The 144,179-nt window shown below is 45.3% G+C and overlaps 1 protein-coding gene across 4 annotated transcripts; it reads right to left on the bottom strand.

Annotated features, from left to right (window-relative positions):
- Positions 1 to 48,066: 48,066 nt before the first annotated feature.
- On the bottom strand, positions 48,067 to 142,130 carry RNF182 (ring finger protein 182). Of its 4 annotated transcripts, XM_083187887.1 has the most exons (3): positions 142,084 to 142,123; positions 141,920 to 141,993; positions 48,067 to 54,915 (listed from the first exon to the last, which is right to left on the bottom strand). In XM_083187887.1, the coding sequence occupies exon 3, from the start codon at positions 54,672 to 54,674 to the stop codon at positions 53,934 to 53,936; it is 741 nt and encodes a 246-aa protein (XP_083044013.1). In that variant the 5' UTR covers positions 54,675 to 54,915; positions 141,920 to 141,993; positions 142,084 to 142,123; the 3' UTR covers positions 48,067 to 53,933. The 4 variants fall into 4 exon arrangements, with proteins under 4 accessions (XP_083044013.1, XP_083044012.1, XP_083044014.1 ...); XM_083187886.1 differs by having other exon boundaries at positions 141,920 to 142,130; XM_083187888.1 differs by lacking the exons at positions 141,920 to 141,993; positions 142,084 to 142,123 and adding an exon at positions 141,745 to 141,879.
- Between the last annotated feature and the right edge of the window lie 2,049 nt (positions 142,131 to 144,179).

The raw sequence follows: 144,179 nt of genomic DNA, 5'->3' as shown, positions 1-144,179 counted from the left end.
AGAAAAGGGTGCTGCTCTGCCATAAGCCGCCATCTTAGCAATGGCACAAATCAAACAATCATGTGCTGTCATTGGTTGATCAGAGTGATATTTGGTATTAACTTTATTGTTCATTTTTACACTAACAGCGTGTATGCGCCCGAACAGACGGCTAACCCATTGCATCGCACACCCATCCTAAACAGTGTAAAATAAGATGGAAACACATTATATCTAATCTATAACATTCACCAAACATGGGTCTAAGCAACAGGTGAAATAGTGTGCATCTCTAGACACTTACACCTAACTCCACATGCTGCCATGTGTACACTTACCTTCTACTGGCCCCTACTACAGAGGTGGAATGAAAAGTAGCTAGCATCTAACCTGAATGTGGAGTGCTTTCACATGTGATTTGGATGCTAGCACTGATTACTTGTGGCTAAGTGGTGGACTGGATTGACATATGGAATGGGTAGTGTCAGTTGTACTACATAGCAAACAAGTGCACAGTACAGAAGTACATTCAAATATACATTGCATGTCTGACCTCAGTTGTATTTGGTCATTGGTGTTGGAATCTGCATTTAGCAAATAAATCAGACTTACTGAGTTTGCCATGTTTTTTGGAAATATTTTTCAACACCAAGGGGCGGGACGTATGCGCCGCATGGTTGACGCTGGCGTACGGGATGCGGCCGTACGGAACGCAGGTTGCAGCTGATTAACGCCAATTACAGAAATAGTATTTAAAGTTGTCCTAGAAAGGCAAACAGTTGTTGCAAACATGCCAGGCTCAGAGTCAGAGGAAGACCAGGTGGTGCAGAATCTCTTGGCACGCATGGAGGCCAACACCACCTATGTGCCCCTCAACCCAGAGCACCCAGATGGCCCATCCACATCAGGCCAATCAGCAGCAGGGCCATCCTCAGCATCAGCAGAATCATTGGGAACACAGCAGGTGGCTTCCCAACAGAGTAGCCAGGCCAGCACTTCAGGTACAGCAACCGGTGGCCGTGGCAGTGGCAGTGGCAGTGCCCGTGGCCGTGCCCGTGGCCGCAGTGGGGCAACAGAGGAACCAACCACAAGAAACATGGCATATGAACCGCGGGAGCTTGACATCCTGGTGACCCGGGCACGTGATTTAATTGAGTGCCCAGCGGTGAAGTTGACACACACAAGGAGATGGAAGATCTGGGAGGAGATAACGGCGGAGATTAATGCAGTGGCTCCACAAGTTCGTCAGACGGAGCACGTTAAGAAGAGGCAAGTACATGTGTGTTACATTTGAGTAGGACAAGTCCAGTAATGTTAACATTCAATATTAGATGGAGTTGGTCAATGGGTGTTCACGTTGCTTGGAGGCACAGACATGTTGGCCATGACATAGAATTGATAGTTATTGGAGGGTGACTGTTTTTGTATCTTCTAAGGGTTGGTTTAAAAAATGAATATAATGTAAGTTTGGTGTCAGTAGTCACATGTTGTATTATGTTTCAGATTGCAATGGGTGCTACAGCAAACATGAGTAGTTACATGTATTAATATGTACACTTTGATTGCAGGTGGCACGACTTCAAAGGCAACCTCAAGAAGAAATTGACCCAGCGGTGGGAACACAGCCACACCTCTGGGGCTGGCCCCATGCCATCCAAGCTGGAGCTCACCCCCCTGGAAGAGATGGCCCAGTGCTGTATAGCAGTGGAGGAGATCCGGGGGGTGAGCACTATAGACAGCGAGTCCCCAGCGGAAGTGATGGCTTCTACGCTTGAAGGTAATTATTTGCCAGGCCATAAGTAGATGTTTAACATTTGGCATGGAATGTGTGGTAATTGGTAATTTCTCGTTCAACAGCATCCCCACCGCTTGGTCCAGATTCTCTTGAGGAGGCCGTGGAGTCTGTGCCACCTGGCCCCAGTAGCAGGCCCGTGCAGCAGCCGCCGGGATTGTCCGCGGCTGAATTGTCCATGTGGGGCCGTGTGCTGGATAGTATTGTGCAGCAGGGAGAGTCTGCATTCGAGCGGGTGCGTAGGGCCGAGGAGGTGCTGCAGGGTTTGACCACCAGCCAGCAGAGTATTGCTGAGAGCCTGCAGGCTATGAGTGCCAGCCAGCAAGCTATGAGTACCAGCCATCAAGCTATTGCTGCTAGCCTGCAGGTGCTGGCTGATCAAGCCCTGCGGCAAAATGACCTCCTCCTCCGCCATAATGAACTTATGGTGGAGCTAGTTACCAGCAATAGGGCCCTAATGTCACCCGCTTCGGGTGCATTACCAACACCATCACTCCCTGCTGCCAGAGGGGGAAGAACATCCACCCCCTCACCAGCATGTGCTCCACATGAGGCACCATCTGACTCTGGCCGTGGACGAGGCCGAAGACCTGCTGCACGTGGCAAGGAGCCTGCCAGGGGCAAACGTGCTCGCAAATGAACTTGTGTCCCCATTAATCTCCACCGTTATGTCTTCCCAAATCTTCCATTGAGCTGTGTGTGTCAGCATCCTGTGTCAACATCCGTGCCCAGGGTCACCACATTTCCCCGCGGTTCAAATGTCATGTTTGGTTCCCCTGTTGCCCTGTTTCGGCTACCATTACTGTGTGCTGTACTTGAAGTGTTGGTGCTGTACTTTTGTTGTGAAGCCACCTGATGTGTTCCTAATGATTCTGCTGTGGCTATTTCTTCTATATTATTTCTATTTTGGCCTGTTATGGTCCCATTTGTTTTGTGTTGTTTTTTACATTTTTACCAAAGTGTCTTTAATAAATATTATTTTGGCCCCACAAATGTCTGTATTAATTGATACATGCAGAAGTGCCATGTGTATTAGTATTAATAATATTAAGCTGTGTTGATTATTTGCAGTGTAAAAGTGTGTGACAAGTGCAGCATGTAATGTTCCCTTTAAGCTGCATGCTTCCAATTGTAGCAGTGAGAAGCGTGTAATTAACAAGTAATGGGTAAAGTATGTGATTGTATTGGGTTCAGGTGACATTGGTTGAGGTGCGTCCGTCCTGATTAGGCGTTCCGATTGCCTAGCGCATGACCGAGTGGTGTCCGCAAAGCAAGAGTAGCCTTTTGGACACCGCACATTTCTTCCCTTTTTGTTCGCGTGCATTCGGCGTGCTGTCCGAATGCACGCCTACCAAAATATGTGTACTCCCCCGTGTCCGCCCATGTTTCCGCCCAGTTTAGCCCACTTTGAAACTACGCCCCTGTGTCATTCCGCATGACGCCCATAACACACCCATATTGGCCGAATGATTGCGGTGCACATTTCTGTACGGTATTAGTGAGAACAAGTACGGAGACCATGCGTGGCACATGCGCGTCGCGTTCTCCACGCATGCGCAGACGGCTAAAAAACGCCATCCGAAAGAATTCGGAAAAGTACGCACCGATCAGAATAAGGGCCTATGTGAATTTTGGCTCAATCCGTGTGGCTTGATGTGAATTTTGACACAATCCATGTGGCATTATATGAATTTTGGCTCAATCCGTGTGGCATTATGTGAATTTTGGCTCATTCCATTTGGCATCATGTGTAAGGGACAAGTATAATGGGGTCTAGTAATTTGTTGCATAATGTGTAGAAGTTGTATATGGTGTTGTACACTACACTCAAGGACACGCCCACTGTTGAGTGGCCACACCCCATTTTCCGGAGCGCGCCTTTGGCGCGCGCACAACTACATCCTTCACTTTTGTCACCATGGTGGGCCTGCGTACTTTAAATGCCATGGCCTATTTTTAATCCCATTCCCACCCTCTCTCTGCTGCTACTTAGCATGTACACTGGCACCACTAACACCGCCCCTCCCCCACCTAAACCCTCTTTTATCATGGTGCCCCCCCTGTCATTTTATCCTGGATCCGCCCCTGATCATACCCTCCAACATTTCCAATGAAAAAAATCGGTACAGGCCAGGGGGTGTGGCCATAGATAGAGGCGTGGCCATTTGTAAAGGGGCGTGGCCGTGACCCTTTTATTTAACATTACATATCACACTTAAAAATACATCCCGGGCTGGCTGTCCCTACCTAGAACAGTCCCGTCGGCTGTGTCTGGCCGGAAGAACACAGGTTCCATTACTCCCCTCTGTCAGTTTCTCCATGTTGCGGCAGATCAGGCCGCACGTTGGTGACGTCACGCCGGTCATTCTCTGATCCCGGCAGCAGCGGCTTGTGCTTTGATGGAGGGGGGGGTGGCATGGGGAGGGGAGAGGACTACACATTCAGTCACTGGCTCTCCACAGCCGTGACGTCCCACAACAGGAGTCTCTGAGCAGGGCAGTAGCGCACGTAGGGGGGTTTCTGAGTACCCAGAAACCCCCCAGGAGTCTAAGGGACATAGCCTGAAAGCTGAGGGTCCCCTCTTTCCATGGGTACAAGAATTTTAAAAATCGGCCTTTGGGAACTGGAGATATCTGACTTCAAAGCAGTGGTCCCCATCCAAGCCTGTTAATTGTTCTTTCCAGTCAGATATTTCAGATTCTGTCTCACTTAGAGTTTTTCTGAGGATATATTCCAAAAGCTGGGACTTCCCCCATTTGATGGACACTAGTAGCTTGTCTCTATTGTTCCCAGAACCAGAGATATCAGCCTTCCAGCAGCTGGTAGGAAAAAGAGAAAAAGTAGCGCTTGCCAATGAGGAATATCAATGTAAAAAATTTATTACACATATAAAACAATTGTATAAACAAGATGAACAATAAAATATATAATAAAAGCTCAAAAGGGCCCTCTATGTGTGCCACTTTGCAGGAAATGTTAATAGGATCCGTCCTATTTATGCAAGGTATTAAAGCTTTGTCAAAGCTGCCCCTAGAGGCAGTGAAACGCGTTGGAAGCTGCTTGCTCTCAAAGGCCCCTCACTGCCATCGCCACATCATGTCACTTCTGGATCCAACCAGCCGTTTTTTCATCCCCTCCTTCTTTGGAGAAAATTACCCTCCGAGACCTTCCATCTGGCTTTTCACAAATCATTGTGATTCCCAAGCGGAGAAGATTTCATCCACCCCCCTTCACGGAGATCACAGCTTGTTCAGCAGTCCTAAATGGACACAAGACTCCCAAGGGACAGTCAGTGGTAACTATATTCATCTTCTATCACACTCATTTGAATCCAGTGAAAAGCTTTAATACCTTCTCTGTTCAAAAGAACTACATCGGTCTAATTGGGACTTTTTCACCTAAATGGCATAAATAGGACAGATCCTATTAACATTTCCTGCAAAGTGGCACACATAGAGGGCCCTTTTGAGCTTTTATTATATATTTTATTGTTCATCTTGTTTATACAATTGTTTTATATGTGTAATAAATTTTTTACATTGATATTCCTCATTGGCAAGCGCTACTTTTTCTCTTTTTCCTATTACTTATATTTTTAGGGACCTACTCAGTCCCTTTAAGTAGCAGCTGTATTTGACCTACATCCCATTAACAGCGCCCTCTGACTGCCCCTAGGCAGTCTCTTTCCTACATTCCAGCAGCTGGTTACTGCTCCAGCTCCACACACTTGGTATGTAGTTTTATATCCTCGTTGTTAGATTGCTCTGCCTCCTGAACTCTGATCCCCTAGTCCCCAATACCATTTGGTAGGTGGGATCCTCTAGATTTTAATTCCATTAAAATCTAAGAAATCTATTTTTGGAAACTCGAGATATCTGCAGTCAAGCAAGCTGTCCTCCCACCAGAAAATTATGAATAATAAGCCCACCACTATACACCCCTCCTGCATATTAAACATCCAATACCACTCTGAAAGTTATGTATCAGGGCCCCTTCATTCAGCCCAATGCCCCCTTTTCCCACCCTATTTCCCACCATCTGTGCAGTAAAGGGGTAATTAGTGGAAATAACTGATCCAGGCCCTACATGCTGAGCAGTTGATATAATACCCCCTGCCACCCGGGGGACATCAAAGCTTCCCCCACATATATGTATATATGTATGTGTGTGTGTGTGTGTGTGTGTGTGTGTGTGTATATATATGTATATATATATATGTATATATATATATTTTTTTTTTTAATTATTATTATTTATATACATTTGGTCTATCTAAAATACTTTAACTGACCCGCATATACTGAGTCACCTAAGTGTCCATCTCCGTGCTTTGCTCCACCCCTCTGGAAACCCCCTTCTGAAAATCCTGCGTTTGCCACTGATTCAGCCACCCACCCTCCACGCAAACGGGACCTCTAGCACACCTCTTACGAACTTATTTAAGGTAAGACTTGTGAGTTTATGCTTTGTACACCTTGAAAAGGTGTTTGATGACCCCTAAACATTGGATTTCACCCTGTATATGTTACTAAACCACTTTGAAAACACAGTGTGCCAATGTTTGATTACACCGCCTATATATAGATATAGATATATATATATATAGATATATATCTATATATATATGTCTAGTGTCTGTTTGTATGTCTTCAAAACACTGCCATCTGTTGGAAGCGAGTGAAACTACATTTCTTTCTCTCACACACATGCACAAACACAGAGGCAATCACAAGGTAGCAGACTAGCTTTCGAAGCATTTGCTTTGAGCGTGCTTACTAGTACATATATACTGTATATATAATAACATGACATGTTAGTTTTCTTATGTATTTCTATAATAAGGTTTAATGTATTGCAAAACTACTACTGCAATAATTCTGCCATCCATTAGATGGCAGTAAATAGCTAGTGTGAAAGTACACTTTAGAGCTATACTGTAGTTTGCGTAAACATTTGGCAAAATGACCTTAAAAAGCTTAGTACTGTATATAGATATATGTAGCAAACATTTACAACATGTTACAAGAAAGTAAATTTATTTCCCAAACTTCAGTAATCAGTATCCGGTTATAAAACACAAATGAAACTTAGGCGACAGATTGTGATAGATCATGGTTTTACATAACCATTCCTTAATTTCAACAATGCAGATGCTCATATGGTATTTGACCAAATAAAATAAATTAAAACAGTTTTCACCAGAAATTGTTGCCAACAAATAGAATCCTATCTATAAAGAGCAGCATAATGAGATTAAAGGAATATTTTTTACTAACACAAACATAATTCACATAACACAATATAAAAATAATACATAAAAATAATGAGTACAAGAACATAGTTCTATAAAATATGCACACCATAAATGCGTTAAAAGCATAGAAAGACAGGTGACAATAATTAACTTCAGAACCATAACAACTACAGTACATTGGTAAGCAGTAATCATATACAGGTCGAGTATCCCGTATCCGAATATCCGTTATCCGAATTATTCCGAAAACCAGACATTCCAGAAAGTGAAATTTTTTTTTTTTTTTGCTAAAAACTCACTGGGGACATTTGTAACAGCATCACTGGGGACATGATATGTAACTGGCACTATATATGTGCAAGACAATGATTGCTTGGCATTCAAATTCAGTGCTGAGATAGTACACACATTTTGTTTCACGTTTTGAAACCTTGTTTTTTGAACAAATAAAATATATTTGTGTGTATTTTATGTGGTAATAAAATATATTTGTGTGTATATTATGTGTTTATACAGCATAAATGCAAGATACTTCAAAATACATCATTGAAATATTAAAATATTCCGAAATACGGAATAATCCGTTATCCAAAATTCTCCTGGTCCCGAGCATTTTGGATAAGGGATACTCAACCTGTAATATCAAATACAGTATAATTAATGTTGACCTAAAATGGAGGGGACCCTTTAGGAAAGTATTTCTGTAGTATACCATGTAGTAAGTTTAACAACAGTCATATGTATATTTTCTTGCATTGAAGATAGGAGTGTGGTTAAGTAGGGTAACCACGTAGCAAAATAACTTTATTGTGTGGGCCTTAACATCTAATAAACACTCAATGCAGTCCTTTTGGTATGAATAGGATAATGAGCGATAGAGGGATGAGGACCTTGTGGATCCATTGAGACAGTATAGTTTTCTTTGAGGAGGCTGCTATACGAGCTAGTAGCAGTTTCGTATCATTGGTTATCATTTAGTTTTAAAGAGTTTAGTGATTCCAGAATACCCAAGACATCGTTATAGTAAAAGGCAGTGGTGTAACTACTGAGGGTGCAACTGCTATGGGGCCTGAGATGTTTCTAGGGCCCACATCTTCCCCCTTGCCCAGAGGATAGTGCAGCCACTGCGATAGCCCCCTCACCCTGGCCTACCCCACCAATAAGCTGCATTGCACCCTGGCTCGTAGAATTAAGCTGCCCTCCCCCAACCCACTCACCATCCTGGCTGGCTTCCAGCAGTCCAGCAAGGCCTAATGCCTTAAAGTGCCTGCCCCCATAAGAGGCCGTTGTCTGTGCTCCCACTAACATATGCGGCTAGCATCGGGTTGCGGTGATGGAGACCCTCGCGATACCTGTGATGTGGTCTGCGGGGGTCTCCGTCACATCCCGGCGCCTGCCAGTCTCCTCCTCCCCCCTGCAGCCGGATGTCCTGCCAGCTGTGACACCTGCTGGGGGAGGAGGAGACAAAGGAGGACGGGAGGGGGGGGGGCGCGCGGACGGCGGGCGGCAAAAGAAGCCCATAGGCTTCTATAGGATATACCCTGCCTCGCGAAAACGGGGTGGACGGGTATTGGTACATAGGAAAATGCGGTAAAAGCCCAGTTTTACCGCGTTTTCCCTTTAGTACATCCCACCCTCTTTCTGAAGCTGTCTCCCTCCCCTGTCTATTCCTGGAATTGTCTCCTCTCTCTCTCCCCCTCTCTCTCTCTATAGCTGTCTCATCCCCCTGTCTTTGATGCTGTTTACTCCCCGTCTCCAGTGCTGTTTCCTCCCCCCTCTCTGATGCTATCTCCTCCCCATCTCTCTGAAACTGTCTCCTCCCCCTCTCCCCCTCTCCATGACACTGTATCCTCCCCCTCTCCCTCTGATGCTGTCTCCTCCCCCTCTCTATGGGCTAGATTTATTATAGCGGCACGTATAAAACTTCCTACTTCGCCTCATTAGCGAGGTGAAGCAGAAGGGGAGACCTACAAGATGTACTGACATCTTGCCTGCAGAAGCAAGGTAGCGCTAACTCCCCCCTCCGGCGATGCCTCCTCCAGCTGACAGTGTATCAGGTAACACTGATGCCCTGTCTCCTTCCCCCCCGGCCAGCTGGACTGGGCATGCATGGGATCTCGCTTCTCATGCGAGATCTCCAGCGCAGCTCAGAGCCAGCAGCATTCAGATGTTGAAGTTGATAGCTGCAGGGGGAGGAATGGTAAGCGATGCTGACCATTCATACATTGGGTAGGAGGCAGGCGTGCAGTATAAAATATAATTCCTGCGCTATGCCTCCTGCCCTGTACCGCCGCACATTAGACACCCGCACAGCGGGTATCATTGATCAGGGGAAGCAATATCCCCTACCATAACGCACGGGGACAGCGCATATTTCCCTGATCGACACTTAATAAATCTACCCCTATGTCTCACACTTCTCTCTTCTCATTCTGGCCCTTATTCTGATCGGTGCGGAAATTCCCGCATGCGGACGGACCGCCGATGTTGATCGTCTGCGCATGTGCAGAGGTCACTCTGCGCATGTGCAGGCGATTTCGCCGCACGGATTCTTTATACGCCGCACAGGGGGCGTAGAGGGGCGTGAGGGGCTACTTAGCCTCATTACCCTATGCATACGCCCCCCGTTTCATGGGCGTTCCCATGCAAACGCGGGGCGTATGCATGGTAATGAGGCCGTGACGCGTGTGTACGGGGCGGGCATCTGACATCGCCGGATGTCAGCTGCCCGCCTCTATACATGATTTCACACGGACAAGTGTCCGTGTGGTCTTGTGTTGCGGGACCTGGTGGAGCGTGCGGCCCTGCATTCGATGTTCGGCGACCATCGAATGCAGGGGCTGCTCCCACCATGGAGGAGGCGTATCCCCGTCCAATTTCATGCGGATCGCCACATATCCGCATACGGACGGCAGGTGGCGATCCGTATGGAAGGCGGGGATTCGCCTGCACGGTTGCGGCCGCATATTCTGATCGGGCCGCACCGATCAGAATAAGGGCCTCTCTCTTGTTCTGATGCTGTTTCCCTCCTTTTCTCTACCTCTCTCTTGCCTCTCACTCTCTCTCTATTTTTTGCTCTGTCTCCCCTAACATCCTCTTTCTTTCTCTCTTGCTACCCTAACGCTGGGTACACACTGAAGTGATTGCCTTGGGAAAATGATATAGTGCATACACACTGACTGATATCGTTCATAATATCGGTCAGTGGCGTATTCCACCCCCTTGCTCATACATGTCAGATAATACTGTCAGATTGAGATACATGTACAGACAACAGGGGGGTCGTTAATTCGTTAATGATCTGCAGCATCTCACTTTGTTAATGATATTGACCGCACACACTGGATGATATTCATGCAATATCGGTAACAGTATAAATATTGTCCATATCGTTACCGATAAATGGGTGCAGAGCTATCTATTATAGATACGCCACTAGACTGAACCCCTCACAGCACAACACTGTCTTAACCCCTTGCACCTCAGCTCCCCCTCACAGTGCTACATTGACTGATTGCCTCAGAATGCAACACTGACTGCTAGCTGGCAGTGGCTGCATGCTGTAAGCTGGGGCTGGGTATTCAGTGCAGCTGCCTGTATGTTTTTATAGAAGTAAGCACTAAATTAATTATATTATAATCTCTTTAAATATATATAGATATATTTATATATATATATATATATATATATATATATCTGTATATAGATATATCTCTCTCTCAGGGCCGGCGCTACCCAGGGAGGCGCCATGCTGAAAAGGCGCTGTCTCCCTCCCTGCTCTGCTAAAGCTGCCTCAGCCCTCACTGTCACTGCCTCCTGTCTGACAGCGGGCGGGCGGCAGTATAAAGAGCTGCTCCCTGCACTGCGAGTGCACACAGCCTGCAAACCGCCTGAAGCGCCTGTCTGACAGCGGGCGGCAGTATGGAGAGGCTGAGCAGCTCCCTGCACCACGCACTCACTGTCCTCCTCCTGCGACCTGCCCCCTCCTTCTCACGGACCCTTGCGTTGAGGCATGTAGCGTTGTCTGCGAATGCCTGGATGACATGTCATGTCCGGATCCGCCCCCTACCCATTGCTCCCTGCACCTGTCAGCTGTCAATCAAATGACGAACAGGCATCAGCGCCGCCTCCCCTTCCTTCCCTCTTCTCAGTGTGCTGTGCCAGTGCCACTGCCAGTCCTCAACACTCCACCCCTCTATCTCCTCCCCTCTTCTTCCATCTCCTCCTTCTCTCCCCTCAGTCACAAGTGCTGCACATACTTTTTGTACTGCTTTCGGATCGCATCGCACACACATTGCATGCATGCCGTGCGATGCGATCTAGCCCATAACGTATGCTATTCTCGCAGCGTGTATGGGCACCTTTAGTGCCTGCAACATTTTGCGGACACAGCACTGAGATGGTGTATGCATACATGTACATGCACCCGAGATCCTCCATAGGATGCTAGTTGCAATGGCAATGTGAAAGGGCGCAAAATGTATGGTTTGCAGGAGGGTGCCGGACACCCTAGCACCGGCCCTGCTCTCTCTCTCTCTCTCTCTCTATATATATATAAACAATTTATGGATTGATATAGTTACATATAGATTATAGTGTATGTTGTACACAGATGGAGCCGCCTTGGTCCAGCCAGGTCAAGACATGGCCAGTAGGTGTTACAAGCCACGCCCACATATGGATTAAGCCTTATGGCATACTGTCTCTCTTTCACATTTTCAAATGTTGGGAGGTATGACACTGACTGATCTCCAAGATGTTTTGAACAACATCCCTGCTGAGTTCCTTCAAAAACTGTGTGCAAGTGAACCTAGAAGAACTGATGCTATTGTGAAGACCAGTGGCGTCACTATAGCCCCGCAGCCCCAGCGGTGAGGTGTGGGCACCGGGGGGGTCTGCAGGGCTATGGTTACCCGCTGCCATCTGTGGGTCCCGGCTCCTGCTGCTAATAAAAAACAAACCCCCAACCCTCATGCAGCCGATACCTCCTGCCGCCGGCGCTTCTGTCTGCTCTCCCGGCTCCTGCTAATAAAACGTGACACTCAGAAAATGGCTGCCCCCATACAGCAGACCGTTTTAGGGTTGCTAGAAGAGGCCGCCGTCTCCTCTAGCATCCTCAAAAACTGTCTGCTTTATGGGGGCAGCCATTTGTTAAGTGTCACTTTTTATTAGCAGGAGCCGGGAGAGCCGGGACCCAACAGAAGCGAGGGTGGCAGGAGGTACCGGCCGCATGGGGGGTTTGTTAACCCTACGGGGGGGGGGGTGTTTGCTAACCCTACCGGGGGCGCGGCCCGAATTTGCGGCATCGTGGCGCAAATTTAATAGTTATACCACTGGTGAAGATAAAGGGTGTTCACACGAAATATTGATTTTATTGACTGTAGCATTCTCTTCTATTCATTTACTTTGCATTTTGTTAATGGATAATACACTATGAACACTTCTCTTTCTTAATGCATTCTTACTTTGCAGCATTTTTCCACACCTTCTAAAACTTCTGCACAGTACTGTATATCCAGTAAATGTAGCACAATGAAAATCTAATAAAAATAGCATGGAATGCTGGTCTATATTAGGAACAAATAATCTAGGTTAGTTCAATAAATAAAAGAGCTACTGCCAAAACTGACAAAAACTTTGTGTTCCCTAATATAATTGGAAGAATACAAAGACCAATAATTTGGGTGTACATATATTACACTCGCATGTTTGTGGGTTTAACATTTCCTGCCTCACCTCTCTACTGAAGTGAAGAAGGAAGCTGCAGTGCCGAGATGTAGTAACAACTCCGGAGCTAAAGAGCAGGGGCGGATTGGCCCACCGGGAAACCGGGCATTTTCCCGGTGGGCCGGCACATTTTTATAGGCAAGCGGCCGCCAACCGTCCCTAACACGGCTGGCCGCGGCATCTCCATGCTGGGCTGCGGCACTGTGCCCTGAATGAAGATGGCCGCGGCCAGCCTCGAATCCTCCCCCAGTTAAAATGGCTGCGGGAGGGCTGGTGCGCATACGCGAGCGCACACAGCTGCTCCCGCGGTCCGGAGATAGGCTGGCTGCCCTCCAGCCAACCATCCCAGCAGTAGCGCGCAGGGGCGTTGCGATGGAACTCTCCTGCGGCAGGCGCCGTACTCTGCCTGGCGCACCCTGTGAGGTCACCCGGCAGCATGTCAGAGCGGTCACCGCCGGCTGGGGTCTCCTGAGCGGCTGATACTTCTTCATATTACAGGTACAGAGTCCCACTACCCACTCAGCAAGGGCATGTATTGCAGGCTGAAGAGGAGTAATCCCTGCTCTCTCTGGTACCCTACTGTCACTGCCGGCAGCGTGTAGCACGGCTTCCTCTCTCCTCCCACTCCACACAGCTGCCTTTGCGACAGCAGCAGCTTGAAGCAGCAGCTCTTCCCAACTCCCCTCCTGTGGACATGTTATGTGTGAGGGGCAACATTACTGTAAGGATTTTGTGTGGAATTACAACTTTGGGAGTTTGTGTGGACTATTATTGTGGGCATTATATTTATTATTTACGGTTATTATTATATGGCACTACTACTACTGTGGTCTTGTGTGTAAGGGGAACTAATACTGTGGGCAATATATGTGGCCCTACTGCTGTAGGCATTATGTGTAAAGTGCACTAATACTGTGGCGTTCTGTGTAAGGGTGACTAATACTGTGGGCATAATGTTTGGCAGAACTGCTGTGGGTGTATGGGGCATTAACTAATACTGTGGGCATTATGTGTGACACTACTGCTGTAGGCATTATATGTAATGTACATTACTACTGTGGGCATTATGTATAAGGGGAACTAATACTGTGGGCATCATATGTGGCGCTACTGCTGTGGGCATTATGTGTAAGGGGAACGATTACTGGAACTTGGTGTGGAAGGGGCGGAGGCTCTGTGGTATATGTGACCTGGGGATTTTGTGTGACACTCTGTCAGTGGCAGTGGGCTGCGTTCTCAGATGCACGGCCGTTGTCACAAATGCCAGATAGAAACATTGCATCTGCCATAGGGCGATTGGTGATGGGGCGTAGATGGTGTCATGTTCATAACCACTGACAGTGTTACAGCGTGCACTGGCACAGAAATTTGGCATCTGACAGCTTGCATATTCTGGCGCACACAGGTACAGCTGGGAAGAGCTGATACTGGCATTATCTTATTATCGCAGCCGCTACTTTGGCAACAGGCCCAATAGCGCATTGGGTCTTCAAACTGTGGCCCTCCAGATGTTGTGAAACTACATGTTCCAACATAGATTTGCCACATTTTTTCCTATAATAGCATGCCAAAACTGTCAGGGCATGCTGAGACATGTAGTTCCACAACATCTGGAGGGCCACAGTTTGAAGACCCATGCAATAGCGGATGCAGCAGCCTCCACATCTGAATCAGGCCTTGTACACTTTAATAACATTGCCAGAAGTAGAGGCCCCCACAAATCTTTATCCGGCCCTGTCATATGGCAAAAACAATCATTATGGCTGAAGCTGACACTGCAATGAAATGCACCTACAAAGACAATCGGAGAGAAATTACTAAGATCGGCAGCTTCTTACGATTAGCAACTCGGATGGTTACAAACAGGAACTGAGTCCCTCTATATTTAAAGAACCAGCACCAGGCTCTTGGCCTTGTTACATGTTGGCCTTGTTGCATGTAACCCCTGGCAACAACCATGACACCCCTGGCTACGTACATGTAACCCCTGGCAACAAGCATGGAACCCCTGGCTACGTGCATGTAACAACTGGCAATGAGCAGGAAACCCCTAGCAATGAGCATGACACCCCTGGCTATGTGCATGTAACACCTGGCAACAAGTGTAGAGGGGCACTCTATGGTGCATGTAAATGATATATTTATTTCGGAGAACAAACACTCCTTCAAAAAGATAAAAGCAAATGCTCGTACCAAGATAAAAACAGTGTGGGCTGGTTACCACATGATAAATGTCACAATACCACGGCAAAGCTGCTCCAAGCGCATCTCCACTGGCATCGGATCCACAGGAACACACAGACGCTGGATTGCGCTGGCAGGACTTGGAAGCCGGGGGCCGGGGACACGCAGGCAGAAGACAGCGCCGGGACACAGTCAGCACGGGTATCACTGACCACGCCCTAACGCGTTTCGTCAGAGACTTCGCCCTCTGACGAATCTCTGACGAAACGCGTTAGGGCGTGGTCAGTGATACCCGTGCTGACTGTGTCCCGGCGCTGTCTTCTGCCTGCGTGTCCCCGGCCCCCGGCTTCCAAGTCCTGCCAGCGCAATCCAGCGTCTGTGTGTTCCTGTGGATCCGATGCCAGTGGAGATGCGCTTGGAGCAGCTTTGCCATGGTATTGTGACATTTATCATGTGGTAACCAGCCCACACTGTTTTTATGTTGGTACGAGCATTTGCTTTTATCTTTTTGAAGGAGTGTTTGTTCTCCGAAATAAATATATCATTTACATGCACTATAGAGCGCCCCTCTGTTCTTTGTGCAGGGAAGAAATGGGCACTCGGGGACTCTCAGTGTAGCGGTGAAAGAAGGACAAGGTTTATTCCAGGTGAATGTTTCGGGGTCTCCCCCGTCGTCAGGACAAACAATATTGAGCCACTAGCCATGCCCCCACAGCGGCAAAAATGGGACATGGCCTTGTTGAAATAGGCCACGCCCCCTTATCGCTAGGCCACGCCCAAAAAAACCTGCACCCCCCCCCCCGGGCTGCTTCAAGATATTTCCTGGGCTGGTTTTAGTTCCCAATCCGCCCCTGCCAAAGAGTGAAACCTCTCCCCTCCAGCGATCGCTGCCAGAACCCCCACAGTGTATTATTGCTAAAGCACTGTTTCTCCCTTCTTGTTGGCTCACGGGGCATGTGTGAAATCTTGCTATTATTGTGAGATCTCACATGTAGTGCTGTCCCAGCTGTGGTGTATTGGCCTCAACACCTGCAACTGTCAATATTTTTCAGGCGGAACACTCCAGAATGCCTGAAACACAATTGCTGTTCCGAAATGAGTTTCGGGCCAGACAGAGCGGGATGCCGACATTTTCTTCCTTCTTCACCTGGGGTGGGGCCTTAAAGTCGCTTTTGCATGGCCGCTGCTTCTTTCAGGACTTCCACAGCATCTTCTTTGCTGTTTGCATGGTGGGCAGTTGCCTTTAATTTCTTTTGCCTGGCTGTCACCCATCCAGAACTTCCGCTGAGTTGTATATAATCTTCACCCAGTGGGTGGCCGCCTTTAAACTCTTTTGCATAGCTGTCACCCATCCAAGACTTCCACTGCATCTTGTATCTTCAAGCGCTCTTCATCGCTCCTCCTCTGCCATTGAGCTGCCTACCCAGCCTTTTATATTCTCTTCACTTGGTGGGTGGTGGCCTTTAAGCTCTTTTGCATAGCTGTTCTCCATCCTATACTTCCACTGCATCTTGTATCTTCAGGAGCTCTTAATACCTCCTCCTCTGCCTTCAGACTGCCTTCCCGGCCTCGCACTACCTAATATCAGCCAATGAAAGGGAACGGGACGATGATGCACAAGTTGCAATTGGCTCACCTTGGCCCTCTTCGATTTTCAAAAATAGCACTGTGGCAAGCCATTCATGACTCTTCCCACTTATATCAGCTAACATTAACCACCGCAAGGTCAGGAAGACAGTCCAATGGTAGAGTAGGCATGATGAAGAGCTTGTGCAGTTACAAGACGCCAAGTCTTGAATGGGTTACGGCCATGCAAAAGAGCATAAAGGCATAAAGGCCACCACTCACAAGGTGAAGAGAATATAAGATACAGTGGAAGTCCAGGATTAGTCGCGGCCATGCAAAAGTGCTAAAAGGCTGCTGCCCACTGGGTGAAGAGAATAGAAGATGATATGAAAGTCCCGGGGGAGGCTGCAGCCATGCAAAAGCGATTACCGGTGGGAACCCCCTATTATAGGTGTGGAACCTAGAGGAGGTGACAAACCCCCTATTTATTAATCTCTCTCTGTATTTCTCTCTCTGTAACTTCCTCACCTCATCTTCTTTCTGTATCTTTCCCTTCTTTCAGAGGTTAATACCCCCATAGCGGTAAACTACGCAATGAGGCAATATTATTTATATCTAAGATTATACTGGATGGTGTTTCTTTTTGTGTGCTTTGCACTATTTGTATTAATATTGTTTTTACAAATTTTTGTTTGTAAACTTTTTTTTATTGTAGCATATCATAGAACGAAGCCAGGGACTATCGATTATTTGTGCAAACCATCAATACCTATCAGTACCTGATCCTCAGATCAGTCCCAAGTTACAGCTTGGTACAGAGTGACTCTGACAGAGTGCCATGCCAGGAGACAATGACACAAATTGTGTCTTTATTGTGCAACTCCCGGTCGCTATCTCCTGTCCTGTCTCGAAAGGCCGGGAAATGCCAAAGCCTAGATCATCTTGAGAATTTTTCTCCAGCCCTTGATATAATTTTCCCAATGACCCTTGCAACCCAGGCTGGTCCCACGTTTTCTCTGCCTTGATAGACTCTGCTGACAGAGGTGAATGTGGATGCATGAGTATCTAACATGCTCGCGTGTCCATTACTGAGAATGGGGCATGTGAGCGTCACTGATGTGCACACGTCCAGTTCACCAGTTGGCGCTGGCTGGCGGATGTTGCACTGGGAGATGCTCAGATGAGAGCAACTCCATCTGTACTACAAGCCCTCATATAACATCTCCTAAAGCTCCAATCTGTAAGTGTGCATTAATAACTGACTAATAAATTGGAGGTTGAGCATAGCGCTCAATTTTGGATGCTAAATTGAATCTAATTGGTGGTGAATGAGTATATGAGGTATGATAATGTTTTAATTATATTTTGATGAAGTTCATAAACTTTTAATAATGTTTTGATAAATTAATTGAATCCTTTATATTGAAAATTAGTGCTCCTTGAGATTGTATCTATTTCTTTCCTTTTGTATCAGCACAGTAATTGTCCAGATTACATGTGGGAGCTGCATATTTATATAGTAATTTATCTCAGAGTGGTTTTAGGAATTAATTAATATTGTGCCTGATAAAGTTTTTAAACTTTAAGCATTGCCGAAATCTTCAATCAGGTCAAAGGTGCCAAGGTATTCTCTGAACTGGACCTTAGGGGTGCCTATAATCTCATCAGAATCCGCAAAGGGGATGAGTGGAAGACAGCCTATGACTATCTGGTGATGTCCTTCGGCTTAAGTAATTCCCTTGCCGTCTTTCAAAATGATGTGTTATACAAGTTCTTTGTGGTCTACTTGGATGATACCTTATCTTCTCCCAGAGTCTTCAGTCTCATCATCTTCAAGTCAAGGAAGTCCTGTCCTGCCTCTGGCAAAATAAATTATATGCCAAGCTCTCCATGTGTACCTTCGAAGTCCTGTCTATACCCTTCATGAGGTATATAATTTCAAGTTCTAAGCTACGAATGGATCCAGAAAAAATTGGAAGCCATCTCAGGGTGGTCACATCCCTCCACACGTAGGGCCATTCAACACTTCATTGGCTTTGCCAATTATTACTGGAAATTTATTAGATGATTATCCACTTTAATAGCTTTTCTCACAGCACTGACCCGGAAAGGTGCCAGCCCAACTGTGGTCAGGAGCTTCTAGTCATTAACTTGGCCCCTGTGGAGTGGAGAATTCTATTAAAAGGTGCCAAGTTTCATTTGACAATTTATACTGATCACAATCTGCTGTATATCCTGTCGGCTCAGTGTTTAAACCTTCAACAATCCCGTTGGTCTCTGTTCTTCTAAAGATTCAAGTTCAAGATTCTGTTCCGTCCTGTTTTCCAGAATGCTAAAGCAGATGCTTTATCTCATTCAGTGGCACCTCATCACTGTGGTCTGGCGTGCAGTTCGCCATCCCATGGTGGTATGTGGCTGCATGGGCGCCACTGTGACACCTGGGGTCAGCTGACCCATGCACTGTAGGCCCTAAAACTCAATATATGTCATGTGACAGGTACAGTGTAACCTGCGTGAGCCTTGATGTCCAATCCCAGACAAAACCGCATTCACATAACAGCCCTGCAGCTGCCACTGATGAGGATATAAGGAGTGTGTTCAGAATAGCTCAGGTCCTTGAACAATTGTCTTCCTCCAGAGAGAGATCCCAGAGGCTAATTTCTAGGATTCATGCTACCTGACTCCATCATTACCTTATCCTGTTGCTGCTAGTTCCTGACTTACTGGACACCTGCCTGATACTCTGCTATTACAATCTCCAGCTTCCTGAGTTATCAGCGGATCCTAGGCTACAGCACAGGATCCCTGAATCATCGGTTCCCAGTCTGATCCCTAAACCATCAGTTCCCAGACCGATCTTATAACCATCGGTTCCCAGACCGACCCATGAACCATCAGTTCCTAGACCGAACCCTAAACCATTGGATTCCCAGACTGATCCCTGAACCATCGGTTCCCAGACCGACCCCATAACCATCGGTTCCCAGACCGACCCCATAACCATCAGTTCCAAAATCGAACCCATAATCATCGATTTCCTTGCTGTCATCTGTATCATCGGTTCATAGACTATACCAGCAGCATCAGTCCCCCATCAGTAAACCATTTATCCCTACCAGTACCAGATCCTCAGTGCATACCTACCAGTTGCAGATCCACAGTGCATACCTACCAGTACCTTATCCTCAGAGCATTGCCAAGTTACAGCTAGGTACAGAGTGACTGTGGCAGAGGGTCTCCACCTGTCCACCGGTCGCAGCGAAATCCATATCCTCTTGTGGGGTTCCCTGGAGAAGACCACTGGTGGGGTTATAAATGCTAAATGGTTTGATAAGTACACACTTACTTATCAAACCATTTAGCATTTATAACCAAAAGGGTCTGGGATACCCTTACAAGTACAGCAGCGCCTAGAAACACACTGACTAACAAGGTAAGCGCAGTGTACGAATTGTACCCTGTTGCACTGGTGGGGTTAGATTTCACGCCTCTGTTCCGAGTCTCAGCCAACACTCTCCCTAACTGTGCCCTTAGTGTTCTAGTGCTCCTGGTACATGCACCATCACAATATTAAACCACCCAGTTTCAAGTTCCCAGTATCCTCCACTGGCCCACTGCTGCCACAGCGGGGAACACCAGATACCCAAGTCCTGACACTATTATGTATTGTTTTACATATTGAAAGATTTATAAAAATGTTTTAAATTAGTTTATGCACCTATTGATGCCTCACTTGATGTATCTCTGCCCATATTACCCACAGCCCTGCCCACTTCAGTCCCCCCAAGGTTTCCTGAATCTATTTTTCTACAGAAATAGCACTGGTCGCAGGTGTCGGAACGGCCAGCACTGATTACTGTTCATACATTGCCACTGGCTATTGTATCCTATAGATAACAGCATCAATATAGACCCCAGGCACATAGCACCCCTGTCATCTCCGTCTTCATACATGTTGGACAAAGATTCCCCATGTAAGCATGCATACATTTACCCCTTTGTTTTAGGTGTGTAGAAATAATGGGGGACATTTACCAAAATGGATTCGTAGAAAAAAGGTGTATTCGTAGGGAGAAATACACCTTTTTTTTACGAATTTGTATTTTCGGGATTTACAATCCCAAAAATACAACAATTCGTAGTCCTAAAGATGGAACATTCGTATTTGTAGTTACAAATACGAATGCCCTACACCATCGATAGGATACGACAGAAATCACCATTCAAAAGAATGGTGGTTTCTGATTTACTAAGCAGCCGTACTGACAATACGGCTGCTTAGTGGTGTGAAACACCCACGCAAATACGACAGGAAAATAGAACACCATTTTCCTGTTCTATTTGCTTTAAGCCTGCACGGATCAGTCAGATCCGTGCAGGCTGCAGTGTAAAAAAATAGAAAAATAAATAAATTAAAAAAAAAAACGGCGTGGGGTCCCCCCCACAGCCGTAACCAGCACCAGGCTGAAGGAGCCGGGGCCGGTAATTAAAAATCAGGGATCCCGACAAATAGGGGTTCCCCGATTTTTAACAACCAGCCCCAGGCTCCAGGTCCGGGGCTGGTTCCCAAAATACGGGGGACAAAATGAGTAGGGGTCCCCCGTATTTTAAGAACCAGCCCCAGGCACAACCAGCCGGCAGGGTAATGTCACAGCCGGGGGACACTTATAATATAAGGTCCCGCGGCCAAAACATTCTCCCTACCGACCAGTCAGCCTGGCCAGGGGCCCTGGGGGAGTGGGGACCCCCCCAATAAAGGGGTCCCCCCCCTCCAGGACTTACCTGACCAGGCTGAAGCCTGGTGCTGTCCTCGATGCCCCTGGGCGGTGGGCATCGAGCTGATAAATGTTGTAAAAAATAGATAAACCATTGTTTTTTACTGTGGCACTACAAGTGCCAGCAAGCCTCCCCAGCAAGCTGGGACTTGGAGAACCACAAGTCCCAGCCTGCTGGGCATTAAAGGGCCCGCTGGCACTTGTAGTTCTACAGTTAAAAAAATAGTGCACAAAACACACTGATACACTTTTAAAATAAAACTTTATTACACACAAAGCCCACACATACTGATACTTACCTATCTTCTTCCCATAGGTCGCCCTGATGTCCTGTGTCGTCGTCTTCTGGTCCTGTGTCGTCTTCTTCCTCCATGTCGACGTCGCTGTCGGCGATGGTGTCCCCGTCCGGATCCGAAGAAATCCATTTGGGAAGCTGTGGAAGGAAACCATACTCACCTGTCCCAGCGCGACGTAGTCCAGGTAAGGGTCTTTGCAAAAAAATAAACCGAAAACCCCGAAACCAAACCGGACACGACGGAGACGCACGGTGTGTTTGTTTACATCGTGCGGCTCCGCCTCCCGAATGCCGCTATTGGCCGCTAGGCCGCAAGGCGGCCAATAGCGGCATTCGGGAGGCGGAGCCGCACGATGTAAACACACCGTGCGTCTCCGTCGTGTCCGGTTTGGTTTCGGGGTTTTCGGTTTATTTTTTTGCAAAGACCCTTACCTGGACTACGTCGCGCTGGGACAGGTGAGTATGGTTTCCTTCCACAGCTTCCCAAATGGATTTCTTCGGATCCGGACGGGGACACCATCGCCGACAGCGACGTCGACATGGAGGAAGAAGACGACACAGGACCAGAAGACGACGACACAGGACATCAGGGCGACCTATGGGAAGAAGATAGGTAAGTATCAGTATGTGTGGGCTTTGTGTGTAATAAAGTTTTATTTTAAAAGTGTATCAGTGTGTTTTGTGCACTATTTTTTTAACTGTAGAACTACAAGTGCCAGCGGGCCCTTTAATGCCCAGCAGGCTGGGACTTGTGGTTCTCCAAGTCCCAGCTTGCTGGGGAGGCTTGCTGGCACTTGTAGTGCCACAGTAAAAAACAATGGTTTATCTATTTTTTACAACATTTATCAGCTCGATGCCCACCGCCCAGGGGCATCGAGGACAGCACCAGGCTTCAGCCTGGTCAGGTAAGTCCTGGAGGGGGGGGACCCCTTTATTGGGGGGGTCCCCACTCCCCCAGGGCCCCTGGCCAGGCTGACTGGTCGGTAGGGAGAATGTTTTGGCCGCGGGACCTTATATTATAAGTGTCCCCCGGCTGTGACATTACCCTGCCGGCTGGTTGTGCCTGGGGCTGGTTCTTAAAATACGGGGGACCCCTACTCATTTTGTCCCCCGTATTTTGGGAACCAGCCCCGGACCTGGAGCCTGGGGCTGGTTGTTAAAAATCGGGGAACCCCTATTTGTCGGGCTCCCTGATTTTTAATTACCGGCCCCGGCTCCTTCAGCCTGGTGCTGGTTATGGCTGTGGGGGGGACCCCACGCCGTTTTTTTTTTAAATTTATTTATTTTTCTATTTTTTTTACACCTTGCAGCCTGCACGGATCTGACTTGATCCGTGCAGACTGCTAGAAATAATTCGTATTAGCGGCCGTATATACGGCCGCTAATACGAATCATTACACCATCGGAGGGTTACAAAGCAGTCGTATCTGACTGCTTTGTAAATCCCCCTCCGGAACACGACTTTGCATACGACTTAAACAGTCGTATGCAGTCGTAGGGAAACAACCAATACGAAAAACTAGGTTTTTCATATTGGTAAATTTCCCCCAATAATTCCATATTATTAGATGATTTATGATCCTCAGATGATCATTTAAAAACTATAAAGTTACTCTGATATAATGAAGAAAAAAAAGATTGGCATTGTCGGTTTAATCACAGAACAATGATTTTCATAGAACTGCTGAAAAGGTCCTGCTGACAAAGTCACCTTGAGACTTCTCTATTGCAAATGACACGTTGTGTATAATTTATATGGCAATATAGTAACCTTTATAGCCCACACACTGAGGAAATAATAGACACTTTCTCGCAGTTTCCAGATACTTTCCTTTTTATAATTGCTATGTTCACAGGCTAATTATACTAGTCATTTATGTAATGGTTAGTTGGGTAGCCTTGCATGTTTAGCCAATGAAACACTTGCAAGGGACATTTTAACTGTACATTCATTTGAATTAGTTTAATTGTGCTCATTTTACTCCTTTTAAATGGTTGATTATTTAAATATGAGCAGAGACAAAAACCAGTTGCAGAAAAATACTATGGAATTCATTTAGATCTGCATCATAAAATATTTTAAATACTGTATATTGTAATTGAGGGGGAACATTACAGGGGCAAATGTAAGATTTCCAGAGGGGTGATTCTAAAAGCAAGCACCACAATACTTGTCCTGCTATCACCATCTTTAGTCTTTGAATATCATTTAACGAATATCCTTGTTTAATGTTTTATTTTTTTTATAAATTCAATCTGCACCATCGCAGTGGCTATCAGGAGGCCATTATAACCGTGGTGGGAGGGACGATTGGAAGGCAGATACAAATAAGGAGGGGGAAAGGGACATAAATATATACACAGAACATGGAAGGGTGAGGGTGGGAAGTTTGCTTGTGATGAGATTAGTACAGGCTGGACTGACTTGGAGAATAAAAAATTGGAGGCTGGATATGTATTCTGCTCTTAGACCAACATGCACAAACAGGTAATAAGGGAATTAATCTGTCCTATGATGGATGAGAAGTGTTCTCATAGGGACCCAATCCAAGTGACACAATCCAAGTCCCACACCTCAGCACCCAACCACCAGAAACTGTGCGCATACACTACCGTTTAAAAGTTTGAGGTCACCCAGACAATTTTGTGTTTTACATGAAAACCGACTTTTATTTATCAAATGAGTTGCAAAATGAATAGAACATACTGTATAGTCAAGACATTGGCAAGGTTAGAAATAATGATTTTTATTTGAAATAATAATTTTGTCCTGCAAACTTTGCTTTCGTCAAAGAATGCTCCTTGTGCAGCAATTACAGTATTGCAGACCTTTGGCATTCTAGTGTTAATTTGTTGAGTTATTCTGAAAAATTTCACCATTCCCCCCCTCCCTCCACACACCACACACACACACACACACACACACACACACACACACACACACACACACACACACACACACACACACACACACACACACACACACACACACACACACACACACACACACACACCACCACACTTCCTGAAATACCTCCCACAAGTTGGATGAGCTTGATGCAGTATTGGAGATCTTCAGCAATACTATCAACTCGTAATAATTTCTGCCCATCAGTCTGCCTCTGCCTCTGCAGCTTCAAGCTACTCTTCTCATCACTGACCATGCTTAGAAATTATCTAAAGTCATCCAGTTTCCTTTATCAAGTTTCCACTCTTGGCCCATTACAGTCACAGCCATTAACATAAGAAACCCCGGATCTGACACAATTCACAACCACCAAAATTGGTAATGATTCTGATGTACTTGCTAAGAGAGTAAAACTGAGTACTGGTAGTGCAGACAGTGAGGCAATTTATAGGGACCTGTAATGAGCATGATAAAAAAACAAGGTATAGTCTCACTTGCGCTATAGAGTATTGTCCCAAAATGGTAGGTCAGCGTGGATCCCGCGGGGCGGAGGACAGTGCTGCAGTACCTAGAGCCAGGAGACCGGAGACCCAGGGATCAGCGTCACGATGGGCAGGAGCCTGCAATGTGATCCAGCTGACAGGTACACACCGTGCACTTGACACCCCCAGGCATATACCCCCCTGTACAGCCCCACCCGGGTGTATTACCTATCAAGGGTGGGCACACCTGGCCCCTGTAGAACCCAGGAGGAGCGTAGTCCCACGGCAGAGTGTGCCGGAGGTAGTTGGCAGCCGGCCAGGAGTGACTATCAGACCCAGTGCCTCCTCTAAAGGAATCTGGGGACATTTCCCAATATTAGAGGTTGTAATTCAGTTATTGGACTTACTATTTACTGGAAGACAGTACAGTGGCCAAACAAAGGGATAGCTTGTATTCTGCTAGAAAGCAGTAACTCTTTCATGGGCCCTGCCCAGCCGCCTACTATTAACAGCTAGGGCATTAAAAGTACGTCTTTCAGAACATGTGAGAAACATCAGGAAGGGGGTGGAGACTCATAATGTGTCACAACATTTTAAAAACCATCATGGGAGTGATCCTAGTCAGATAAAAGCATTTTGTGGCATAAGGGTTATAAATCTAAATTGGAGGAAGGATGACAGAGATGTCAGACTATCTCAGATGGAAATGCGTCTCATTTATAATTTGAAAACTCTAGCTCCCCGTGGCTTAAATGCCGATTTTGAATTGAAGTGTTTTCTCCTGTAAAAAAACTTTGTAATAGTATGTTTTATCTATATTGTATCTAACATCTCCCTTTTTGTATACTTTCATATATGTATATGATGGCCGCTTCACAATCGCAACTTGGCTGCTGTGGCAACCATTGAATTGACGACCTCCGCTCCATAGATACCAGAAGTCATCGGTGGTATCTGGGAGACAAGAGAGCTTGCGTTCCATTTACAGCAAGATTCCGGAATATAGTAACCGGAAGTGACAGAAGTTCTGTTTGACCCGCATATGCGTTACACAGCACGGAAGTGACGCCCGTCCCCGGAAGCAGAAGCCCGGGGAGCGGACGCCAGAAGAGATAATAATATCTGGATCTGTGGAACACATTGTTTACAATCAGAACGGTTCGTTTTATGGATATTGCACTATAGCGATTGTAACCCTTGCTATATGTATATGTAATAACGTATTTTAGAAATATTTTAGGATCATATATATGTTGGAAATAGGTTTTGATAGGTTTTGATGATTAGTGTGTCTATGTGGATGTTGCCGGGTTTTAGATATGACCTGGAGGCTTTAGGGTATAAACCCCCCCCCAGGATCACTTTTATAATTATACTACACCCTGACGAAGGACTGATACAGTTCGAAACGCGTTGGAGTTCCCAAAGGATTTTATTCAGGACTCTAACCACCTATCCTTGAAACATCTGTGGATCTACTGCTCCTGACTAGCCCCCATTCCGGGTGAGGGTTTAGGACGCGGCTGTAATGGTGTTTTGGAGTCTCCTGTTTTATCAATAAATTGTGAGCCTTTTACTTTGAATGAGTTGCCAGTGTCCCGGTGTATACTTCAATCAATTAAAGAAACCTTTTGATGTACATAGGGCATTGACCCTAGGTGAGTTGATTTCCATATGTGCCTAATTTGATGTCATATAAAAAGAAACCTTGATGTGTACCTCTCCTAGCCAGCCTAGGTGAGTTGTAGTGGTGGTTGACCAGTCATTTATACAAAGTATTACATGCTGGCGGTAACCAAGAGACTTCTCTCTCTTTTCCCTGTGGCCTGAATACCCTGGATGTTAGAGGCCGAATAAAGAAAAATATTGAGAAAAATCCTGTGAATAGCGCTGTGGGGATCCACTCCTTGTTGTGTATTACTATTAACAGCCCCTGACCCAAAAGGAACCTAAGCTATTGATCCGTAGGATGGCCTGACTCAAGTGGAACCTAGGCTATTGATCCATAGGAAGGCCTGATTCAAAAGGAACCTAGGCTATTGATCCGTAGGAAGGCCTGATTCAAAAGGAACCTAGGCTATTGATCCTTAGAAAGGCCAGGTGTTCATCGGAGAAATTGTACCTTCATTCCTGTGCACAGGCCGAGTCCTAGACTTGGTTCCGGGACAATACTTGGGTACCGGTACCTTTGCTACCACTGTGTTAATGGTGTACAAATATTGGGAGTGTTGTCTAAAATTGTATTGTTAGTATAGTTTAAAGGTAAACCGTATTGTCAGTACTGTTAGAGGATAAAGCGTACAGTCAAGTAACGTGATATAAGATTGTAAAAGTGATATCACAGTAACAGCCCAGTCATGGGCCTCCAGCGTTACCATTGTTCTGCAAGATTGTGTGAAATAAACAGAACCCGTTGATTTCATCCACTTTGCTGTATCTGTGTCTAAAGGCCCCCATACACTATACGATTTGGGCACGATTTCACCCGATTCGGATGAATCGGGCCATGAAATCGGCCCAAATCGCATGGTTTGACAGCCCCCCCGATCCGATGCGCGGTCCCGTGCGCATCGGATCGGAGTCGGGCAGTCGGACCGGCTGCACATAAGATTTCCTAAATCTTATGTGCAGCCTCCGGGCGGGGTACGCCAGAGCCAGGCAGGGGGAGAGCGGGCAGCGTCAGCGGTGACAGACGCTGGGGAGGGCGATGCTGGAGAGCCGGGCTGGGGACACAGGCAGCAGCGGGCGGGGGTGGACGCCGGTGAACGGAGCTGGCCGGGCGCAGCATGACCGGGGACGGGGAGAACGCTGCAAGAAAAAAAAAAAAAACCCATTACAAATGAATTGGAAGCCAGTGATTGGCTGAGAGAGCTCTCTCAGCCAATCAGCAATTGGCTGAGAGAGCTCTCAGCCAATCACTGGCTTCCAATTCATTAGTAATGTTTTTTTTTTTTTCTTGCAGCGTTCTCCCCGTCCCCGGTCATGCTGCGCCCGGCCAGCTCCGTTCACCGGCGTCCACCCCCGCCCGCTGCTGCCTGTGTCCCCAGCCCGGCTCTCCAGCGCCCCCCCCCCCCCCCCCACCGCCCGCTGCCTATTTGACAGCTACAATGCCCGGCTCCCCCCCTGTTGCTCCCCAGTGTCCCTCACCCCGCTCTCCCCCTGCAGCTCCCCGGGAGTTTTATATGATAAATCGCATGGCGATTTATCATATGCACAACTTGGCACATCAAGTGCCTTATCATGATGGAAACCTCCCGGGGAGCTGCCGGGGAAATCGGGTCCGACTTGTCCCTAGGACAAGTCGGGCTAATGTATGGGGGGCCTAACTGTTGTCTCCAAATACCCCGGATAAAGATCTGAACCTGACCGTGTACATCACATAATGATTAGCATTACTGCCTCACAGCGCTGTAGTCATGAGTTCGATACCCACCATGGCCCTAACTGTGCGGCGTTTGTATATTCTCCCTGTGTTTACGTGGGTTTCCACTGGGTACTCCAGTTTTCTACCACAATCCATGCATGTACATGTGGTAGAGAATAATGATTGTAAGCTCCGCTGGGGCAGGGACCGGTGTGAATGTTTAACTATACTCTGTAAAGCGCTGCAGAATATGTGTGCGCTATATAAGAAACTGATAATAAATAAATAATAATAAATAAATAAGAGCTAAGTACTGGTAATGGGTATGGGTCATAAGGTCAACCAAACTAAGGTCAACCACTGAAGGTCGACAAGCCTTAAGTCAACACATGAAAAAGGTCAATATGGTTTTAGGTCGACAGGGTTATTAGGTTGACATTGGGAAGGTTGACTGTCAAAATGTCAACATGGCTGTTTCACATTTTTGCCCCAATTGTCGACACAGCTGATATGAACACCAAAAATGTGCACCGTGTCCCCTCGCTATGCTCACCATGCTTCGGGCTTGGTGCCTCAATACGCTCAGCACACTATTATGTTCTCTCTCCTCGCCCTGGTGGATGGTTGGGCATGAAATACCGCCTGTCGGCACATGGCAGTTAAAAGAAAATGTGATAAACCCATGTTGACCTTTTGAATGTTGACCTTTTGAATGTTGACCTAATGCTTGTGTCGCTCTAATGACCAGGTCGATATAAAGCAACGTTGGCTTTTTCCATATGTGGACCTAATGCTTGTCAACCTTATGAATGTCGACCTAGTGACCATATCCCCTGGCAATAACAGGAGAGCTGAGTACTGTAACTGACAGGAGCACTGAATACTGGCAGAGACAGAAGCACTAAGTATTAATAGTAACAGTAGCACAGAAATATTGGGGGCTATTCAGACCGGATCGCTGGACTGCCAATTTGCAGAGCCCTGCGATCAGGTTATCGCCACCCAGCCAGACTGAAAACCCCGTCTTTTCAAGCATGCAAATTGATGCACAGGCCGGCGACTAGCTGCGAAGCCATTCTCAAGTCACTCACCATCAAAGGATTTCTCCACTGTGTGCAGTCCACTGTGTGCAGTCCACTGTGTGCAGTCCACTGTGTGCGATAGGAGCCGGAGCTAACATCACATGACTTCCGTGAAAACGCCTGTACATGCCTACATTTTCCCTGACACTCCCAGAAAATGTCCGGTTACCGCCACCAAATGCCGGCTTTTCTGTCAATCATCTTGCAAACGGTCAGCGATAAAAAAGTAGCAATATTTTATCACAGGATCCCCTCGCGCATGCATATTATGAGCCGTAGATATGTGCAGTCCTTCGATTATTGCCCGGCCTGTGAAGTCACAGCTGTGTGATCAGGTCTGAAAAACAACCATCGTCATTTGGAAAAATATTGGTTACAGGCTGTAACAGTAGTACTCAATGGCGGTTTTTACCTATGGGCTGTAGGGCTGCAGCCCCCCTAGGTAAAATACACCACTGTGTGAAGAGATGCCATCTGTGAGACAGCACTGACTTCACTGTGACTGGCAGTGACTTCCTATTGGAAGTCTGATCCTCCAGTCACTCAAAGCAGTCCCATTGGGAGGTGTTCCCTTCCTCTGGGATGCCTCTCTATGCTCAGCTGCGTGGCAGCCCCTAAAAACAGGTTCCGCAGACGATACTATGCATGCTCTGGACCTGGGACCATAAATAAAATTCTACGGGTCTGCTTCCGAAGCAGCCCCATACAGGCTGGAGTCAGCGCATGTGCAGTACCGAAAAGGGATTCAGTATTAAATCCCGGCGGTCAGGATCCCGGCGTTCAGAATCCCGATGCCGGAATCCCGACAGCCGAAATGCCGACAAGGGGGGGACGTGGATCGCCCTCCCTTGCGGGCTCGGTGCCTCGCTACGCTCGGCACACTCATTTATTCTCCCTCCAGGGGTGTCGTGGACACCCACGGAGGGAGAATGTGTCGGCATTTCGGCGGTCGGGATTCCGGCGTCGGGATTCTGAACGCCGGGATCCCGACCGCCGGGATTGTAACTGCATCCCCCGAAAAGGCTACTGCGCAAATGCACTGGTCCCGTGACAAGAAGATGGAGGCGACGGGGACCTGCAGGGACCAGCAGTGGTGACACTGGAGGGGGAAGCCCAGCATCTCGGCAGCCCCTCTCCTCCTCTGAGGTAAGAGCCGCCACTGGTAGTACTGGCACAGATTGGCAACCAAACACTGGATACAGGTGAATGGTTAGAGAAACTAGGCTTTGCTAACAAGCAGGAGTCCTGGAACTGGCTAACAGTGGAGGTGCTGATTGCAAACAAATGGCAACAATACTGGTAGGAGCATAAGCACTGACACAGGCTGCAGCCAGAAGCGCTAAGTGCAGGTAATCACACAAAGTGACTGCAATCAGAGAGTACCTACATTTAGGAAGTGAGCACTGTTATTCAGGCCAATGATTGTAGTGCTGCAAGAAGTTCCGACCGATAACCGTAGCTCTGGACACAGGCAGGAAGCATCACTGCTGGTTCCAGGCAGATGCCCGAGGCAATAAAGTGAAGTACTGTAGATATCAGAACATTTCAACATAGGTGTGCACATGTTTTCCAGGAAATTAAAACATACAGGAGATCAGGAATTCTGCAGGAAGCAAGGAAAGATACAGTACAGCCCAAGTGAGTAATACCCCTTTCACACTGCAGTTAAAACCCGGGTTGACCAGCATCAACTCGACATTAAACCTAATAACAGGGTCGACCAACCCGACATTTCGACACCCCCCCCCCCCCCCCGATCATCTCAAAACAGCTTGAAAAAGAAGGAAAGAAGGATATTGATGGCGCTTGACTCTTGGGGTGCAGGGCGTGTTGCAGTGATGGGCACGGTGACATATGGGAAAAAGGATTTTAAACAATGGATCAGTGACTTGCAATGAGAATGTTGCAACCAGGGGAAGGGTTGGAAAAAAGTGAGTGTCTGAGGCAGCGGCTGAGTGCGAGCGGAGTGACTGTGGACTGTCGGACGAAACCGCACAAGATCAAGGAGCTCAACTGACGAGCCAAATTGAATGGAAAAATACCTGTTAGACCCATCCGATCAAAGATACCATTATAGGATTACTAGTGCTTGATGCTTTGTAAGTACGGTACGCATCCAATACAGATCCAAGATCCCTGCACTCCGGGTGATTCCCCTAAAGAAACCTTTCTACACTTGGCATTTCACATTTCTTTGTGAGTCTCGGTACGATTTACGGATCCCCTCTGTATAATCGGTTCATGTTCCAATAGAATTGTTTACAAACATTATCTTTCTGTATTTTTCCAAATCCACAACGAGGGATTCCCCTATTGAATTGCCTTAAGGAGACGCACCAAAGAAACCCAGATAGGAGTCTAAAATCCATTTCTCCTGTGAGTATAAAGAAAAAAGTTTGGTACCGTGTTAGCCAGTTGATAAGAAAAGTTTTATTGTTCCTCAGTGAGAAAAACAAAATAGCAATCTAGTAAATATGATACCTTTTAATGGCTAACAAAAATAAATGTTGTTAAAATGCAAGCTTTCGAGACTTCTTAGGTCTCTTCCTCAGGCATGGTATAACAAGGTGTGTGAAGAACCACATATATATACACAGCAGAGTAGGAACAAGATGTGATAGATGGACATTCTTAAGATCAAAACAAAACAAAATAACAGAATGAGCTTGTAAGTTGAGTCCTTAATTAGTTTGTAGATAAGTAGTGTGAAAGTTTTATTGTCTCTAAGTTGATGACAGACCAGAGTTAGAGCTCCGATGCCCTCACTCTTTCTGGGCCAGATTCCTCAGATGTTGTAGTGGGCCATAAATCCCTCGGATAGATTCAGTCCTGTGTTAAGGGTGTCAAACGTTGTCATTAATTTGTATTCCCAGACCCTCCTGTCTCTTTGTGATTTGAAATTTCCTTTTAGTATAATCACTTTCATATGATCCTGATTGTGTCCTGGGCTGCAGAAATGTTTGGCCACAGGAAAGTGTGTCTTTTTTTCCTTTATTGTGTGGCGATGGGACCTCATCCTTGCCTTAAGTTTTCTGTATGTTGGAGAAACAGGACAAAAACTTAAGGCAAGGATGAGGTCCCATCGCCACACAATAAAGGAAAAAAAGACACACTTTCCTGTGGCCAAACATTTCTGCAGCCCAGGACACAATCAGGATCATATGAAAGTGATTATACTAAAAGGAAATTTCAAATCACAAAGAGACAGGAGGGTCTGGGAATACAAATTAATGACAACGTTTGACACCCTTAACACAGGACTGAATCTATCCGAGGGATTTATGGCCCACTACAACATCTGAGGAATCTGGCCCAGAAAGAGTGAGGGCATCGGAGCTCTAACTCTGGTCTGTCATCAACTTAGAGACAATAAAACTTTCACACTACTTATCTACAAACTAATTAAGGACTCAATTTACAAGCTCATTCTGTTATTTTGTTTTGTTTTGATCTTAAGAATGTCCATCTATCACATCTTGTTCCTACTCTGCTGTGTATATATATGTGGTTCTTCACACACCTTGTTATACCATGCCTGAGGAAGAGACCTAAGAAGTCTCGAAAGCTTGCATTTTAACAACATTTATTTTTGTTAGCCATTAAAAGGTATCATATTTACTAGATTGCTATTTTGTTTATCTCACTGAGGAACAATAAAACTTTCCTGTGAGTATGGTACGCATCCTGATCACCATATAAACATCTTCACTGAAGGGGTGACCATCTAAAAGATACCTTTACACGTGTATCCATTCTCATCACTAAGGGCCTTATTTTGGTTCACTCTCTTTGACAAAATCCTTCTTAGATGGACAAAACCATGTGCACTGCAGGGGGGCAGATGTAACATGTGCAGAGAGAATTAGATTTGGGTGAGTAATTTTGTTTCTGTGCAGGGAAAATACTGGCTGCTTTATTTTTACACTTCAATATAGATCTCACTTTGAAGTAAAACCCCACCCAAATCTAACTCTCTCTGCACATTTTGCATATGCTCCCCTGCAGTGCACATGGTTTTGTCCATCTAAGAAGGATTTTGTCAGAAAGAGTGAACCAAAATAGGGCCCTAAGTGAGTTCGGTACGCCACTCACTTTTTTCCAACCCTTCCCCTGGTTGCAACATTCTCATTGCAAGTCACTGATCCATTGTTTAAAATCCTTTTTCCCATTTGTCACCGTGACCATCACTGCAACACGCCCTGCACCCCAAGAGTCAAGCGCCATCAATATCCTTCTTTCCTTCTTTTTCGAAATTCTACAAGGGAGGTACCCCAGTGATCCTCCATCGATATTGAGGCAGCAAGGACTCTAAGTTTGCGCCTTGGGACTTTCTTCCTTTTTGTTTTGTATAATCTCAAAACAGCTGCTTATGAGTAAGCCTTGTTATGGCAGCTGCAGCTAATTATTCTTCTCAATTGGGGTTACCCCTGTTATTAAAACTCCCCCCACCGCAGCGAGTGAGAGCACCTACCCCCTTCATCTTTACATCCTTCTGAGTGAATGAGAGTACCCCCTTCAACCCCACCCCATTACGTAGAGTGAGAGTACCATCTCCCTTACTACAAATTTGACAAAACCCCCATCCACCTTGACGCACATACTAAAAATACACCACAGGTGCTCTGCAAAAATTTACACCGTAATGCCTAAAACACATTATTCCACAAGGTAATGCCTACTACACATTATGCCACACACCTTAATGCCTACTACACATTATTCCACACACTGTAATACCCATCATATATTATACCACACACCATAATGTCTATTACATATTATGCCACATAAGTGCCGCTTACATGCTTGTTGCCATGGGTTGCATGCTCAATGCCAGTTGTTACATGCTCATTGCCAGGGGGTTACATGCCACTTGCTTGAGGGTTACATGCTCATTGCCATGGGGTATTACATGCTCATTGCCATGGGGATTACATGCTCATTGCCCAGTGGGGGTCACATGCTCATTGTTCAGGGGATTACATGCTCATTGCTCAGGGAGGATTACATGCTTTTTGTCTTGGCATTGCCGGGGGGTTAAATGTTCATTGCCTAGGGGATTACCTGCTCATTGCCACAGGGGATTGCATGCTGGCATTGACCTCTCTGTGTGCGTGAGTATGCTAGCACTGACCCCTGTCCGCATACGGTATGTGTATGATTATGTGTGCAGGGCCAGATTAAGTGTTCCACCCAAGGCTAATATAGAATTGTCTCTCCCCCCCCCCCCTCTTCCCCACCACCATTTTGTTTTGCTCATATTCAGCTAAAAATCTGTATCAGACTCAGGCCTCAGCAACATTCATATTGGCACTTTTTGCCCTAGCAGTTCTGGTACCGGCAGCATTGACATCAATCACAACCTTGGTGGCAAAGAGAGTCACAGTTCTCACAGGATCTCCTCTTCCCAGCATCCCTGCCTGGGTGACCCCAGCAATCTCAGCAGACTGCGCTGCTCCCACTGTTTCACGCACTGCCTGCAGAGTTTCTGGGAGAGATCTCACAAGACCTTGCTCTGCTCCAACTCCAACAGCACCAGGAACTGGCACTGCACCCCCTAGGACCCAGCACCCCAGGCTACAGCCTAATCTGTTGGTTAATCAGGCCATGGATGTGTGGGTGTGTGTAGGCTAGCACCGACCCCTGTGTATGTGTCTCCACATGTGTACACCATATAAATAAGTGCTAATATATAATCAGCAGATTGGATTGGATAATTGGCTGATGATGCTGATGGTATCATGACCTTTTAAAATATTTTATCCAAATAAGGGAAACTTTCTGTAGTTAGACAAATATAAAAAGAAGATGTCTGGGTACACATATGTACAATTTCATTTTTCTTGCGACCGTTCGATCGACCGAATACACGTTCGGCCGTCCAAAACATACGACCGTTCTGCGCGTACACATATGTACAATTTTACTTGCGACGTCCGATGTACTCCCGTCCAAACAATCGCAAGAAGAAGTATATGAGAGACCCTGTAACCCTTTGCCTGCTGTTTTAACTAATGTGTTTTTAATGCCTCACTGCCCAACACTTTAGAGGCATCACTTTAAGACATTAATCAATGTTGAAGTTTTAATAGTGTGTTATGGTGCTCTGCAAAGAGCTTGCAGCACACTCTAATAAAACTTCAACATTGATTAATGTCTTAAAGTGATGCCTCTAAAGTGTTGGGCAGTGAGGCATTAAAAACACATTAGTTAAAACAGCAGGCAAAGGGTTACAGGGTCTCTCATAATGCAGCATACCACCGTGCTTTGTCAAACTGTCAAGCATATCGATCGAACGTGCGTACACACTTCACTTTTGTTCCGATATGGAGCCGTCCTGTCGGATGAAATATTAAGCAGCAAAGAACCTTCGACCGACCGACCGTGGATGGCCAAGAGCGTTTTTGGCCGTTTATCGATCGCACAGCAGCAATTGGGACAGCGTACACACCTATACAATCGAACGACCGTTTGCCCCCAGATTGGAAGAACGGCCCGACGATTGTACATATGTGTACCCAGCTTTAGAATAGCATGTGTGCTTGATAAATGTCTCTTTTCTTGTAAATTATACTTGTGGTTGATAAGTCTCCATTTTGAAAAGTTTGTCTCCTCACTGAAGAACTCTGTCTGCCATTCTGTCATTTCCAGACATGTTTCAGAATTAAAATTCTGTCTCCTTGCAAGGTCTGATATGATGTGGATGATAGAATTGAAAAGGTCATTAACACAAACACATTTCCAGTCTATACTTTAGCTAAAAACAGAAAAATAATCATAAAAGCAAAACACGTAGTAAAACATGATATCATTTCCAAAATAGTATTAACTTCATCCTCTATCTTTTGATATAAAATGACTTTAACAGGGGGCCCCTGAGTATAATATGGCAATCTCAAGTTTTGTTTTGGGACCCCAAAAAAGATGACATTGTGGAATCAGTTCTTCGGGGTTGGGGGGGGGGGGGGGGGATTTTCGCCCAATCAAACGTCAATAATTAAACTAATGGTTCTATGTATTTTATAGCCTGTGTATAGTGTTTACCAGGCAAGAGTGCATTACTTTCTTCTTTATTTTACATGCTGTGATCCAACAGAACTCTCTGAAGACTAATTAAGCTATTTAACACAAGTATTTGCTAAATATATTTACTACGTAGTGTCAACATGGGTCTGTCTAATATCTCCAGCTTATGCAACACCAGTGGTTGTAGAACACATCTAATATTTAACACCTTCAATAGAAAAATAGATTCTAAATCATCCACTTTATTTAACTACACGGTGTAAGTCACATGTGATGTAACAGACATTTGTGGGGGTTTTAGTCTGTTCAATGTATACTGTATAATCAAGAAGCTCATCAAGGCTTTGTTGCTGTTCTAAAAAGGGTACTGGGGTATGTGTTTAAATATTGTTAATTAATCTAACATGCACCTATTTAATTTTACTGACACTTTTTATTATTTTTATGATTTAATCTTAAAACAACAAGTCGCAGGCAGCCCTGCCACCATGTTTAAACAAAGACCTGCTCTGCTCTCATCATGTATAGCATCACTGAATTCCCTAAGCTTGATCTTCCATCTATACTGATGAATCCCCTGACATCAATTAAAGCACAGGCTGTTGCTCTACATTTCACAAGTTCCTTTAAGTTTGTTTGCAGGCAGGTGCTGCTGAATAGTTGAGTGTGACTTACTTGACTGAATCTGATCCCTCTATGTTTGAACATAATTAATATGTATACTGTATACTGCTTACACAGTGTTGTATGCATTTTTGTGAGTGGCCAAACCTATGTGTACACCATCATCATCATTATCATCGTCATCACTGTGTATTGCACTAGCCCTATCCTTAGCACAAAATATAGGTGAAGATGTGACTAAAATAATACAATTCTGCATCACTTCTAGTTGTGTAAACTATGTTTTGGGACATTTATACTGCTTTCACATTGCAGAAATGGGTAATGACACGGTATTCTTAAATGGGACTTTAAAACGGGTCTGAGCCTTGAGACCTTTCACATTGCAGGTGAAAACCATTTTAAAAATCATTAATACCATTCAAACATTCAACCCGTTTAACCCCCAAGGGACACGTTTCAAGCCATTGAAATTGAGCTGTTCAAACTGCCAAAAAAAAGGCTTTAAAACGTGTAGGACTCTGCTTTTTAACTGTGTTGAAATACCGGTAACTTTAACCGGTAAATCAACTCTGGCACTTTCACATTGCAGCCTTAAACGTTTTAAAATGGAAAAAAAACGGCAATATACCGTTTTAAAAGTGCAATGTGAAAGGGGTATTACAGTGTGAAAATACTGTATGGTCCACCAGTGGGCATCATTTCTGCACTGCGTCAGACCCAAATGTTTTACCTTTGTTAAAATACTAAATATTAATACCTCAATTCTTAAGGCCCATACACACTGGCCAACTTTGAGCTGTAAGCCACTCAAAACAGCAAGTTTGAGCGACTTTCAGCTGAAAACCGCCCAGTGTATATGGCCCGGCGAAGAGCGGTGAGCGCTGCTGCGCGCTCCTGCATCATTGTCGGGGAAAGCCGCTCATCTGCTGGTTATACCAGCAGATGAGCGGCTTTTAGGACTGCTTTGCAAAGCGCTGCACTATGCAAAGCTGTCCTCTTCCCGCTGAAAGCGGCTCAGTGTGTATGCAATGACAACTTTCCACCCAGCAATGACAACGGTCATCGCTGTCCATACATGCTGGGCATAATCGCCCAGTGTGTATGGATCTTTACATTTGTCAAAAGCCAGATATTAAACTTTAATTTATTGTGTTGTCTGTGTTTTTTTTTTTTTTATATAGAGGATTTGCTAGAATCTAAATAAAGAGGGTTACATGTTAACAAAGGGTTTAACTATTGCATGGATGATCTTTGTACGATATTGTGGCTATATTTTCCACAAGAAAGCAATGTCTGTTGTACCGCTTATCACCTACTTATGGGTGCATATTCTGTTTAGGGCAGTACGGATGGTGTAATGGTTAGCATTGCTGCCTCACAGCACTAAGGTTATGGGTTCGCTTCCCACCCTGGCCCTAACTGTGCGGAGTTTGTACATTCTCCCGTGTTCTTGTGTGGGTTTCCTCCGGGTAATCTAGTTTCCTCCCACAACCCAAAAATATACTGGAAGGTTAATTGGCTCCCAACAAAATTAACCCTAGAATGTATGTGTGTGCGTGTACATGTGTTAGGGAATATAGATTGTAAGCTCCACTGGGGCAGGGACTGATGTGAATGTTCAAATATTCTCTGTAAAGTGCTGCGGAATATGTGTGCGCTATATAAGAAACTGATAACAAATAAATAAAATAAATAAATTGTAACTAGCAATTCTCAGAAGTGTTCTTTGTAAAACAAGTACAGATGTGTCCTCTTACTGTACCATCCAGCCAGGGCTGCCGAGAGGGGGGGGGGAGCAGGTACTAATTTCCTGGGTCCGGGCTTGCTGGAGGGCAACGTGGGGAGCCTGGCCTGACCCCCCCCCCCCCCTTCCCCCTCTGTTCCTCCTGGGCAGCAGCAGCACACACTGACAGCATGTGATGTGCTGACAGCAGGCTCAGCATGAGCGTCTCACTGACAGCGTGTCAGCACAGCACATGTCGGTGTCTGCTGCTGCTCCTGCTGAGGGTGTTAGGTGGGCAATGTCGACCTTCATGCATGCCAACCTAGTGGTGACGACTTGGTTACTGGAGACCTAGTGACCATATCCCCTTGGTCCCCTTGGACCAAAGGGACCAGCACAGGTCGGTGTGTGCTGCTGCTCCTGCTGAGGGGGGTTGGGTGAGCAATGTCGGCCTTCAGTCATGTCGACTTTCATGCATGTCGACTTTCATGCATGCCGACCTAGTGGTGTCGACTTAGTTACTGGAGACCTAGTGACCGTATCCCCTTTCTCAGTCTGTACTATTCATTTTAGATTTCCATATTGAATGGCAGACACAATATAATAAATTGCCATTCTGCCATAATTAAACACAATACAAGATGACTATACTAGCATTATCACTAATCTATAACGACTTGATGTTCTGCTATGCTATTTTTTCTAAATAAATACATCATTTTCTAGCACAGCATATGAACACTAGCAATTAAAATAACTGTAAATGAATGTAGGTGGATAATGCTTCAGTAATTAGAGGGTTTCAATCTGAACGTATTGTTTCCTGGAACGGATGTAAAATGTAGGTGCTTTGTGCAAGATTCGCCTTTGACCTCACATCATGAAAAGCACAGTAGGCACACTAGGAAGTGTTACAAATGAAATGACCATTAAACCATGAACAAAAGAAATCCAAGCGAATAGATACTGATTTTTTCATTCTTAATTAATGTGTGAGTCCACCCCTATGTATATTCCTTGACTGAAATATGTAGAAAACATTAGACACAAATAGGTACATTTACTAAGATGAAAGTTATATTGAAGATGGGATGTTGACCATAGAAACCAATCAAATAATTCTTATTTATTTAGCATCTTCTAGAAGATAAGAGCTAGTATCTGATTGGTTGCTATGGCCAACATCCCATCTTCTATAGAACTCACATCTTAGTAAATTTACCCCAGAGGGCCTATTTCACCTGCCTTCTGGGGGCGGCTGACATCACCGGATGTGAGCTGCCCGCCCTGTTCTCGGAGCAGGGCACTGCTAATCTAGGTCACTAGGGAGTGATCGAAATTAGCAAGCGCTTAAAAAATCATTTGATCATTTATTCAAAACATCCATTCGCAGGCCTGCGGGGAAAATTGGTGACTAGCGGGGGGCGGGCATTCGCATGCCCGGCAGGTGGCATTAGTTGGTGTTAGTTAGTCAACCAGAATCAGAGCCCACGTCTTTTCCAAAATGGTACAGCTGAGTAGATCTCACCATATCAAAGCTTTTATTGTTCATGTAGAAACTTAAGGTACCTGTACTCAGGAAAAAGTTGGCGGTGATCACTTCAAGTTTGATACAAGAAACATATGAAATAGCAAATAAAGAGGACACATTCTGACAAAACTTACAAAATGGTAGTGGAATAACAATTTTATTTTGTGGTGGGGAAAGTGTGTAAAGAAACATGGACACACTTCTGTATTCCCGTCAAATTTGTAGTAGCTGTGTGCATGGTATGTTTATTTAACATAATCCTCGCTGCTGGTCTGGACACGGAGCCCAGTTACTTCTTTGTGATTCCAGAATTTGTGTTGGCCACCATTAAGGAGGCTGCAGAAGACACCAATCAGAAAACAGACATGGAACTAGCAGAAAATTATAACAAATAGATCTGGGTTCAGCATCTGAATTGGGATTGTATGACAGTGGTAGAAAATACATGTCTTTACATTTGTCCACATGTTATTTTTAACCATTATATTATATTGCATATTTATAATCATTTTATGTCTCTATGTATTTATCTTTGCCATACAATTATCAATTATATAACCCCTATATGACCATCCTTCCTATCTATAGTCACTTTTTTTCTATTTATCTTTTAACCTTAACCTTTTTGTTCATACACTTCATTTATATTGGCACCCAAGAAAGCTTGGGGGTTCCAGTGGATAGAGATTGTCAGTGCACAATTCTCCATTTATAATATAGTTTTATTTATTACTAAACAACAAGGTTTTTTTGCAACCTAGCATGTTCAGTTCTCTTTGTAAAGTTTTGTGGAACAGAAATAATGGGCGCGGGGGGGGGGGGGGGGGGGAGGGGGTTGTTATTAAACAGGTGGGGCTTTTTGTATCTCCATGGTTATGTTGAAGCTTTGTGCCCTCTCTTTGGTGTGACAGGGTACCCATATTAATGGAGGATAGTTGCATTACTCAATCTTCCAGACAGATAGGATGTGCATCTCTTAGCGAGACATACTAGTGACACATTTAACAGTGACATTGCCACAATACACTATCATGCTACAACCTCTGGCTGCACTACAAGTTCCACTACCACCACTGAATGATACCTGGATCAACCAGTCATGGCTGAATTTGTCCAGTGTTATCTCACATCCTGCACTCTACCTGATTTTTTAACCAATCCCTAGATAAGATATTTATCATGTGAAGTGACCTTCATCACATGACTGACACCTACCTATCAGCATACAAATGGAGCTGCTCTCATTTATCTTCCTTAGGCCATGGCTCAGCATGGCTCCCCATGGCTATCCTATTGTTCTTAGCTGCAATACAATACATAGAACAATACAGTAGGGGATTAGCATAGTAATCCTATTACTCACTTAGTCCTATTTAAGGAATAGATGAGAGTGGCTCCATCTGTAGGTTCTGCCAATAGGTCAGGGTGTCTGATATGCACATATAGCTTAGTAGTGTTTAAATATTATATTTCCATACACTTACATCACCTTTCTTACTTACTGTATGCTTGGTAAGTAATTTCCATTTTATTTTAATTAGTTCCTTTTCCAGTTACTTTAACCTTTGTGCTTCACCTACTTATCCTGCAATCTTAAACTATCCTAAAATATTGCCCTTATTTCCTCACACTCCGGATCTACACAGTGATATATCATTTTCTAAGCATTTTATAATGAAAAAAAAAAGAAAAGAAAATCTGCATAATCCATCTATTAAATGTCCCCAGTGTGCCTACAGCCCAACCACAAATATCAATCACAGCAACTAAACATTGAAATTCCTTGTTCTCCATAGTGCTGGCTGCTAGCAACAGAATCTAATTATTTTATCCAAACTGGAAAATGTATCATTCTCCTGAACAGAAACAATGATTCTAAGTTGAAAATGATACCACCCCCTGTCTCTGAATTGATTACCTGCAGTGTGCAGCTAAGACAGACACTTCCAATAGCCACTGTAGGTAATAATTCATAAATCACACTGACATCCTAAAGATTGAGTTCTTTATGCCCTTGCGCACATTTGTCTTTGTCACCTTCAGAAAGTGTTACAGCCGTCTTTACACTAGCACTCGTTTGATATAATTTGCACACAAAAAAAATGGATCCCTTTTGAAAACTACGTTATCACACTGACTCAAATCTGTGTCATGGTCAGAAATGATCATGTAACTCAATGGTCAGTGTGTTTGTAGCCTCCAATTATACTGAAACAAGACATTTTTGGTAGAAATGACCACTTGGGAAGCTGCTTGTGGAGCTGCAGCTAATGGTCCTACTTCATCTGACGAGAGTGTACAAACAGATGCAGTGATGCAGATTCATTACTGCGCAGAGAGGGAGAGCTGGTTGATCCCATCCTGTTAAGTACAGCTTGGCTTTGGGTGACAGCATGTACTGTCGTTAGAAGACGGAGAGCAATTTAAGGGCCTGATTCAGGTTTGCTCGCTAGGCTACCTAGCAAGCAGGTAACCATCACCCGCTGCCACCCGAATCACCACTCACTAGTACAGTATGTAAGTGGATGTGTTTGAATACACATCTGCTTGCATGCGGACGCACAGAAGAAAAAAAATTGATGGTCGCTCACCACTGGAACATTTTATCCTCCTTAATGACAATTGGTCCAAAATACTTAAAATACCTGATTGAATAAACTAGTGTGTGCAGATGGAGCAGCTCACATTGGAGCCAGAAGGAGGCACGTGCCAGAAGGAGGAACGTGTGCACGAGACGCTTGCATGCCCCATTCTGATGGAGCCTGCTGCTGCCCTTTGCTGGCTCACCCTTCCACCCCCATAGTTGCCCGCAACCCCCACTTGCCCTGCCCATCTCCCTGAAGAAGAGACGGGCAGGGAATCCACTCCCCGCCTCCGTGCTGACGAGTGGGACGCTCGCGCATCCCTGTCAGATGGCGCTCCTGTCGCCAGTTGGAATAATTGTTGGTACTCTTTACCTAGGACGGCGCCCATCGCGGGCATCGCGTCCATCGTATGCACTAAAGTAACGGGTGCGACGCGACCGACGCGATGCCCGCGATTTCCTATAGGGATCAATGTTAAATTTTTCAATGGACCCGATTTTTCAGTTCAATGCCTCAATGCCCGCGATTTAGCCATAGGAAACAATGTTAAATGGGCCACAGAGCCCAAATAGGCACCCTTAGCAGTGAAATGTCCCCCACAATTGTTAAAGACACCACACGATCCACGCGAACCCGAAGCGTGGCGAGCGCAGCGAGCCCGCGATGGGCGGCGGTACGCGTCCTCCGACCTTTTCATACCCCCACTATCCACGTCGGCGTGGAGTTGAGAATAGAATAGTGTGGAGAGCGCAGCGAGCCACCGAGCCCGAAGCGTGGCGAGGGGACGCGGATACCTTCACAGGTAAACGCGGCCCTACGCGGGCTTCACAGGTATCCGCGGCCCCTCGCCACGCTTCGGGCTCGGTGGCTCGCTGCGCTCGCCACACTATTCTATTCTCAACTCCACGCCGACGTGGATAGTGGGGGTATGAAAAGGTCGGAGGACGCGTACCGCTGCGCTCGCCACGCTTCGGGTTCGCGTGGATCGTGGGCTGTCGTTAACAATTGTGGGGGGACATTTCACTGCTAAGGGTGCCTATTTGGGCTCTGTGGCCCATTTAACATTGTTTCCTATGGCAAAATCGCGGGCATTGAGGCATTGAACTGAAAAATCGGGTCCATTTAAAAATTTAACATTGATCCCTATGGGAAATCGCGGGCATCGCGTCGGTCGCGTCGCACCCATTACTGTAGTGCATGCGATGCCCGCGATTTTTTACACCCGATGACCGCGATGGACATCGTGGGCGCCGTGCTAGGTAAAGAGTACCTAATTGTTTGAAGTGGATTGGTTAATAAGAGAACTAGCAAGTAATATATTAAAGGTACAGTAAGTGACTTTAGGCTGGAGCCGGGGAGATGTTGGGGCCTGAGATACTGTACTGATGGGGCTTTATCCAAGTATGTGAAACCTGGACCATTTCCTGCTTCAATATGGAATTTTTCTGTGATATTACCTGCCATTAGCTGGTGACAAAGCAGTGCTTTATAGTCCATAGCATAAGTCCATCCAGCCAAAAGATGTCTGCCACACTCCATGGGCTCCCACATTTGCACACAGAGGAACTTTGTCGTCCTACAGAAGTGAGATGAACAGTAGTGGCACATGTACAAGAATCAGGACGTCCTACTGCAGGAATTCCATGCCTTGGTTTAGTATGGTTTTTCTCTTCTGTTGATGTGCTGGGCAGGTAAGATATATGTTAAGATACGCTACCTGAAATTCATTTTTCAGTTGTGGAATTAGCTTTTTTTGCATGTACTCCTCTGTGACATTATGTTTTTAAGGTCATTGACACTGATCCATAGCTGTATTTTGAGGGAAAACCGGATCAATTTCCTCCTGTCTCACTTATTTCTTCTCCTTCCTCTCCTTCTCTTACTCCATGCAGGGCAGTAGAAAGCCTGGCCTGGCCCAAGTACTGTACTTTTTAGCGGGTGGGGGCCTAACTACAGGAGGCTTGGCCAGGCACCCTTAGAAAAAAATACAGAAAATATTGTTAGTACTTTAAATACCTGCCTGTCCCTACTGCAGCCCAGCACACAGCTGTATGTGTTCTGTTGAGCTGCTGCTGCCACCGGGCCCTTTTAACAGATCTGGACATGGGTAATAAGTACCCTTCCCCCTTTCTCTCTTGGCACTACACACTCCATGACTCTGTTATGAGCTATTTCTATTTCATCTTTCTCTCCTCTGTGAGTATCTCTTTTTTCCTCTGACACTTTTTTGTCTCTTAAGTAACTCACACTAGGTGAGTATAGCAGCGCTCAATTCAATGAAAGAAACCAATGTTTGAAATGTAACAATTTTACTGTTGATAAAATACAATATAAAAAACATATATAAAAACAATAATAACAATAATGGTATAATGGTAGGGGGGGAAGAAAACGTAAATTGGAATAAATGTCAAAAATTGAAATCAATATATGCCCCGCCTCAATGGACACGTCGGAATTAGCTGTGTCGACACTTGTGTAGAAGAAACAGGTAAGTGCACTTTACCAATTTTTTGTCATGGATCCTTTGGATAAAGATGTTACTGGGAGTCCTCACGATGATGGCGGCTTGTAGGACAGCCGCTGGAGGAATAGATGACCGCTTGAAATAGAGCAGACCTTGTGTCGGTGCAGAGCCGATCTAGGGGGTTCAGACCACCGGATTGTCTGCAGCGATAGCCCAGATGGAAATGGAGGCAATGCAATGAAGAAGTGGCTTCCGTGCTCAGTGACAGTCCACACTGGTATAGATGTTATAAACCAGTGGATCAGAAGCACGGTGTCCGCCAAATAAACGTCCAGTCAGATGAAATGAATGAAAGTGGATCCAAATGGAACTGGGGTGTCACAGCTAGGTCCAGAGGTGGGGGGCAATCACCTAACGCATTTCACTGCGTCCTGCAGCTTTATCAAAACTTTTTTGTCTCTTACCTCTACCCCTTTTCTATTCCCATAGTTCTTACTCTCTAAATACTATGTGTAGCTCTCCTCTCTTCTCTCCTCTCCTCTCTCTTGCCATTTTTCTCCTACCCCTGTGTTTGCTGCTCTCATCTCTCTATGGGCGGGATGAATTAAAATACATCGCCGCCCTTCGCGGCGCCCCTGCCGCGATGCTGCCGCATATGTACTAACATATGCGGCTGGCATTGCGGTGCGGTGACGGAGGCCCCCCGCGATACCTGTACTCTGGTGAGCAGGGGGTCTCCGTCATCTCCCTGCCGCCACGCTCTCCCCTCACGCCGGGGACAGCTAAGCATGCTGTCCCCGGCGCCTCCTCCTCCCCCCAGCAGGATGTCTGGCTGCTTCACTAGGGGGAGGAGGGGTTTACCTTCCAGGGTCCGGGAGGACCCTTCAGGAAGGTAAGCCAGAGGGGGGGTCGGCGAGGCGGCGGGTTTGCGTCGGCGGGAGGCGAAAAGAAGCCCATAGGCTTCTATAGGGTATCGCCACCCAAAGGTGGCGATACCCTTCAGTGCGGTATCATTTTTGATACATTGGAAAATGCGGTAAAACCGGGGTTTTACCGCATTTTCCATTTGATACATCTCGCCCTATGACTGGAGCTGGAGAGGCACTGGGGAGGCAAAAGAGCATTTCAGTTACACTGGGGGGCTTGGGAGACAGAAGGGTTGGAGACACTGAAGGGGGCTGGAGCTGTAGAGACACAACAAAGGTGTAGTTGTGGAGACACCGGGGAGCTGGAGAGACACAAGGAGGTTGGAACTTTAGAAGAAAACAGGAGGTAAGGGGTGACTAACACTGCATTTTTGACCATCGCACAGTTAACAGTGACACAGGGCCAGATTCTCTAAGCTTCAAAAGTGATAAATGGAGAGTGATAAACAGCCAGCCAATCAGCTTCTACCTGCCATGTCACAGACTGTGTTTGAAAAATGTCAGACAGGAGCTGATTGGCTGGCTATTTATCACTCTCTATTTTGAAAAATGTTAGACAGGAGCTGATTGGCTGGCTGTTTATCACTCTCTATTTTATCACTTTTGAAGCTTAGAGAATCTGGCCCACAGCCAGTTATCAGTTATCTAGTACAGTGGTTCCCAACCTTTTTTCTCTCCCGTACCCCTTGATTAGGCTTTTCATTGAAGAGTACCCCCTCCTCTCAATTTGAAATATAGACAGTACTTACGAGTGGAGAGGAAGCGAGCAGTATGCCTATCCTTATGCATATCCTTATATTAAGGAGTAAGGGATAGGAATCGTGCCCTTCCATGTCTGGTTGCTGGTTGTGTATTGTCTCCAGGGTTCCCACTAACACCTGTAGGATTAATGCCGCTGCTTCCTCCACCTGTGTTAGCACAGGGCAGATGATTGCTGATGTCTGAGGGCAGCATGGGAAACTCCCCTTGGATTGCTAGTCAGGCAAAAGCACAAGGAGACACTGATGATGCTGATGACGCTGAAGACAGAACCGTAAGTGACAAAACATGGTTCTTCTCCATGGCAATGGGTCTTCTTCTGCCATCGAAATACTTTTTTTCGTCTTCCGCCATTACCAATATTATTTTCAAGTACCCCCAACTGGTATGCAGAGTACCCCCAGGGGTACTAGTACCCCAGGTTGGGAACCACTGCTCTAGTATAATTCTATAACATCTAAAATCAAAGACAAATATAAATAAGGGTGTTAGTGTAGAATGTAAAAAGCATAGTGGTCAGAAATGATAAAACGCATTGGACCACTGCACTTTCTACTAAAAGACGGCTTGTTTGTCCTTGATATGCCAGTTAAAGGAGTCCATTAATGAAGCAGTGAAAAGAGTGGAGAAATAAGCCAGTGGAGAAGTTGCTCATGGAAACCAATCAGCTGCTATGTATAATTTTATAGAATGTGCTTGATAAATGTTACATAAAAGCTGATTGGTTAGCATGTGCAATTTCTCCACTGGCTCACTTATCCAATCTCTTCTCTATTTCATAAATAGGCCCCTATGTCACTGACACAACTTCAGCAAATTATACAAGGAAGGACGTGATTGGCCAGAATCAGGCCCCATAAGGAGTGAGTATCCTGTCCCCCTCCACAGGCCACCCCCTTTCAACAGACCCGCCCCCATTAGGGCTACTTCCACAAATTTCTCGGGTTGGTTTTCCATCCCAATCTGCCCCTGCTCAAGCATACACCTGCAATGACATCACAAGAACTTCATGAATCAATAAATAGATATTTTATGCACATGATCATAGTCAACACATCAATCTGAGTAATAGGTCATATACATTGTTTTCTTTACAATTGACAAAATAGACAATAAGGCAAATAGACCAAAACTACAAATCTGACAACAGAGTTTAGTAAGACATCACATACAAAATCTATTACCACTGGACCTGCCACATAAGGTATATAACAGATTTTATTTAAGCTCTAACACATCAGCCTCAAGCACAGGGACAGGTGTCTACCGTCACACTAAACTCTAACAGTAAATACTAACTGATGAATGATATGAGTTGTACCGGATATACCTAAATTGCTAATATGGCCTAAAACACAAGTTCTCAAACTTGGTCCTCAGGATCCCACACAGTGCCTGTTTTGCAGGTCTCCTCAAAGAATCACAAGTGATTCACAAGTGAAATAATTAGCTCCACCTGTGGATCATTAAAAATGTGTCCGTCAGTAATGAATGCACCTGTGCACCTGCCAGGTGACCTGGAAAACGTGAACTGTGTGGGGTCCTGAGGGCCGAGTTTGAGAACCCCCTGGCTTAAAAGAAAGCTTTGGAGGTTGTATGGGGCTCTACCTGTCTGGCACATAATGGAACACCTATTTGTTAAATGCTATTTAGCATAGATTTGCACCATGTAATGTTTATTTACTATTTAAGTGACCCTCCAGTTGTTGTTGTTGTTGTAGTTATAAATATTAAGATTATGATATATTATTGATATGGGGCAAACTACATAGAATATCATTAGAGATATGTTAACCCTTTGAGTGCCAAGTGAATTTGTGTGAAAATTGCCAAGCAAACATTTTTATTTATCATAATGACCTGTAATGTTTACATTATATAGAAATATTATATATGACCTTTTTGTACAAACATTTTTTTTATTTGAATAAATATATAACAAATGTAAACGACACTGGCATTTTTAGCGGAGATTTTGAACATCTCTCACAAAGATGTTGGCACTCAAAGGAATAAACCTCAGATACTTATTTTCAGTGTTTTCTTACCACTCAGTATGATGTAAACCTAAGCAGTTTTTCTGACAAATGCAAATGCTGGGGACATGGCAAACAAAATGCAAACAGCACCTGTTGGTGGGACAAAATCAGTCCTATGTGGCTTTTGTGCCCCCATTTGTACTAAAGGAGTTGACTTATGGACAACTGGGTGTACTCATAAAGGACGATTTTTATCATTTAAATCAAGTTTGTGTTTCAGGGACATTTTTTAACATTTAAAAAGGAATAAAAAAAATAGATTGTTAGTGTGTTTTAGTCCAGTGCCATCTTAAAAGTGGTATAGCCCCCCAGGAACAGCAATGCACTGGGGCGTCTACATATGCCCAAGCTGCAGGGGTTGGGGTGTTACTATTGCTGGCTGTGATTTCCCAATTAATATTATGACATAAACGCAATGTACATTCACTCGCCATCCACGTTAACCAAAGACTCTATGCAAACTTCAGTGAGCAGCCCCTCCTTTTATTTATCTGACTCTTTTTATTTATCAGACCCAATTACTGCCCTGCAACTGAATACTGCCTGGTCAAAGGTCCAATAGAAAGGCAAGCCGAGGAAGTAGGCAGGAGCATGATGCAGCAGCACACTGTTAATATAAGTATCCACAGCTGTTGGGACCTTGGACTGCTGGTGCTAGGGAGACTGGAGTCTGGACTGCGGGTACTAAGGGGGAGGGGTTGGAGTGATAGCTTGCTATAGCCAAAGAAGTCCGGAGATGAGGATAGGGTTTACCAGCCATGGGCCCTTACAATCCTGGGAAAATGCCCATTAAGCTCAATGGAAGAGACAGCCCTGTTTTAGCCCCTGAAACACACAATCGATTTAAATTAATTTTAATCAATGTAAATCAACCCAGTGCGCAACAATAGCGCCACAGGTGGCGGGAAGACGCTGAGTAAGTGTGGGTCTGCTTCGGCTATTGTTACGCTGCAACACTGCTGCCTGCCGGGACCTGCCTTACCTCCGTGTCTGTGGCCAGAAGTCAGGATCCGCAGATCTACTTGTCTGCGGTCCCGGCGCCCCTCCTGGCTCATAATGAATTTTTTTTCCAAAATGGCCGCCCCCTTACAGGAAGTTGCCTCCTCTAGCATCCTTAAAAATGGTCTGCTGTTAGGGGCAGCCATTCTGTGAGGGTCATTTTTCATTAGCAGCAGGAGCCAGGAGGAGCACCGGACTCGCAGACAAGTAGATCTGCGGGTCTCAGCCACAGACGCTGCAGCAAGCAGAGGTGTAAGGCAGGACTGGTGGGGGATCTTAACTTTACTGGAAAGGGGCCGGGGGCGCTGCCAACATTCCCAGCGGGAAATATAAACGAAACAGTTTCTATACAATTATTTGTGGAAGGTATTATATTGCTTCATTTCGATTAGATGGGAATCTCAAATCTTACGCCATTGCATCCATACACTTATCCACAGTCATTATTTAAGCACCATAAAGAAGATAATAAAGTGCACCACCTATTACTGTTTTTATCATATTCAAATAATATAGTTAGTACTTAAAGGGGTAGTAGGCTCACAGGGGGTATCTAAGGTGTGGGGCAGAGGTGGGTTGTGCCGGTGTATGTAAGATTGTCCATCCAAATCTCCACAATTTTCCACCAAAACTCTGTGGCAAAGTATCTTCACTTGCTCTTCCTCACAAATGAGCACAGAGGAGTCATTTGTCTGCAGCTGGACAGTCAAGTAGCGCAGGGCATAGAATTAAGTTTCCCTTATAGTGTCCTGTTACAACTCCCCTGATGCCTCACAGCTGGTCACACCTCGACTTCATACATCAGAACATGATTAACTAATTGCTATGTAATTGATTTGTTGATCAGTGGAACATTTTATGTAAGAACATATGAAATCTGATTAACACTGCAACAATGGGCAGTATTCAATGCTCTTGATTCACCGTTTTTTTCAGCGAATCAGGCTGTTTTCACTCCCTGTGCTGAATCTTTTGCACTGAAAATCTCATTCACCCTATGCAATGTTCACTGTTCGCCTAAAGTGAACAGTGAATGCCGGCCAGTTCTCCGTTTCATGCTCGCTGCAAGTCGCTGGTGTGTTTCAATGCTAGGACGGCAAACTGCTTTCACCATGATTTTCGCCATTATTCACCTTTTTGCATTCGCCATCTTTTTAAGGTGAACTGGAATGTGTTCTTTTAAAATATAGGGGGGGGTTTTTGGTGCCAAAAAATCAGAAATTTTATTTTGTGAAGGGGCATGCTATTTTTATTTATGTGCTTTCAGCATTAATACAGTATATATTTATTTATTATTATTTTTTTACACATTCGCCAGCAGGGGGCGGGGGGCCACTCATTAGATATTCACTTGACACTGGTCCCGCTCATTACATATGCACGAGTGGAACCAGTGCAGCTGTTCCCTCCAACGCGCCCCTGCCAAATCTCCCTGGGGAAAGCTTGTGCTGCCTATGTCCCCGGGAGCCCTCCTCCCCCCCCCACATTCCAGCGCAGGCAGGGAGACTTCCATTTCCCTGCCTGCAGCCGTCCCCCGGCTCCCTGCGGCATTGTCGCTGTCAGGTGTGCGAGCCCCTGCGGCGCTGAATAGGATGACAGGAAGGGCTGGCAGCGAATGCTCCAGCCCTCTGGAATGCAGAAAATGTGCAGGGAATCGTAAACAGGATTCACTGCACATGCCGAAAAAAGACATTGAATACTGCCCAATATGTTGTTTGTTTGACTCTTTTATTTTGTTTGCTCCCATAGTGTACATATCGGCTAACGTATGTAAAATATGGTCAATTTATATTCAGTAATAGTGTGTCGGAGTTTGGCCAGGTGTGTTTGTAAGCCTAAGGCAGTGGTTCCTAAACTGTGTGCCGTGGCACCCTGGGGTGCCTTGGGGGACTTGCAGGGGTGCCCTGGATTGGTGATCCATGACTCATTAAAATCATTTTAGGACTAATGTAATAGGCAAAACAGAAGTGAATCCTGTCCCCCATCACATAACTGACACTAAGGAATAGATATAAACACAATTTACTTACTTTAAAATGTATTTATTATTTTCTCCATTAGAAACGTTTGGGCTAGGGGTGCTGTGAAAAATGTTCTGATACTTAGGGGTGCCGTGACTGAAAAAAGTTTGGGAACCACTGGCCTAAGGGCTCTATTTGTCTGCTTTACTTACTAACAGCAAATCATTCCAGGTTCCCTATGCTCTGCTAGACAGCTGCACCTCTGGATCCTGGGACTCTGCCTCTGTGCACAATATCGCTAGTGATTTCACACCTCGGTACTCTGTACTTCTCAGTATATTACATCTTACTCTAAATAGCCATGAAAATATTGGTCACAAACCTTTTAGTATTTCCAAGGATCCATTCACACTGAATACATTTCAGCGGCAAATTAAACCATATATAGTTTTAAAATGAAAGGAAACAAACAAATGTATACAATATACTAGCATAGAAAAGAGGTCTGCAACCTGCTTGTATATATATATATATATATATATATATATATATATATATATATATATATATATATATATATATATGGTAGTGGCAATATTAAAAGATTACTCACGTTAAAGCAGTAAATTGTGTCATAAACAGTAGGATTAGCATGAACCCATTGCCTGCACACAGTGTAGGAATTTATTTTGTGGTTCAACCAATATTTCTGTTAATGGGCCATATGTACTTAGCTTGAAAATTGATACAATCTAGTGTGATAGACAACCAGCCAATCAGCTTGTAACTGCCATGTCGCAGGTTGTGTTTGAAAAATAACAGGTAGGAGCTGGTTGGTGGTTTATCAATCTCTATTTTATCATTTTTCAAACCTTAGTACACCTCGCCCAATGTATGAAACCCATTCATTAAGTAAGTGACATCACTAATTAAGCACATAATTTTATATAAAGTCTTGTTGCTTTTGCACATACAATCTAAGTAAAGAAACTAACACACAACCTCTTGTCATTTTTACCTATGAAGTGTGAAAGAGAAGTGTACAAGTTACTCCTCATCCAGACAGCAGAATGACTAAGACCACTTTTGGTCGCAGGTTGCAGATCCCTGGCATAAACAGTGTACTACACATTCTTGACATCACTGCTTTCTATGATAATGCATACAATCATCATGTTTATAGCAAGGAATTTTCACACAGTATCTAAGGCCAAGATTTACTCAGCTCTATTAAACTAGAGCAAATAATATCACATTTCCTAGATCAGGAATAGACATTATTTTCCCTGAGTTATCACTTTACTAATGTTAACAAGAAATGTAGTCAGGGCAGTGCCGAGTTCTCAGCAGATACCCTGATATGATTGCAATCTCAGCTTTTTTGTGACAATGTAGAATTACAAAACAGAATTTGTTTGCCTATGTCTCCCTTTTGCAGCATGGATTGAAAGCAGTTACTGAGGAAACATCAGCAAATTCAGCCCATGTACTGTACAATAGAAAATAAAACTTGAATTATTGTCCTTTATTTCTTAAATGTAGTAACTAAAGACAATAATTAAGTAGTAAATATATGCTAACAGTTTTTGTTTTTCTGTTTTTCAAACCACTATATGTGTGTGTGTGTGTGTGTTGCAGTCAATGGCAGTTTTGCCCATCCACGCCTCATACATGAGAGTCTTAGTGGACCAGTGGGAAGCTAGGTCCCACTATTCTGCTGTCGCTTGGTAGTTATTGTACTTGAATGTTGAGTGAAGACAACTAGCTGAACTTTTGGGGTATTATGTATCGGTCCCACAGTACGTACATTACAATGCAGATTTTAGGTAACTCTGTAATAAATTGGAATAATATTGTGGATATTCTTTTTCCCCTTTAAGATCTATGAGGTGGACATACAGTCCAGAAATTCATGGCAGACACACTGACAAAAGCCATATACCATTAGTATAACAAGACTGGAAGGAACAAGGCTCACAAAGACAACCCCAAGGGTTACCTTTTTTGAAACCAACAAATATATCCCTAGAGGCAGGGAACTGAAGTAGAGTAATCCAAGCAACCAAACAAAGACACGCACTGAGGTTTGGCAGATCAGAGATGTACAGTTCCACACTGTCCAGTTTTGAGGCATTGAGACTGGGTCATATGTGGAAGGCCTGTAGAACTCAACCACAGGGGTTGCATTGAGAGCTGGAGAACTGTCTCTCTGGACTTCCATAATAGTGATCACAAGGCAGTTGGTAGAACTGTGGGATGGGGTGACCAGTGTTGACAGACGTTTTGGAGTAAGCAGCAACTCGGTAGGATTGTCTCCAGAGCATTTCCCTCTCCCACCGCATGCCAGGTTAAGTAAGATATTGTTGTCATCAGGAAGACTACTGACTTCATCCTCTGGCAGACGGGTCTCAAACCTACAAAATGGGCAAACAATGACGCACTGTGGGGACTCCACGCAGTCCACAAGTTTGTAAAGGCATTTGGCACATACTCTGTGACAACAGCCCAAGACTTTTGGTTTCCTTTGTCTTAAATTGTATCGATTATAACATATCTTGCATTCCAGCTCATCAGAGTTTAGGTTTGGAGACTCGGATGTATCTTCACTTAGTTGCCCAGTCATTATGTCTGCAGGGGAGATCTTCGGAAAGTTGCAAATGATAAGCCACACTCATAGAATGAATGTCAGTGTGTACAGTCTTTGGGCCCTGTGAACTTCATTCATAGTAGATAGAAAAACAATGGGACACAAGAAAACTGAAGGAATCTTCATTACTTAGCAATGTCTTTCTCTTTCAGTCTTTTACATTTTTCACTCTGCGCCCGTTTCTTTACTGTGCACCATCTTCAGCTGTGGCCGGATTCTGCAACACAGGTTTTCACATTGTTATTGTCATGACTAAAGCCAGGAAATGTAACTGGATGGAATTTCTGGACTTTTCTAGGCAGCACAATGACAGTATCACAATTGTGTTTACTATACAGAAAGGATTGAATGACATTTCTGCCAGACTAACAGCCCTGTACTTAATGTACAACAAATAGAATGAAACAATGATGCAGTTCTTAAACAGTTAATAACTTTTATCTATAAAATTATATTACATATGATCTAGTCTGATAGATAGAAAAATATCAGCAATTATTGATCTATTTAAAGCAATTTATCACCCAGTCTAATGAATGTTTATATCCCTAATGTGGGTACAAATATATTACAAGACCATTGTGCCTTCTGCACTGACGTATTAAATGCTACTCAAGCTTTTGCCTTCCTTTCCATGTTATTGAATTCCACTTTAAACGCAAATGTCCTTCAGGATACTGGGTAAGGGTGTTCTTTATGCAGTGTGGAATCCACAATTATGTGTTGGATTTTGAACAGATCTACAAAACAAGATTTCATTTACTAGGATGAGAAAGACGCTTGTGCTGCAAGGAGTGTACTGTACATTGCAAACTTTTAAAGGCACGTGATTTGTAACAGGACACAGCTAAGCTTTACAGAAGGAACAGAGATTTCCACATCACTTTGGACTTGGCAGGGATCAATACAAATGCATAGTCTACTTCCCCCATACATTTAGTAATGCTCAGTACCAGACACTCTAGCTAGCAGGTATATTTGAGTACTGACTGAGAGATATTAAGCAAGCCAATGCGAGTCCAATTTAAAAATAGTTTAGCATGATGACCAAGGTACATCTGCAGCAGACAGAACCATAACAGTGCTCCGCTACGCCCCTGCCAGACATGCTCCTGATCTCTTCCCAACCAAATACAAAAAAAAAGGGATGTGACAGTGGCGCAGCCAGAAATTTTTCTCCCCCCTGAGCAAAACATTCAGGCACCCCCCATCACCTCCCCAAGAAAGAACGAGGCGATGGACTACCGGCACCGCTGGCTGAGCTGACAGGCGACTCAGGCAGCAGTGAGCGCTGACCTAGTCCTGCACCGTGCATATCTAATGAGTGGGGACCCAGCGTGGTGCATATTTAGTGAGCGGGTCTCTGGCCCATGCATATGTAATGAGCGGGACCTACTAATTTCATATGCACAAGGCGGGGACCCGCTCAGTCAATATGCACTGCAATGGGTCCCCGCTCATTAAATCTGTACATTGCAGGACCAGCTCAGCGCTCACTGCTGCCTGGGTTGCCTCTCAGTCAGCCAGCGGCACCCACCACAGACCCTGCTGGTGCCACTCCTCCAAGCCGCCGCAGGGTCTGCCACATATGTAGCTATGCCACTGCCTGAGCATCTAAAGCAGGGCTGGGCAACACCGGCCCTCCAGATGTTGATGAATTACACATCCCAGCATGCCTTCCATCAGTTTCAGCATGGCCACATAGCAAAACTAATGCAAAGCATCCTGGGATGTGTAGTTCATTAACATCTGGAGGGCCCGTGTTGCCCAGCCCTGATCTAAAGTATGCAGCAGGTTGTGCTGCGGAAAAAAATTCTGGGTGCAGGGTGCCATTCAAGGCATGGGTATAAATCATTACGTCTACACCACAATGACAAGCATTGGGTCGACACAATTAGGTCGACATGCAGAAGGTCGACTTGGTTCTTGGTCAACATGGGTCTAGGTCGACATGGGTCTAGGTCGACAGGTCATTAGGTTGACACAATCATGTACTTGGGCACTACAATGTGGTGTAATATGAATTGAGAGCATGGTGTGGCATAACGTGTACTGTAAAACTAACAGGCGGATTGGCTCACCGGGAAACCGGGCCATTTCCTGGTGGGCAAGGCCAGATTTCCATCTGGCTGGGCCACCGGCCGTGCTTCCAGGGCTGACGTCATCCTATATATGCAAGCGGCTGCAGCCTGGTAACAAACAGCAGCATAGCCCAAAACAAATATGGCCGCTGCATATATGCATATATTATATGCACATATGCAGCGGCCATATTTGTTTTGGGCTATGCTGCACTTTGTGACCAGGCTGTGGCCGCTGGTCGCTGTTGGATGATGTCACCAGCGAGTGGACGGAAGCGTGGCGGTGCAGCGGACGAACCTGAAGCTTGGTGAGTAGTGTCCGCCCCCCTCCTCCTGTCAGTAGCTATTCCACCTCTGCCACCCCCACCCCAGGCAACCCCCCCCCCCCCACCCCTGTTCCCAGGCCGGATTTCATTCCCAATCTTCCCCTGAACACTAATATGATGCATAAAATTAACCAGGGCAGTGGCATAACTAGATACATGTGGGCCCCATAGCAAAAGTTTGTAAGGGCAATTTTTTTTATATAGCACATGATACCTTGACAGGCAAAGTGGGCCCCTCTCAGCTCTGGGCCCCATAGCAGCTGCACCCCTTGCACCTATGGTAGTTACGCCCTTGAACCAGGGCATTACAATAGGGCATACAATTATCTATGCAACTATAATGCGGCGTAAAATGAACTATGGCCCTACTATAGGGCATAATTGAACTTGGACATTACTATATGGCATACAATGAACAACCACTATAAAGAGGGTGCCTCTCTAGAAGCTTTGAGGAGCCCTTCAGAGTGATGCTAAGGGACCTAGCAAGTTTGAGTTCTGCTTCTACACTGCAGACTATCCAGCTTTAGATGAGAGTAAAACACAATCTATAATGGACATAAAATAAAATGTTCATTATGACATACTGGACAAAGGAAATGAAAAGGGAGAGTTTTGCAGTGTGACTCTCCATCTCAAATCACTGTGATAGAGCAGTGCTATAAACTATTGTATCTGTAAGATATTCTTAGGGCTGCATGGAATAGTTAAAATGTCTAAAATGTCAATTTCATAACATAAAATAAAAATGATTGTCACCACTGTCAGAAGCTGAGAGAGACACAAGAAAATATTAAATATCTCATCAGCAAACTGAAATATCTCATCATCAAACTAATTAGACAGAATATGAAAACTGTTCAATCATCAAACTTTATACACTCATGCATCAAATTTGATCACGATAAACCAATTACCTTAATACACATTTCTTAAATTTTTCTTAAGTAGTAAATTAAATATTAATTGAATAACACTTTAAAAGAGTCAAATCAATGGGATCACTGTGCAAGTTAGATTTTCTGTATTCATATCTTAAAACTCATGATAGAATAGTTTGCATTTACTTGTTATAATTGTATCAATCATATCTTGTCAAAAATCATTTAAAAAATAGCAGTTCTATATAACAGCGATTGTTCGGCAATATGCCGCCCTATTTTTTATAGTATGGTGGTAATATGGTCTTATGGGGCATACACATGTTGAGATTTGTGCTTAGCAATGTGTGCTAAGCAATTTCCTGGAGTCTAGATCGTCCATACATGCAGGGTGATGTGTGCTAAGAGATCTATGTTTTCTATGCACTTGCTAGGCTATCTAACTAGATATTTAGCGCATACCCTTATTATCTGAACTGGCAATGTTGACGTGCGGAACCACACATTGCTATGGGTTGTACACACAGAGCAATGTTTGTTTAATTTCTAAGCGATCTGGACAGATCGCTTAGAAAATAGGCAAAATCGCCCCTTGTGTATGCCCCCTTACTGCATGCTCTGTTATACTGAATGATTCCAGGCTTGCATATTACAAATCTGCTCTATGCATGCACATCATGTCAATCATGCTGCGGCTTGGGGGCACTGTGTGCGAGCTTACAGGGCTCCCACATAGACCAGATATGCATTGTTAAAGTCGAGTTGCACACACGCCATTTTAGGATAGTATGGCCGCCATTTTGGTTCGCAGAGTTGCGCAAATAAAGTATCCATACCCGAGTCTGTGTGACAAAGTGGACCAGAAGCGCAGCCATACTATTACACATAAATTCATAATACCATACTTACACCAAATAAAATATAGTTAAAGGTTTAGAGCACTACACATAGTTTAGTCAGCATTACATACTTCCGTCTGTATAATGTTTGGTACCGTTAAGTTCCGTTTCCCATGCGCAGTATTCCGGTCATTGCGAATAAATCGCAATTCATACGGTCCGATAATTACGGACAAAATCCATATTCCCAAGACTGTTTCTGTTTAAATGTGTGTAACTAAAGAATCCAGTTATAACCGGTTCTTGCTGCTATTTACGACCCCTGACGACGATGCCAACAGACAAAGGACTCCAAAGTTCACTCCCCCTGCACCTATCCAAACCAGGTGCATTATTTTGCCCCAATCACAGAGGACTTGACATACGAACCCTGACCAATAGGAATGGCCTTTGACCTCCCCCTTCTGACCCTATAAGATAGGTGACCCAGGGCGGCCTTGGTCACTTCGGCACTACTTCTTTTCCCTGACCATTGACCGGGCTATAGTTCAAACCTGAACATAGCGAGCTCCGACCGGACTGCGCTGCGCATATTTGATGAGACGGTAAACGGTTGCATTCACTGTACTTACTTTTATTGTATTGTTGGCTGATTGTATCCTGTGTATGTTTTTCTTTCCCCTAGTAGAGCTTGATTATTATATTCATTGTTAGACGATTGCATTACGTGTTATACTTGTTTTCCTATTTCTGTAATCCCCTTTTGTCCATAAGGGACTAAATACATTATTTACGGAGTTTCTATCTCCTCACCTTTATACTGTGGTCTCGTCTGTTATTCGCATATAGCGATAAGGTATATTACGGACATTGTCCTTATAGGTGTATTCGCAGATTAGAGACAAAGTACTGCGAAGGGATCTCTTATTAATGCATTGGTTCTTCCATGTATAATACACGATAAAAGGTATGCTACGCTGCGCTACGTTTTGTTCGCACGTAGCTAGGAATAAAAGGTACGCAGGTTACGGACATAATACGTATCCTACGCTTTTCACTTATTGTTCTTTGATCATATAAATATCGACATTGATAATTGGGGGCTGCGTCCGGCCGTTTCACACTCTAGAACTCGGTACCAAACGCGCGGCTTGACCTATACCAGCAAAAGGGTGGAAGTATTTATTATCCATTGCTGGATAGGCCAGGTCCGCGGCGGTGCAGGGTTCGGGAGGTGCTAGCGTTTGAACTCGGAGTACAATAAGTGAAATCCAGGGAAACATTAAGTCACGTGTTTTAAAGTATATTTAAGTGTTAAGTAAACTGTACTTCTGCCTGCCACAAGTAGTTTAACGGGGTATAGTGTCTTGAGTTGCTTGTTCATTACAGTATATGTGCCGCGTGCGATAAGGTTCGCACACGTGGAGACAAAGGCCTGTGTTTATTATAGTACATAGAGGATCCCTTCTGTGCAAAACTATAACTTTTATTGTTAGTTACTGCAGGGCCAGGGACTCCGCCACGTGGCGATAAGTTCTGGGCCTTTTACAGTAACGTGAAGCGTCTATTGTGTATTACGCAAGGTGTGCTTACATTGGGAAATTTTCGCATCTTTGTACGTAATTTACGGATTAAGTGCGGGATTTATTTCGCATCTTTATACGTAACTTTCGGATGAAGTTAAGGGATTTATTCCCTATTTATGCGCAATACTGCGTATAGCGAAACCCGAGCGCGACCTTGCAAATACACTATAGAACACGTGGGTGGCCAATTCATCGGCGGCCTGTGAACAGGTTTAACAAACACACGTACACACGTAGCTGTTCACTGGCACTGCACATGCAGCACACATAGGAACCCAAAGGTGAACAGTATTAAATCACTAGCTTTATTTAAAACAGTATAGCAACATACTGTGGATAAAGCGGTGATTACTAAGAGAAAATAAGTTTTTCTTTTATTGTTCATTTTCCCAAAAACAAGCAACTCAAACATTATTTTAATAGATTCCTATAGCCATTTAAAAGGGATTTATAACTGCATAAGTATCTAGTGAGAAACTACCAACCTGGGAAGATTTTTCTGTACAGAAATATTTCAAGTTTAAGCATAAGACCAAGGTGTAACTAGCACCCAGAGTGAAACAAAACTGAGGTGAACGGGTGTGTGACGACATGACTCAAGCGTAGTAGCGCAGTCCAGTGTAGGACAGTCCAGTGTAGGACAAGGTGCACGTGACGACGTGCCCATAGGAACTGCCCCTTCCTTGGACCTACCTATTTTGATCCACCGGGAGGGTACAAGAAGCTAAATCGGAACCCAGTGAACCGATCAGCTGCTTTAGAAATGCCGGTTTTCAGGATACAAGAAAAACAAGTTTTCTTGTGTTCTGCAGAACTCGGCCGCACCCCGGAAGACGTGTAGTTGAGCGTATCTACCGTAGGCGAGTGGTGATTGAGTACATTACCTCGCATAGTGGGCTTCACGCTTAATTGCGGAATAGTGCCATTTTGTGGAGAAGGAGTGCTTTGGGAGTGACTCACTGAATAAACGGCCCACCGGTTTCTGCTAGCTGTGAACTTTTATTCCTGTAACAATGGGAAATAATAGGTCACGCAGGGATACCGTGCTAGTTAGGGAGGAATCTAGTCGACCCAAAGGGTCGGCAGCTTTCATAATGTGCAGTAAGCACGGTGAACGGGCAGTTGTTTACCAAAAGAAATGGAAAAAGATGACACAGGGCAGCAAGTTAGAATTTCCCAGTGTTGGTAGCTTTGATCCAGAAATCTTATCGGCAGTAAAAAATGAGATATGTCTACTCTCCTGTCGTAAGAAGAGAGTGAAGCACATAAAAATTCTTAAGTTGTGGCAGAAGGAAGGGCAGGAACAATGGGGAGCTGGATGTCTAGTAATATCAGATACAATCAGCCGTAACAGGAATGCAACCGCAACCGCTCCCCCACCCCCATATGTGCCGGAGGGGTTAGTAACTGCTAAGCAAAACATAAGTAAAGATTTGACCATTCCTAACTTGTACCCTGTCTTATCCCCTTACAAGGAAACCAGAGAAGAAAACGAGCAGCTGTTGGCATTGGCCGTCTCCCATGCAATTAACATGCTTGAAGGAAAGGCTGAACCAGCAAAACCTGCTGCTGGGGCTCCAGCACAGGAAGAGGAGACGGCTGATGCCAACAGTGTAGTTGTGGACTCAGGTAAGAAAGCACTACACAGCACAGACACAGACAACCCCACACCAGGACCCAGTAATGCAGATGTGGCGCAAACATACCCTGTACGCACGCTGGAGGTTCCTTATGGTAAGGCAGACAGAGAAGGTGTGATACCTACCAGAAAGATGACCATGCTAAATCCATGGACACGGTTAGAACTGCGGTCCATCATTTCAGATTTCCCTGATCCCAGGAAAGATCTGACATTATGTCAGAAATTTGTAAGGGACCTGGTAAATTCTGATGAACCCACCAACAAGGATTGGAGAATCATGTTGAGGGCATGTCTCCCTACTCACATCGATATCTTGAAATTTATTCAGGATAGCGGGTTGAGAGCCGACAAGGAAATAAATGATGAGGTCAACCAGGAAAATATACGCCTAATAAACCTGCAGTTGGGAGTATATTTTCCTGCAGCAGTGGAATATAGCAAGATATTCACTATCAAACAAAAAGATGGTGAACCAGCTAGCGAATATTTCAACCGAGGTTTGATGACGGTATCAAAACACACTGGTGTCGCCGATCCTAAGGATAACCCACACCTGAGGGAGATGGTTGTCTCTGTGTTAGTGGAGGGGCTGAGAGAGAAATTGAGGACCAGGGTCCAGACATCGTTCCCAAATTGGCGAGGAATGACAGTAGATGCCCTAAGGGAATCTGCTGTAGACCATGACAAAAACATATTAAGAAACAGAGAGATGCAAACCGAAAAACTAATGGCGGTTAGCATACAAGCTTTTGCAAATGTCCCAAATAAAGCTGCATACCAACGAAACACCAGAGACACAGGTAGAAAGCCAATAATTTGCTACAACTGCAACAAGGAGGGACACTTTGCAACTCAATGCAAATCAGGAAACCCTAGGAGTTACAAAACACATAGGCGAGACTGGGAATCTCACCAGGGTGAGACACGGAGATACCCAGCCCCTAGACAATGGGAGGAGACAGACAGGTCACGCAACATGCCTCCTCCCCATCTGATGGCTGACACGGTACTAAGGGCAACCCAGGTAAGACAATAGGAAACAGGTCATACCTGTATCCTACAGCCAGTTAGATTAACACAACACCTTAGAGAGGAACCTCAGGTAAAGGTTGATATAGCTGGAGTAAGGCAAACCTTTTTGGTTGATACAGGGGCGGCCAGATCTGTTCTCAACACTCCCCTTCACTTAGGTTTCACTGACCAATCAGTAGCAGCAATTGGGGTAACAGGAAAAATACAACATTACCCACTGACGAAACCAGCGGACGTTACAATCGGGCCTCTGCATACCAAACATTCTTTCCTGTTGGCTGCAGTGGCTCCGACTAAACTCCTGGGTAGAGATTTACTATGTAAAATGGGATGTGTCATCTATTGCACCCCCGATGGGGTATTTCTGGACACTCCTAGAGATCTTGCACAAGAAGTGCAAGATATGCTGGACAGTCCTCAGAGGCTAATGTTGTATTCAACTGTTGTAGAGTGAAATCCATCTAGGGTAGCTGAAATTACAGCACAAATACCGAGTTCCCTTTGGACTAAAGATGGACAGGATGCTGGGTTGATGGCAAATGTAGCTCCAGTATAGATCCGTTTAAAAGAAGGCAGGATAGCCCCAAAAATACCGCAATACCCTTTAAAACCTGAAGTCGAACTAGGCGTATACCCAGTGATCCAACGATTGCTCCAACAAGAAATCCTAGTTAGAACTTCCAGCACGGCCAATAGTCCCATCTTTCCTGTGAAAAAGAGCGGGGGGAGGGCTACAGACTAGTGCAGGATCTAAGAGGGGTAAACAAAGTAGTTGAGAGCCAATTTCCCGTAGTGCCAAACCCAGCTGTCATCCTGATGCAAATCCCACCTCACTGTACCCATTTCACAGTCATTGATTTATGTTCTGCGTTTTTCTCTGTCCCTTTACACCCTGACAGCCAGTACCTGTTCGCCTTTACCTACAGAGGAGTACAGTATACCTGGACTCGACTCCCTCAGGGATTCATAGACAGCCCCAGCATCTTCTCCCAGGCCTTGCATGATTGTTTACAATCCTTTCAACCTATGAGTGGTTCGATACTAATACAATATGTTGATGACTTATTGTTGTGTTCTGAGTCACTGGAGTCATCAGTAGATGACACTCGACAGCTGCTGATGCATCTCTCAGAGACGGGACATAAAGTATCAAAGGATAAGCTACAATTATGTCAGACCAGGGTTAAGTATCTGGGCCACTGCCTTACCCAAGGGCTGAGACACCTCACTGATGACCGAATCCAAGCGATTCAAAACATGGTGCTGCCACAGACCCAGCACCATATCCGTACGTTCCTAGGCATGTGTGGATACTGTCGCAATTGGATCCCAGGATTCTCTATTCTGGCATTACCACTACAAGAGATGGTTTCCTCAACAAAGCCAGACCGGGTCTCTCATACTGAGGAATCTGAGCTGGCTTTCTTGGAACTAAAGGTGAGCCTAACAAAGGCCCCAGCACTGGGAATGCCAGATTACGGGAAACCCTTTGAACTGTACGGAACAGAATCAGCTGGGTGTGCGGCAGGAGTACTTGTCCAAAAGCATGGTGATGCCAACCGACCAGTAGCATAGTACAGTGGCCAGCTGGACACTGTAGCATGCTCACTCCCAACTTGCTTACGAAGCGTAGCTGCGATAGCACAATTAGTAAGCAAGAGTGAGGATGTGGTGTTGGGACACGATTTAACTGTTCATGCTCCCCATGCTGTCTCTGCCCTCCTAAATTCTGCCCAAACACGACATGTGTCCTCAGCACGGTTCACCAAGTGGGAACTAGCGCTGATGGCCCCAGTAAATATTACCATCAAAAGATGCAACACACTAAACCCAGCCACATTCCTACCTCATGTGCCCTCCAAGGCACAAAGGGTGGAGGGTGATGGAAATGTTGCTGAATATGGTAGGGCAGAGTTTAGTGAAGGTGAGGACAAACATGATTGCATGACCTACCTGAATCAGACCTTTACAGAACGTCCTGACATAAGCGACAGCCCATTAAGTGAGGTAGACATAACCTTATTCACTGATGGTAGCTGTCATAGACAAACGGAGACGGGAGAGCTGTGCACAGGCTACGCGGTAGTAGATGGAGAAGGTATTGTGGAAGCTGAACCCTTAGGTCCACCTCACTCGGCACAAGTAGCGGAACTGGTAGCACTGACCAGAGCATGTGAACTGGCCAAAGGAAAATCAGTTAACATATATACCGACGGCGGCTGGCACACCAGTGGCGCATGCGACATATATTAGAAAACTTCTGGGAGCTATCCAGCTTCCAGACAGAGTGGCTGTTATTAAGTGCAAAGCTCACACATCAGAGAAGGACCCGGTGTCCCTTGGTAACAGCCGCGCTGATGAGGCAGCGAAAAGGGCCGCATGCCCTGTAAATATTTCCCATCACCCATCCTACAAACCTCTGTACACTGAACATGGTATCCACATCCAAACTGATAGACATGCAGAATTTGTGTTCCCCACAGGAGAGAGCAGTATGGAAGTCGAAGGGATGTGGCCAAGAGTCCACCGGACTTTGGAGAGATGGACACGGGAAACCAGTGGCCCCCAGGGCATACCTTCCTAGTCTAGCCGAGGCGGCCCATGGGCTGACACATCTTGGGAAGGAAGGTATGTGCAAGCTGGTAAAGGCCTACTGGTGTGCACCAGGGTTCGCTTCCCAAGCAGGTAGAATGGCAATGTCATGCCTCACCTGTTTGAGGAAGAACATTGGAAAAGCCATCCCAACAGAGCCATCCCACATCCCTCCTACAGAAGGCCCTTTCCAGGTAATACAAATCGACTTCATACAGTTACCACCCTGTAGAAATTTGAAGTATGTGTTAGTATGTGTTGATATGTTTTCCAGCTGGGTGGAGGCTTTCCCCGCTGCCTCCAACACTGCTACCTTTACAGCAAAGAAAATATGTCAAGAGTTTGTCTGTAGATATGGTATCCCAAAGGTCATCGAGAGTGACAGAGGCACTCATTTCACAGGAGAGGTCTTCCAAATCATGTGTAAACTCCTGGGGATTAATAGTAAACTTCATACTCCATATCGACCCCAGGCGAGCGCCAAAGTTGAGAGAATGAATGGTACTATTAAGAACAAATTGGGTAAAGTTATGGCTGAAACAGGGTTGTTATGGCCAGAGGCACTGCCTATTGTGCTGTATAGCATTAGGACCACTCCCAGAGCTCCGCTCAACTTGTCCCCCTTCGAGATATTGTTTGGTCGGCAGCCACACGTCATGATAGACCCACAGGATGATCTTAAGTGTAACAATGAGCTAACTGTACAGTATATCCTAAAGCTAAACAAACAGCTGAGGAAACAACAAAAGGAGCTGAATTTATTGACACCTGACATGCCTATTGAGAACTGTCATAATCTTAAACCAGGAGACTTTGTTATGATCCGAAATGTTTTACGCTCAGGTTGTTTGATAGACCGTTGGGAAGGACCGTACCAAGTTTTGTTGACCAGCACTACATCAATTAAAGTCGCAGAGAGAGAGACTTGGATACATTCGTCCCACTGCAAGAAAGCCAGTAACCCAGAGTTCCCGTGTGCAGAGAGCGAAAGAGAAGAAGTATCGCTAGAGGCATTGTTCCGGGAAGACTGAAAGGCAGCCAAGGTCAAGCAACCTGTACGAGCAAAAAGTCAAAGAGCAGAGCAAATAAAAGTCCCCTGGTAGAGATGATGGAAGGACTCCAAGCAACATGTTCATGGTTATATATCTATTTCTTTGTTCTCTTCCTGTTTCCTCTTCTTCATCCAAGGATACTCGGTGGCTGCCACACTCTAGAGCGATCGGAGCGGAGTTCTGACAGTGTACTAATGGACCCAGATATGGGTGAAGTAGAATCCCTAAACCAGCTTGATACTTTACCCATAACAGGAGAGGGTAAGAGGTATGAGGAAAACGTAGTTCAAAGGCAATGTGATGAGTTATTGTCTGGTGAGTACTGTGTCTGTAGATATTGTCAGCCGAAAATGGAAGAAGAATGCATCCAGCGATGTCAGTCGATGGGTAAAGCAACTACGAGCCGACATCCCTTGAGTGATTACCACTCACTAGTGGGTAAGGTCTTAAACCAAACAGAATGCTGGGTGTGTTCACAAGTACTACATAAAAGAAGTAGTGTAGGCCTAGTCCCATACCCGCTTAATATATCTGAGATAAGCGTCTTAAATAAAGGGAGGCCACTGGATAAGAGATACCTGTATACCAGGTCCCCTAGTCTTAGGTTACACCCATACCAAGTGGATAAGTCCCTGGTATGTATGAACTTCTCTAGTTCCAGAATGATTGGTACCTGGGAAGTGACATGACACAACCAGACAATAACTTACTCCCAGCGCCCAGATGGAGAGCCTGTTGATAAGGAATTATTGTTAAAGATCCGCACCAGTGGGAGACACTATAAATATGTCTACACTGTGAAGAAAAATAAAATGATGGCCGGCAGAGTATCCGCCGGTTATTGTAATATGACCCTACAGCCAGAAATCTGTGAGGAACAAGTCAGGGAGCAGGGGACGGGAATGTTCTTATGGATAGTGTGTGACAAAATCATGAAATACTCTGTCCCTTATTTTCTCCCTGACGATGTTTATTATATTTGTGGTAGAAGGGCGTACAAATGGCTCTCCATGAACTACGTTGGAATTTGTTATTTAGGTAGAGTGTTACCCGAAGTGATGACCCTTACGCATGATGAAATGGTAAGCATACACAAAGGTATACCTCCTCCTTACACTCATACCCATTATGATCAAATCCATAAAAGGGATTTAACAATCAAGAGGGAACCCCTAGCTTCTGAATTGATACACGAATCATTCGGTATCCAACTCCTCATTGCATTAGACATCACCCATACCACCAGGGGAGTCATAAATTTTAAGTATATCCAAGCATTAGCAAGCTTGGTAGATAACATCACTGAGATTTACGATGACACCTTTAGATACACTGGGAGAGAGTTACAAGCATATAAGAGAGCCAGTCCAACATCGGATGGTGTTGAACTATCTGACAGCCATGACAGGAGGATATTGTGTCACCCTCTCCACACAGTTTGGGGTGAAATGTTGTACCTACATCACCAACAATACTGAAGACCCAGAAGAAATCATCGATCATCGGATGGATGAGATTCTTCAGCTTAAATGGGAATTTAGAAGGGAACACAATATCAGCCTGGCAGAAATAGGTGATAAGGTCAGCAAATGGACCTCCTGGCTGAACCCAATGCACTGGTTCTCTGGTTTAGGAGAATGGGCGCAAGGAATCATAGCTAACATCGGAAAACTTCTTCTCTGTATCGGTGGTGCCATCATAGTCTTTGTGTTATTGTTTAAATGTGTAAAAATGGTGACCCGGGGAAAGACAAAACGTACTGAAATCATGAGTGTAAGAACGAGGGATGCAGAGGAAGACCAGGGTTTGGTATATGACCCTAGAATTGATACCACCACCCACTAAAAGACACCATATTTGTGAAAGTGTATATGTTGTAACCTCCCTTGTTTTTATTTTTATCCCAAAAATTGTACATTATCCTTCGTCACCCTGAGTAGATTGTTCGATAAATGCGGCCCATCGTTTATCCATGATCCTGGATCGGCCAAAGAGCAGATGGTTTACTCCCCTTATATGTTTAATTCACGGATCCCAAATTTCTCTGTTAGGATTATGAATTTCTGTATTGTTATGAAAAATGTTTGTACTGTGACAGTTTTATATTTACTGTCAAAGGGTGGACTGTTAAAGTCGAGTTGCACACACGCCATTTTAGGATAGTATGGCCACCATTTTGGTTCGCAGAGTTGCGCAAATAAAGTATCCATACCCGAGTCTGTGTGACAAAGTGGACCAGAAGCGCAGCCATACTATTACACATAAATTCATAATACCATACTTACACCAAATAAAATATAGTTAAAGGTTTAGAGCACTACACATAGTTTAGTCAGCATTACATACTTCCGTCTGTATAATGTTTGGTACCGTTAAGTTCCGTTTCCCATGCGCAGTATTCCGGTCATTGCGAATAAATCGCAATTCATACGGTCCGATAATTACGGACAAAATCCATATTCCCAAGACTGTTTCTGTTTAAATGTGTGTAACTAAAGAATCCAGTTATAACCGGTTCTTGCTGCTATTTACGACCCCTGACGACGATGCCAACAGACAAAGGACTCCAAAGTTCACTCCCCCTGCACCTATCCAAACCAGGTGCATTATTTTGCCCCAATCACAGAGGACTTGACATACGAACCCTGACCAATAGGAATGGCCTTTGACCTCCCCCTTCTGACCCTATAAGATAGGTGACCCAGGGCGGCCTTGGTCACTTCGGCACTACTTCTTTTCCCTGACCATTGACCGGGCTATAGTTCAAACCTGAACATAGCGAGCTCCGACCGGACTGCGCTGCGCATATTTGATGAGACGGTAAACGGTTGCATTCACTGTACTTACTTTTATTGTATTGTTGGCTGATTGTATCCTGTGTATGTTTTTCTTTCCCCTAGTAGAGCTTGATTATTATATTCATTGTTAGACGATTGCATTACGTGTTATACTTGTTTTCCTATTTCTGTAATCCCCTTTTGTCCATAAGGGACTAAATACATTATTTACGGAGTTTCTATCTCCTCACCTTTATACTGTGGTCTCGTCTGTTATTCGCATATAGCGATAAGGTATATTACGGACATTGTCCTTATAGGTGTATTCGCAGATTAGAGACAAAGTACTGCGAAGGGATCTCTTATTAATGCATTGGTTCTTCCGTGTATAATACACGATAAAAGGTATGCTACGCTGCGCTACGTTTTGTTCGCACGTAGCTAGGAATAAAAGGTACGCAGGTTACGGACATAATACGTATCCTACGCTTTTCACTTATTGTTCTTTGATCATATAAATATCGACATTGATAGCATTGTCAGGTCTTGTACATGCGCACATGATGGTAGCTTTGGGATTGATGGCTTCCTTATTTTGTTGGGGTTTACAGTGCTGCTTTTGCTGCTATGGGCTGCTAGGCTGTCAGTATACCATTAACTGCAAAATATCCATTGTACTGTGCCATATTCCATCTTGAATAGAGTGTAAATGGATAGGACATGCAGATATTGCCCCTGTAAACTGTCCTACATAATAAAATAAATGCCACAGTTAGTGGCTTTTTTATTAATCCATTAAATTGGCTATTATTAAATGAGGCCCTATAAGTAATCAATAAAAAATATTACAATATGGGGGGGTTAACTTTTAACCCCTAAATCTGCCCCTGATCCCAGGTGTTTAACAGCGCAGAGTTATTTGGTTAATTATAAAACATTTAGGTGAACATGTTACATTCATGCCTCTGGGTTGCTGTGTTTGCAGTGTTAAAGTCCAAAAACTTCATGATTACAGTATCCCTGCCTTCTCCTGGAGTAGGTTTAGTGATTGATTACATGAACCCTAGAACAGATTAGTGGCATGACCTGTATCCATACAATGCATTACAAAAGGAATAATATATTCACTATTTTAACCTTTGGTTCAGGGGCACAGGAAATATTTGTTTTCTGTTCACCAAAACATACGTATTAGAGATGACCTCGAGTCCCCCAACTTGAACTTTGTCCACTAGGAAACAATAGAAGGTAACCTAGTGTTACATGTCAGATATTTACGAAAAATGTTTGCTATAATACAGGGGATCAAATGTATTTCATATAAATACACTATAACACAATGCACAATTTAAATATTTCGTTTTACTCTGGGTATCTCATAACTCATGAGTAGACATAAGAAGCTATGCAAAAATAAGCAAATATGGAAATGAAACTAGATTGGCTTGATTTAGCTTGATTTGACCTGAAACCGCTTCAAGGTGATTCTTAAACATCAGGTTCAAAATGTCAGGCTAGGACTTGCAAATAGGTGACAAAAATAGAAGGTAGAACACAATAAACTCAGGGACAGAAAAATATGCAGATTTATAAAAAAATCTTTTAAAGGTTTGTGTTTCTGAGCTTCTAGGAGAGCATCAGATATTATTGTGTCAAAGAGCTTTCATGAACCTGAAAATGTTATCAAGGTACCCAGCAGGCTATTATGCCATGGCGTCACAACAGGCCCTGTCAGTGTGTAGTAGGTGGCACTTGCAGCCACAGCACTTCCCAGGGGCACCCCAAAAGGTCAACATGCAACAGTTTGACAGGGTCAAAAGGTCAACAGGGTCAAAAAGTCCACATGGAAAAGGTTGACATGGGAAAGGGCCACAAGGTGAAAAGGCAGACAGGGTCAGAAGGTAGACATGTGAAAAGGTTGACATGAGTTTTCAAATGTCTTTTAGTGCCAATATTGACAACTGTCCACATGGACCCCCAATTAGTGTAACGCATACCCTCGCATGCAACTTTGGGCTCAGTGCCTCGCTATGCTTGGCACACTATTATATTATCATTCCATGCCGACATGGATAGTGAAGTAAGAACAAGCTAATTTACAAAAAAAAATCATGAAAAACTCATGTCAACCTTGTCAAGTGTCTACCTTTTTCATGCAAAACCTTACGCTAGTGGATGAGGGCATTTAGGGTTAAGCTGTGTTTACTGTTAAGATTTTTGCTGACATTTCATAGTCGTTTTCTTGTAAAAGACTCCCCTGCAGCTCTTTCAGCCTGATTCATCTGACAATGGAAGCTCTCATTTTTATTTTTATTTATTGACAGTTTCTTATATAGCGCATACATAGTATAGTTGAACATTCACATCAGTCCCTGCCCCAGTAGAGCTTACGATCTATATTCCCTACCACATCCTACACACACACACACAGACATTCTAGGGATAATTTGTTGGAAGCCAATTAACCTACCAGTATATTTTGGATTGTAGGAGGAAACCGGAGTACCCATAGGAAACCCATGCAGGTACGGGGAGAATATACAAACTCCGCACAGTTAGGGCCATGGTGGGAATCAAACCCATGACCTCAGTGCTGTGAGGCAGTAATGCTAACCATTACACCGTCCGTGATGCCCCAATCATCTTGAATTACCTGTAGTTCTCTTATTTGAGGTCCTACAAGAATCCCCTTCCTGATATTTGGGTCACTGATACTCTGGAAGTATGTAACTCCAACTTCGATCCACTGCTCTACTCACATAGAAATAAACAGTACTGTACTTTATAAAACCAAGTTTAGTCCAAGCAAAAGCAAGGACTATAAGTCACCACACGTTTCTGTTATATCAGCAGCATGGGCTAGTGGTATAAATGGAAACCATTTACACTGTGAAGCACAGCTTTCAAGCTAGCTTTAGAAGAATCGATAAATAAATGGTAATCCTCTGTTTTGTACTCGTGACCATAGGCGAATCTAGAATTATGGTAATGGGTGGTCCCAGATCTAGACACAATAGTAGGGGGACCTTTGCGCGGGGGTGTGGCCTCATGAGAAGGAGGCGTGGCATCACAAAAATGGGTGTGGTATTACACTTTAGACCATACACAGTAATGCCCATTACACATTTTAGCAAACTCCGTAATACCCATTACACATAAAGCCACATGCCGTAATGCCAATTACACATAAGGCCACATACCATAATGCCCATTACACATTGTGCCAGACATCATGATGCCCATTACATACTATATAACAAACCGTAATGTCCATTACATATTTGCCACATAAGTGCTGCTTACCTATGTGCTCATTGCTAGGGGGTTCTTGCTTGATGGCACCATAGTACCCATTACACATGATGCCGCACACCATAGTACCCATTACACATGATGCCGCACACCATAGTACCCATTACACATGATGCCGAACACCATAGTACCCATTACACATGATGCTGCACACATAATGCCGCTTACACATGATGCTGCACACCATAATGCCCCTTACACATTAAGCCACACATTATGCGTAATGCCCCCACATACCGCCACTTGTAGCATCCCTTAAGCAATGCCCCCAAAAGTGCCACTTACTGTAAATTTTTATATGAGCCTTCGCTGCTGCTGCAGGGAGAGATGGAGAGCGGTGCAGCTGCTTCTATGGGGAGAGGAGCAGAGCGCAGCGCAGAGAACGCTCCCACTCCCCTCCTGGTGTCCCCTCCAGCCGAGTGGTCATTTGAAATATTGTGCGCGCTGTTTTTTGTGCTTGACGTCGGGGGAGAAATCTGCCCTCAAAGAACATAAACAGTCATGAAATTACATTTCAGAAAAAAAAACGGTTTAACCATAATATCCCTGGAACCATTTAACCCATATGGATCCAGCCTGGTATCAGATTGAAGGCCCAGCGATTTGGGTTCGACTGAGATCAACCTCGAGCTTCAGTGATGCCGAAGGGGGAACTGGCAGCCGTTGAACTGGGTGGGGGTCGGAATTAGCGGGTCCCATGTTATCCTATAGGGAAAACGTTCCAGCTTTGCCTGGCCGTATCTCCGGTTTCCAGGGGGCTAGAGACACGGGGCTGGGCTCGTTGGAAAGCCCCATCCCTCAGCTACAAAATAGGCTAATGGGTAGTCCTGTGCACCCCCAGACCACCCCCTAGAATCGCCTATGCTCGTGACCAAGTGCTTCCATAACAAAATTAACATCATTGCAAAATACCAGTCCACATCCAAGGGAAATGGAATCTTTAAAGTCACTATGCCTACAGTATATCCAAAACCACATCCTTTTGTTTCTTTGTGGGAGTGATCGCATCCTTTGAGATCTCCTTGGCTAAGTAAATGTTGTTTAGGAGCTTCAAAAGCTAACCAAGCATGATCATCATCACCATGCTCTACAGCAGTGATGGCTAACCTTGACACTCCAGCTGTTCTTGCACTACACATCCCAGCATGCCCTGCCATGAGCTGAATGAAGGGTCCCTTGTAAATTACTTCCATGGAGGTAGGGGGTGTTTTATACACAGGGGAGGGTTGGATAATGGTGGAAGGGCAGCTTGTGACTGCAGATATCGCCATTATCTGGAAATAGATTTCTTAGCCTTCAATAGTATAAAAACCTAGAGTCCCAACTTTCAGGAGGTGCTGGGGACTTGGGGATCAGAGATCAGGAGCCAGAGCAATCCATTGACAAAAATATAAAACTGTTCCGGGTATGATAGAAACAAGCCGTTAGTGTCGTCAGAAAGGGGAGAGTCCCAGCTTTTGGAATATCTCAGAAAAACTCTAAGTTAGAGAGAACCTGAGAAGTATGACTGGGAATTGCAATTAACAGGTCGGATGTGGACTGCTGCTTTGAAGTAGGATATCTCCAGTTCCCCAGGTCCAATTTTCAAAATTCTGGTATCCCTGGAAAAAGGTATCAGCATAGGGCCCTTATACACCTGGGGCCCCTGGGCAAGTGCCCATTAAGCCCATACATAAAGACGGCCCTGGGTAGCAGGGAAGGGAGCTTTTTTAAGTCGTAAATGGAAAAAGGTGCTACAGTAAATTATTAAGAATATAATATAGAGGCTTTTTCAGAAAGAAAATGCTACCTATTCAATAGCAAAAAAAATAACGGGTGACATTTAATGGGATGAGAGTTTTAGTCATTTTTCAAAATCGCCCATATCACACTTTTTGAAATTGCATTTTTTGCCGCAAAATTGCATATTTAATGAGCTGTGTGGTCCGGGCAAAAAAGTGCGAAAAAAGTGCGATAACGGGTGATTTTTAGTCACGAAAATGTGCGATTTTTAGTCATAAAAATGTGCGATGTTAGTCATGAACATGTGCGAATTTGAGCTAATGTGCGAATTTGTGATTAAAAAAAGAAACAAAAAATGGTGTGAAGTCCCCCCTCCTGAGCAAAACCAGCCCCGGGCTCATTGAGCCGAACCTGGTTCCAAAAATACGGGGGACGAAAAGCATAGGGGTCCTCCGTATTTCTGAAACCAGCCCTGGACTCTTGGATCAGTCCTGGTTCCAAAAATACGGAGTGGGGAGTGGGGACCTCACACCATTTTTTTATTAACTTTTACACATAATGATCCGTGCATGGTTCTGGCAAATTCACCTGTCAGAACCTGGTCTGCATGTGTGGCGATTTTAATAACATTTTCCTGTTTTTGCATCTCATTAAAATTGCGATTTGTATATTTTATAATAGGAAAACATATGGATGCGAGTTTCAGCGGTACTAAAAATCGCACCTTCAGAATGTGCGATTTTGCGTCAAAATCCGCGGTTTTTGACAGTTTTCGCATTTCTTGTGATTTTGGAAAAACGTGCGATTTCGGCCGTTTTTGGCAATAAAAATCGCACAAATCACATTTTCGCATCTCATTAAATGTCACCCCAATGTGTTTTTCAGTGGTAAAATGGTGCCAACTAAATAAATAAAATGTAGAGGATTTTTTAGTTTTAGTATCTATCTATCTATCTATCTATCTATCTCTTTATTAGAGGCACCATTTTTCTTGTGATTCCGCCAGTGCTGCTGCCTTCATCGTGGGACTCCGGAGGGGTAAGTATCTAAAATGGGTGCAGTGTGTGCAGTGTGTTGGCCCCCTTGGGACTCAGGGGCCCGTATGCACTGCGCACATTGAACTAATTATAAATATGTCACTGCTATCTGTCTATCTTTGTTGAGTATATATGTGATATATATGTGTTTATATATGTGTAGTGCATCATACCTCCGAACATTTGAATTGTCGAGGTCGGGACTTCTGTGCATGTCTATTCAGCAGGTTGCAGGCGGACTCCCAACTACCCCCCTCTCCCACTGCAGGGCACTGCCGGCCCCGGGCAGGACGCGGGACTGTCCCCAAAAAAATGGGACGGTCCCGCAAAAATCGGGACAGTTGGGAGGTATGAATGCATGTGTAATGAAGGTTGTTGACTTACTATATTAAACGTCTGGCACTCATAGCGAAAAGCATTGCCTATTCCTATATTAGAATATAACTATTTTAGAGAATAATGTAAAACACTGGAAGCATGACCTGCTGAACAAAACAACATCATTAAATATGTATTTACATTGTGCGAGTGCCATTGGCCTCCTCTGGGTAATGGTAGAATGCTGTGTGCATGTTTCTGCATAGTTATGGATCCTTACACAGTCAGCATGCTCCACAGGGGAGATAGTGCTGTGGTTCATCCTCAGTTATATTGAGGCGTAAAGCTGCATTTATTTGCATTCATCTTCTACGTGAGACAAATCAGACTTAAACTGAGATTTACTATCCTTGATCTTACAGGAAGTCTGCCTGCTGGAATAATAACCTCCAGCTGCCAATTTCACATCATTACAGACAATGGTCCAAAAACACACAAACATTCATAAAAATGGTTGGTAATTTGAAAAGCCATAAGGGAAGATGCAGCAAATATGTCTTGTAAGATATATGGTAATGAGAATGTAATTTGTAATATTGTGTTTCAAAGGATGAAAAGGTTGTGATATTAGAAATATAAACTGCAGTTTCTTTAATAAAAGTATGGGTGGTTTACGTATTTTCTTTGTGTTAAAAATACATTGCCAAAACAAAATAAAATAACTTGAGGTTTAGTTACGAAGCAATGGGTTGTAAAACCTCTGCGTTTTAATCGTGTTTATGACTAATATTTTAAAGGTCAAAGCGTCCCCAATATGGTCCTTTGGATCTGATATTTAGTTATATAATGACAAGCTCAGAAGTGTTTGTTCCTCATATACTGTTAGAACACCGGTAATCTGGCACCCTGGCTTCCAGCAGTGTGCCAGATCACCCATTTTGCCAAATTATCAGTGGTGTGCCTAAAGTACGACATGCATCCTGCACCTTTTGTCCTCCCCCTCACAGCATGACTCCTCCTAAGTGCCTAGTATCGTGTAGGACTCCCCCAGTGCAGCTACTTGACATGGTATCAACTCCACAAGTGAGTGTCAGACCTGGAGAGATGCAGGTCCGTGGAATCTGGATAGATTTCCACAGCTCCCTAATATTTGTAGGTGCAGGATCTTGGGTGCAAGATCCAGTCTCATAAATGATTATTTAGCTTTATGTTGGAGAAACATGGTGCCACTCTCCAAAATTCTCCTCACACCAATCAAACCAATCTTGGACAACTTGTAACTGATTACATATTGCATTATCCTACTGGAATATTTCAATGTTGTCGAGTTACTGGTCAATGACATGTTTAGGTAAACCAGCGGATCCAAAGCATGTGAACACCCCTCCACACCATTAGGGAACCACCATCAGCCTGCACTGTGCTTTGTTAACAACTCAGGTATAAGGCCTCATGTGGTCTGTGCCACACCAGAACTTTACTCTCAGCCCAAAGAATTGGAGCACACCACACATTGCTAGTCCTCCAGGGTCCAATTAGCAATGTCAAAATCCAAGGTGAGATGCTGTATCGAGTGTGGTAGTGTTAAAAGGAGCACTCTGGCAGGTCTTCTTCCTATGGGAGCTAAAGAACACTGCACTGACCCACTGATTATCCACCTGTTACCCAGTGGTGTCGAGAGGGTGGGGGCGGGTACTTCTTACCCAAGCCCAAGTTTGCAGGAGGGGCCTGTGTCCTACTCCATCCCCCCGGTTACAGGGACCTGGGCAGTGGGGAGATAGATTACAGGCTATCGCCGCAGCACAGCCTCTCTCTCCAGGTCAGCACATGCTGCTCATTGCCCTCTGCTGAGCTGGGGAGAAAGACAGCTGCAGCGGCAGCCTGTCCTCTCTCTCCCTCTGTGTGTGCAATGATGATCCTGCCGGACATCCCACCCATTTTATGGGGTCACAACCCCTCCATTTTATGGAGTCCGGACGACCTGTCAGCACCCCTGCTGTTACCTCCTGCATTGAATGTGGATGTAATTTGAGCCAGTGTCGCTTGTCTGTTACCAATTCTGGCTAGGCGCCACTGGTCATGATAATCAAGCACCCATAGTCAGCGCCTGAGTTATCCACATTGGCTGGTAATACCTGCCATGAAGTATTACTGGTATGTGGAAGACATTGCCAAGATGTCACAGTATGGTGCACACCAACCATTACCTTTACATAAGGCTATACCATGGCTTTTGGCAGTTCAGTGTATAAGTCATGCTGCTTTCCCACTGCAGAAACGGGTAAAGACCCGGTATTCTTAAATGGGACTTTAAAACAGGTCTGAGCCTGAAACCCCTTTCCCACTGCATGTTGTAAATGGTATATTACTGATGAATTACCGTTTTTGTACCTTTCACATTCAACCCGTTTTGAAAGGTATAAAAACGGTAATTCACCAGTAATATACCACCCATTCCCTGGTACCTGCCCTGCCCCCTCCTCCCCTGGTAACCCCGCTGCCTCCCCCCTCCTCCTCTGGAACCTCCACTCACCCCCCCCCCCTCCAGTACCCCCGCTCGCCTCCCCCCCTTTCCTGGTACCTGGCAGCCTTGGATCCAGGCAGCACGGTCGGCGCTGTCCTCATCTTCACTGAGCACAGGAGCGCAGACAGGAAGAGGATAGTGAGGTGGTCTGTGGTCGCATGGTGGCTGGGTGGCCGTGCAGTGCTGCTGTGTGCGGTGTTGACTTTTTGATGTCCTGAGCCAGTACATAAAGGGGTTCCGGGCAGCGCTGTCTGTGCAGGAGGAAGTGGGTCCATTAGGGGAATATGAAAACATTGGCGGGGCCCCTGCCGCGAATGGGAACTAGCGGGCCTGCTCATTACATATGCACATATTTAATGAGCAGGCCCGCTAGTTCCCATTCAGTGGCGTAACTATGAATTGGGTGCCCCCCCGCCGTTAATGGGGGGCGCTCCCCACCGCACCCCCCGCCCGCAGCCTTACCTGTCTTGCTGGTCCCGTCCCGACTCCCTTGCTGGCTTCATTCTTCTGCTAGTGAGACGGACCAACACAAAATGTCCGCCCCCATACAGCAGACAGAGAACTGTCTGCTATATGGGTGGACATTTTATTGTGGTCTGTCTCACTAGCAGAAGAATGAAGCCAGCAAGGGAGCCGGGACGGGACCAGCGAAGTCAGGTAAGGCTGCGGGCGGCGGATTGGCGGGTGGCAGATGGGCAGACGGAAGGGGGCTAACTATAGCACCACAGCCCCCCGGCGCCCACACATGCACACGCCCCCCCGCGGCCGCGGGGGCTGCGGTGCTGCGGTGCTATAGTTACGCCTCTGTTCCCATTCGCAGCAGGGACCTTGCCAATGATTTCACATTCTCCTAATGAATACACTTCCTCCTGCACAGACAGCACTGCCCGGATCCCCTTTATGTACTGGCTCAGGACATCAACAAGTCAATACCGCACACAGCAGCACTGCACGGCAACCCAGCGACCATGCACCCACAGACCACCTCACTATCTTCTTCCTGTCTGCGCTCCTGTGCCCAGTGAAGATGGGGACAGCGCCAACCGTGCTGCCCAGATCCAAGGCTGCAGGTACCAGGAAAGTGGGGGAGGCGAGCGGGGGTACCAGAGGAGGGGGGCGGGAGAGAGTGGAGGTACCAGGGGAGGAGGGGGGCCAGCAGGGGTACCAGGGGAGGGGGGGCAGGCCAGGTACCAGGGGAGGGGGGGCAGGCCACGTACCAGGGGAGGGGGAGGACCAGAGGGGTCTTAAATACCATTTAAAACCCTTTCTCACTGCCAAAAAAAGGGCTCTTAAATGGGTAGGACACTGCTTTTTACCCGTTTAACAAATACGGGTATTTGTTAAATGGGTTAAGCACCCTGGTGCTTTCCCACTGCAGCTCTACCCATTTAAAAAGGCAAAAAAAATGGCAATATACCGTTTAAGAGCTGCATTGGGAAACGGGTATCAGTCTCGTCTCCTCAATGCATCCCCCAACAGCTTTCACTGTGAGGGAGAAGGAGCAGCTGCAGGAAAGGAGGACCAGCCACCAGACCAGAAACAAGGGGTGGGTGAGAGTGGGGGTGCATAGGAGAGGGGCTCGGGTTCTTGGGTTAAGGACACAGACATTATAGGGTGAGGAGAAGAGTCTAATAAACTAGCTCATAAATGTTTATACCCAAATATAACATTTCTACTCTTTCGGAAATGACAATGTGAGTAAAATGCCTTTAACCAAATAGAAGCAAAAATCATTTTAGTTTTTTTGGAAACAGTTGCGTTTAGTGTTACTTTAATATGCTTTCATCCACTTGTGCATGAAACGGGAAATGTTTAAAGTGTGACATCACTTGTATGATGTATTAGACAGCTTAAAAGATCTGTTACATTTTTACTTTGTTACACTAATGTTGCTACTATCAGCAAAAGTGCTGTTTGTCTACTATAAACTAGTGACAGTTGACCTAATCTTACCTTAATAAAATGCATGTAGAAGTTAAAAATACAGAGCAAACATGTTCAAAGTTTATACATTTATTTGTAAATATCTATTATTTTATATTCTGTCACTGAAACTGAGCAAACCTGTTTTGTTACTACCCAAATCTGGTGGTAAATCATTTCACAATGCCAAGATCATTTACATCACATCCAAGGTGGCCCCCCCAAGAGTGCCAGACACAATAGCACAATGTGCTGCATTCACCAAGTAATGCTATAATCTGGGCAGGGTTAGTTTGGCATTATCTGAGATACCCATTAAAGGCCCCCATAGACTAGTGAGATTTGGCCCAATTTCAGTATATTCCAATGGGTGATATCAGGCCAAATTGAATATGTTTGACATCCGCTCTGACCTGACGCATGGTCCCGTGCACATCGGGTCAGAGTCGGAGGTCAGACAGCACGACTTATGTGCAGCACGCACATAAGTCGTATGTGCAGCTGTTAAAAAGGCACATCAGGTGATAAGTTATATGTTAGCCCTCCCATGAAGCTGCCAGGGAAGCTTAGGGGAAATCGGATCCAACTTGCCCTTAAGACAATGCATGGGGGCCTTTACTTTTTAAAACTCATGTTTGGCTCATAAATCTTCGCAAAATTGATTAGGCTCCATCAGGTTGGGAGGCGTGACTTTTTAGTGGAAAGCGTGACTTTTCTGTATTATATAGGTTATTGTTATGTTGGAAGAGATCTCCGATGCTGCATTGACCGCATGAGTATATCCACCGTGACTAGTGGAGAAACTAGATGTGGCATTGTCCAAGCACAATAAGTCTGCTGCGCCGGTGTATACTGCAATTACAGTTATGGGAAGTGTACAAAGAGCCTCTCAGGGAACACACTGAGGGGGTGATTTTGGTTGTCACGCAGCGTAGGGCTGCTGCACAGTTCAATATTCAAATAGGAACTACACCAACTGCCAGTGAGTCAGATTGGAATTGCAGTTGGTGGCAGTTGGTGGGGCTCTACTAGTTGAATTTTGAACTGTGCTGCAGCCCCCCTCTTTAGCCACCAATGGCGTAAGTTTCTTTTTGGGTGACTTTTCAGTTAATAAGGTATTTATGCAAATGCTGAATTAAATATTATGCAGCATACATTTATTCTGTGTGCGACAGAAGCTGTAGGTGCAACAATTTAACTTAACATGTTGTATGCAGATAAAGCAGCAATCTCACACAGAATATAGATATGCTGCATTAATTTTTAAACAAAGTCTGCTGGTGCGTCCTAGTCACATAGCAATGCAAATAAGTAGCAATTCCGGAAAACAGATGACCACACTAACAAAGTTGTGCTGGATCTGTCAGTTCACCCATGTGACGCATCTATCACGGCTTGGCGCATTGAGGCAAGATGTATGAGGACATATCTGTATTACATACAACATTGCAAGTATGTTTATCAGTGTGATGTTTATCGGCCCTCCTCATGTAAAGTGTGGTGTGTGTTACAGCCCATGAGCCCACAATGTGACTAACTACCTATGTACATGTGCACCATCCAATTCTCCAGGAGTCTTATACAAATGTGAATCCCCCAGTGTGGCCAGGATGGAACTCACTGGAACAGTGGTTGTTTCTACTGCTATCCTTGCAAGTTACACTTAAATTTACTAAGAAGGGAATTCTATTGAAGATGGGATGTTGCCCATAGCAACCAATAAGATTCTACATCTTATTTATTTAGCACCTTCTAGAATATAATGGATAGAATCTGATTGGCTGCTATGGGCAACATTCCATCTTAGTAAATTTACCCTTAAATACGGTAAATAAGACAAAAGTCCATTGTAATATACAGTAACTGCTGTGATTATTAATACATAGGCCCCTAAATCTCTATATTGTCAGCTATTCAAGATAGCCTTGTTTTTCTGCAATAGACCAGTATAGAATGGGTTAAGAGCCCATATACTAAAAATTATTATTATTATTATTATTATTATTATTATTACTATGAGTAGTAGTGGTGGTAGTAGTAGTGGTGGTAGTAGTAGTGGTAGTAGTAGTAGTAGTGGTAGTAGTAGTAGTAGTAGTAGTAGTAGTAGCGGTAGGTAGTGGTAGTAGTGGTAGTAGTAGTAGTAGTAGCAGTAGTAGCGGTAGTAGTAGTAGTAGTAGTAGTGGTAGTGGTTTGTGGTAGTGGTAGTAGTAGCAGTAGTAGTGGTAGTGGTAGTAGTAGCGGTAGCGGTAGTGGTAGTAGTAGTGTTAGTAGTAGTAGTGGTAGTGGTAGTAGTAGTGGTAGTAGTAGTAGTAGTAGTAGTAGTAGTGGTAGTAGCAGTAGTAGTAGTAGTGGTGGCAGTAGTAGTGGTAGTAGTAGTGGTGGTGGTGGTAGTAGTAGTAGTAGTAGTGGTAGTAGTAGAAGTAATGGTAGTAGAAGTAATGGTAGTAGTAGTAGTAGTAGTAGTAGTAGTAGTAGTAGTAGTTAAATACTATAGCAACAAGGATGCGTTTTTACTATTGAATCTAAATTGAAATCTATAAAACAATTACGTGAAATAATGAGTATAAATACTAAACAAAAATCTTTCAAAATGTAGAAATAAAGTGGTTTGAAAACCAATCTATTATCTCAAAGAACTGAAATTGTTCTGTCACTCTCATTGCCACAAATACCACTAGCTGAAAAATGTTCTCATATAATGGTAAAATCAATATACCAGCCAAGCTTGTTAAAAGCTAAAAAAAATATATGGATTCTTATGGGGTCTACACATGTAGAGATTTTGCTGAGTGATGATAGATTGCTCAGCAAGAGCACTCAGCACTCAGCGCCACACAGCGATGTGCCAGCAATGTGTGCTAAGCGATCTGTCGAGGCCAGTGTTCTCTAGTGATCGCTGACTGGTGATCTAACTAGATTTATCAAGAATTCTGGATCTTAATAAAAGGCGATATGGATGAGTGGCACATGGATCGATCTAGTCAAATTCAGTCAGATCACTTAGAAAATGCCCTGTGTGTAATCCATAACAAAATAATTAACAAGCAGAAACTACCCAAAGGATATTTTGGTACTTGTGTATTATCACGGCGCCCGCGAAATCGGCCGCAAATCGGCCGCAAATCACATGCAAAAATCGTATGCGATTTAGCGGCCGAATTTTGGCCGATTTTCTGCGATTTTTGGCCGATTTGCATTCTATTCCATCCTTGCACACCCCCACTATCCAAGTCAGCCCGAAGCGTGGCGAGCAGACGCGGTACACGCCCTCCCGACCTGTTGATACCCCCACTATGCACGTTGGCAAAGCTGCACTCGCCCAAAGCGTGGGGCTGCGTAAAACAATCCCAAAGCGTGGCGATCGCAGCGAGCCCCGTGAGGGGGCACGGATTACTTGACGTGTATTCCGCGTCCGCTCGCCACGCTTCCGGATCATTTTCCGCGTCCGCTCGCCACGCTTCGGGCTTAGTGGCTCGCTGCGCTCGCCACTCTTTATAAAATCAACACCAAGCCGACGTGGATAGTGTGGGTATGAACAGGTCGGGAGGACGCGTACCGCGTCCGCTTGCCACGCTTCGGGCTGACTTGGATAGTGGCGGTGTGCAAGGATGGAATAGCATGCAAATGGGCAGGAAATCGCGGAAAATAGGCCGAAAATCTGTGAAAAATCGCCCGGAAATCGGATGCAAATCGCTAATGCAATATTGTATGCAATTTAGATGAAATCGGGCAACGTGATAATACACACGTATCGATATTTTTTTTAAACAATTTTATTTTGTTTACAATATAAATTTTTAAACCCAGTGATGCTAACAAAGTAAGGTTGACACATTTAAAACAAAACCACATTTCCCAGACTGCACCACTGGTAGATATCTGTAGATAGATGTTCTATTTTAGGATTTAGGTCTATGAAGAAAGTATGCATGATAAAGTAATAAACATTATCTCATCTACAAATGTAAGAAAACAAATTGCCATACCTTTTTAGAAACAACAGCATCCAGACTAGAAACACATATGAAAATAATCAACTCCAAAACATGATTATGAAATCATATGTTGGTCGGGCGCCGCTCCACAGATATGCAGTGATTTCTGACCATAGAGGGGTCCTGACCTGTTTATTAGAGCTGCTGCAGTAATGTAGTTCACCGAGAGGCACATGGTGAAAGCTGATCTAGGATATTAGTAGAAGCAAGTTCATCCCAACTCTAACAAATGATTAATTAGTTTAAACCTTTGCACATAAATACCAGGCAGATTGCAGTCTTTATTACTTAATACATTTGTTCCCAAACGTTTAAACTTTGCAGCACCCTTATTGTCTTACCAGTTTCTTTGTGACACCCGTGGGCAGCACAGATTCAGAAATGTGTAACAAAACCAAATGTCAAGATCACAAGCAAACAGTCAAAACAAACATCTGGTCCACAATAATGCAATCAGATAAAACAGAAGCTCAGCAGAAAACTTCTTCCAGTCAAGAGAAGATTAAATAGGCCAACGGATACTACGACCAGTCGGGCTTGCTCCTAAATTCACACACTCTTGTCACATGACACGTCTTATCCGGAGCTGTAATAATGGCATCTATAGGCCTGCATGAATAGCACAATCACGCAAGTCAAGTAGGGGACATGAGGCGGTATGTGCATGGGGTTACACATGTTCTTGCCTGTGACGAAGTGGCTGCAAAACATTCATGCAAGAAGCAATGAGTAGAGCACCTGAGACTGTGTGACCATAATGACAGGTTTGTTACAAGGAGAAGCTCCTGATTGGAATGTTAAGGCTTTATCACTTCCTGTACTTTATTCAACGCAACTATTTTCTTGTTGCTAGTACAGTCTATGGACAGAATACAAAGATGGCAATAGTTCCAAATAGGCGCAGTAGAAAGCCCATCTTTTGTAACTACTGTAGTGTACAATACAGATCCCCTTCTACATGAATAAGGGATATTAAATAGTATTTCCCTCCATTAGATTGTGCTGCTATGCTTCCATTGTATATGTAACTATAATAATTATTGGCGGTACTTTACACTGCTCTTGCTTTCAATACTACAGGGCCACCACCTGAGGAATGCTGTTGCACTTGGCAATTACTGTACTATAAGTGTATCATACACAACAAGGGGTGTAACTCCCAGAGGCAATAGAGTTGCCTGCCTCAGGGCTCCAAGCCCTAAAGGGGTACCTGCAGGGGCGTAACTAGATATTCGTAGGCCCCATAGCAAAGTTTTTTAAGGCCCCCCTATTTAGCAACTGATGGAGACAAATGTATGTAAAACATATTACTTAGACAATAAAGATTGGCCCCCTCCAGCTCTTGGCCCCATAGCAGCTGCACCCCTTGCACCTTTGCTAGTTACGTCCTTGGGTACCTGCATGTACAGCAGCACCTGTGTGGTTCACAGCAGAATACAAGTGTGACTACTGCTCTTCCAATGGAGCTATGCAGCGCACCCACTGAGTCTGATCCTGACCCATCGGCTGTTGACACACAGCATAGCTGGAGCCCTGCCAATTCACTGTGGGCTCTGGTCACTGTTGACTGGCCTAGAATGCCATCTATATAATTATGCAAGTCATATGTGATATACACACACCATATTTGTTTTCCCTTTTTAATAATGGGGTGGGCATCAAACTTCAACTTGCCTCTGGGCGACTAGGATGAACTTACGCCCCTGTGCACATCGCATTGTTAATAATTGCATGTGCACTAACATATGCGATTAGTAATGAAAAGGACAGCTCTTATGTTAAGAGCATTCCTTTGCGTTGTGGCTGGCTCTGGCGATGTGCAGTGGGTCCCTCCTCTCTCCCTGGACCCTTACCCGGCTGTTGCTGCTTGGCCTGGGCTCCACCTCATCCTCCCTGCACCCGGAAGAGGTGCAGGGAGGAGGAGGTCACTGGTCCGGGCAGCACAGCGGGAGGCTGCCCGGACACAGGTGTGGGGAAAGGGGTGGTTGGCGACGCGTAGGGAATCCAATAGGCTTCTATGGGGTTATGCCATCTAGAACTGGCATAGCCCCCTGCAGCGAAGCCCCGGCGGTGGGGCTTTGCGGTATATGAAAATGTAATAAAAACCCTGAAAATAGGGTTTTTACAGCATTTTTTGTTTGGTGCATCTCGCCCCTGTATTTGTGAGCATTCTATAGATTGTAAGCTTGCGAACAGTGCCCTCCTACCTCTATGTAGGTTTGTTTCTACTCAGTTTGTTTAATCACTGTTGTTTCCAATAGTAAAGTGAAACAGAATAAGCTGCGCTATATAATTAACTGTAAATAAATAAATGTAACTGTTCCATGCATCTGATATGATACATCCATATCGTCAATCAGTGATGCATGGGAATGTTGTGGCCAATAATCAAAGAAGATCAAGAGAGCAACGTTTTTGCGATGTTATTATGTAATTAATTCAGTTTTTCATTTTGTGTATTGCCATTCTTTCTAATCATTTCCTGATACTGGCAATTGACAATAAAGCTGGCTACCAAGGACAAACTAGGGAAACACAACATTATAAACTTGTCCTTAGGACATACATAATGTCTGGTATCTTTTAATCACTACACAGTTCCTAGTCACAAACTAAGCATAAAGAGAATCCTCAAGAAAATGTAAAACATTGGGCGAAATGTAATAGGGTGTGATTTTTTAGACATGTGCGATTTTTGGTCAAAAACGGCCGAAATCGGCCATTTTCCGAAAATCGCACATTTAATAGGTTGAAAATCGCGGTAAAAAATCGCACTTTTTACCGCGAAATCGCACTTTTAGAAGTGCGATTTTTAGTCACATTTCAATTCGCATCCAGGGGCGAAATGTAATAGAGTGCGATTTTTTAGACATGTGCGATTTTTGGTCAAAAACGGCCGAAATCGCACATTTTCCGAAAATCGCACATTTAATAGGTTGAAAATCGCGGTAAAAAATCGCACTTTTTACCGCGAAATCGCACTTTTAGAAGTGCGATTTTTAGTCACATTTCAATTCGCATCCAGATGTTTTCCCATTATAAAGTATACAACTCGCAAATGTAATAGGGTGCGATTTTTGGTCAATGTTACCAAAAATCGCAAAAAAAATAGACCAGGTTCTGACAGGCGAATTTGACAGAACCATGCACAGATCATTGAGATCTGTGCATGGTTCTGTTAATAAAAATGTGTAAAAGTGTTTTTATAAAAAAAAAAACGGCGTGGGGTCCCCCCTCCTAAGCATAACCAGCCCCGGGCTCATTGAGCCGGACCTGGTTCCAAAAATACGGGGGAACAAAAAGCATAGGGGTCCCCCGTATTTCTGAAACCAGCCCCGGACTCTTGGACCGGTCCTGGTTCCAAAAATACGGGGGACAAAAAATCTGGGGGTCCCCCGTATTTTGAAACCAGCACCGGGCTCCAACAGCCCGCGGTGTCATGCCACAGCCGGGGGACACTTTTTATACAAGGTCCCCCGGCCAAAACATGAGCACCGTGGCTGGTCAGCCTTGGACGGGGTACCTGAAGGAGTGGGGACCCCCCCAATAAAGGGGTCCCCCCCCCCAGGCTTCACCCGTCCAGGGCTGAAGCCCGGGGCTGTCACCGGCGTCCGTGGCCAGTGGACGCCGGCCTGATAGGGTTAAATCCATCATACATATCATTACATTGCTTTTTACCGGCGAACTACAAGTGCCAGCAGACCTCCCCCGCATGCTGGGACTTGGAGAACCACAAGTCCCAGCATGCAGGGCATTAATGGGCCCGCTGGGACTTGTAGTCCACCTGTAAAAAGAATGTTTATAAAAAACACACACACAGAGAAGTACAAGTTTATTACACACACACACCTCAATTTTACACCAGCGTTACTTACCATTCCTGGATCCAGCGCTGGTCTGGCTGCTTTACAGCCGGCTCCCCCCGCACTGACAGGCAGCGGGGAGAACCGCTTTCTCCGTTGCCTGTCACCGGCTTTCTCCGTAGCTTCTGTAGCTCTGTCCCAGTGCTACAGAGGCTGAGAGCGTGATTGGCTGAGCTACAGTATGCGTCTCCATGGAGACGCATAGCTCAGTCCTGATTGGCTGAGCTATGCGTCTCCATGGAGACGCATACTGTAGCTCAGCCAATCACGCTCTCAGCCTCTGTAGCACTGGGACAGAGCTACAGAAGCTACGGAGAAAGCCGGTGACAGGCAACGGAGAAAGCGGTTCTCCCCGCTGCCTGTCAGTGCGGGGGGAGCCGGCTGTAAAGCAGCCAGACCAGCGCTGGATCCAGGAATGGTAAGTAACGCTGGTGTAAAATTGAGGTGTGTGTGTGTAATAAACTTGTACTTCTCTGTGTGTGTGTTTTTTATAAACATTCTTTTTACAGGTGGACTACAAGTCCCAGCGGGCCCATTAATGCCCTGCATGCTGGGACTTGTGGTTCTCCAAGTCCCAGCATGCGGGGGAGGTCTGCTGGCACTTGTAGTTCGCCGGTAAAAAGCAATGTAATGATATGTATGATGGATTTAACCCTATCAGGCCGGCGTCCACTGGCCACGGACGCCGGTGACAGCCCCGGGCTTCAGCCCTGGACGGGTGAAGCCTGGGGGGGGGGACCCCTTTATTGGGGGGGGTCCCCACTCCTCCAGGTACCCCGTCCAAGGCTGACCAGCCACGGTGCTCATGTTTTGGCCGGGGGACCTTGTATAAAAAGTGTCCCCCGGCTGTGGCATGACACCGCGGGCTGTTGGAGCCCGGTGCTGGTTTCAAAATACGGGGGACCCCCAGATTTTTTGTCCCCCGTATTTTTGGAACCAGGACCGGTCCAAGAGTCCGGGGCTGGTTTCAGAAATACGGGGGACCCCTATGCTTTTTGTTCCCCCGTATTTTTGGAACCAGGTCCGGCTCAATGAGCCCGGGGCTGGTTATGCTTAGGAGGGGGGACCCCACGCCATTTTTTTTTTTACTTTTTTTTTTTAGCACAAAATCGCATTTATGAAAATGCGCACATTTTCATGACTGAAAATGCGCACATTTTCATGACTAAAAATCGCGGCAAATCGCATTTTTTGCCGCTAATTCGCATCTCATTACATATGCGAATTCGCGGCAAAAAACGCGATTTTTAAAGGTGCGATTTGGTGCGATTTTTTTTTAGTCTAAAAAAACGCACCCTATTACATTTCGCCCCAGATGTTTTCCCATTATAAAGTATACAACTCGCAAATGTAATAGGGTGCGATTTTTGGTCAATGTTACCAAAAATCGCAAAAAAAATAGACCAGGTTCTGACAGGCGAATTTGACAGAACCATGCACAGATCATTGAGATCTGTGCATGGTTCTGTTAATAAAAATGTGTAAAAGTGTTTTTATAAAAAAAAAACGGCGTGGGGTCCCCCCTCCTAAGCATAACCAGCCCCGGGCTCATTGAGCCGGACCTGGTTCCAAAAATACGGGGGGACAAAAAGCATAGGGGTCCCCCGTATTTCTGAAACCAGCCCCGGACTCTTGGACCGGTCCTGGTTCCAAAAATACGGGGGACAAAAAATCTGGGGGTCCCCCGTATTTTGAAACCAGCACCGGGCTCCAACAGCCCGCGGTGTCATGCCACAGCCGGGGGACACTTTTTATACAAGGTCCCCCGGCCAAAACATGAGCACCGTGGCTGGTCAGCCTTGGACGGGGTACCTGGAGGAGTGGGGACCCCCCCAATAAAGGGGTCCCCCCCCCCCAGGCTTCACCCGTCCAGGGCTGAAGCCCGGGGCTGTCACCGGCGTCCGTGGCCAGTGGACGCCGGCCTGATAGGGTTAAATCCATCATACATATCATTACATTGCTTTTTACCGGCGAACTACAAGTGCCAGCAGACCTCCCCCGCATGCTGGGACTTGGAGAACCACAAGTCCCAGCATGCAGGGCATTAATGGGCCCGCTGGGACTTGTAGTCCACCTGTAAAAAGAATGTTTATAAAAAACACACACACAGAGAAGTACAAGTTTATTACACACACACACCTCAATTTTACACCAGCATACTTACCATTCCTGGATCCAGCGCTGGTCTGGCTGCTTCACAGCCGGCTCCCCCCGCACTGACAGGCAGCGGGGAGAACCGGCTTTCTCCGTTGCCTGTCACCGGCTTTCTCCGTAGCTTCTGTAGCTCTGTCCGAGTGCTACAGAGGCTGAGAGCGCGATTGGCTGAGCTACAGTATGCGTCTCCATGGAGACGCATAGCTCAGCCAATCAGGACTGAGCTATGCGTCTCCATGGAGACGCATACTGTAGCTCAGCCAATCGCGCTCTCAGCCTCTGTAGCACTCGGACAGAGCTACAGAAGCTACGGAGAAAGCCGGTGACAGGCAACGGAGAAAGCCGGTTCTCCCCGCTGCCTGTCAGTGCGGGGGGAGCCGGCTGTGAAGCAGCCAGACCAGCGCTGGATCCAGGAATGGTAAGTATGCTGGTGTAAAATTGAGGTGTGTGTGTGTAATAAACTTGTACTTCTCTGTGTGTGTGTTTTTTATAAACATTCTTTTTACAGGTGGACTACAAGTCCCAGCGGGCCCATTAATGCCCTGCATGCTGGGACTTGTGGTTCTCCAAGTCCCAGCATGCGGGGGAGGTCTGCTGGCACTTGTAGTTCGCCGGTAAAAAGCAATGTAATGATATGTATGATGGATTTAACCCTATCAGGCCGGCGTCCACTGGCCACGGACGCCGGTGACAGCCCCGGGCTTCAGCCCTGGACGGGTGAAGCCTGGGGGGGGGGACCCCTTTATTGGGGGGGTCCCCACTCCTTCAGGTACCCCGTCCAAGGCTGACCAGCCACGGTGCTCATGTTTTGGCCGGGGGACCTTGTATAAAAAGTGTCCCCCGGCTGTGGCATGACACCGCGGGCTGTTGGAGCCCGGTGCTGGTTTCAAAATATGGGGGACCCCCAGATTTTTTGTCCCCCGTATTTTTGGAACCAGGACCGGTCCAAGAGTCCGGGGCTGGTTTCAGAAATACGGGGGACCCCTATGCTTTTTGTCCCCCCGTATTTTTGGAACCAGGTCCGGCTCAATGAGCCCGGGGCTGGTTATGCTTAGGAGGGGGGACCCCACGCCGTTTTTTTTTTTACTTTTTTTTTTTTGCACAAAATCGCATTTATAAAAATGCGCACATTTTCATGACTGAAAATGCGCACATTTTCATGACTAAAAATCGCGGCAAATCGCGGCAAATCGCATTTTTTCCCGCTAATTCGCATCTCATTACATATGCGAATTCGCGGCAAAAAATGCGATTTTTAAAGGTGCGATTTGGTGCGATTTTTTTTTAGTCTAAAAATCGCACCCTATTACATTTCGCCCATTGTTTATTTCGATTAACATAAAGGTCTGCTGTGTAAAAAAGTGGCTTTATCTTAATAAAACAACATGCTACTGGTCTGAAACTGGAAATGCATCCTGTGTCCTGTGCAGCTATTTTTATTTAACTAGTATAATAAATGTCCTCTGATCCAAGATGACCTTTAGTTCTGAAAATAGATTAGAGTCTGGATACGTGAATGAAAACTGGAGTGCAACGCCACCTCCTAGAGACGTGTGTAATGACAGGAACCAGTCACCTCACTCTTCACCAATCATTTGAAGTGTATTTTGTTGCTTAGGTTTTCACCCATAGGGATTAAATCATCCCACATCACACATTTTAGCTGCACGGCAGGAAAAGATCACTTACAAAAATGTAATTGTAAAGCTGGCGATAAAATGTGCCATAGTAATCCACGTATGATGGTAGCATTTATACACTGTAATAATGTCGAAAAGTCATATGTATAACAAATAAAAGCATGTGGTATAGAAGGTTGACAATGTTAAGGTTGACATTTAAGAGGTTGACCCCATTGGTCAACATACATTAGGTCGATGGGTACAAAATGTTGAGTTGTCCTTTTGTACCTGTTGACCTTAAACATGGTCAAGTTTCATATGGTGTTGGACCAATTGGAGAAATTTACTAAGACGGGAGTTCTATTTCTCATGGGATGTTGCTATTGGCATCAAAACTATTTTCTAGAGCAGTGGTCTCCAACCTTAAATGGGCGTGAGCTACTTGAGACAAAATAAACCTCCTGAAGAGCTACCAAAAATTGTGAAAAAAATAAATCAGTCTAATACCAGAAAAATGCCCCTGATACAATATGCCACACACAGCAATGCCCCTGACACAATATGCCACACACAGCAATGCCCCGGACACCATATGCCACACACAGCAATGCCCCGACACAATATGCCATACACTGCAATGCCCGACACCATATGCCACACACCGCAATGCCCTGACACAATATGCCACACACAGCAATGCCCCTGACACAATATGCCACACACAGCAATGCCCCGGACACCATATGCCACACACAGCAATGCCCCGACATAATATGCCATACACTGCAATGCCCCAGACACCATATGCCACACACCGCAATGCCCTGACACAATATGCCACACACAGCAATGCCCCTGACACAATATGCCACACACAGCAATGCCCCTGACACAATATGCCACACACAGCAATGCCCCTGACACAATATGCCACACACAGCAATGCCCCTGACACAATATGCCACACACAGCAATGCCCATGACACAATATGCCACACACAGCAATGCCCCTGACACAATATGCCATACACTGGAATGCCCCTGACACCATATGTCACACACCGCAATGCCCCTGACACCATATGCCACACACCGCAATGCCCTGACACAATATGCCACACACCACAATGTCCCTGAAACAATATGCCACACACTGTGATGCCTCTGACACCTTATGCCACACACCGTAATGCCCCATACACTATATGCCACACACCGCAATGCCCCTGACACCTCCTTTTATTATGTTAACTCTTATGAGTAGGGTCCTCCTGCCTCACGTACTCACCCTACCTCTTTACCTCACCTGTGCTCCTGTCCTGTTCTTCCCTTCCTCTACTTCATCTTCAGTTTCCTCGACAATTTTGACACCTACTTCTGAACTGATGCTGATTTTATTTCTACCAGCTACACCCCTATTTATACTGTATTTTTCAACACACCCTGTACGTTACCTTGTCATTTGTTTTTTGTTTGCTATGTACGGCACTGTGGACACCTTGTGGCGCCTTATAAATAAACGTACTACTATTGTGTGACACAATATGCCACACACCGCAATGCCCCTGGCACAATATGCCACACACTGCAATGACCCTGACACCATATGCCACACACCACAATGCCCTTGACACAATATGACACACACTGCAATGCCCCTCACACAACACTGTATGACACACACCGCAATGCCTCACAGTAATGCTTTTAATTAATTTTAAATTACCTGGTCTTTGCCAGGGGGTGCAATGCTCATTGCCAGGGGGTTACATGGTATAAGATGCAGCTTACCACATAATGCCTCCTGCAGTTCTGCTTAAAAATAAATAATGTGCCCAATAATGCCAATTCATAATGCCCCCTCATAGGTTAACTCAGCAATACTCAGAGGTGTGGGGGGATAAGAAAAACCTATCCTGCGGTGGAATGCATGTGGGAAATGAGCAGTGAGATGTGGAGACATAGTCCTCGGATCTCTCAATGGCGGCTTGTGCTGATTTGCTGATGGAGAGGCAGCTATGAGTGGCTGCTCGCTGCAAGGAAAGTTGTGGGGAACCCAGTGCTATACATGGCTGACTGAAGTTCGCTCAGTGATTATCCTCCACTGCTGCCACTGGCCAGTGATAGGAGAAGAGCTGAGCTCAGGCTTCTCTCACACCCCTGGCAGGCCATTTTAAATATGGCACCGCTGGCCATCAGAGAAGCCTGCACTCCTTCACATAGAAGCCCAGAGGGGAGGGGAGGGGAGGGAGGCAGTGCAGGCATGGTGATTACCAGTAGCTCAAGAGCAACGGGTTGGCGAACACTTTTCTAGAGGATGTTAAATAAGTAAGAAGATTCTGATTGGTTGCTCATAGCAACATTCCATGTGAAATAGAACTCCCATGTTATTATCCAGATTGTCACAAAACTGAGGTTCACAGCACTCCCCAGCTGTGCATTGTCAGACCCAGTGGCGGAACTCCCGGAGGCAATGGAGTCATCTGCCGCCGGGCGCCAGCCTTAAAGGGGGCACTGGCTCCATTGCCTCACGATGTTCTTCTCATTAGGTCTGCATTTTGAGGTGGTTGGCTGAATGCTGCGGCAGGGCGGGCCCCGTGCCGTTACTTATGCAGCAGCGGCTCCCAGGTACTTTACTGCTGCGGCTGCTGCCCGAGTCCCGCCCCCGCCTCTCCTCCGTGTTATTGCTGCGGTTTCTGCAGCGGGCACCTGAGCCACCCCGCCCTCCCCCCCCGCCCAGCCCCGCCTCCGTGTTATTGCTATGGCGGCTGCCCGAGCCCCCCCAGCCTCCCCTCCGTGTTAATGCTGGTGCTGCTGCAGCGTCCGCCTGAGCGCCCCCGCCTTTCCTCTGTGTCACCTTGCTGGCTCTGCGGAATTTACATGACATCCGCACCTGGCCTGAGCAAGTGAGGAGGAAGGAAGACAAGTCTGTAAAAAGGACCATTGGCAACAGCGGTAGTGAAGAGGAGGAGCTGGATGGGAGACGCTGTGGCTGCATGAGTGACCATCGGGGTCAGAGGTTGGTCTTTTGGGGACACACACATGTTTTATATATACAGTATATACATATATATATATATACATACTGTATGTGTATATATATATATTATATATATGCAGTATACAGTGGCGTAACTCCTGGAGCCAATGGAGGCATTGGCCACCAGGTGTTAACCATTACAGGCATAGAGAAGCCGCCACTTGGCCGCAGAGTATGCATTGCTGAAATAGGAGACACACAAATGACTAGCTTCTGGGACACTTCTGTTACAACTGCAGCTGCGGCAGAAGTTACACAATCCATCTATTAGCGCTATTTATTTAACTTCTGTAGTGAGACGTAGCGCACCTGCCGCTGCTGCAGTTGTTCCGGAAGAGTCCCACTTGTGTTTCTCCTAATAAACTGCAGCTTTGCTTGTCTTTGCCGGGCATCCACGTGTGCTGCGCCTGGCTCTCCTCAGTGCCAATGCTGGATCCCACTGTGGGATCCATGGGGTGTCTCGGCATTTCTCCCTGCCAAGGCTGGATCCCCACCACACACCACCTCTTGAACCCTGTGCCCATTAAAGTAAGTACTGTAGCCTATCTTTTCTCACTCTCCCCCACCCGCACCCCTGCTGTCACTCTCCGCGTCCATGTCCCAGCTGTCACTCTCCAGGCTTGCATCCCTGCTGTCACTCTTTCCGTCCATGTCCCTCCGAGTCCTGTCACTTTCCCTTTCCCTCTGTGACTCTCCCTGTCCCACTGTCAGTATTACACACACACACACATGCATGATGTATGTAGTATCTGGGCGTCACCAATGCTGTGTGTGGGGGTGGGAGGGGCACTACCATCTATGTCGCCTCCGGGCACCTAGTTTGAACTTACGCCACTGGTCAGACCTGGAGTGCTGCCATAAGCGCTGTAGCTGGTGCTCCTGTACTGCCATTGCAGAATTTTGTCCTTGATATCTGCTCAGAGCTGCACAACACTACAGGCTACTCCATGCCACTGTTCCCCGCCAATTCTTCCATGGACGGCACCATGACATTTCTGTTTATGTCAATCTTATGTATTTGGCCACACCTAGGAGGTTATTCTGATCGGAGCGGCCAAACGTGCGTACGTTCGCCATTACCGCACGCTAGCCGTACGCGGCCGTTAGGGTTAAGTCCACCCACAAATCAGCCGCTTACGTACGGGCAGAAATACCGTAGAAGGGGAGTGGTGTACAAATGAGCGTACGGCAACGTACGCGGCCGGCCCAGCCCTTACACTCCGACAACTGGCGTACGACTGAGCGTACGGCGCCGTCTACGGCCGTCTCTCCTCCGTCTCCCCACCGACTTCTTGCGGAGATCTGAGCGTACGCCAGTTTGCACGGACGGGTCCCTATTGTTTTCAATGGAAAACTCAGCTTATGTCACCGCTCGTGAGAGTGAGCGTACGTCCGTGCACGCTGGCATACCCTTCACATATATGGACCTGCAAATCTTGCCTCTCAACTACTAATCTGACAATTGATTAATTAATCTATTTGTTATTCACTTATTGTTTTCTATTAACTCAATTGTCTACCTTAATAAAGACCTAATAAAACTACATTTTAACCCACATTACATGTATATTTGTTATGTTCTAATGTGGCATTTTAATCACTATCTATGTGTCCCCATATTGCTGTTACTTTTAAATCAAGTTATGTTGGTGTTTCTGTATATGTATTAAATTATGTACGTAATTACTTTTTCCAAAATGTGTAACATGTATACCTACCCTGATGTTATGTGTGATGTTTTAATCGAACAACATTAAACATTCATGCATTTTCACTATGTGTTATTTTACTCCAAAACACACACATTCACACATCAATCATTACCCCTCACCTCAAATTACAAGTATAACTTACAGTACACATCTGTATGTACCTACCCTTACACGCCCTCTAACATATTTATTATTAAAAACACAGGCAATTTCGAACTGTCATCAAACTTTTATTGGATACAAAAATAAAAAGGGGGGGGGGATAAATACAAAATTAAAGGCGGGCCTCCAGAAGGCCAAAAAGTAGCTGCAGGTAGACCAGGGTGACCATTATTTCCCGCATGAGGGCTGCCACCTCCTCCTGCTGCTGTTGAGTGTCTGTAATGAAGGGATAAAACAAAAAATTAATATACACAAATGTTTGTTGTATTTGTACATAATAAAAAGTTCAGAGTTATGTGTGAAGGCCACATACATTTAGAAACTACATTGAAGATGGGTCTGCTGTAAACACAGTACTAACAAATAATATGTTAACACGCACATACTGTACATAGTAAATAACATTAATTCAATTACTCCTTCATCAATGAATGTATGCTGTATCCCAATTGGTACTTTGGTTTTGGGGGACTCTCCTCTAACCTCACAATTAGCCTGTGCTATTTAAGGGTTATGACATTGTTGTGGCTTAAGCACTCCTTACTATTTTAAATTTAGGACATTGCTGTACAAATTCTAGGCCTACAGCTATGTTTGTAAAGCATGCATCCGCATGGCCTCACACACTATTACCAAAACAATCTCTACATTTAAGTTGCACCAGTGGCAGATTAAGCCTTTGGGGGGCCCGGGGTACTTTAGAGCGGGGGGCCCCCTTGCACTTGTCATTACTGGCCGCACACTGCATGGGCGAATATTATACTGTCAAAACATAGAGTAAAGGCAGAATAAACTTGGTCAATGGTTACCTGCAGGGGATATATATATATATAGACAGGGGGTTGGCGGCACTCGGAATAATAATAGACACCATATATATATATATACACACACCACATGAAAAGCCTGTGTTTGTCCCTCTGCCCCTTACTCTGGAGGAGACCTCACAGTCCTAGTGCTGCCTCTGATTAAAAACCCTCCTATGACTAAGCTGCTGCTGCTGTTCTCCATGGACCTGAGAAGTATGTAATGAGCTCCACCAATCAGAGCTCAGCACAAACTTCTCAGCCTCTGTCCTCTGGTGCAAAGTGTCATGGGACTTAGTCAACTCCCAGAAATGCACTGCACACTTGTGCAATCAGTGTGCCTTGCCTCCCGATGCTCAGCACCATAAATCATTGTCACATTGGCAGATAGGTGAAGCTGCAGCACTACCCCACCCATGCACAAAACATTTAGCTAAAAAAAAAAACAAAACTTAAACATTTTCTTTTTAAAAAAAAAAAAATGACAACCACAGGGGGCCCCTAGCTAGAGGGGGTCCCAGGGGCACTGACCCCTTGCGCCTCTATTATAATCTGGCCCTGTGTTGCACATCATGCTGGGAACTGGAGTTACCCAACACCTGGAGCCACATAACTACCACACCACTAATGTCGGATATCTCATTGGATGTACTGTTATGTCAATTATTCAAGGGGTGAGGCATGGCCACACTCAAAAAAACCACCAAGGGGAGCCTTGTTCCTGGAGAAGGACAGGACACACCTCATGGTCGGCCTGCAGTGATATGTTGCAACTAATGTTGATGTTGGATACACATATGTGGTTGTTGTGATTGTTTATGTGTAGAAATGTGTAGGTCAACATTAGACACATTATTTACTTACGGCTACTTGAGCCATCCTGGGCGCCGCTGGTTGGCTGTGGAGTGGTTGGGGGGGGCAGGAGCAAGGAGGATGGTCCTGGTGTTTGGACCGAGGTAGTGGGTGTGACTGGGGAGTGGAGAGGTTTGGGGGTGGGTGGTGGAGAGGTGTAGGGGGGTTGGAAATGGGGTGGGGAGGGGGGGGGGGTGGGGGTTGTGGAGGGGGTGGGGGTTGTGGAGGGGGGGGGTTGTGGAGGGGGTGGGGGTTGTGGAGGGGGGGGGTTGTGGAGGGGGGGGGGGGGGTTGTGGAGGGGGTGGGGGTTGGGGAGGGGGAAGGGGATGGGGAAATGGTGTGGGTCCAAACTGCACCCATTGTCTCCAGTGTTGGGGAGGGGGTGTGGGTTGGGGAGGGGGTTGTAGAGGGGGTGGGGGTTGTGGAGGGGGTGGGGGTTGTGGAGGGGGAAGGGGATGGGGAAATGGTGTGGGTCCAAACTGCACCCTGGGTCTCCTCTTGTTCCTCCTCCTCTTCTTCCTCCTCCTCCTCCTCTTCCTCTTCCTCCTCCTCCTCCTCCTCCTCCTCTTCCTCCTCCTCGGCTGCCTGGTCCCGGGCTGCCTGCTCCCGGGCTTGAATGCGTGCCCTTGCCCGTGCTGAAATGTTCATGTTGATGGCATAGAAATCGAAGATTGGGTTTCATAAAAAAGGGGGAAAGAAAAATTCACATTAGTCATGCTCATAACCTTCAAAATTATCATTGCTGTGAAATTTCAGACATTTATCATGCAAACTATTTGATATCCTACACCCAAAAACTGATCAACTACTTAAACCCCCCCCCTATACACCCCCTATACACCCATATACCCCCCATATACACCCATATACACCCATATACACCCCCTATACACCCATATACACCCCCATACTCAGGAACATATTTATAAAAAGTACTCAAAACATTGCTAAAAAACGCTGACATACTAGTAATCAAAACTTACATCGGGCAATATGGCGGCGAAGGCTGCTGAGTAAAACCGGCTGCCGCCGGCGCAGGTCGGACCAGCGCCGCTCAACCTGCCCCAGGCTTCTGCGGACGCCGGTTGTGGAAAATATCAGGCGGCGGGCAGCATTATACGCCCGCCGCTTGTCCGCATTAGAAACATATGGGCCCCTGGGCCCCAGGTGACGATCCATCACTTCCACCAGGGCCAAAAGCTCTGATGTCGAAAAGGGCCTAGCTCTTGTACAAGTCATATTGGCAATGGCGCAGTTATTAATTGCAGGTACATATATCACTTTTGGTGCTTGCTGATTGGTCGAAAACATTGTTTGTTTGGTATTAACTTTATTAATCCCTCTTACATTAACAAACTGGATGCGAATAGAAACTTACGCGGACCGTTCCGATATACACACACCACAACCAACAGCATGCATTCAATGAAGAGAGAAGTACTGTATTTACAGTGTGCGGAAAATAATAAACGCAACCCTCTACTTATAACTACGCTGCTTAAAGGGGGCACGATACACCGATATGCATGGGGAGGAGTACTGTATATACAGTAGGCGGAAAATAATACACGCAACCCTCTACTTATAACTACACTGCCTAAAGGGCCACAATGCAACATGTTGCTGTATGACAATTTCATACACATTACATATGTAAGGAAAGCATTATAACGTGATGTTTTGAAATGTGACTCACAAAGCATACACGAACTCCAACAGATACCAGCTGGAATGACAGGTGCACACATTTCACGATGTAGCCCACAATGCTCCACAACCTGTGTATATACATATACGGGTGATTGATCAGGTGCATTGAGACCTGCGTAATTTAAGCGGCAATTATCGGCGGGAAATATCGGCGTAAATTTGCATCTACCTTGCGGGGAAAAATATACGCCCCCTTGTTCATGGCGGGAAATTAACATATAAATATTCAGTCAGATGCAGGCCACAATTGCTGCAAACATGTCTGACTCTGACGATTCAGCAGCAGAGGACGCTCTGCAGAGAGCACAAGCAGAATCCCTGCTTGAAGCATTACAGAAGAGGGAACAGGAGCGGAGAAGGAGGGCCCAAGAGAGGAGTAGCCTGCAAGATCAAGCGGGCCCCTCAGTAACAGGCCCTGGTGAACCTCCACCAGCTCCACAAGGGCCAAGCAACCAGCCAGAACAAGAGGTTGCATCTCTCCAAACAGGTGTGACCCAGCAGGTGCATGGTGAGAGAACTGGGGCCACCAGAAAACGTGCTGCAACATCGAGGGTGAGGACTGAGCAGGATACCACCACCAGAAAGAGAAACCCTGCATTTGTAGAGGCCGAAATGCGAATTCTAGTGCCCAGGGCACGCGAATGGATTGAGTTGGCAACCAGGAAGCCGGGTGCCAGTGCAAGGAGAAACCTTTGGGACAAGATCACAGAGGAAGTGAACCAGGTGTCACCAGTGGTCAGAACTTGGGACGCGGTGAAGAAAAGGTTAGTGTGTTTGTCAGGGCAATTTTTCAGCAGTCTCCAGCAGGAACTGAGGCCCTTATTCTAGTTCACTCTTTCTGGCCAAATATTTCTTAGATGGACCAAACCATGTGCACTGCAGGTGAGGCAGGTGTTACTTGTGCAGAGATAATCAGATTTGGGTGGGGTTTTACACCTGCCTCACCTGCAGTGCACATGGTTTTGTCCATCTAAGAAATATTTGGCCAGAAAGAGTGAACTAGAATAAGGGCCTCAGTTCCTGCTGGAGACTGCTGAAAAATTGCCCTGGTCTTTGTCCCCCTGATAATGTCATATGTGTGTACATATGTTACATGTATGTTTGGAGACTAATAGAAAGGTGTGTTTGTAGATAGTGCTACACTTCAATGTCACATGTGAACACAACCATGTCTAATAACCCACATTGATATATGAAACATGCACCATTGGTGTGATGTGAGGTTATGGGAACAGTTCTGCTCATGTGAAGTATGTGATGGGACAAGAGAAAGTGTGTTTTTGAAAGAGTTGTTGTAACATGTTCCATATGATGCTACTGAAACAAGAATGAGCAAACTGTGCACATGTAGCTGGTGAAAAACTACACATCCCAGTATGCCATTCCATAGTTAAATTACTCCATAATAACCACATTGTCAAGCTATGGTGAAATGTGTAGTTTCACACCAGGTGGAGGTGCCTAATTTGGCCATGGATGATGTCATTTCTGCATAGTGATGTATGTATGTGCATTTAGTGGCCTAATGAATGAGATGAGACACTGAAATGCCTCCTAATTGAGACATGAATGTGTGTGTGGGACACATATGGCAAAAAAACATAAGATCACCCACACTAGCAAATGTCACGTAGCTAGGGGTACCACCTAGTCCCTTTAATTCCGGACACATATTAATTACACAGGTTCTGTGGCTGGCTGACTTCAAGACTCCACTTCACCTAATTTTAAACTGCCACAGAACCTGTGTAAGTAACATGTGTCCGGAATTAAAGGGACTAGGTGGTAACCCTACACGTAGCACAGTGGTGCACATATCTCATGGTGATATTTGTATTTTTAAACTTGTAGGTGGACTGACTTCAAAAGTGCACTGAAGAAGAAGATGACTGACCGGTACAACCACAGCATGTCCACCGGGAGAGGTCCTATGCCTGACCATTTGGAGTATACCCCCCTGGAGCTGGACTCCTGTGACGTGATCGATGTGGCCGAGGTCAGGGGGATCTCCAATATGGACAGTGAGCTCCCGGCGGAGGTCTTTGCTGCTGCTTTTGATGGTAAGTCACAGTAATGCATTGTATTTAGAAAGATATTTTTGATTGCGTATGTGATGGTGACATTGTTTTCAATTCTTATCCTAGAAGAAGCAGAAACACAGTATGTACCGGCAGCATCTTCCTCTGCAGAGCCACAGGTGGAGCAAGTGGTCCAGCCTCCACCAACACGTCGCCCCCAGCCCCAGCCACAGGAAACATGGACTGAGAGCCTGTTGGTGACGCTGGACAGGATCGAGCAGCAAGGGGTGGATGCTGCGATCCGTCAGCAGCAGGTGGCGGATTTTCTGACGGAGTGGAAGGCCACAAACCAGGTGCAGGTTGAGGCCTTGAACCGCATTAATGAAACTCTGGCGGCTGGCATGCTAAGCATTGGCCAACACCTCAGCCGCCAGAATGAACTTCTTGCGGAGCAACTGTCCACCGCCAGGTCCCTAAGGGACAATCCCCCATCTGCTGCCCCACCCCAAGCTGCTCCCCAACCTTCCACCTCGGCTGACCCTCCTGTGTCGACTAGTGGAAGACGCCGCAAGGCAGCTGAGCCAAAGGCCCTTGTCCCCAAGGCCCCATCTAAAAGGGGCAAAAAAGGGCCCAAATGAGACCTGGTTCACTTCCTCTGTGGTTGGAGGCCAAAGGTTTAAATTGCACTGGACATCCGCTTCCTGAGTTGGCCATCGATCCATTTGCGTGCCATGGGCATGAAAGTTCGTATTTTGACCTCTACAAATGCAGGCTTTTTTTTTTTGGTGGTGTGTATCTTGCTTAGTATTCACCCTGGTTGTTGCAGTACGTATTCTGGTGTCCCCATTTCTTTCACCATTGCATTTGCAGGGTAACACATGTTTGGAGATATGCAACCTCTTGTTCTGGCTGTTTTATTATTTGTGTGTCTATTTTATTTGGTTATTTGATTTCTCACATTAAAGTGTCAAGCTGTGATGCTGAACAGCAAATAAATTTATTTTACAAATTAAATCTAAATTGTGGTATGTGGAATTTCTTGTGTGAAACAAATACTAGATTTATGTGTACTTACTGACCAGGGTATTTTTGAACATTTGTGTAAGTGTGGTCGAAGTTTCCCATGTGTAACCCTCTCCATGGCCATTCCCATGTTCCTATCCAACTTTTCCCTGCTAATTAGTTTGTGTCAGCACATGTGCAGAGCAACTTAATAGGTGAGAAAGCAGTTTGTGTGCAGGTGAGGTAGCTCCTACAGTAGTAGGTAAAAGCAGGTCCAGAACAATGCTTTCCTCATGGAGTGGGTGAGGCAGACAAACAAGGGTGAAAAGGTAAATTTGTGTAGGAATGCATATGTGTCCTCCCTAAAAAAAGATGTGTGAATGGGCCAAACATGATAAATTAGCTTGTGAACAAACATGCCTAACTTTTTAAATATATATGATTTGACAGTGTCATAAGCAGATGTAGGAATCCTTTGTTAGAGAAATGAGAGTGCAATAATGTGAATGGTGGCATCTTACATCCAGATTGTAGTCAAATCCAAATCATAGCAGATGAGATAGTGGTACAGGTCATTATTTTGGGTACTATACAAAGATTGTGTGGAAAATAGTGGTCATGGGCTTCAAACATTGCTGAAACATCCTTTGTAGGTGTTAGATGTGGTTTATGTTATTGTATCCTAAATACAAAACCTATGTTAGTATTAGAGTGAACACGTTGACACATGTCGACTTGTGTAGATTGAGTGTGCTACTGCGTAAAGTCTATGAAAGCACGTAGTGGATGTGTCTGTTTAGCAAATACCTACCTTAGCGTATAAAAAGATTCTTACCTTAAATTAAACAAACCTTTAAATGTGGAGAAGTATAAAAACATAAGCTTCCAATGTGTTTGCGTGCTGTGTGTGTGGCTTGCAGGTAGTGAAATCATGCTTTGGACTTAATAGACTGCAGCATTGCTTATTACATTCAGGTGTATGTGTTTGAGTAGTAATCAGCGTAAATTAGCCAACTCAGGCACACGCTGGCATGCGGTATCTGTAGGGGTGGTTTGAGCTGGCGGTTGGCGGCCGCCTGTTTGGTGTCCGAAATGAACGGTGCCTTAGTCGATCGTGCGGTAGTAGCACCGCTCATTTTTTGTGCACACCCCCGTGTACGCCCATATTTACGCCCATTTTCCCTCATTATTTCGGCCGCTCCCATCAACACGCCCCTATGCCGCCCCATTACCCGTACGCTCGCGTACAGGTTTTTTCGCACGTTGAGAGCCCGGCCGTAAGCGTTTTGGAGTGTTCGCGCCGGCGCATCTGCACATGCGCAGATCATGAAAAACCCCGGGACGTACGCGTACGGCCCGGCCGCTCCAACCAGAATAAGGCCCCTAGTGTTGTCATGGGAGTTGGGGTGCGATTTCCTGTTACTGCTGTTCTTGTTTAACATGGCTACTTGAAACTAGCATGCAGTGTCTGTCCTCATTTATTACATCTGAAACATGGTGTCAGAAGTTCCTGAGCCCACAAATGATGCTGATTAATGGTGGTGCAGCAGCTCAGGCCTATGAGAAATCCTGCAGCGACAAGACAAGGATAAGGATTGCATGGATATCAAGTGGATTGAATCATCATTGTGTTACACTTCTCTGCCTTCTCTGGAGTGAAAGCTCAGCAACATGGCATCTTCTAACAACATTCCTCCACCTGATGGGATGCAGATGAGTGGCAATTTGTGCATTAACTGGGAGAACTTTAGAGCAGAGTTTGAGGACTTTTCTTTAGCCGCAGGCCTTACTGATAAATCAGCTCAGGTGCAAGCAGCCACACTGAGGGGAGTGATGGGCAGTGAGTGTCGCCATGTGTATAAGCACAACATGAAACTTACTGAGGAACAATAAAGAGATGTAAAGGCAATCCTGGATGCATTGGAAGCATACTTTAAGCCTGCAAAAAATTTGATTTATGAAAGGTATATTTTTGGCTGCAGTAAGCAAGAGGAGGCGAATCCATTGATAAGTTTGTTACCCACCTGAGAGAGAAGGCAGCAACATTAAAAGATGAACTTATAGGAGACAAATTAGTATTGGGCATAAACTGTGAAAGCACACGTCGCCGTCTCTTAAGAGAGCAGAATTTAGATCTGTCACAGATACAGGCAAGGGAAAGAGCAGTGTCCAGCATTTGGGAAAACCTGCAGCTCATGTGGTATTACCAATCACTACGCTAAAGTGTCTGTCAAGCAAGCGCTGGAATACAGCAGGAAGAGTGCACACAGTAGAAGACACACCTGGAGCTGAGACACACAGTGCTGAGGGCATTTACACAACAGAATGCATTTGGACTGTAAGATCAGCAGGCCAGCATGTCCGTTAGACTCAGGGGCAACATGCGATGTTATTAGTCTGGAAGACAAGATGAAATTGGCTCCTAGAGTTCCATTACTGCCAAGTGAAACTAAACTGAAGCTGTATTCTGGAGAGCTGATGAGATCATTGGGACGGTTCAGAACAGAATTTGTTGTTAGTGGACGTACCCACATGCTTACTTTTGACATTGTGGAGGCCAATCAGAAACCATTATTATCAGGTTCCACGTGTGAGCGCTTGGGGTTGATGCAGTTTACTATTCCTGCTGAGCTACATAAGAGGGAACATGACTTGTCTGGACCATTGAGGAAAGAGCAATTGATAGATGCCTATGATGATGTGTTCAAGGGACCAGTGAAATCTGTTCCTGGGGAAGTACATTTTGAACTTGATCCAAGTGCTCCGCGACTTCAATGTGCTCCACGCAATGTGCCTATAGCCCTTAAGCCAAGAGTAAAAGCTTTACTAGATCAGTATGAAGTAGATGGACATATTGCACCTGTGACTGAACCAACTGACTGGATTAGCAATTTGGTCATTGTGGCAAAGCCTGACAAGCTAAGAATCTGTATTGATCCTAAATTTTTAAATCAAGCACTGCGGAGGTCTCATTACATTATGCCGACATTGGAGGATGTGTTATATAAGCTGCCCAAAGAAAAGATCTTCACACTGGTGGACGCACGTGATGCATTTCTGCAATGCAAGCTGGATGATAAAACCAGCTATATGACCACCTTTTGGACCCCATGGGGCAGGAAAAGATGGCTTAAACTCCCAATTGGAGTTTCTGTAGCACCTGAAGTTTACCAACGAAAACAATATGAATTGCTGATTGGACTGAGCGGCATTGAGCCGATAGCAGATGATATTCTTGTAGTTGGCTGTGGTGAGACTGAAAAGGAAGCAGAGGCTGATCATGACCGCAAATTGCTAGCACTTTTGGATCTTTGCCGACAAGTGAAATTAAGACTTAGGGCGGTATTCAATGAGCCTGATTCGCCATGTTTTTATGGCGAATTTGTGCTGTTTGGCGAATTTCTGACTAAAACGGTGAATCACCCTATTCAATGACCACATGGCGAATACATTTCAAGGTTTTTTTCACCATGATTCACCGAGTAGCAATCACTATCTTTTTATGGTGAAGTGGAATGTGAACTTTTAAAATAAAGTGTTTTGTTTTTTACATTTGGTGTAAAAAAATCAGGAATTTTATTCTGAGGAGGGGCATGCTATTTTTATTCATGTGCTGTAAGCACATGAATATATATTTAATTTAAAAAAAATATATATATATTTTTTTTTACACAGCAGCCAGCAGGGGGCGCCGGAGCCGAGCCGCTCATTACATATTCATATATTCACTGCACCCGATCGTTACGATCTGGTATAGTGAATATAAGTCCCCTGCTGGCACCCTCGGGGGGCAGCCTGTGATGCCTGGCACCCGGGGAGCCCACCTACCCCCCACAAAGTTCTGGGGCAGACAGAGAGACTTCCATCTCTCTGCCTGCCACCGTCCTCAGGCTCCCTGTGGCAATCACCGCAGGAGCTCATATTCGCCAGTCAGGGGCAGCGAGCCCCTGACACGTTGAATACCAGAGCCTGCCGGCTCCGGAACGTGGCAAATGTGCAGCGAATCCTAAAAAGGATTCGCTGCACCTCGCAGGTATTCTCATTGAATACCGCCCTTAGTGTGAAGAAGCTACAATTTAAGTTGAGTCATGGTCATATTCTGTCCTCTGAAGGTTTGAAAGTTGATCCTGAAAAAGTTACAGTGGTCTTAGAAATGCCAAAGCCCACTGATGCAAGTCTGTGCAACGCTCGATTGGGTTTGTCACATATTTAGCCAAATTTATGCCTCACCTCTCAGAGGTATGTGAACCCCTGCGCAGACTTCTGGACAGAGATTCAAAATGGCACTGGCTTCGAAAGCATGACAAGGCAGTGGAGGAAATAAAACATTTGGTCACAGTTACACCTGTGCTGAAATATTATGATGTCACCATGCCAGTCACTGTACAGAGTGATTCAAGTAAATCTGAACTCGGATGTTGAATGATGCAAGAAGGACAACCAGTTGCATTCGCTTCAAGGGCATTGACTCCAACTGAGCAGAAATATGCACAAATTGAAAAGGAGTGCTTGAGCATTGTGTTTGCTTGTTCCCGTTGTCATTATTTTCTATATCGCCGGGATGTTATTACAGTGGAGACTGATCATAAGCCGCTGATTGCCATCTTTAAAAAGCCTCTTCTATGTGCAGGGCCGCCGAGAGGGAGGGGGGGAGGGTACATTTTACCAGGGCCCGGGACTGTCAGGGGGCCCGGGGAGTCGGGACACACACACACACCTTTTTTTTTTAAGGCAGCCAGTGCACCGCGCCGCACGAATCACCTGGTCAGCTGTTTAGGAAGTCGGAGTGCGAGCGGGGGCACTGGGTGCCGGGGAATCAGGGATTAACTAGTGGACAAGCCTGGAGAATGAGAGCAGGTCAGCAGCGCAGCGGCAGCCTGTCACTGTGTGCAGACAGTAGCAGAGAGGTCCACCGCTGCGGAGCTTCTGCTCCGTCATCTCTCTAGTCTCTCTGACTGTGTGTGTCTGCAAACAAGTGAAGTAGCCAGGGACCGGATGCTGCAGTGTGCAGATGAGAGGGGGAAGTGCTGTGCACTCACTGGAGCCGGACTGCTGTCTGCAAACAAAGTGAAAGTAAAAACGCTGCCCTAAGAGACTCTCTTGTAAGTAAATTTGTCTGCCCTGCCTGGCTTAACACATATCATGTGAACCCCTGGCAAAGCATGTACCCCCTGGCAAAGCATGTACCCCCTGGCAGAGCATGTAACTCCATGGCAACAAGCATGTATCCCTTGGCAGAGCATGTTAACCCCTAGCAGAGTGAGTACCTCTCTCTAGTATCACATCCAAGGGCTACATGCACTATAGTCATATATAGTTATGCTGAGTGTCAACTGTTGTTGAACTACAAGTCCCAGCTTCCAGCTCCACAACTGTTGCAGAGGTAGTGATGGTCTGAGCTTGTCCAACGTTAACATGTTCTTTCCCCATATCATGCTTACCTGTATATGGTGCTCTCTGATGTTGGAGGTAGTGCATGGACCAGATAGCAATACAATGGCAATTTAAAAAAATGTGAAAAACATTTTAAAGAGACAGATACAAAGACAAATGTTACAGAAGTCAGGAGAGGTACTGAAAGGTGTCACTACAGTATAATATAGAAGAGTGTAGGTGTAGCATACCTCCCAACTGTACCGCTTATCGTGGGAACGTCCCGATATTTTGGGACATTCCCGCGTCCCTCCCGCCGCCGGCAGTGTCCTGCGGCGGGGGGGGGGCAGTTGGGAGTCCCCCCTGTAGTCCGTGAATAGACGCTGTGTGCATGCATCTATTCTTGCAGGCAGAGGGGCTGGGGGCTGGCCAGCAGCTCACTCCCCCAGAAGTTGGGAGGTATGGTGTAGCTCTATGTGATCATTTACCATTAACAAGAGAAATTAGTGTTTTCAAAACGAAATATTGTGTGGATAATGATTATAGTCACCAATCCAGTGTTCAGAGGGTCCCATACATCTGAGAGCATCCAATGCTGCTGAACCTGACGGTCAGCTACTCTTATGGTTGTGCATTACAAGTATTTATTTTGGGATCTATCTATCTAGATAGCTATACAACAATGACTTCTTTCTGAAAACACTTGTTCCTCTTTATGAATAGAAATCAGACAGATCTGATGAATCAGGAGTAAATAAGGACTCACAGAGCATGTCATTCTGGGCAGAGCATGTTAACCCCTGGCAGAGCATGATAATGCCTGGCATCAAGCATGAAAACCATACCAACGAGCATGTAGGTAAGCGGAACTTATGTGGGATAATGTGTGGTATTATATGTAATAGGTATTACGGTGTATGGCGTAATGGACATTATGGCATATGGTATAATTTGTAATGGGTGTGTGACATGTGTAATAGGCATTACGGTGTAAATTTTTGGTGCGCGCTGTCCCTGTTTGCCGTGCCCTGGTATATATACAGTAGGAGCAAGTTTCATCTTTGTTCCTTTGGCCATGGCTCACCATGGCTATTCTATTGTTCTCAGCTGCAATACAATATATAGAACAATAAAATAGGGGATTAGCAGAGTAATCCAATTACTCACTTAATCCTATTATGGACATAGATGGCAGTGGCTCCCACTCTATTGTCAATGCAATTACTGCCATTCAGTAAGCATCCACCTTGGAAGCAGTGGCATAACAACGGGTCCGCAAACCCCGCTTGGGGAAGCCAGCGCCAGCAGAGTGTGCGGGGAGCGCCCTCTGTGGGGCCCCGGGAAGTTTTTGTACAGGGGCCCAGGATTTCTCTTGGCGCCCCTGTCTATGTGCACCTAAAAGACTTCAGAGTATGATGTTAACATTACAGCATTACAATCTCTGTGTTACTTACAAGCCAGGCCCTGAGATGTATATTAGTGACACTCCTAGTAGAGTAGTACCTGTGGGTGGAAGCTCCGAAGCAGCCCAGAGTTATCACACAGTGTGCACCATGCAGCAGGTGATGACTGACTTTGCACAAATTAACCAGGCAGATTATCTGAATGTTACTGACCAGCAACTGCATCAGGTTCAGCAGCACACCATGACTGATGAGAGCCTGCAGACTTTGAAGTCTATTGTACTGACTGGATGGCCAGATTTGAAAGAAGAGACACCACTCATCGTGAGAGACTATTGGTCATTTAGAGATGAGATCAGAGTACAGAATGGCATTTTGTACAAGGGACCAAGAGTCATTATACCAAAATCATTGCGATCCGAAATGCTGGCACGCATACATTCCAGCCATCTTGGAGGTGATGCATGTTACAGACAAGCAAGGGATACATTGTACTGGCCTAACATGCAAAGTGACATTAAGAACTATGTTGGTAACTGCCCAGCATGTAATGAATATGCACATGCACAACAGAAAGAGCCTATGATGTCACATGAGATACCAATCTGCCCATGGCAGATTGTCAGCATGGATTTATTTAGTTACACAGGCAAGGACTTTCTGTTAATAGTGGACCATTATTCTGATTTTTGGGAAATTGAGCTTCTCCCAGACTTATCCTCAGAGACTACAATAAAGCGCTGCAAGGCACAATTTTCCCGTTATGGCCAGTCAGAATAGTGATTTCGGACAACGGTTCGCAGTTTTCTTGTGGGCAGTTTAGACGATTTGCTTCTGAATGGAAGTTTGAGCATGTTACCTCTTCCCCACGTTATCCAAAATCGAACGGTAAAGCTGAGTCATCAGTTAAGATAGTGAAGAATCTGTGCAAAAAGGCTAGCAGTGATAATACAGATGCATGGAAAGCCATATTACATTGGAGGAATACACCAACCGAGGGCATGGGGACCAGTCCTGCACAGTGTCTAATGTCAAGGAGGCTTAAGACATCCAGTAGCAAGTACTTTACTCTATCCAAGTGTAGTATAAGGTGTACCAGAAATGCTACAGCAGAGGAAACAGATGTCCAAGTTGGGGTAAGATAAATTTACTAAGGAGTTGCCTGAACTCGCTATTGGTGAGCCAATTCGTATGAAGCCACTTCCTGGAGATCGCACAGGCCGTTGAAGACGTAGTACCTGTGTGCGCAAAGTTGCACCACGCTCATATCTTGTGGATATGGAAGGTAATTTGTACAGACGCAATCGTGTGGATTTGTGAGTAGCTGAGCGGCCAATTCTACAGGAGACTGTAGGGCATTCCGTTCCTGGAAATATGGAGCCGGCTGCGCCTATGGCAAATCAAGAATTTGAAAGGCCCCAGGTCATTCTACCAGATGATGGGGAAAATGAGAACATGGAATAAGCAAGCATACCAGATGGCAGTCCATCATTATCACCCGCTAGAGTTCTAAGGACTACGGCCCAACAGAATTCAACTCCGGCTCAACCCATCTATACTCGCAGTGGACGTCAGTCATGGCCACCTGACAGACTTAAGTTATAGTTAAAGAAACAACCAATTAAGGACATTATTAGCATTGTCAGTTATGTTATACCTTAAGTACAGTATATTTAAAGAAAGGGATATGTTTGTGTAATGTCAATCTCATGTATTTGGCCACACCTAGTGTTGTCATGGGAGTTGGGGGTGCGGTTTCTTGTTACTGTTGTTCTTATTTAACATGGCTACTTGAAACTAGCATGCAGTGTCTGTCCTCATTTATTACATCTGAAACAATTTTCTGGTTCTGCTCCAGCCAGTCAGGAGACATATTCCAGGCAGAGTTCCACTCCAGCCAATCAGCACTAAGCAGTAGTTACAGTATAAAGCCCAGCTCTGAGACCTGTGACCTGTCAGTGCTTTGTTGTCTTTCAGCATGTAAAGAGCTCCTTCCTTACTCAGCTCATTAAAGACATAATGCAGTTACCATCTCCAGCACTTCCTGACTCAAAAATCATCTGGCCAAACCTCCTTGCGAGGGTCTCTGGTGAATACCACTGATCAGTTAGACTCTGTGCCCTCGCCAAGGAGTTTAGCCAATACTCATGTTCTGCTAAGTATATGCAAGCCTTCCTTCAGTGCTGGCATCCGCAGCTCAAGTCATCTGGAAATCCTGCTCTGCTGATATCCAGCTTCATGTCTTCCAGTATTCCTGCAGTGCTGGCATCCCCAACTCAACTCATCTGGATTCCTACTCTGCTGATATCCAGCTTCACGTCTTGCAGTATTCCTGCATTGCTGGCATCCCGAGCTCTACTCATCTGGAATCTTGCTTTGCTGATATCCAGCTTGTTCTCTCTAAGATTTCCTATTCTGCTGGTACACCCAGCTTCATTCCATCCTAGCGAAACACTGTTAACCTGTACTGTCTTCTGAGCAAGTCCTATATAAACCCACGTCCTCGCGACCCCATCCCACTATCAGCGCATCCTAGTTTGGGTTCACAATTAACCTTAGCCGTGACACATGTATCATAATAAAAATAACATCTTCTCAATAGTCCCAGATTGAGGGCTTAAAAATGATGGGGTTTAGTCATCTTGATTCAACTAATGCAGTCTTCTTTTTTTTTTTGCTTATTTAATGTAGTAGTAATTATACTTTCTTTTTTTATCAGTAGGAGAAGTGTGAAAATAGATTACGCTGTGAAGCGTGAAACAGCAAATTTTCACTTTCTAAAATATTTTATAATATTAAAATGAATGCCATGTTTGCTTATGCAGTTCTAATGAATGCCACGCATTAAAGGATTAATGAGATTATCCTAGTAACAATCTCTGTCTGCAGAGCCTTATAGTAAACACTGTAAGTTGCTTTTTCAGTTACACACTTTGAATATACAGTATATCTACTGTTGGCATGTGCATTCATTTAATGAACAATCTGCTGTCCTCTCAACATGTTGGGCTGAACCAATAGTCATTATACTAATTTGGGTTTCCTGCTCTCCTAGAAGCCAGAGACCATTCCTTAAAATCTGGCAGCCCACAGTATCAATACACTGTTAAATACAGATGACATAACTGCGGCTCAAACATTCATGAAGTGCTGTTGATTCCTAGTTATCTGAGGGGCGGAGCTCTTATATACAGTACATTGCTTAAACTGGCAAAATGCATATACAGTACTGTAATGGCTGCCTCAAAATTGCATTGGTGAAGTGTACTTTACTCAACCGGTATATGGAAAATGTATTTAGATAAATGTGTAATGGGTTCAAAATGTTGTTGGCCTGGGTCAGATAGGAGTGCTCCTTGCTGTGTGTAGGTTAGGATGACATTACTTAAATGAGATTATAGCTGTGGTGAGGGTGCAATTTTGGGAGGGCTGAATTTTTTGGCACTGACAAGTGCTCAAATCAGGATCCATCTGCACTTCAATGGGATGCCACTTGCAATAAGGATCCACCTGCATTTTAATGGGATGCTACTTGCATGCTCCAGCACCCTGCACCGCTACCCGCATCCAAGAGACCAGCTGGTGATCTGTCAGAAATCTGCTCTGTTACAAGACATAATTTAGTCTATGAACCTGGCAGAATAATCACAGCCACTGGACTTGTGATTGGGTCAACTACAAATTCCGCTATTGTGTACATAACTCACATAACTCTGTTAAACCACCATTGTACACACACATGTCCAACAGGCTATGGGTATCATAGGCAAATGCAAAGGGGGGTGCCCAGAAACCCCCTCTTGGCAAGTGTCTTAAATTATGACAACAATAGCACTAATATGTAATATGATCAGTAGAGCTGTCACCACATCATGTTTAACCTTTTTCTGGCCACTTATCTTATTCAGGGGCGAATTTAGGGGTCAGGCCGCCCCTAGGCACAACATTCTTGCCCCCCTCCTATTTTAATATAATCATTATTAAGGTATAAGTCTATATATATATATATATATATATATATATATATATATATATATATATATTACATACAGATTTTACTGTAGCCCACCTCAAAAAATGTAAAGCAGTCTGGACTGCTAACTGTATGGAGGACCAGGACGGAGGGAGGGTGAACTAACTTTATGTGCAGTCTCAGTCAGTCTCTCTCACACTGACTGACTGACTCCAGGGAGGTTCGCGCTGCTCAGCCTAGCTGCTTTCCCTGCCGGCGGCAGTGAGCCAGAGCAATTCAGCTCAGCTCACCCAGCGTCGGAGCCGTACGTGCAGGGGGACTGTCGGAGATAGCCGGTGATGTACTCTGCATGGCAGCGTGGGTGGGCAGCGGCGGGTGACGAGCGGCACTGCCGCCAACATATGATGAATCATGTCGGCGGCGGCGCAGCTTGTCACTTGCCGCTGCCCACCCGCTCTGCCATGCTGCTATTTAAAAGAACGTCAGCCTGCTGTGCCGCCCTTGATTGGTGCCGCCCTGAGGCCCGTGCCTCACGGGCCTAGGCACAAATCTGGCCCGGATCTTATTTAAATGTGTGAAACAGCCTACACTATAGACCACCTGTACTGTTAAATATTAATACTGTAATACTGTATTCCATATATAGTGTATAAAAAGACCAATTTTCAGGGCTGTTACCACTCCGTCAGACTCCCTTACTTAGCGCAATGTGCTGCAGAGTGGGAGATTTTGGATTACATTTGGAAATCCCCCTCTAAAAATTCTGCATTTGCCACTGGATACAGTGCAAGTTATGGAAAGCCTGAAATTAAAAATGCATAACAAATATTTGTCACTGGAAATGACAGAAGCTGGAGATACACTATATGGATAAAAGTATTCAGGCGCCTGACCATTTCACCAACAGGGACTGTTTTGACATTGTATTCAAACACATATACTTTAATATGGAGTTGGTCTTCCTTTTTGCAGCTTTAAACAGCTTTTCCACTCTTCCTGGAAGTCCTTCCACAAGATTTTGGAGTATTTCTGTGGAAATTTGTGCCCATTCATTCTGACGTTGGACAAGAAGGCCTGGCTAGAAATCTCGGTTCCAGTTCATACCAAAGATGCTTGATGGGGTTGAGGTCAGGGCTCTGTCCGGGTCAGTCAAGTTCTTCCACACCAAACTCATTAAACCATGTCCTTATAGCCCTTGCTTTGTGCACTGGGGCACAGTCATGTTGGAATAGAAAAGGGCCTTTCCCAAACTGTTGCCACAAAGTTGGAAGCATAGCATTGTTCAAAAGGGTATGGACATAGGGTCGACAGAACTAAGGTTGACATGCTTTGGGTTGACCACTAAAGGTCGACATGCATCAAGGTCAACACACCTGAAGGTTGAAGTGGGGTAAGGTGCTTTTAACACCATTCATCCCATGCTTCCATGGGGGAAAAGCTGGTTGACTCTGGGGTGGATCATCATCTAATCACCTGGATCCTGGTTTACCTTACTAACCGTCCACAGTATGTGAGGACCAGGGAGTGCCAGTCCGATACTATTATCTGTAGTACAGGGAACAGTTTTGTCACCATTTCTTTTTATTCTATACTGCAGATTTCACATATAATTCATCAACCTGTCATCTACAGAAGTTCTCTGATGACTCTGCTATTGATGGCCTTATTGCAGACAGGGACGATGGGGCATACAGAGAACTTTTGCAGAACTTTGCTACTTGGTTTGTGGGGAACCATCTTCAACTTAATATGAGGAAAACTAGGGAGCTGGTAGTTGATTTCCGGAAATGTCTGCATACCCCCCCAACTCCAGTGATCATTCAGGGAATGGATATTGAGATCGTAAGAACTTACAAGTACCTAGGTTTTCACCTTAACAATAAACTTGACTGGTCTGATAATTCTGCTGCTCTGTATAGGAAGGGACAGAGTAGACTTTATCTGCTGAGGAGACTGAGGTCCTTTGGAGTGCAGGGTGCGCTCCTGAAGACCTTATTCGACTGTGTAGTGGCATCGGCCATATTCTTTGGAGTGGTCTGCTGGGGTAGCAGTGTTTCAACAGCCGACAATAAGAGACTAAACAAACTAGTAAGGACTAGTAATTTGACAGATCTGTGTAGCACTTTCAGTGATAGGTTGCTTCACCCTCGATGCTCAACGGAGAGATATCGCAGATCTTTTCTTACTACTGCAATTAGAATGTACAACTATCATGGTCTGAAGAAGACCTACATGTTCTTAGATTCTTGAGTTGATATTATTTGGATCTTATCTTATCATGTGTGTTCTTTTTATTATGCTATTACTCTTATACCTTGCTGTAACAATTGCAAATTTCTCCATTGTGAGATGAATAAAGGAATTCTATCCCTCCTCCACCAAAATTCACAGTTGGCATAATGCAGTCAGGCAGGTAGCGTTCTCCCAGCAACCATTTTCACTGTGAGGATTGCATGCAGCTGCTCAGCTGTGGAAACCCATTCCATAGGGCTTCTGCTGCATCATTATTGTGCTTACATTAATGCCAGTGGAATTTCAGAACTCTTCAGCTATGGAATCAGTAGAGCATTGGTGACTTTTCGTTGGCCCCGCTGTGATTTTACTTGGTCTGTTGCTGTTCCTAAATACTTTCTAATAATATCACTTACAGTTGACCGTGGAATATCCAGCAGGGATGAAGTTTTATGAAAGTGCACCCTATCTCAGTACCACGCTAAAGTCACTGACCTTTTTAGAATGACCCATTTTGAATCACAATTGTGTGCAAATGGAGACTGCACGTGGTGCTTGATTTTATACACTGGTGGAAAATGGTATGGGGGACTGCCCAAGAAATTCAGTAGTCTCCTGGCACTTGCAGGAGAGTAGGTAAGTATGCTCTGAATCAGGCTCTATATTAATTGTGTTGAATCATGAATGCAAAACTGTCTACTGTACGTTATGTTTATGAATTGACTACAGAAACTACTTTTTACCCTTTTTAAAAAAAAATTTACAGTAAAACAGTCTTTTGGTTTTGCCCACATAAACTATTGACCAAATTCAGACTTGATCGTAGGCAGTGCTCAAAGTGGGGCGGTATACAACGGTATGGCATACCGCCACTTCGAGCACTGGCATTGTATTTTACCTGCAGAGCTGTGAACCTGTCTCACGGCTGTGCAACCTATTAGCAGCTCCGCTCAGCTTAATCAGGGCATTTATTTCTGCACTAAGCGTCTGCTGCATATTTAGGCACTCCCCCATCCTTAATTCATTGGTGGATGGAGAGAGAGGGGGCCGGCTCCAGGGGTCTATGCAGACCTCCCCACTGACCTGCCGTTGCCGCCCGCCTGGATAGCGTCCTCCTGAGTCCTTTGTCCGGAAGCATGGTGGGCTGACACGGCTCCCGGTATGTCTGCGCGCTTGTCTCCTTTCCACATGTCTGCTTGCTTGACCCCACTCTCCTCCGCATGTCTACACACTTGTCCATGCTCCTCTCGCATGGCTGCCCATCCGTCTCTCCTCCCTTCCGCATGGCTGCCCGCTTGTCTCTGCTCCCCTCTGCATGGCTGCCTATCCTTCACCGCTCCCTTCTGCATGGCTGCCCACTTGTCCGCGCTCCTCTCCGCATGACTGCCCACCCGTCTCCCCTACCTTCTGCATGGCTGCCCGTCCGTCTCCCCTCCCTTCCGCATGTCTCCACTTTTCACCCTGCTTGTATGGTCACTCGTCTTCATGGTAAGATCTCCCCCGCATGTCTTCCTGCTTGTTCCCCGCTTGTCTGACCACTCGTCTTCCGAAATATCTGCCTGCTTATCCCCCGCTCCAACACTTGACTGCCCGCTCATCATCCCCCCATGCAAAACTGCCCATTTGTACCCCCCACTTGATAGAGGAGAAGGTACAGGAGTTAGAGGTAAAGTGTGGCAATAATTTGCACGGACAGAATGTGGGATTGACAGGTGCAGGGGTTATGGAAGAGGCGTGTGCTGCAGGGGTGAGAGAGGAAGAAGCAAGTTAGGGATATAGAGGGAATAATATGGGCAGGGTGTAAGTAGGTTAAGAAAAAGTATGTGAAGTAAAATATTGAGGTGTCCTGATATGTTGTTGGCTGCAATGCAAGGGCATTATGGGCTCTATGTCCCAAAATACTGCGATGTAGCAGTAGTGTACATGTACACACTTCCACTACCCCAACCCCACTGAAGCACAGCACAGGCCACAGGGAAGCGATGTCCCGACTGCCCTGAGCCAGTGGAGGTCAGTTAGTACCGGAAGCGGGCTGCTATGCTACCATATTTAATAGTGCAGCACCTGGCTGCAGGAGGTTTTGTTAATTGTGCACCTCTACAGTACAATACATACTGTACTGCAGTAACAATTAGTGCAGACACAACTGTGTGGGGAAGAGGTGGATGGACACAATGTAGGTAGGGAAAACAGGTTGGGTTATTCTATATAATCTAATATGATTTATTTAATTCTATATAGTTTTAAAACATATCTAATTTTGATTTTACAAAATCCTTAAAGGTTCTGGAGCTCTAGGCTTACCCCAGATTCCCAGGTGTTCTTTAAAAAATTTTCATACCCCCAGTTTTAATTTCCCACTTCGACCACTGATCGTAGGGCAAATTTGTTCTCAAAATTGGCAAAACCATGTGCAGTATATGGAAACCAATATTTACCCTGCACAGAAAGAAAAAAAATCCACCAAATGTAACTCTCTCTGCACATATTACATCTGCCTCACCTGCAGTGCACATGGTTTTTACCCATTTTTATACCAAATTTGTCATGCGATCAGGTCTGAATTAGGCCCAATGTTAACCCTTTGCAGTCCAAAATGTTTTTGCGATTCAAACAGTCTGGTTTAAATGAATTGTAATTTTTTTTAAATTAAAAAATGACCTACATTGAATGGTGAACGATGTTAATGTTCTTATTTTAAAGTGGCTCACCATTGGATCTGCTACTAGTGCTAGGGCTGTTGAGCCTAACTAGACGTTGACCCTGAAAGGGTTGATTGGTATCTACAATTAATTATGTACAGTATATGATACATGCTGTAAAGCATATAATAAAGTTTCTGTATATTTTTCACCCTTTATGACTTCTAAATGCCTTCCATTTTTTATCCATGCATTTGCATATACTTTAGTAGGAACAAGTATAGTTACTGTATGAAATTGGTTTCTGTACAGGTTCTAATGAAACTCGGGGTTAACATTTGCTTACAGATGTGGCCTGGCTATGAATCACTGCAGATTTACAGTCTAACAAGGATACCCCAATGTCACTGCAAAATGGTTCCATTTTCTCTGAGAATAGTTCTAGTGAGTAATGAAAGGACAAAGTCATTTAATGACGAGTAAATCTTGGTTCCTAATATTAGTTGTGATATGATTTTTTTCTAATAAGCAAGATACTTATGGTATGGTATACAAGATATACAAGATATCAATCTTGATCATTAGGAAATATTTTCTATTGCTGCTTATCACAGCGATATCATTTTTTTCCAAGTCCACTTTACCATAAAAATATTACAGTGACAGCAGCCTGATGCTCATCTTCTCATCTGCTGGCCAGCTGCAGAATTGACCCTTAGCTCTGCCCCCACATGTGTAACCAATTAGCAGAATCCCTAAAAAATAAAAACATTTAAAAATAGTTTCTACTTTTCTTATATTTATTTTCTACAGTATAAGGAAAATGTAAGTAATCAGTGAACAGTGGTGATACTAGGGATGGCCATCGGTGTGGTCGGTATTGTCCATGGCTGGTACTGTATCATACTATGTGATGGATGATTATCAATAGTTTTAACTATTGATGGTCATCGATTTTCATTGACTGACTGGACGGGGGGTCAATCAGAACCTGTGCGGCTTCACGGGTGTTATGCTCCGAGTCCCAGTGCCAGGGATTCAGTTATGCCGAGCCATCGAAGGAGGGAAATCATCTGGTTCTACCCCATTGAAGCCAAAACTATTGTACATTGGCCAAAAATGATCAATGATTACTAGTCATCGATGGCCGGTAGCTATCCCTAGGTGGTACTTGTCCTGCACTGTACTTGTTAAATATACTTTCCCATGTAAGAGTGGGGAAGCTATTGCTTTCTGGTTTGGTGGAGAAGTTGTATCCCCTGTTTTAGGAGCACACCCAATGTGTACCACTATATATGTATATTTTACGTATTTATAAACAATATTTCAATTCTTAATATATTCCAAGCAACCCTGCAAGTATATTTTGAGCAAAGATCTAAAGCCCCAAACACATGGGGCGACAGAGGCCGGAGGTGCTGAGCGTTGTGCTCAAGTAAGACCGCTCAGCACACATGCGGTGCACCCGTGATGTGTGCTGAGCGATCTGTGCTCTGCTGGGTTTCTGCCTATGCAGTGCCCCTGCGATCTTAGCAGGATATGCTTACAAAAAAATAAGGATCAAATATGGATTGAGGTAACGTTTAAAAAAGGGGCAGACTAGATGGGCCAAGTGGTTCTATGTCAAATTCTATGAAAGATAGCCCTGCGAGGGCTCAGATCGCTTAGAAATGGGTCTGGAATCGCCCCATGTGTATGCCCCTTAACTCTGTATGCTATGTTCTAAAACTGATATTAAGGTAAAATGGAACTACCTGTAGTTGGTTACATCATTTACAATTGCAAAACCTTTCCCCAGCCATTTATAAGCTCATTATGAAGCGTTCACTAACAAGAGTCCCCAAGGAGTTTGTGAAGCAGAAGAACATGTGATGTGGAGATTGAAGCAGATGGGGAAATTAGACTATTACTGTATGTAATACACATTTATTACTCAGTGTTTCACTTCCCATCTGCTTTCCATTCTCTATTGTTGTTGTATTATTATTATGTGTATTCCTATTCAAAAAGGTTTGTAATGTTGGTACAAGTCATGTGTAAAATATGACTGTTATTCAAGCTACACTAAGTATCCATAGAATCTGGTATCTAGTCTCTAGAGCTTACAAACCCTAGAGAGGGGCATCCGGGTGCATCATGGGATATGTACATCATCATTTTCACTTCTGCAATAATCCTTTTTACACTATATGCCACATTACGTTTTTCTTGAATGCTTATGTCTCCGTAAACAAACATGAAACAAATAGACATCACAGCTTTTCAATGTACAAAGCAGATTCTGCTACTACTGTAAATATCATTCATCCAGACATAAAATTATATATATAGGTTCTGGAAGAATACAAGTAGATATGGGGGTTATTCAGACCTAATTGCGTGAGGTCAAACCGACAAAATTCAGTGATTATTTTTCCATTCACAACTTGACTGACAGGATGCTGCCGTTTAGGGGTTGCAACCGGACGTTTTCTGGGAGTGTTAGAGAAAAATGCAGGCATGTCCAGACATTTTAAGGGAGGGTCTGTGACGTCAGTTCCGGCCTCGATCAGTCTGTCTCTGTCACAGAGTTACAGAAGGGTCAGAGTTACCCACACTTACAGGCTGGAAAAAGTCATTACATGGTCAGTGAGTTGCAATTGGAGTTGCAGATTGGCGAGTCATTGGCAATTCATTTGCAGACTTGCATGGGGCTGCGACAAACTGATCGCAGTCCTCTGCAAATTCGCACAGAAGTGATCAAGAAGAAGTGATCAAGTCTGAATCAGGTTCTATGGGGCAGATTTATTAAGGTGGGCTGTGGACCTTCCAGGCAGGGACGCCAGCAGCCAGCAGCGAGCGCATACATACCCTGCACAGCAGCAGACTTCATTCCGGCCTCCTAGTACCACACCGGTGGGGTCTCTTCAGGTAACCACTGGTCTCGACCAGTGGATCTCTCCTTTTCTTGTATTTCACTCTTTCATTACCTGCTGTACTGCTCATATCCATGCCACACTTATCCATATGCTCCCACAAGTCAGCACATTATTTTACACAACTGCATGACATACTGCTGCAAATCCCTGCCTTGTTGCGAGACAAACAACTGGTCCAGGATAAAAATCCAATGATTTAATATCTACCCCATAACAAACAGACCACAACCTGGTGTCAATCAGGGGATTAATGAGGATTTCCGATGCCTTGAGCCTGACCAGTGTCTCTATATTTTTCTCATATTTTTGCTGCGCTTTATATATAATTTCCTTCAGTACAGGAACCCACGTATTTTAAAGCATATCTAATAAAAGCTATATTTTATTGTTGAATAACTTATCTTGATCTGTAATACAAGGGTGCCCCCACCCAGAGTTTTCTTTTCTCCTCCTCCTCCCTTGGCATTGTTTAACAACAATCATTACTCCGGGGTGCACCACTGACTGTCCCGTACAGAGGCACCACATGACATACATTGTCTGAGTGCTCTGGGACCCACTGTTCCTTGTTACTGGAATTTACTCAGTTATTTACAGATCGCTCATCACCTTCCCCATTTATTTAATAAATACCAGTGCGGATCTACTCCACTTCCCTCTCCCTTCCATTACTCCCCCTTCCTCCTCCCTTAAAACAACCTCAACACCACTGCACAAGCAGGAATACTGAAAACATGTCCTGTTGGTGCTGCTATACTTGAGAATGGTTAAGGAAAACCTTTGTTATAAACAAATTAATGTACACAAATAATAAATGTACACAAATAATAAATGTACACAAACAAATAAATGACACTAATAGTGTGTACACATGGTAAGATTTGGCTTCCGATATTCCCGATATAGTGAACATCGGTAGCCATATCGCATGCAAATCGCATGCCTTTTTATGGATTGCGAGCCCGATGCGCTGCCGATGCGTGCTCCCGTGTGAGCGCAAATCGGCAGCCAGATAGAGAGGGCAGGCAACACTATATAGTGCAGATTTGCACTATATAGTGTAAATTGTGCCTCTCTAGCATGCCGTGAGATGCGAGTCCCGATGCAATCTGATCACATCGGGACTCGCATCTCACGGCAGGATCTGCCGTGTGTACACACCTTGATGAAGACATGGTTCGCTATCCTTTTTAAAAGGAAATGAGCAGTGGACTTGATCATAATCCCAGTACAATTTTTACGTATTTTCTGTTTTCCCTTCATTGGCATAAGGTACATCAAGTGAAGCAGGGGGCGGATTGGCCCTGGCGGGAAACTGTGTCATTTCCTGGTGGGCCGGACCAAAACACACTAGAACCGGCCTCTCTACCCCCTGGCTGCGCTGCGGACTGTGATGTCAGCGGTTAGCAGCCACAGCCACAGCTGTTTGCACAGGACATATATGGCCGCAGCCAAGCAGGGCTTTAACCAGGAGCAGATATGCCCTGGCGGGAAACCGGGTAATTTCCCAGTGGGCCAGACCAAACCACACTAAAACTGGCCTCTCTAACCCCTGGTGGGCTGTGGACCGCGATGTCAGCGGTTAGCAGCCGCAGCCACAGCTCTTTGCCCAGGACATATTTGGCCACAGCCAAGTGCGGCTTTAAGAGGAGTAAAAATGGCCACGGGAGGGCTGCTGCGCATGCGCGGCCGCCGCAGCTCCTTCCGCGTTTTTTGGAGTCAGTGTGCCCAACCAGTGTGTGATGATCATTAGCAGGAGCAGGCAGCGTTGCATGGGCGGCAGGCAAAGTGGCAGATTGTCTGGTGACAATGAGGAGGATGCAGTGCACAGAGTCTGTGTGCTGCTGCTGCTGAGCCTGTCACTGTGTCTGGGAGGCAGCAGCAGCGACAGCAGCTAGAAAAACCTCCTCTGCCCCAACAACAACCCCCCTGTCCTGAAATGGGGCAGAGATACAGACAGTTGGGGCGGAGCTATGGGTGGCTGAGGGGGCAGAGCTATACGGACCTAGCCAGAACTGCAGGAAATCAGAGCTGGGAGAGGATGGGATTTTTTAGAAGATTGTGAGTGGAGGGGACAGTAAGATAAACTGTGTGTGTGAGTCTAGGTGTGCACTCCTATTGTCCTATTCCTGTTGTTCCTAATGTCCTGCATTCCCCCCCCCCCCCCTCATGCTTGCCTGTAGAAAACACCTATTTCTCCCAGTTCACCCGTAGCATTGGGTTACCAGTGGGTGGCAGTCGGGACTACATTATTTGCCTACCACTGTCCGCCCAGGTTGATCACAGCGGCTGCTGCTACACTGCACATTTGAGCTCCGCCTTCACATTACTGCGCATTATGGCAGTATGACATCACACTCCGTGCTTGGCTGCACAACCACCTGCACTCCCACCCACACATAAACTGTGCAAAGCCTGATGCCGATGAGGTAGGCGCACAGCAAGAGGCAGCGTTCCTCTTAGGAGGAGAAAAGCAACAAGCAACAAGTATGTAATCCCATCATGGCAATGAGCATGTAACTCCCCCTGGCAACGAACATGTAACTCCCACTGGAAATGGACATGTAATCCCCATGGCAACGAGTACAGTATGTAATCACCCCTGGCAATGATCATGTTATACCCCATGGCACCAAACATGTAATCCCACCATGGCAATGAGCATGTAACTCCACCATGAAGCGAGCATGTAATCCCTTGTGGCAACAAGCATGTAATGCCACTGTGGAAACGAGCATGTTACTCCCCCTGTCAACACACTAACCCCTGACAACGATCATGTAACCCTTGGCATCGTGCAAGAACCCCTGGCAAAAAGCATGGATCCCCTGGTAATGAGCATGTAACCCCTGACAACAAGCATGTAGGTAAGCATAATTTATGTGGCATAATGTGTAATAGGCATTACGGCTTGTGGCATAATATGCAATGGGCATTACGGTTTGTGGGATAATGTGTAATGGGCATTATGGTATGTGGCATAATATGTAATGGGCATTATGGTGTGTGGTTTAATGTGTAAGAGGCTTTAGAGTGTGTGGCATAATATGTAATGGGCACTATGGTGTGTGGTATAATGTGTAAAAAGCATTAAGGTGTGTGGCATAATACTGTATGTAAAGGGAATAACAGTGTGCACCATAATATGTAATGGGCATTATGGTGTGTGACAATGGGCGGTATTCAATGAGGCTGATTCGCCAGGTTTTTATGGCGATTTTGTGCTGTAAGGCGAATTTCTGACTAAAACGGTGAATCACCCTATTCAATGATCAGATGGCGAATACATTTCAAGTTTTTTTTTGCCATGATTCACCGAGTAGCAATCGCTATCTTTTTATGGTGCAGTGGAAGGTGAACTTTTAAAATAAAGTGTTTTGTTTTTTACAATTGGTTTAAAAAAATCTGGAATTTTATTCTGAGGAGGGGCATGCTATTTTTATTCATGTGCTGTAAGCACATGAATATATATTTAATTGTAAAAAAAAAATTTTTTATTTTTTATTTTTACACAGAGCAGCCAGCAGGGGGCCGGAGCCGAGCCGCTCATTAGATATTCATATATTCACTTCACCCGATCATTACATATGCATGATCGGTTTTTAGTGAATATACCCGGTCCCCTGCTGGCACCCCCGGGGGGCAGCCTGTGCTGCCTGGCTCCCGGGGAGCCCACCTCCCCCCCACAAACGTTCTGGGGCAGGCAGGGAGACTTCCATCTCCCTGCCTGCCACTGTCCTCAGGCTCGCTGCGGCGTGCGCCACAGGAGCTCAAATTCGCCAGTCAGGGGCGGCGAGCCCCTGACTCTTTGAATATCGGAGCCGGCGAGGCTCCGGAACGCAGCAAGTAGTGGTGAATGTGCAGCGAATCCTAAACAGGATTCGCTGCACGTCGCCAGTATTCACATTGAATACTGCCCATTGTGTAATGGTCATTACGATATGCGTAATCCTGGATGCAGGGTGTATTCTTTGATGGATTAAAAGCATCCGATTTTTTCACCTCATATCAAGCCTCAGAGTGCCGCTTTCTTTATTGATGCTATATATGTCTGGTGGTGCAGCTCTTGGAAATAATAAGCTCACAATCAGAGGTCATATAACAATATTTCAGTTTATATGCAAACCTTTTTCAAGTTACAAATGCACCATAATCTCATAACCTAAACCCTCTGCGTAAGCTTAACCCGCCTCCATCCTGTTTGGTCTTGCATACACCTGTCTGGACCCCATAGCAAAATTTTTAAAAGGCCCCCCAGCACTCTGCCAGAATAAGGAGGGGGTGTTGGGGTCAAAATAGTAGATGGGGAGGGGGACATGACACAGTAGTACTACTACTGCACAGTGCTTCAACATTGCCCCCCCCCCACATGAACCAGGCCCATGGCAGTGGCGTAGCTACGTTTTGGGCACCCCCCCCGCCGTTAGGGGGGGCGCCCCCCCGTCACTGCCCCGCCGAGCACCCCTACCCCGCCGAGCACCCCTACCCCGCCGCCCATGCAAACCCCCCCTCAATCCCCCACAGCCTTACCTATCGTGCTGGTCCCGGCGGCTCCGTTCTTCTGCTGAGGACCACCAGAAAATGGCCGCCCCCATACAGCAGACAGTTTTAGAGAACTGTGTGCTATATGGGGGCGGCCATTTTGTGGTGGTCCTCAGCAGAAGAACAGAGCCGCCGGGACCAGCGCGATAGGTAAGTTTGCGGGGGATTGAGGGGGGGTTTAACTATAGCACCGCAGCCCCCGGCACCCCCACATGCACAGCGCCCCCCGCAGTGGCGGGGGCTGCGGTGCTATAGTTACGCCCCTGGCCCATGGTGTAGTATTGTTATAGAATTACTCACACACAATATAAAACATATATTGAGACTTGCTGTACTTACGCAATACAACAAGATTAGGCTCAAACAGGTGTGAGTACATGCAGAATAAGAATAGACAATGTAAGAATAGTAAATGTAAATGAATATTGCAACTCCATCAATAGCGTAGTTTAAGCAGTAGAACAATGTAGGGTTAAAATGTATTGTACAATATCCCTTCACAAAACAATAGAATCTTCTTTAAAAATTTTGCAACATTCCTTATCAATCTCCACACAAATAGAATAATATAATTTGTGTCTCTGAAATCCCCTCTGATGAGATATCCTTAGCCAGTAACTCCATGAAATTATACTTGTCACTTCTAACAGCCACAGTAGCTTAACAGCTCAATACTAGAACATATTGGCTATTTGTTAGTGCCTATATTTTCTACAACTTTCAGATCATGTATGGACAGTGCATAACTTTATCCATCTCCTGCTGGAGTCAAAGTAATAGAAATACACAACACGGATAAATATCAAGCTTATGCCCCAGTTACAGCACACTTCACTTCACACCCAAAGATTTTTGCTATGGTTTTGGTGATTAGTCTAGACAAGGTCATTACACGTCTAATCCATACAGACCAGGTTATCTTTTTTTCCAAGCCTTCAATCCACAGAGAATATACATTGCATTGTAAACCTCAATCATTTAACAAACATAAGGGAAATGTTTTAAATCGGTCTTTGCCTTAGTCGTTAAGGAATTATTCAACAGAGTGGGATGGTGACTGGTTATTTATGCTTATCTCCAAGACGGCTCGACAGTTCTGTTTTTTGAGACTTTTCCACTGCCCCAGCAATGGTTATCAGTGTACCGCAGTGTGTGTGTGTGGTGCGGGGGGGTGGGGGGAGGGTGGAGTTGGGCGATGCTAAGACCTATCCAGATGCGCAGAAATTTGCAGTTGCTGACTAGGGAACGCTCAGTTTGTCCCCTTTTTACACCGGTGTCCCTTCGGCATAATATCCACCAGTGTCCCCCTGGAGGAGGCGGGTCCTCAGCCAGCACTTGGAGGATTCATCCTCACCAAGCACAGGGAAATCCACCAGCTGGGACCTCCTCCACATCATAGACATGCCGGTGTCAAGCCCAGCAACAGGGCAAGCTGCTGGGCTGGTCCCAGCCTCCATGCGCCCCCAGCATCAGTCCATGAGGGGAATGGATGCTGCACACAGGCATCCTTTTACCTTCACCTCAGCTCCACTGCTGTCTGCATAGTACAGCAGACAGCAGCAGAGGCTGTATGTGCCCCCTGCCCCACCTCTGCACCGACTGCAGGATGCTGAAGTCGGGCAGTATGGGCTCCCCCATTGATGGAAGGTAATAACAAGACCCATTTTTTTTTATACCCCATCTACACCAAGCAGTGACCCAGGTTGACTTGGCAACAACCCGAGTTATTGCTTTGGTGTAAATGGGGTATAAATTATGCTGGTTCACATAGTTGAGCTTGTACCTGCACAACAACATATAAGCAGTAGTTAAACATGTGACATTAAGATGTGAGAAATAGTGACCTCTACATAGCCACAGAAAAGCTTTTCACGGAAATGGAATAGAGAGCTGTTTTGAAACCTTGATAAATCATAATGCTAATAGAGGGCACTCATATTTGTGACTTTTTTTAATTCGTAAATTTCCAGCTATTTTAAGATACTAATACTGTAGATGGTGTGTTACATTGCAGAGCTCAACTCAATGTGGTGTATTGGCAGACAACTTCACGATACTTTACATTTTGCCATCATTTCAAAGGGTATATGTAATAATAGTTTTACAGCTTATTTGCTTACTGGTATGCAATGGCCAGGAGGCTCCCACCTCAATACTCACTTTTGCCACACCATACCCCTTCCTGCTTTGCTTTACCAGCCACCAGCATCAACAATCACCACTAACCTCAACTCACTGCCTCCCCAAACCCCACCTGGACCGGCAATCACCCCTGCCGGCCATCAGTAAGTATTTAACTGATGTGGATGAATAAAAGTATTAACAGTTTTTTTAAAGCGGCAATCATTTACACTTCAAAATCAATCCGGTTTTGCAGTGAAAATGATTGCCGCTTGAAAAAAACTGGAGATTTCTTACCAAATCTCTCAGTTTCTGAATCTCTCATCCTATTAAATCTCACCCTTTATGTGCATACACATTTCAATCCTGAAATACTAGGATTAAAATGCGAGCAAAAATTTCCCTAAATCCCGGGATCCCACCGATCCTAATCCTGGGATTGGCATCCCTAGCGCAAAAATGTTAAAATACTTTTTGACAATATAAATGTTCTGCAAATAGAAAATTATTGAAAAACTGGAGCAGAATAACTTCTAGGATAATCTGGGAAGAAATGGGTCATGTTGACAGGTATGTGTAGGCTTCATTACTGATGGCTACCTTGGTTTAGTTAATTTCTACAGTTAGCAGCACCTCTTTATTCTTTAGCAATTACTGTAGTGGCTACTGATACCAGCTAAATACTAAAAGGAGATGTTACTGAGGACTAAGTTAAGGCGCAAACACAATGTGTTTTTTTTTCATAAGCAAATCTTGTTAAGGTGGAGATCTTCTAAAGAGGACACCTGTATGGGATGCCTATTGTAAACAATCAAGTACTAGTTAGCATGTATCTAACATCTAGAACAGGGGTAACCAACTCCAGTCCTCGAGCGCTACCAACAGTTCACGTTTTCCAGCTCACCTCACAGGTGTCACACCAGGGGGGCTCAGTCGACGAGACTGAGACCTCTGGTGGGGACCTGGACCGGTGAGGTTGGAGAGGACCCTTGCGCATGGAGGGCGCGACAGTGCACCCAGAGCCAATAAGCAGTCAGAGGTAAAATACAACCGGAGTTTATTTGCAGATGGTTGTAATATAAACAGACAGTAAAGTATGCAGGAGAAATAACAGAGTTCATGCAGATTGCAATACTTTACAGATGTGATGTGATGTGGGATCGATGGTGGAACATCGGATGTGAAGACTGTGGGTCCGGAATGACGGACGGAAGGCTTGAGCTTGACTGTGGGTCCGGAATGACGGACGGAAGCTTGGCTTGGAGATCCGGAATATCGGACTATCGATGATGATGTGGGAACATCGGATTCGGGTATCGGATATGGAAGGAGACTGTGGGTCCGGAATGACGGACGGGAGATGACTGTGGGTCCGGAATGACGGACGGAAGCAGGAGATCCGGAATATCGGACTAGCGATGAAACATCGATGGTGGATGATGCTGGAGCATCGGAAGGACCAGAGTCCCGGAGCTAGACTTGGTCGCTGGGCTGACGAGGCAGGATCACAGGCGGTGGAATAACCTGGACTTCACAGGAGATGGAACAACCTGGAACACACTGCAGCATGGAAAACAACACCAGCAGAGAAATACACTTGCACGGAGACAAGGACAGCTGACCATACACTGGAGACAACTGAAGCACTAGCAATGGTTCTGAGAGCTCCCAGCATACTTATCCCCACTGGGTGGCCAGGATTGGCCGAGGAAGTATGACAGGGAGATCAGAACCAACAGGATTGGACAGCACAGACATGTGACTGGGAAGAACATGGCAGCCCCCATGTCTGCTATGGCGGGAAAGTGTGTTTGTGCACACCATGCTGGATACTGGGAGCAATGGCGGCGGACAGGTGGATTGCTGTGCACTGGGGACTGTCACTGGGAGACAGGACGCCGGCAGGGATGACGTCTGGACCGCAAGCTGAACCTGCGGAGGCACTTAGCCGGTAGGAAAGTCTGTCTGACAGCTCGGATCGTGACAGCACCCCCCCCTTTAAGGGTGGCCCCAGGACACCTTTTAGGCTTGCGGGGAAACTTGGAGTGGAACGCCCGGATGAGTCTGGGAGCATGGACATCGATGGCATTGGTCCATGATCGCTCTTCGGGGCCGTAGCCCTTCCAATTGATCAGATATTGCAGACGACCATATCTGATGCGAGAGTCCAAGATTTTACTGACCTCATATTCTGTTCCACGCTGGGTGCAAACCTTAGGAGCCTTGGGGAGCTTGGAATGAAAGCGATTCAGAACCAGCGGCTTGAGCAGCGAAATGTGGAATGTAGCTGGCACTTTCAAATAGGGCGGCAACTTGAGCTTGTAAGCTACTGGATTGATGACTCGCTCAACTGGGAAAGGACCAATATATCGGGGAGCGAACTTCATCGATGGCACTCTCAATCGAAGATTCTTGGTTGACAACCAGACACGATCTCCTGGACGGAGGGCTGGCACAGCTCTGCGTTTCCTGTCGGCAAATTTTTTGTACCTGCTTGAAGCCTTCAGAAGTGAAGAACGAATGAGCTTCCAGGATTTGACGAACTGCCGGATGGTCGTGTCGACCGCTGAAACAGAGGACACAGGTTGCAGAGTGAAGTCAGGAACTCGAGGATGAAACCCATAATTGGCAAGGAATGGAGTGACATTTGATGAAGAATGATATTGGTTATTATGGCAGAACTCTGCCCATGGAAGGAGTTGAGCCCAGTCATCTTGGGAAGAAGAGACATATGTGCGGAGAAATGCTTCAAGGTCCTGATTCACCCTTTCCGTTTGGCCATTGGTTTGAGGGTGGTAGGCTGTGGAAAACTTTAACTTGATTTGAAGCAGGGAGCACAGGCTTCGCCAGAACTTGGCTACGAATTGGACTCCTCTATCGGAGATGATTTCAAGAGGCAGCCCATGAAGCTTGAATATCTCTTTGATGAAGAGCTGGGACAGCTTGGAAGCTGACGGAAGACCGGTGAGGGGAACGAAGTGAGCTATCTTGGTGAACCGGTCAACAATCACCCAGACGGTGGTGAACTTGTCAGACTCTGGAAGATCAGTTACAAAGTCCATAGAGATATGCGTCCAAGGACGATGTGGCACTGACAGTGGCATCAATTGCCCAGGAGGAGACTGACGACTGGTCTTGTGCTGAGCACATTTAGCACAAAAGAAACAAAGTCCTGTACATCCTGTTTGAGGGACGGCCACCAGTAGGACCTGGTGATAAACTCGTAAGTTTTCTGAATGCCTGCATGGCCAGCGAATTTTGAAGAATGCGCCCAACAGAGCAACTTCTTTCTTAGAGCTGGCTTTACATATCTTTTCCCTGTAGGGGGCGTGAGATTTGAAACTCTCGTTGCGGAGAAGGCCACTGGATCAATAATAAAATGTTGATGTGTGGACTTAGACTCACTTTCTTGCTCCCATGAGCGGGAAAGGGCATCAGCTTTTCGGTTTTGTGTCCCTGGACAGAACGACAGCTTGAAACGGAACCTGGAAAAGAAAAGTGTCCATCTGGCTTGACGGGGATTTAAACATTGAGCAGACTTAAGATACAGAAGATTCTTATGGTCTGTGATAATTGTGATCTCATGAACAGCGCCCTCTAGAAGATATCTCCATTCTTCTAATGCCAACTTGATGGCGAGGAGCTCTTGGTCACCGATGGCATAGTTACGCTCTGCAGGCAGGAACTTACAGGAGTAGAACCCACAGGGATGAAGACGACCATCGGGCGCTTTCTGCGAGAGGACTGCCCCAACACCCACGGAGGAGGCATCAACCTCGAGAATAAAGGGCAAGGTGGTATCAGGTTGTCTTAAAACAGGAGCGGAAGTGAACCTCTGTTTCAACAGATGGAAGGCTTCGATGGCTTCTGCCGGCCACTTCGCTGGATTAGACCCCTTTTTCGTTAAGGCAGTGATGGGAGCCACAATAGAAGAGAAATTACGAATGAATTTTCTGTAATAATTGGCAAAACCCAGGAAACGTTGAATACCTTTCAGCGAAGAGGGAATTGGCCAATCTTGGATGGCCTGCAGTTTTCCTGGATCCATTTGAAGACCAGAACCGGAGACAATGTACCCTAGAAAGGGTATAGACTTCACCTCGAAGACACACTTCTCCAGTTTACAGTAGAGATGATTTGCTCGCAGCCGGGACAGAACCTCTTTGACCCAATAACGATGTTCTGTGATGTTATTGGCGTAGATTAAAATGTCTTCGAGATATACAACTACATGACGATACAGAATGTCCCGAAAAATCTCATTGACATAGTGCTGGAACACAGCTGGGGCATTGCTGAGCCCGAAGGGCATGACGAGGTACTCATAGTGGCCGTCTCTGGTATTAAACGCCGTCTTCCACTCGTCGCCCTCTCGTATGCGGATGAGATTATATGCACCCCTCAGGTCGAGTTTCGTGAAGATGGTTGCACCGCTGACACGGTCAAACAGCTCGGTGATGAGGGGCAATGGATATCGGTTCTTTACTGTAATGTCATTGAGGCCGCGATAATCAATGCAGGGACGTAGGCCTTCATCCTTCTTCTTTACGAAGAAGAACCCTGCGCCAGCAGGACAAGTCGAAGGACGGATGAATCCCTTTGCCAGATTTTCCTTGATGTAATTGGTCATGGCTTGAGTCTCTGGAAGAGAGAGAGGATAAGTTCTACCTCTGGGTGGTTCTTTGCCTGGGATAAAGTCGATAGGGCAATCCCACGGTCTGTGAGGAGGTAGGACATCAGCGCCAGACTTGCTGAATACATCTGAGTACTCTTGGTAGGGAAGAGGCGGAAGGTCTGCTGCATCGGCTGAAGAATGACGAGCTGGGAGTACCTTTTGGAGACAGGTACCGGAGCAGGAAGGATCCCAGGAAAGGATTTCCGATGTCTTCCAATCAAGACGAGGATTGTGAAGACGGAGCCAGGGTAAACCCAGAACCAGAGCATGAGTGGCTCGGGGTAAAACCAGGAAGGACAAAAGTTCAGTGTGCAGGACTCCCACTTTTACTGTAAGTGGCAAAGTTCTGCGGGAGACTGTCGCATCAGGAATCCTACTGCCATCCACAGCAGTAAGGAAGACAGTCTTGGAAAGACTTTCAGTGGGTAACCCCCACTTGCGGACCAGTTCTGCAGTAACGAAGTTGCCAGCGGCACCGGAATCAAGAAGTGCGGAGACAGTCTTGAAATGCTGACCAACTTGTAGGGAAACTGGAAGGACACAATCAGTTGCTGATGGAGAGGACTTAATTACTCCTAGCCTACCCTCTCCTTGACGGGCTAGGAGGAGGAGTTTTCCTGACGCTTTGGGCATGCAGAAATTTGATGTGCAGGATCGGCATAATACAGGCAGAGCTGTGCCAACCGTCGACGTCGACGTTCTCCTGGAGACAAACGGAAACGGTTTATCTCCATTGGTTCTTCTTTGGAATGGACCGCAGGAGCAGTGGGTAAAGAAGGCGGAGGAGTTGGCACTTTAACTGGAGCGCTCTTGTGACGTTCTACAGCCCTTTCTCGGAAGCGTAGGTCTACTTTGATACACAATGATATAAGGTCATTTAGACCTGAGGGTAAGTCTCTGGTAGCGAGTTCATCCTTAATATGATCGGATAGGCCATGCCAGAAAGCTGCGTATAAGGCCCCATCACACCAAGAGAGTTCAGACGCCAGAATCTGGAACTGGACCAGATATTGCCCGACGGAGCGGGATCCCTGTCTGAGACGGAGGAGTTCAGTGGAGGCAGATGCTGATCGCCCAGGCTCATCGAAGATACGCCGGAATGTTGACACGAAGTCCTTGTAGTTGGACAGGATGGCATCAGATCTTTCCCATAAGGGAGACGCCCATTCTAACGCTGCTCCACACAGGAGGGAGATGATGTAGGCGATCTTGACCCTTTCAGTAGGGAAGTTGCTGGGTTGCAGCTCGAAGTGAATCTCACACTGATTGAGAAAACCTCGACAGGTCTTGGGGTTCCCATCATACTTGGTGGGGACAGAGAGATGAAGGCGAGGTGCAGCAGCCATTACAGGAGGATGAACTGGACTTGGAAGTTCTCTGACAGGCTCAGGGCCACTGAGAGTGGTCTGTAGCTTATCCAGCCGGGAAGACAGATCTTGCAGACAATGAATCACTTGGCTCTGCGCAGCCTCTTGCTGATCCAAGCGAACAGCCAGTTGCTGTACAGGGCTGGGTGGAGATGCTTGGTTTGCGGCTGGATCCATTTGGCTAGTGCTTACTGTCACACCAGGGGGGCTCAGTCGACGAGACTGAGACCTCTGGTGGGGACCTGGACCGGTGAGGTTGGAGAGGACCCTTGCGCATGGAGGGCGCGACAGTGCACCCAGAGCCAATAAGCAGTCAGAGGTAAAATACAACCGGAGTTTATTTGCAGATGGTTGTAATATAAACAGACAGTAAAGTATGCAGGAGAAATAACAGAGTTCATGCAGATTGCAATACTTTACAGATGTGATGTGATGTGGGATCGATGGTGGAACATCGGATGTGAAGACTGTGGGTCCGGAATGACGGACGGAAGGCTTGAGCTTGACTGTGGGTCCGGAATGACGGACGGAAGCTTGGCTTGGAGATCCGGAATATCGGACTATCGATGATGATGTGGGAACATCGGATTCGGGTATCGGATATGGAAGGAGACTGTGGGTCCGGAATGACGGACGGGAGATGACTGTGGGCCTGGAATGACGGACGGAAGCAGGAGATCCGGAATATCGGACTAGCGATGAAACATCGATGGTGGATGATGCTGGAGCATCGGAAGGACCAGAGTCCCGGAGCTAGGCTTGGTCGCTGGGCTGACGAGGCAGGATCACAGGCGGTGGAATAACCTGGACTTCACAGGAGATGGAACAACCTGGAACACACTGCAGCATGGAAAACAACACCAGCAGAGAAATACACTTGCACGGAGACAAGGACAGCTGACCATATACTGGAGACAACTGAAGCACTAGCAATGGTTCTGAGAGCTCCCAGCATACTTATCCCCACTGGGTGGCCAGGATTGGCCGAGGAAGTATGACAGGGAGATCAGAACCAACAGGATTGGACAGCACAGACATGTGACTGGGAAGAACATGGCAGCCCCCATGTCTACTATGGCGGGAAAGTGTGTTTGTGCACACCATGCTGGATACTGGGAGCAATGGCGGCGGACAGGTGGATTGCCGTGCACTGGGGACTGTCACTGGGAGACAGGACGCCGGCAGGGATGACGTCTGGACCGCAAGCTGAACCTGCGGAGGCACTTAGCCGGTAGGAAAGTCTGTCTGACAGCTCGGATCGTGACAACAGGTACACAAGTGCACTCATTAAAGAGTAACACATTTTAAGAGATCCACAGGTGGAGTTAAATGTGATTGTGATTCTGTGAGGAGACTTGGAAAATGTTAACTGTTGGTAGCTCTCGAGGACTGGAGTTGGCTACCCCTGATCTAGAATATGCTACATCCACTTGAATCCACTTATCAACTCTAGAAGATTTGATAACAAACTTAAATTAGTTATTTAAGGTCACCAATACCCTTTTCACATCTCCAAAATAACCTGGTTCGAGCAACTCTGCAATTTTAAGAAGGGATAAACCTATTTAGCCGTATATAATGGGAAATGGTTTAATGTGAATGCGTCAGACTCAGGTCTGACCCGGGTTTGCGATGTGAAAGTGGTACAAGAGAAACTGTGTCCTTCCCTGTAAACCCGACATACACTATACTATTGAAAAAAAAATTATAAAAAAATGTGTGTACACTCTATATAACGCTACCCCCCCCCCCCCCCCCCCCCGACAAACCATGTAGGCTAATTTACTTTTAAGTAACGACCTGTATGTTGAGATGCCGTGGGTAACGTAACGTCACTGGTGGATATCGTTGACGATATCATCCTATGTGTATGCACAATGTGTATGCACAATATCTTCCACCCATGGCACAGTGTGGGTTGCTTAGTGTGTGCGGGCTTTAGACAGATTACTTAGATTGCATGAACCAATAGAAAGATAAAGATATTAGCCAACCTTTCATCATTTTTCTCAAACTTATAGTTCTCCTCTGCCTGGGAAATATAAGTTATCGTTGCTTGTTTAAAAGATTGAAAAGTTCATTAAGAAAAGATGTATAGAAAATGTTCATTAAACACTTGCGTTCAAGAACAGTGTATGTGTGTATTTGCAGACAAATGTATTTTGCAGTGTGGGTGGACAGATTAACCAGTCATTAATAAGCAATTCTTTTTCTGTGCATGATCAATAGATTTGATCAGATTTATTTAAATCTGTGTGTATAAATGTTTTGCTAAGAAATCCAATGTTTAGGAGTTTCCTAAAAATAAATGTCTTTAGTGTCCCTAATCCCCGGCACCCCTAATCCCTGGCACCCCATCTAAATTCTTTGGTTTCCCTAGTTTTAGTTGCAGTTGTGGGAGGAGATATTCATCCACCTAGCACTTTCTGGTGTACAGTAGGTAGGGACTATGAATAGTAACTTTTCCTACTCAGATTACTGCTGCTTTTCACAAGGCAACCTAGGCACCTGCCTAGGGCCCAGCAGATCCCAAGGGACCCTATAAATATATCCTGACCACCCAAAACATTCCCAGAGGAGCATTGCATGACTACCGCGTGACAATATGACATCACACTAACTTGCTATTGATCTTGACTTGATATTGACATTGACTATGTGGTCAAAATCGAAAGCCCAAATCACACTGTGTGCACACACCAATAGTTGTTAGAGAAATACAGTAACATATTGGTTAAACATCTTAGAAAAAATAGGGACAAACATGAAGAGCTAATTAAAAAATGGTGAAGACTGATTATGCACACCAGGCAAAACACCTCAATGTGTAACAATACTTGTGCTGCATCTGTTTCCAAGCAAACATCACAAATGATCTATAGAGACAACGTAGCAGGGGGTTATGGGAACTGCTCTATAAGTAGAGTAACGCAGATGTGATTATTTTTTCACTGGATAATTCCCTTTGCTCTGAATCTGACATACTGTAAGAAACAGCAGAACAGGTTGCCAGTCCTTTACACTATTAAACATGATTTTGTCTAATCAAATAGATTGATTGGCATTAACATAATGTCTACTTAGGCAAAACAAAAAACAAAACAAATATACAGTATGTATACTAGCCACCCATCCCATCTTCATGGAATGTTATCATTTGGTCTACAGCAAATTGGTCGACACCATTAGGTTGAAATGGTTCTAGGTCGACATGGGTCAAGGTCAACATGGCTTTGGGTCAAAAGGTCATTAGGTCGACACAAACATTAGGTCGACATGGTCTAGGTCAACAGTCAAACTGTCGGCATGGGGGTTTTCACTGTTTTTTTTACCTGAATTTCAACACAGTCGACATGGACAATGGTTAAAGTGCACCATGTCCCCTCGCATGGCTCGATGTGCTCGCCATGCTTCATGCTATTTTATTCTCCAACCACACCCTAGTGGATGGTAGGGCATGAAATACCACCTGTCAGCACATGTCGTGTCGGCATGGGCACCGAAACGTAGCACCGCGTCCCCTCGCATGGATCGCTGTGCTTACCATGCTTCGGGCACTTGCCTTGCTAGCTGTAAAAGGATTTTTTGGTGAGTCTCCTGGCGCTAGTATGATTTCTGGGTCGCCTATTCGGAGTAAAGGGATATTTTCCCAAAGATCCCCAATACAAGATATGGCAAAAAAAAAATTGTTTTACTCTTGGCGCCCCTTTCTCGGTAATAGAATCTGGATGATAGAAGAAAAAAAATATATATAAAGAATGTATGTGCCCAATCCACCGTATGGCTTTTCCTCTTTTCCTTCTCCTATTCCTTTGACGTATCCTAGATGTTTTAGATATGAAAAATAAGAGACATGCAAAATCCAACTTGCCTTGCTAGGCTCGGCACACTATTTTATTCTCCCACCACGCCCTAATGGGTGGTAGGGCATGAAATACCGCCTGTCGGCACATGTCCGGTCAAAAACCCATGTCGACCTAGACCATGTTGACCTAATGCTTCCGTCAACCTAATGACCTGTCAACCTAAAGCCATGTCGACCTAGAACTATGTCGACCTTGACCCATGTCGACCTAGAACCATGTTGACCTATCCCCATGTCAACCTAATGGTGTCGACCTAATGATTGTCGATCAACTTACTGTAGACCAAATGACCGTAGCCCAGCTTCACATGGGACCAGTTTTGAGTTTACATGTACTAAAATCTATATATGCTTTCCATCTTGGCATAACAAAGCCAATACAAGATTTACATTTTACTTGAAATGATCCTTAAAGAAAGATGAGTTGACTCCCCAACAGACGCATTTACTATGGGCGAGCCCCATTTATACTGTCTAACTGCCCAGTCACACATGCTTCTTCGATTTGTTCCTATGTTTGATGGATTTTTTCTTTTACTAGCTTCACTAAAACTGTCACTGCTTGGCTCCTTTTTTCTCATAGATTGTTCTTGATGGTACTTTTGATCATCAGCCACCAGCCTTGGGGAGGAGGCAAAGTTACAGTAGGAATGATGGTAAATGCAAAGTTGCAGATAGGTGGAGGGGGTCAGAGGAACACATGGGGAGGAATAGGCCAGTGGTACACACGGAGAGGTCCGAGGCACATATGCGGAGGGGAGATGACAGATCCACATGGGAAGGTAGAATGCATAAGTAGTTATGGGAATGAGGGTTAGAGGCACTTAAGGGGAGGGGGGCAGAGGCATGCTAGGTGAAGTTTGAAACAGTGGTGCATATTGGGAAAGGAGATGATAGGTGCACATGGGGAGCAGCGAGGCAGAAGCACTCATGGGGAGGTAGGTCAAAGGAATGTTTGGTGAGGCTTGAGGCAGTGGTACATATTGGGAGGGGAAATGATAGGTGATCATGGGGAGCAGGGAGCTAGAGGCACTCATGCGGAGGCCGGTCAGAGGCATGCTTGGTGAGGCAAGAGGCAGAGGTACAACTGGGGAGAGGAGAGGCTGGAGGCACAGGATCCCATTGTTCCCTTTTAATGAGATATTCACCACATCACACCAAAGTGGTTCCAATGTTATGGCTGATTGATGAAAAGTATGTATATTTTTGAGTTACAGTTAAGCTAGGAGGGGGCCAATGTGCAGCTTCTTTCTGGGTCCCTCCTATCTAGCCAGCAGGGCAGAGACTCTGGGCACTAGATGACCCTAGTGCCATCCAATAGTCCAGAGCGCATGCGCAGGTCTCAGGGAAACTGGTGCAGTGGTTTTCCATACTGCGCATGCATGAAATGATGGGCTACCGCACCATTTTCCCACTGATTTGTGCAGTGCTGGTGCTGCCATTAGAGGACTCCATAGAGGAGAGCATTGAAATGGGTGCAGGGTATACGCTCCTCTGGACCTAGCGGCCTGTGGGTACCACACAAACTGCACCAATTATTGATATGTCGCTGCTACTGAATAATTTCATATTTTATATGAAAGATCTCTCTACTTTTATTTTGACTAGCCAAAAAATGCTAATTCCAGTATTACCAAAAGTATTGATTGTAGGAGTTTGTTACCAAGTTAAATACAGTATGTGGAAAAAAAACATATAAGTGCACAGTATATCTATATATACTATATAGAGTTGTAGAGAAAATTATGGTACTTGTTTAGTTTCACGTCGTCAGGGGGCATGCGTCTGAGTCCCCTTGCGGGGCTTGCTTTGCTCGCCCATGCTGCGGGCACGTTGGCTCGCTGCGCTCGTCGCGCTATCTAAAATTAACTCTATGCCAACGTGGATAGTAGGGGTATGAACTATCTTCATTGGCATAGAGTTCATTTACCTTATTTTTTATAGTTTAGTGAGCGCAGCAGCCGGAAGTTCACGGCGGCCATACTGCCGCCGTGAAACTAAACAAGTACCAAAATTATAATAAGGTGCCACTTTTTCCCAATTTGAAATGAATCTGTTCAAAAACTTCCAAATCACCACCAGAATATACATTTTGCTGCCTTCTTACAAATAATAATAATAATAATAATAATAATGTGACTTCAGCCCCATACACATTAGACATTAACAAAAAATAACATTTTGGCACTTCTGAGCTACATCTATTATAAAAAAAATTGGGTACTTATGTATTATCTGGGCTCCCATGTTAAATGCACCACATTTTTTCCTACCCCTACTATCCAACTACCCATGGAGTTGATTTTATAAAGCGTGGCGAGCGCAGCGAGCCACCGTGCCCGAAGCGTGACGAGCCCCGCGAGCGGACGCGGTCTCATAAGAAAAACGGGAGCCCAGATATTACATAAGTACCAAAATTTTTTTAGAATGTATGCACAATATCGTTAACGATGCGAGCTCCCAAGTATCATGAATGACCCCCACTTGTTGTCAGTGCTTATGCCCAAGGTTGACTATATTGTCCAAGAGGCGTGCAACAGCACACAGTGGGTGATGCCACTGACGATATCATTTACCGATATAGTTCAGTGTGTAGGTCAATATCATTTGGCCAGGACACCTGGAAACTGCAAGGGTACATCACTGATGATCACGGTCGTTCATTTAGCAATCATCTTGTTTACAGGGCTTTAGTGACTTTTAAAATTACTAATATAAATTAAGAAGTAGAATTAGAATAGTAATAATATCAATACCACAGTAATTTAAGTGACAATGATTTATTATAGAAAACGATACCTCAGTCTAATTACACTGTATATACAGTACATCTTTACTATTCCCAAATATGCTTTGTCCTTATCACACATAACAGGAAAATCCTTCTGAATGACAGAATCACATGTACACAACCTAAACGCTTGCTAATCTCCCCTCCTGTCAGGTTTATTGCACAGTAATAGTAAAACACATCTATTATCATAGACCAGTTACACCTCCCTATTGTGTTCTATAGAATGAATGCAACAATCTCTGAGAGACTGTGGCAGCACAGAGCAGGCAGATCTTCCTTTGTTCAAGGTAACGTTAAGATGCTCTAGAACGGATCTTGTCTACATTCTGAGATTTCCATCAACAGCTTCTCTCCAAGGTGACCAAGTAATGACAGGCACCAATACTCATTCCAAAACTATATTTTCTCATACAACATATTAGGGTATTTTTTTGCCCTCTTTTACATGTACAGGGAGCAGTATATTGTGGAAAGTTATTATACAGTGATAAATGAGATGTCAACTGTACTACCAGCTATACATGTTCAGTTCAGTCACTCTGATCCATTCACTTACTGTACCTGCTGGGCTTCTGCTGCACTATCATTAGAAACCATTGGTGCAGTGTACGCTGCTTGCAATGACAAAGCTTGGATTCTCAGGAAACCACTTTGCACATAGGTAATGAGGCGACACCATAGAGTGCTCTGCAATACAGCCCAGGTATTTAAATGGAATAAGGTTGTTTTAATTTACCTGGGGCTAGGCAGGATATTGGTACACAGCTGCTTCTGCTCCTCCTCCTCTCTCTGTGTTGTCCCCATCAGCATCTGAGAAGTGAAGCTTTGTTACTACTACACAGCAGACTGGGCAGCTCCTGGAAGTCACTATAGCAACAGACCGCCTAAAGACTCACTCACTCTGCAGCTATGAGCTGGTACAGCAGCTTTAACCCCTCCTGACTTCATTCAAGAAATCCATTGAGTAAAGAATGGAGGATGCAGGAGGAGTTATCATCTTGGAGGTGACATGGATTGGCCATAAACTGTAGAGCTGCTGTGATGATGATGCTATAAATAGGAACCGGGGACATAGGACTCCAGCCAATAAAGGGTATATTGCAATTTGATGTTACAATGTCATTCACAATATAAACTCATTCATATGTGACGAGTGGCCACCACTTTATGACCAGACCACATTTTGCCGGTTTACATAGAAATAACTTTTTTTTAGTCCACTTACATTGTATTTTGTTAATTTTCTTCAGATATGGCTTTCTTTTTCTTTTTATACTCTCATTGGCTACTTTATAAGGCAGAATGGCCAATCCTGTCCTCAAGATCTATAAAAAGTTCATGATTTTCAGGCAACCTGTGGCTCTATAGTAGGAATGAATGCAGCATGTTGGAAAATGTGACAGTTAGTAATGACTGCAGCTGTGCACCAGCTAGGTGATTTGGAAAACATGGACCGTTGGTAGATCTCGAGGACCGGTTTGGCCACCCCCATACCTCCCAACATGACCCTCTCCATTAGGGACACCATGCTCTGTTTCTGGACTTCCCTCTTAATTTTTGATTGCTATCGCCTGTGTGGAAACACCTTTCTTACCTATTAACCTGTTTAAAACAGGTGACGGGAATCATACATTAAAAGGGAAGTCCAGAAACAGAGCATTGTGTCCCTCCTGGAACATGGATTACATGTCTGTCTTGTTAGGGTATCGGATAATGAATGAAACACATACAGTACAGTAGTTCGATATATGATTTGTTTATTTGTCAGAAATTGTTAGCCTATGTACACTTGGCTGGTGATAAGTAAATTAGGATACATATTTATGAGCTAGTATGTCCAAATGTGAGATCGATCGAGGTATTGCCGAGCATATTAGGCATTTTGAGTGGGCAAAGCAAGAGCCCGTATTTGCATAAGCGGAAGATGTGGACAAATTACACGCTCTTCCACCACGGTGAGCTTAGGCAGATGAGTCGGTTTCGGTGCATACTTGAAGCCGAACTCCTTGCTCGCATACACATACTGCATGCTAGAGCCTCTGCATTTGCTATGTATGCATCTCACCAAATGTCATAGTTAGTATGAAAATGGGATCGGTGGTGCACTTGCACAGTTCACCCTTGTGCCAGAGGCGATCGTAGACACCACACACATGGCCAAAGGAATTGTTTAGAAATAGCTTGGAGGTATTTTACCGCATTATAAGGTTTTTCCCCTCCTCTGGCTTAAGATCTATGACAATACCAACTACTTTGTTTGAACCTAAATATGTTTATATAATACATACAAAATACTGCTGGTTTCCTTTTCTATTCATGTTCAGTAAAATGAATTTTTAGGATTTTGGACGTCTTCAAAACATCAATCCAGGAACATTTGGTTGTTGACAGAAGCGTAACTAGAACTGTGCGGGCCCCATAGCAAACTATTGGTATGGCCCCCCACCACCATTTTCAAGAAAGAGAGAGAAAGTCAGGGGAAGAGACAGGGAGTACGAGATGCCATCATGGAGAGAAAGGGGGAGAGAGAGTGAAATATGGCTTTAGGGAGTGGTGGTTTTAGTTCGAGAAAGAGTGAGAGGAGGGTAGGAGAGAGGAGAAAGAGAGAGACTAGGGCAGAGATAAAAAGAGAGGGGAGATGGAGGGGGAATTAAAGAGAGAGTTGAGAGAAAGAGAAGGGAAAAGAGACAGCAGGGCAGAGAGAGACTGGGAAGGGGAGAGAGAGGGGGAAGGGGGGAGAGAGGGAGAAGGAGAGAGAGAGGGGGAAAGGGGGAGAGAGCAGGGGATAAAAAAGGAGAGAGACAAGGGGATGGGGAGAGAACAATTAAGAGGAAAGGGACAGAGTGGGGAGAACAAGGAGAGAGAGTGAGGTGCCATGTCTCCTGTGTGCAGAGGCTACTGAAGTGTGCACCGGGTGTCCTGTGGGGAGGGAATGAGGTGAGGAGGGGAAAGAGAGGGGTGAGGCAGTAAAAGGATTATGACAGGCATATTTCCCC

This window comes from Crinia signifera, chromosome 5 (assembly GCF_055691185.1).
Source record: "Crinia signifera chromosome 5, ASM5569118v1, whole genome shotgun sequence".
In the NCBI taxonomy this organism is placed as follows: Eukaryota; Metazoa; Chordata; class Amphibia; order Anura; family Myobatrachidae; genus Crinia; species Crinia signifera.
Note: the sequence above shows the minus strand (reverse complement) of the source record. Positions and strands in the feature narration are given on the sequence as shown.

Excerpts from the sequence above, each read along its gene's own strand:
- RNF182 (XM_083187886.1), bottom strand. The coding sequence starts at position 54,674 with ATGACTGGGCAACTAAGTGAAGATACATCCGAGTCTCCAAACCTAAAC.